The sequence below is a fragment of the Pogona vitticeps genome, chromosome 2, assembly GCF_051106095.1.
Source record: "Pogona vitticeps strain Pit_001003342236 chromosome 2, PviZW2.1, whole genome shotgun sequence".
NCBI classification, from domain to species: domain Eukaryota; kingdom Metazoa; phylum Chordata; class Lepidosauria; order Squamata; family Agamidae; genus Pogona; species Pogona vitticeps.
The window spans coordinates 97,063,733-97,207,911 of NC_135784.1; the positions used below are offsets into that span (position 1 = coordinate 97,063,733).

The following is a 144,179-nucleotide window of genomic DNA, read 5'->3' on the forward strand; positions in this document are numbered from 1 at the left end:
GGCCATGGAAGCTCAGGTGGGGGAGAGGGGAGGCTTAAATCCTCCCCACACCCCTTAAGTGTCTCATGCACCTTCGGGTGACCGCAAGTGGGGTGTGTGACTTGATGGTGCTTAACAATAACCCCCATGGCGGTCCCTGACGATCATGTCCGCTCCGGGCTATCCCGACCCGGCAGCCTCCCTCAGTCTAAGAGCCTCCTCCGAAGCACAAAGATGTCCCTAACGCACCGAGGGCGTCCTTCGTCGAGAGCCTTCCGGGGCCCTGAGGCGAAGGCGCGGCGCTGCTCTCCACCGCCCCCAGCCCGCCTTCCCTGGGCTCCCTCCGCTCCGCCTGGGCGAGGGCCGGAGACGAGACCCGGTCGGGTCCCCACCCCACCCCATCCCACCCACCCTCGTCTCCGTCTCCCCTCTCGGCCAATGAACCAGCCCAGGCGGGCAGGGAAGGGGGAAGAAACGGGCGGTCCAGGCCAGGCCACGTTAGAAGAAGGGGCGGGGGCGGCGGCGGAGTAAAAAGAGGAGGCGACGGCTCGTAGTTTCCCCGGCCGAGGCTTCCCGGCGAGAGAGGAGCGCGGTGTGGTGTGGAAGCCGACGGGGGATCAGCCATGTGCGGTGAGTTAGCCCTGCACAACGTGGGCATCTTTTCGGAGGTGGGGGCGGTCAGTGGGGACAATGCCTACGTTTAAGCCGTTTTTGAGAGACTAGAAGGCGTTCCGCCTGTAATTTGGGGGGACTCTTGTGAAGATTGTGTGTGTGTGTGGGGGGGGGAGGAACAATAGTCCTTATTTCCAAATCTGTCAGAAAGGTAAACGTAAGCGAGCTCTTGGCAGCAGGAGGCGGGGGGGGGGAATTCTTGTTTCCTTCGCCGTTCCAGTTTTTCTGCCCTTTTTCTCTCCCGGTCCTTTTGACTGCGCTGCCCCCCCCTCCTTTCGCCGGGAAGCAGCCATTGAGCTATCCGACGGCCACAACAAAGCCGCTCCCTCGCTTCTCTCATCGGGGACGGTGGTGGTTGGTGGTGTCCTTATTTATGGGCCACTTTTGTGACCCGTGGTATAACAGCAAAGCCCAGCTGTTCCGTCTCTTTATGCTGCGGGGATCAGTGCATCTCCTGAAGGGGTACACATCTCGAGAGCAGAAAACCCGAAGCAGCGAGTTTATCTTATCGGACCATAGCCCGGCTTCGCATGCCTCTCCAAGGGTAATAAGGAATCTAAGAAAACCAAGTATTTGCCCGTGCTTAGTTTCCTAAATCGGTTAATGTACACAAGTGAACATATTTGTCTATCGTTCTCCCCCCTCTCTGTATTAAGTCTCCTTAATGTGGAAAAGAAAAAACTGATCAAGTGTCTTTCTCCTTCAAATTTCCCTCCTACTCCAAAGTCCATTTTGGATTACCTCTTCTACCTCTTAATACATTTTGATAGGTTTTGTTCAATGAAACATGACTGCTGATTCCAAGCCCGTGGTGTACTTTTCCTCGTCTTTGGAATAACCTCCCTATAGAGATTCCTATGGCCCCCTCGCTGGGTATTTTTAAAAGTCAATTGAAAACCTGGCTGTTAGGCGGGCCTTCCCTCCAAGCACTACTTGATTTATTTATTTTTCTCTTTCTTTTCTATCTTGAATGATTGTTTATTTTTGTTGTAAAGCACTGTTACTTTTAAATTGTTTTGTTTACTTGCTGTCAGCAGCCCAGAGTAGTCTATGTTGTTATAACTTAAATAAATAAATAAATAAATAAATAAATAAATAAATAAATAAATAAATAAATAAAGGTGAGTAAAATCAGGAAGATGCTCCATGAATTGGGTAGCAATCACTAGGAAATCTGCTCATTGAGATACACATTGCACACAACTAGCTGCTTTCTCTTCCTGGATTGCACCATGTTCATGGCAAATGAGCCATGTGACTTGTGGAACATTTGTTTCGGGTAGATTTGCAGACGAGTGTGATGTTAAATGTCATTATAATTGTAGAGAACAGCAATAGCTTTTTTCAAATATTAAAACTATTTGGTGTGTATGTCCACATTATTTATTTATTTATTTATTTAATTTATATACCACCACCTGGCCCGAGGCCACGTTGGGTGGCTTACAACTACAAAAACAGTCACCAGACAATCTTACATTAAATTGACATCAAATTTCAAAATACTATAAAAGCAAACAGACCTATTCTAACATTATAAAATAAAATTCAGTAAGACATTTAATAAAATGTTTGAAATGGCAGTAATCAAATAGTTTAACGGCTGCTAGGTTCCCTGTGTTATGTTGATGGAACAGTCAGAAGACCTGTCTAAATAACCAGGTTTCTTAAACGTCACCAGCAGAAGGGGCCAGGTGAATAGTATCTGGCAGAAGTTGATTCCAGAAATGAGGAGTGACCGCTGAGAAGGCCTGGTTCCTAGTTTTCTCTCCCTCCGAGCCTTTCTCAGGGTCATCATCCTCAGCTACCTGGCGTGGGATGCACAAGTTAGGACATAAGGCAAGTCTCAATAGTGTGGATATTTTGTTTTATTTTTTATCTAATATTCTCTCTTCTTTGCCCATAATGACACACCAGGCAGCAAACAATGATAAAACGCAAATAAAATGGAAGCAGTTAAAAACTTGGCTATTTAGGCAGGCATTCCCTCCAGTCAGCTAAGTCTTTTTATTTCTTCTTTCCTTATCCTACCCCATCTTGGTAATTCTTTCTTAAATTAATTGTCTTAATTAATATAGCAATTGCATTTTTTATAATTATATATATTTTATATTGATTTATTTTATGTTGTAAGCTGCCCCAAGTAGACATGGTCTAGAGGGGCGGGGTATAAATTTAATAAATAAATAAATAAATAAATAAATAAATAAATAAATAAGCACAGTTAAAAGGTAATATGTAAAAACCAGAGTTAAAACATAATGGCCAAAATTCTCTTGCGTACTTACACGATGGTGTAACCTTTGGAGGGGAATTGTCACAAGTTACGAAACCACCATAGACATTATTGGTGTGCACTGACTCGCACAACTCAGTGTGCAACAGGTAATGTCTGGTGATTTCTTCACTTGGGAGAACTCTTACATTATTTGAATCTGATGTATCTGATAGCTAGATAAGAGGATTTGGGCCAGTGCATAAAAACATAATAAACAAAAAAGGCTAACAAAAAGAAATAACATCACCCAACCAGCTAAAACCCATTAAAGGCAGCCTGATTTAAATGCCAAGGGTCTGTCTGAAAAGAATCTTTAGCTGTCTTCTTCACACAGGAACACTAGTCATTTGTTTGTTTCAGGGAGCACAGATCCTGCTGCTGTGATGGCTCTTTGATTAAAAAAAATCTAAAATAATGAAATTAAATTCAGTGAAGTAAAAGGGATTGTTTGACAGTGACTGAGTATGGACTATATGCTTGAAAATAAAAATGAATTGGAGAGCAGAATTTGGAACGGACAGTGATCCATTATTGTTAGCCGCCCAGAGTGGGCGGGGTATAAATAAAATAAATAAATCCCAAAGCTGGATGTATGCAGCCTTCAAATTTGTATACTCATAGTCAATGCAGATTCAAAGTTCTAATGTTTAGTCTGTATTTTGTCCATTGGTTGATTCAAACAACCAGCCTTCATCTGTAGTGGCTTTCCAATACAGTCTGAAATCCTAATTTTTCAAGATGTGAAAGTCACTGATAAAGGATGTTGCCTTTAGAGGACAATATCTATGCACAGAGACTGATGGAAAATTCTGAGGAAGGGGACAAGATTATCATCCTTCCTCTGCTCCCATGTTTACTACACACAGAAACAGAACCTCTACATAGGGCTCGTGTTACTACTGGTTACCAGTTCAAGATTACATAAACAAATACTGTATACTGAAAATTGTATTACCTTAAGTGGCACATCTCTGTTTTCACTAGGCAATAAGGATGTTCCACTGTTCATTGAAGTGCTGATTGAGGATGTATGTGTTACATAACAGCACTGATGTTACCTGTCTGTCATGGGTTTGGAGGGAAAGTTCCATCCTATGGGGAGTGGAAGGCGGGACATCAGGAGGAGGGGCTGTACTGTATAAATATGTGATGCCTGTGTGGTGAAGAGGAGATGCTGAGACAGACTGTGAGACACTGGGTTGGGACGAAGCAGCAGCTGGGGAAGAAGAAGCTGTTGTGGGAGTCTGGGTGTCTGACAGGGTACTACTGTGGGTCAGAGTACCACCCTGATAGGTTCAGGGGTCTGTGGGTTAGCCAGAACTGATGGGTTCAGGGTCTGTGCTTTAAGTTAAAGGTTCTAGGTGAACCAAACTGTATGCTTGTGTGTGTGAGAATAAGCCACGTTACTTTATTTTATTCACCTGATTGTTTTATTTACCCTGTTTGTATTTAAAATAAACCTTATTCTTTTGTTGTTTAAAAATCCATCCCTGGTCTGTGTGACTTATTATAGGGAATGGTTGGTGGCAGCTTAGTAACTGTGTGATAGATCCCAGTAGGTCTGGGTTTGTCACATTGATTGGTGTCCAGCGTGTGGGATACGACTGGTCCAGTTGTCCAGCGGTCCAGCAAAGCCTTGGCAAGTGTGCCCAGAGCAAGGGGGGTCTAGTCAGGGACAGTCTGAGGCGCGTAGGTAATCTTCTAGGTGTACCTCACGGGGAGGTGCACTAGTAGAAGAACGTGCCAACTGGGGAGACTTAGATTAAGGTGCTCTGAGGCAGCCTGATTTTGGCGGGAAAACGCTGAGGCAAAACTGCGTAGCAACAGTGAGCTAGCTTGCCAGCTGAGAGGCCCAGCAGAGGGGGGTAGGCTCTGACTCGATACTGTTGCAAAGTTAGTGCTGAAGAACAGCAATCTCTAGGGAGAGCTGGTTCTGAGGCAAGAAGAAAAAAAAAAAAAAAAAAGTGGTCGTTTTATTCTGAGGCTTGACTTTTTAAAGCAGCCTGTTCTGAGGGGGGATTATGCCCTTGACTCGAAGCCAAGTAGCAGACATGAGTGAAGTGAAAGACCCCCAGATTGACCAAGGTTCTGAGGATGAATTTGGCTCAGTGCAGGGTGACAGCACAGGAGAGCAGAACCCAGAACTCAGAAAATTGCTCATAGTCCAACAGCATGAACTGAGGATGAGGCAGTTAGAAATAGAAATGGAGAACTCAAAGGGGGAGGACTCTATTGAGTTTAGCAAATGGGATCAACAACTAGATCCAACCTTGCAGCAGTGCTTTAAGATGGTTAGCAATTGTCCAGTAACCCCTGAGAACCGTGAGAGATATTATTGTGAAGAAGGCCTTTTATGTAGGGAGATCTTAATAAACTCCACGAAGGAAAAATTGCTTGTAGTTCCTTCTAAATATAGAAAGAAAGTAATGGAAAAATGTCACACAGACACCCTATCGGGACATTTAGGGATGGCAAAGACTAAGCAGAAAATATCCCAGAAGTACTACTGGCCAAAAATGGGAAAAGAAATAAAAGAATTTTGTCAAAGCTGCACCACTTGCCAAATGAAAATAAATAGTGAGGAAAAATCCAAGAGGGATGATGACTGGGATAGGTATATGGAAGAGATGAAAAATATTGACAATATATTTAAGCAAATGGAAAATAGACATATTGAACAACTGAAAGAGAAACAGAGGTCTGGGTTTACTCTATTAAGGCAAGTTTTTAAGGATGCATACGGCATAGATGAGTTTTCTGAGGGAAAAGATTTACAATCCAAAGTGGCAGTGGATATGGTTTATGAGTGTGAAAGAAAGATAAAGCCACAAACTATTCACCAGATAAGAAAGCCCTTAGGTGAGGGGAAATCTGTAGGTAAACCCAAAGAAACCTACAGCAAGGACTCTCAGGGACCAGGGAAAAGCCAGCAAGGGGGAGGGGCCCATGGTGAAGGGAAGCCCTCAGGCATGAAACCAAGCCCTCAGAATTTGGAGGGAAAACCCAAACAAGATGAGAGAGAATCAAAATACACCAGAAAATGTTATTTCTGTCAGGGAAAGGGTCATCTAATCTCAGAGTGTGAGAAATTAAAGCAGCTAAAAGGAATGGTGCCTCAGAATTCTAGTGGGACCAAGCCAAAAGCTGTGTTCTGTGTCCAGAAAGAGCAAAGCTCAGTGTCACTGAGGGAGCCTGTTGCCATGGCTACTCAGTCTGGAACAGCTACCTATGCTGATCAGGCTGAGGAAAATGGTCCTCTTCTGGAGGTAAAGCGCTGCTTGCTGATAAAAACAGATTCTCAGTTGTTTGAGACAGCCGGGGTGGACGTAGGAATACTTGACCGTCAGTATAGGGGGCTGCGGGACACTTGTTCCCAGGTAACCCTGTGCCATCCAGATATTATTCCTAGGGAGTTTATAATCCCAAATGAGAGCATGAAGGTGGCAGGGATTGAGGGGCAGGTAATCTCTCTGCCAGTAGCAGAGGTACCTGTCAACTTTCAAGGCTGGAGGGGAGATTGGCGGCTAGCGATTTCATCGACTCTGCCAGCAGCCGTGCTCGTGGGAAATGACCTGGCTGAACATGTGAAACGGGTGCTAGTGATTACACGCTCACAAGCCACCACAGGGACAGTTCAGGGGGGTAATGATGAGCCAGAGGCGGAAGCAGAGGGGAGTTCAGAAGCTGTGGTGGAAACCTTAACCACAGACAGCAGATTTGGACAGGAGCAAAAGGCAGACGCCACTCTCCAAAAGTGTTTTGAACAGGTGACTGACGCCCAGCTAACACCTGAAACCCCAGTGAGATTTCTGGAGAAAAAGGGGATTTTATATAGAGAAACCCTGAGGAACATCTCAAAAGGGGGAGATGGGATCAGAAGTCAGCTGGTGGTACCTGAAAAGTATCGCCCCATGATCTTACAAAGGGGTCACTCTGACATGTTTGCTGCACACTTAGGGGTGAAAGGGCCCCTTGATTTGATCAAACAAAATTGGGAGCAGATCACCCAGGATGACCCACAAGACGTTGTGACTTACATAGACACCTTGATGAATGACCTAAGGAGAAATCTAGAGCTGGCAGCAGAAAACCTGCAAGCTCAGAAGGTCAGACAGAAAACATGGTATGACCACAAAGCTAGAGAGAGGCACTTTGACCCAGGGGAGGAAGTGCTTTGGCTTAGGCCCTGCAGAGAGAATAAACTGCAGCTCAAATGGGCAGGACCATATAGGGTCATTTCCAAGATGTCAGACCTGAACTACCTAATAGAGCAGGAGGAGAACCAAGCAAGGAGGGTGGTTCATGTGAATGCCCTAAAACCCTACTACAGAGGGGAACAGAGGGTTTTATTCGCGATAAAAGCAGCTGAGAGTGAGGAAGCTGAATTACCCTTCTGGGAGGGTAGAGGGGAAGTAAAATACACCCCAGAGGAGGTCAAGATCAGTCCTGCACTCACCCAAGACCAGCAGCAAGAACTAAAAACGCTGCTTAGTAAATATCAACAGGTGTTTTCCAACAAGCCGGGGATAGTGAAGGGAGTGATGCATCGGATCCACACAGGGGATGCACCCCCGCAGGCAGTATCCCCATACCGAGTAACGGGACCCTATAGGGACAAGGTGCGGAAGGAGCTGGACGAGATGCTGAGGGAGAACATAATCGTCCCCTCTTCTAGTCCTTGGTCCTCTCCGATAGTCCTTGTGGACAAGCCTGATGGGAGCATTAGGTTTTGTGTTGATTACAGGAAGTTAAACCGTGTAACCACTCCTGATGCCTACCCAATGCCCAGGCTAGACAACCTGATTGAAACCATAGGGGGTTGTCGGTTCATCTCATCATTGGACCTGGTAAAGGGATATTGGCAATTAAGAATTGATCCCAGGGATCAAGAAAAGACTGCCTTTTGCAGCCCTTTTGGTCTCTATGAGTTTCGAGTCCTGAGCTTTGGTCTCAGAAATGCACCAGCCACATTCCAAAGGCTGATGGACCAGACCTTGGTAGGGCTCAGTGACTTTACAGTGGCCTACATTGACGACATAGGGATCTTCAGTAATACCTGGGAAGATCACCTGATACACCTGGAGTTAGTGCTGCAGAGGTTAAGTGCAGCAGGGCTAACAGTAAAGGCCAGCAAGTGTCAGCTGGGTAGCCCAGAAATAAAATACTTGGGTCACATGGTAGGGGGAGGAATGATAAAACCCCTGAAGGCCAAAATAGAAGCTGTTCGTGATTGGCCTAGACCCAACACCAAGAAAAAAGGTCAAATCATTTCTTGGGTTGGTGGGCTACTACAGAAAGTTCATCCCGAGGTTTAGCGAGATTGCGGCTCCGCTGACCGATCTGACGAGGAAGAAGGCTGATGACCGCATCCCGTGGACCGGCGACTGTGAGGCGGCGTTCCAGAGGTTGAAGGAGGCGTTAATCAACTATCCTGTCCTGCGTGCTCCAGACTTCGACCGGGAGTTTATCATCTACACCGACGCGTCTAACAGCGGGGTAGGAGCAGTTCTGTGCCAAGAGGATGAGAATGGTGACCAGCATCCAGTGTCCTACCTGAAAAGGTGAGAGACATTTGGCAACCGTGGAGAAGGAGTGTTTGGCCATAGTCTACGCGATCCAGAAGGCCAAGCCTTACATCTGGGGAAGACATTTTGTTCTGTGTACTGACCATTCACCATTGCAATGGTTAAAGACAATGAAAACCCACAATAGCAAACTTATGAGGTGGGCTTTGAACTTACAGGACTATGACTTTGAAGTGAAGGTGGTCAGAGGGTCAGTGAACTGTGTTGCTGACGCCTTATCAAGAAGACCTGAAGACTGAAGACGGCGAAAGAACATGGACTATATGTATATAATGAAAACAAAAAGTTAAAATGTACCTGGTTTTGATTTTGGTTGGTATTAATAAAGGTAAATTGATGTACTGTATATGGTAAAATGTTTAAATGCATATTTGCTATGGTTAACTTGGAGTGTAAGTATATGTAAGTATTATCTGGTATGTATAAATGTTGTTGTGTATTTTATGCAGGTTGTTTTTTTGGTGAAAAGCACTTTTAGCTTTCCCCCTACAAAACAACTTTTAAAGAGGGGAGGTGTTACATAACAGCACTGATGTTACCTGTCTGTCATGGGTTTGGAGGGAAAGTTCCATCCTATGGGGAGTGGAAGGCGGGACATCAGGAGGAGGGGCTGTACTGTATAAATATGTGATGCCTGTGTGGTGAAGAGGAGATGCTGAGACAGACTGTGAGACACTGGGTTGGGACGAAGCAGCAGCTGGGGAAGAAGAAGCTGTTGTGGGAGTCTGGGTGTCTGACAGGGTACTACTGTGGGTCAGAGTACCACCCTGATAGGTTCAGGGGTCTGTGGGTTAGCCAGAACTGATGGGTTCAGGGTCTGTGCTTTAAGTTAAAGGTTCTAGGTGAACCAAACTGTATGCTTGTGTGTGTGAGAATAAGCCACGTTACTTTATTTTATTCACCTGATTGTTTTATTTACCCTGTTTGTATTTAAAATAAACCTTATTCTTTTGTTGTTTAAAAATCCATCCCTGGTCTGTGTGACTTATTATAGGGAATGGTTGGTGGCAGCTTAGTAACTGTGTGATAGATCCCAGTAGGTCTGGGTTTGTCACAGTATGAAGCAACAACAAAGTATGGTGTGCTTTCAGAACATTTTGCCTTCCTAACGTCACTGGTGCGGTAGCAACCAGACGGTTTTGGTGATATAAAAGCTCTTGTTCCAAAAATGCCAGTGGAAGTAGAAGAAGAAAACTTCTTGCTCTTGGCTGAAAAGCCTTAAAAAAAAAACAAAACCTGGCAAAACAGAAGTTTAATGGGAGACTTAAAAAAAATATAACCAGTTAAAGAATATGTAGAAGCATTATTTTAATGTTTTTGGTAGAGATTGGTAACTTTTTCTAGTTCTGAGAACACATCGCTGCGACCTGTTGATATCTGACAAAATTGTTCAACTCTTTTGGGAAAGTGCCTTAAAATAACACATAATTGCAGATGGTTAACATTAATTATAAATAGTAAATCAGGTCTATTGAACAACCAACTTGTGAATGTTTTATTCCATATATGGAAGAATTATGAAAGTATGAGGAAACAACTCAGTTCTTCTAACCATTAACATCATAATCATTACTATTATTAATATTCATGGGCTGAGCTCTGAGGACATTGGACTAAAACTCCCTGAAGTCTTAACTGCTAGTTGTGCTGACCAGGTTTTCTGGGAGTTGTAGTCCAAGAACATCTGGGGACCCAAGGTTGGGAACCATTGCTCTAGACTAGTAGTTCCCAACTTGGGGCTTCCAGATGTTGCACTCAATTCTCACCATCACCAGCCAACCTCACCAGTGGTCAGTGATTGTGGGAATTATTCCTCAACATCATCTGGGAATTTCAAGCCTACTGTACTATTCCCAGCACTGCTAGGCAAGTATACGTATGAAACTTACAAGGCAGGCGTGGAAACAACAATTCACGCCTTTGGGTTGACGTCCATCATGTGAAATACGGAGATATGCTGCTTCTTATTTTTGCTCGTTTCCCTTTTAAGTACCCTGGCAAATTACAGTTGAAATGGTTTCTTTAACTCTTTCAGGAATGTGTCTGAAAGTGACACATGTATGCACTGTCACCTTCACACATAGGTGATTAACCTTTCAGTGAGTAATGAATGATGTGTTGGAAATTGCAGATTAACTGCAAGGGAAAATGGGACTGCTGTTCTCAAAATTTCCTGCAGAAGGTAAACACCAGTATACTTGATTAGAACAAAAAAAGAAGCAAAGTGGAATGATAATCAAATATACTGTGTTCCCCCGAAAATAAAACAGGCTCTTATATTAATTTTTGCTCCAAAAATGCATTAGGGCTTATTTTCAGGGGATGTTTTATTTTTATGTACAACATTCTACATTTATTCAAATACAGTCATGTCATCTTCCGGTTGCTGCACAATGGTGGAGGGCAGGGTTTCACTTAACTGGGGCTTGTTTTTGGGGGTAGGGCTTATATTTCAGGCATCCCGAAAAATTATACAGTACCAGGGCTACTTTTCAGGTTAGGTCTTATTTTTGGGGAAACAGGGTAAGTATAGGCAGATGGGCCAGCATCAGTAGATTGCTTTTACCACAGAGGACAAGATGTAGGTAATGTATGTTCCAGGAGGAAGGGGAGTTTTTACACATTAAACAGTACATATTTTAAAAGTAGAGGTGGAGAGAGGAGCATTGCTGCAACACGTTATGTTCAAGGTATGAGACATCTCTATCTTGATTGTGGTAACAGAACTGCAGGCCTGATATTTTAGTGGAATTTCCCCACTGAAAACACTCAAAGACCTTATCAACCAGTTGTGTTAGTAAAAGAGGAAGCAAGAACTTCAAAGCCCTGATGAGACTCAAAGGAGCCATACAAAAAGGACTGGCATGTAGAAATTCTAGCTGACATGCTTGAACTTTAGTTTTTAAAGCTCCTTCTTTCACCCTTTGTGGACGGAGTCTTTTACAGTGGGGAATTAGTTTATGTAGTCATTCAAAAGCAACTTGATCCTTTTTGTTTTGATGAAACCAAGTAATTAAGTCAGCTATAAGTAGGAGTACTTAATATCTCTTATCTCTTGTGTGATAACAATATGCTGAATACCACATGGCTTTGAGAACTTAGCCCAGGAAATGGGATCTAAATGTAAGATACAAATAAATGAAGAAGATAATGAGGTCAAAAAAGAAATAGTCTCTTTAAGAAGAAATAGTTTACCGTAAGGCTAAAGACTATACATGATGGGGCCACAAAAGCTTACACCACAGTCAAATTGTTTGTCTTATACAGTACTGCTATACATGACTTTTCCTTGTGAGTTGCAGCCTTGACTGGCGTTTTCCAATATAGTACCCTCCAAATGTATTGGACTAAAACTCCTATCTTTCCTAGCAGCTATGGTGATGTTGGCTGGGGGTGCTGGAAATTGTATTCAACACACCTGAAGATTACCAAATTTGAGAACATTGGTCTGTGTATGAACCTGGGAGAGAAATCAATTTAAACATTTTCCCATTGATGTGATAATTAAAAAATAATATATTAGCAAAGGGGGGAACCCTTAAAACGTGCCTACCATTCTTTCTAAAACTTAAATGCAAAAATAAACTTCAATTTTAATTTGATTGATTCCACTTGCATGCTGCCTTTCCCCCAGGTGGTGAGACTCAAGGTGGCCCAGAGATCATTAAAACAACCACTGAATGATAAAACAATAACATATGCTTCCATTTTGGAAAAGAAAGATAGCTTGTTCATAATTTTGAGCATTTGTGATTGACATTACTGCAAAAGAAGAGAAGAGGCTAGATTTAATACCTCTCACAAAAGCCAAGTAACTGCTCACTAGTTATGAAGATCTCTTATCCACCCTTTTAAGTTCAGATTTTGGGCCAATTAGTGGTTTGATTTTACCACTGACAAATTCAAGATGATTTATTGTACAAAGCAGGACAATTCTGAACAGTTTCTGTGGTCCTCGCAGCATGTATACCTAGTTACAATAGACTGTTGAGGGAAATATATGAGGAAGGGAATGTTTTTATAAGAAGCATTACAGAATTTGGCCGCAGTGACCCAGAATTAAGAAAATTTAAGCCCCTTGAAATGTATTTATTTAAAATATTATTAACCTGCTTTTCTCCTTAAATGGAATATATACACTCAAAATTCCCAATAATCTTAACCCTCTGTTAGATTTTTGTCTTTGCGTGTTGAAGTGAGAAGTTAGTAAATGTGTTAGAAAGCACAATAGAATGCATATATTGAAAATAAGATTTCTTACTTTCTGTAAACATTCCTTGGCAGCTCCAAGTGCTATCAATTTCACTGAAAAGTTTCCAGTGGCTTCTGAGTTCCTGCTCTGCATAAACAGGAGCTGTGCTAGAGTTCAGTGTAAACAAGGAACCTTTAGCAATCATAGCACACTGCCTGCATTGTGGGCAGATTCCACAAAGAGACATTTCCTGGAGTGGCATAGGCATAAAACACTATGCCTTTAACACAGGAATGTGACAGTTCTTGCAATAAATATTTAGTAAATCATTGATTCAGAAAGTAGGGGGAAAGCATGCTTTCTAAAATCAAGGATGGGTAGAAATATTTCAGATACACTCTTGTAGAAGAGAAGCAAGAAACGTGAGCTGAGTGCATGGAAAGATAGTAACAGTCATAAATTTTTGGGGATTTTCTTGGTTCCCCCTCCCCTACTGCTTGCAGAAATAAATTATATCTGGCCAGTTTTATCAGAAACAAACAATAACATGTATTGAATACCTGTGAAGATGTTTCTAATGCAGGTCTGTTGCCAAAAATCTGTATGTTTCTGTATCTACTTACTTTGAGGCAGGTGGGGAAATATAGACTAATTTGTTTCCCAAAATGTTCACCCTTATAGTGCTGGATAATATTTATTTTGTCACCTTATATGTTATATTTTAATTACTGTAAATAGTATCCTTTAGCTGGCCATACGAACAGCAGGATTTATTAATATCAATGTTGTGATGACTGTTTTTAATATAGTGTATTATTATAATATTGCCTCTTTTTAATGTTTTTAAAGTTTTAATGTTGTTGTATACCACTCGGAGACCATTGGTAATGGTACGGCTAATTTTTGTGTGTGTAAATAAATAAATAAAATACCCAACCCGAACTTGTCGTAACTGCTAAAAATGAGAAACCATCTATCATTCATATATCATTCAAGTCCATGTTGGGTACTGTATTTTGTCTCGTCAAATGATTTGGTAAAATAAGTGTCAGATGATCACATTTTTGAACATTTACATTTTAGAGAGAGAGAGAGAGAGAGAGAGACTGTATTCAGCAGGTTTGAGATTTATACTAATTACACAAACAGTTTATATTCATTTAACAATAAAACTATAGAATTATCAAATGGCAGAAATTAAAAGTCAACTTCTCATCTGGCATTCTTGGCTTCATAGAACAGAGAACTGCTGGATAGCTCAGTAGTTTAGTTATTTTGCTCTGGTGCCAGCATTTGGGGGTTTGATCTCTCACTGTGCCCTCTTGACAAGGGCTAAACTCGGTGATCCATAGGTCCCTTCCAGCTCTGCAGTTCTAAAATTATTATTTTTATTATTTGATGATGATCAAATAACATATGGTCAGTTGGCAATATTTAATAGGTCAGTTGGTAAGCATGTCGACTAGAGGACAATCTTTGGCTTAAGTGATATCTGGAGCTGGGGCTGGCATTGATCAGAACTGGCATTACACTTTCTGAATTATTGAATTGATGCTGCTTTAAAGATAGATACTTACCGGGTAGATAAGGAATTTCCATTGGATTTAGTATAGTGAAATAAAAAGCACCTTCTGTGGTATTAAGACTGAATTTAACAGGAATTACTGAAAAATCTTGTACAGTACTGCTTTTGTCTTCATAGAATGTATCATTTATTTCTGAATATATCATACAGAAATATTCAAGTACTGGCATTTCACTCTTTGTTTCCCTACTGCCTGTCCCACAGGAATCTTTGCTTATTTGAACTACAGAGTGCCCCGGACCAGAAAGGAAATATTTGAAACTCTCATAAAAGGACTACAAAGATTAGAATACAGGGGATATGACTCTGCAGGTATGTGCACTTCTTGTTGTGGTCCCTAATCCCCCCCCCCCAGTTACATCAGTACCTTGTTACTTTTTCCAACCAAGTGGTTCAGTAGCCTTATGGGGGCAGAACTAGCTTTCCCCAAAGTTTTGTCCTCCAGATGTGCTTGATTACAACTCCATTTTACCCAGCCAGTTGAATACTATGTTCAGTGGGACTAAACAGTAAGTTGTGGTCTATCTTTCAGGTGTTGCAGTCGATGGGAATAATATTGAAGATAAAGAAAGGAACATTAAGTTAGTAAAGAAAAGAGGGAAAGTAAAGGCTCTTGATGAGGAGTTGCAAAGTAAGTATAAAAATACTTTGGTATATTTATGGCTAAAGTGGTATGCAGATACTAGTTAAACCCTAATGAGAGTGCAAAGAAAGGTGACCGTAGACTTCAAAAAAAGTTCCTTGTCCTGTTTGCCTGCCCTGTCTTCAAACCTTTTCTGAATACACCAGTCCAATAACCATCTTTACTGAAAACATAGAGACCTGTGTTGCAGCTACTAGAGGTGATATATGTGCTGCAGCTTGTAAAATTATTGGGGCAGTTCATTTCCTTGTGTACCCGCTCTTAGCAATCCTTGTTTTTTCAGATCTGTACTGTAAGCCATTTCTCTCCTATTGAAATGTTTTAGGAATGGAAGGAATATTGTCTTGCAGGAGGTAGAGGGATATAGAATTGGGTGGGGGCAGACCACAGTCCTTTCCGCGGGCACACTTAGGTGTGACCAAGTTTCTGATCAGAAACTAGTGTTAAAGGTAAAGTAAATCTTTCATTGCACTCATGTAACAATTCAACAGGAAAGCAATTAAAAGAGGCTTCTGTATATGTACAATGTAGATAGAAAGAACTGTGAGTAGACAGTTTGGAACACAGCTTTCCAGGAATCCTAATGAATTCCAGAATATAATTCTGAAGGCTATACTGTGGTGCATCAGCATCTTTTCCAGGGATGTTAGGAAGGTGTGAAAGCACGAGGAGAAGGGGATGACAGAGGATGAGATGGTTGGACAGTGTCATTGAAGTGACTAACATGAATTCGACCCAACTCCGGGAGGCATTGGAAGATAGGCGGGCCTGGCGTGCTCTGGTCCATGGGGTTACAAAGAGTCAGACATGACTAAACAACATACTGTGGTGCTGACAAACTGCTGTGAGAATCCAGCCTTCACTGACAGCTGTGCTGTGAGCCTTCACTTTGGAAGAAGTGGGACTTTGGTGGCCTGAATGAAGTGTCCAGGAGTGGGAAGAGGGTTGACAAATCTAAGTCCTGAGCTCCTTAACTTAACAGTAATTTCAGCAAGGACGTGAACGACAGCCAAAAACTGTTCTATGGCATGATAGGCACTGGAATTATATAGTGTCTTACAACAAGATAAAAAGAGTGAACTGGCTTGATCATAATTAATCTTAATAGTGTAACACTTCAGGGAATGTGACTCTTTGGCCGGGTGTATTTATACCTAATTCTAGATTGATGGGTCTCATTTCATTTCCCATTATAAGGGTGGCTAACAAGGTTATAGGGCTAAATGCTAGCTCATGTGGGTTTTTTGTTTTGTTTCGTTTTGCTAAATCCAGGTGGAATTACAGGATCTCTATATTTGTATTTCTAGGTATCAGTAGGATGTCACAAACTACTGAGGATATCTCTTAAGTTCTTTTGTCTTGCAGCTTACCAATACCAGTTATTGCCGATTTGCTATCTAAAGTCCAGAAACCTTCTTTCCAGGTTGTGGAGGATATTGAATTTTTTAAATAGTAGATGCATGGTATTTTATATCTGGGAAAACATTATTAAAATTTTCCATTAATTAGCATTTCCATTGCTATAGTGCTTTCTTGATGGAATATGATTACTTCTTGATGGAATATGATTACGTGGGTGTTTGAAACATCATCACAGCACTTGTCGGCTGTTGTTGTTGTTGTCCAAACTGTAACAAAGATAATGTGATCAGTCCAAAAGACTGCCAAACAGATTGGATGGACAAGTTGTCTACATTTAAAAATCTATATACATAGGAAGTTGAAACTTTGTTGATTAATTAAGACTGAATCATCATGATTATTTGACTAGAATTTGTTTATATGCATATTTTTTTTCACCTACGCAGAACAAGATGGTTTAGACCTAAAGGCAGATTTTGAGACTCATTTTGGCATTGCTCACACCCGCTGGGCAACCCACGGAGCACCAAATGCAGTGAACAGTCATCCTCAACGGTCCGATAAAACTAATGGTATGTCTGTTTTTTTAAAAAAATAATATTCCCAAACAAACCAGTAAAAAATAAAAATGGGAGTTGTGTTTGAATGGAAATTCCCCCAGATAACTTTTGAAACCAGTCAACTACTTGTGTTTGAGAACATTCGTGAGCAAGATTTTTTTAAAAAAAGCCAACACATACGAATTGTGAGGATTTAGCAAGCTGTTATTTCAAAATTTAGTGTACTTGATAGTAAGAAATCTGAAGGTAATGATTCCAGAGTGGTCTTGCTTAATAGGCTTCCAGTCACAAATTTATTCAGATCAAAAATTTCAAAAAGGTTCTAATACTCTGTATTTTATAACCGAACATTGAGTGGTAAGAATCTATATGACTAGACCTGGCAAGAGTTGTATGGCTCAAAATTTAAATCTAAAACAGCAAAAAGATTGTTTTTCAAACATGTAAAATAACTGGAGCAGCATTTGTAGACCTTACAGCAACATGTGATACTGCCCACCATCAATTGCTGCTCAAAAGCCTCTTATCTCCTTAATAAATGTCATGGACTAACATAAATGGTTGCTATTCTTCTTCAAAACTGAAGATTCTTTGTTGAATTCCAGACAGGGTAGTGTCCTGGTACCATTACTTTTTAACATTTAAACAAATGATCAATCAACATTCCTATCGTTTAGGAGTTCCATCTATTATTATTTATTTATTTATTTATTGGACTTATATACCGCCCCATAGTGCTACAAGCACTCTCCGGGCAGTTTACAATTTTTAATTATACAGGCTACACATTGCCCCCCCCAGCAAGCTGGGTACTCATTTTACCGACCTCGGAAGCATGGAAGGCTGAGTCAACCTTGAGCCGGCTACCTGGGATTTGAACCCCAGGTCGTGAGCACAGTTTTAGCTGCAGTACAGCGTTTTAACCACTGCGCCACGAGGCTCATCTATGCTGATGATCTTGCCTTGACAGTCTAGGAGTAAACTTTTGAAACCACTGAGAACTAGCTAACCTCTGCATTCGAAGATCTTTTGTATTATAAAAACAACCAGATGAAACCAAACCCTTTAAAACACATTTCTGTGCCTTTCACTTAACAAACAGAGAAACAGAAGGAGTCTCTGAGTTAGCTAGGGAGACAAGATTTTGGAACATTACCCCAAAGTATTTGGGTGTCATTATGGATTGAGCCCTATAAAAAATTGTCTAAACACCAAACAGAAAGCGGCCGCCAGAAATAATATACTTAGGAAACCGGCTGGGTCATACTGGGGTGCATGCCCACAAACAAGAACAGCAGCTTTGTCCCTGTGCTACTCCAAAGCAGAGGAACTAGTGCCGTATGGTAGAATTAAGCACATGCCAAACAAGTGGATGTAGCTCTTAATGAATCATGCAGGATTCTTACTGGCTACCTGCCTGTTGAAAAAGTCTATTATTTGGCTGGCATTGCCCCTCCAGAAGTACATCAATTGGTACTAGCAAATAATGAACTATATAAGGTAATACGGCACCAAATCTATCCACAACATGGATACCAGCTCCCTTGATGACGGCTGAAATAAAAGATGTTTTTGGACACATCTCAAGATAAATATTAAACCAGAGCGGCTAGGCTAAACATATGGAAAATAAAAACAACACACCTTGCCAAATGGATGAATGCTGAAGAGTGTCTTCCACCAGGACAAGACTTGAGCTGGATCATCGGGAAGTCACTTAATAGACTTTAAAATGAAGTTGGAAGATTGAAGAATAAACAAATAAAATGGGGCTACTTCACTACAGGACAAATTTTCTGTGACTGTCGAGAAATTCAGTCAGTACAAGCACTTGTGTGCATGCAGTTTATGTCCCACCACATGTACAAAAGAAGTTCTCAAATGCTTGAGATTACACTATTGAAATAGCCTGCTGGTGGTCAAAAATAGTCTAATTATCATAATATTTTAATCTTTTTAATTTTACCTATAATTCATATATGTCCATTATTTTAAATTTTGCACTACTTTGATACAAATAAAGAAAGAAACATGTGACATAGTTCCTAAAACAATAAAACAAAGGGGGAAAAACACTTCATACTAAAATTGGTATTTTAAAAATGTATAGCTTTCAACTACCCCCCAAATTAAAAATTTAAGACTTGCTCTTATGCCCCTTTTTGTTTTTGTTTTCTTATTGGTTCCTTTCAGAATTTGTTGTTATTCATAATGGAATCATAACAAACTACAAAGACCTCAGAAAGTTTCTGGTAAGTTGCTAATAACAGAATGATTTAAAACTATTACCTTGCCATTGCAGCTCTGTGTAATGCTTGGTATTCACACCTAGAGCTCTTTGTGAGAGTCTTTCTGTGACTTCCATTTCCCTCAACAGCATATAATAGAAATTAGCTTCAGACCCAACAGGTCTACATATAGTCAATGCCTGTCTCTTGCTCCTAGATAGGAATATGTATTGAGTGGAAGCATTTTGAATAGCTGATTAGGGGGTAATATAGTGCAGTTCCTGGCAGGAATTAGGAATTAGCCACATGACTGAATTGTTGCAAGGCACTTTTAATTTCATGCCGTTGAAATCGTAGAGTTAAATAAGGTATTTATACATAGCTTGATTATGATAGGTGGTAGGACAGTTGATAAGGGATGAGCAGCCTGTGGCCAAGGTGTGGATTCCCCGTCCAACCCTATGTGGGTTCTCCATCCATTCAAAAGACATTTAATGGTATATAAACTTTATAAATATGTGTAGAATTGATCCATAGTTTTGAGGTATGAGAGATGTTTTCATGGAGTTGAATGGTAACCCTAGTACTTACTGCTGTAGATATGAACATAATAGATCTGTGCTTTCCTTCACAGGAAAATCTATGAATTTGTAAGAATGGTATCTGTCCCTACTTTGCTTTGACCCTACTTACTATATCCTTGGCCCCACCCCTACCCCGTGCTGTTAGCCCCACTCACTATGTGTAATTTGGCCCTTAGGCCATTAAAAGTTCCTCACATCTGTAGTAGATTCCATTTAATCATGTTATACACAAATTAAAAGTCTGAGGGGAAAAAACTTTAATCTAACATTTTGTTTAAAATATTCCAGGAGACCAAAGGATATGTATTTGAATCAGAAACAGACACTGAAACTATTCCAAAGTTAATCAAGTATGTGTATGATAACAGAGATACTGAAGACATGAGTTTTTCTGCCTTGGTTGAGAGAGTTATTCAGCAGCTGGTGGGTGAGATATTTGATCTTTTTATTTCCTAGAACTGAAGATGTTTGAGACAATTTTTATGTTAGAAGTTGAAATTAATCTCTTTAGTTTTGTTTGGCTTCCTTATAAAGTAATGACTTTTCAATGTTTAGTTATATTTTGTCTTTTTTTTTAAAAAAAGGAAAGCAAAATATTGTTACTTGCCATGTGTCTGCAGGTTAAAGATGAAATATAAACCCATACATTAAACAGCAACATTTCTAGAAGCATTTATTGTTTTTGCCTTCAGAACAGAATGCAGGCTTTCTGTTTGCAATTGTTCCTCTTCCTCCACCAGAGTTCACAAAGGAGAAGTACAATAAGATTGCCATATCTGCAGAATCAGTACCCGCGGTTTCATTCATCAACTGTTTGAAAATATTACATTTAACATTCCCCCCCCCCCCGAAATACACATTTCCAATGTATATTACCGGAACTAGCCTCTAGAGGGAGGCTGACAGACTATGCTCTATACAGTGGGGTCTCGACTTACGAACGACCCTACTTGCGAACAATTCAACTTACGAACCCGCCCTATAGGGGATATAAGGACTCGACATACGAACCCTTGAGTTACGAACAGGGGAAAAAGTGCCCCCTCCCTCCCCTTAGAGGCTTCTGGAGGGGAAAAAAGGGTCAGAAACTTAAAAATAAATAAAAGAAAGTCTATTACCAGGCCTTGGTAGCCCCCGAACTGCAGGAAAAAGAACACCAAACAGCTAAAAGCCGACCCCCAGCAGGGAGCCTGGCAGCCATTTTGTGCTCTTCTCAGCTCCTGCCCCCTCCTTTCTCCGCCTAACAGCTGATCGGCTGGCTCTGAAGAGGCTTCCAGAGGCTTGCTCAGCACCTAAAAAGGCTGAGGTGTGAGTTCCAGACTCCTGCCTGTGTGTCTTTGTGCTGAAAAAATCAGCACAACATGCTTTAAAACATGCTTTAAAATTGGCTTCGTTGAAAAAAAAGATTTCAGAAGTGCTTTGCAAACTGTTCCCTGCCTCCCCCCTCCTTTCCTGAACTTTTATTGACCTAAGGAAAAAAAGAAAAATATCCCCTTCTAGTAGTAGAAGGTGGAATAGCAGCTTCCCATTAGTTTCTATGGACGGAAAAGAGCCGATACGGATTAAATGGTTTTCAATGCATTCCTATGGGAAATGCAGATTCGACCTACAAACTTTTCGACCTACAAACCACCTTCCAATACGGATTACGTTTGTAAGTCGAGACCCCACTGTACCAGGCTTGTCCAACCTGCAGCCCAAGGGCCGCATGCGGCCCAGGTTGGTTCATAATGCGCCCCAGTGCAATTTTTTATTTTAAAAGAAATTCCAAAGTTTCAAGTTACACTGCTGGCGCTTGTGGCCGGAATGCAGCTGGGGCACGTCACAACGGTAGGGGGAGAGAGGGAAGGAAGGAAGGAGCGGGAGGGGAGGGGAGAGGTGGGCTGTGTGACTGCATTGTGCCGTCCCGTCAATAGGTGGACCCCTCCCGGCCCCATAAAGCCACCGGAGTTGAAACTGGCAGCCTCTGCTGTCTGAGATCGCAGCTGCCTGTAAGGGTGCTTGGAGCGGGGCTGCGGAGGATGGCTAGGGCTGCCCCCCCCATGTGGCCCAAACCAAATTTATGTGTGGCCCAAACCAAATTTTCATCTTCTAATGTGGCCCAGGGAAGGTGAAAGGTTGGACACCCCTGCCTATACTGTATAGGATTTGCATATCCACAATTTTTGTCATCTGTGGGGGGGGGGGCTTAGAACCATTTCCCAAGATACTGCAGTCCTACTGTACTTACACTGAATTAAAATAGACTACACAGGTGCCTAAACATCCTTGATCATATGGGCGACTGCTCCATACAATCCACTGTGAGGAGTTCATGATGAGTGATCACCAATTTGCATGACTTCAAAAGAGGAGTATGGAAATCCATGAAGGTTAAGATGATAAATGGCTACTCATTATGATGGCTATTCAATGATATCTGTATATTGTCATCATATACAAAAACATCTTCCTGTAGCAGGAAGGTGCTTTTGCATTCATTTCCTACTGTGAGCTTCTCATAGGCATCTTGTTAGCCTCTGTGAGAACAGAAAGCAGGACTTGATACGATTTGAGTGTGATCCAGCCTAGTTTCTATGTTCATAGGCCTTGCAGCTGGATGTACAGTACTGTAAAATCACACTTCAGCTCAGGATAATATCTATATAGTCAGAGTGACAGAGGTCAGTGACGATTGGTCCTATGTATATGTGAATGGTATTACTGATCTAGCAAGTGGAATGCTTTTTTGGGTTGTTGTGTCGTGTCCCTTTGAGGCTGGTTCTTTCTTGATACAAAACGGCAATGGAGAAAACTATTGCTAAGGCATAAATGTACTCATTCTTTAATTACTGCCCTCATGTACCAATTAATGCATTTTTTTCTCCTCCCAGGAAGGGGCTTTTGCATTGGTTTTCAAAAGTGTTCATTATCCAGGGGAAGCTGTTGCTACCAGGTTAGTAAAAAGATTTTGCACACCACAATATAGCACCACACAAGAGAATATATTCTTCATAAATGCTACGTAACTAATTTGTTTGTTGTTCCTTCATCTGGCAGGAGGGGGAGTCCTCTGCTCATTGGAGTTCGTAGTGAATCAAAGTTATCCACTGAAGAAATTCCTATTTTGTACAGAACATGTAAGTTGTGAAGCATTATAGACATCATCAACATGTTATGTTTTTTTAGGGAACAGATAGTAAAATCAAATAGTTAATGTGCAGGTTTTTTAAACTCAAAAATATGCAACTGGAAGCCTCAGCAGGGATGGCAATCCTTTGCCACTCTAGATGTTTTGGACTACAATTCCCCCAATCGTTTATCATTACAGACTGGAGATTCTGGGAATTGTAGTGTAAAACATCTGGCATGCCAAACGTTCAGCACCCCTGTGCCTTCAGATGCATAGATAGTTAGCTATTTTTATCTCTAGCTGCTCAAAATGCTTCCTAATTTGTAGGAATGACAACTGGCTCAATATACAATTGTGCTTTCTTTTTTTAAAATAATCTGATGATTGTGTGAAGTTGATCCATAGCACAAGGAGTCAAAATATAATTATGCATTGCAGGTGGGATTTAACCTGAAATTCTGATGAATAACGGGTGCGTTTAAGCTTAAATTAGGCCTGGGCTTAGCTTTCTCCCACTAAAATTAATATAGAAGCATTTAACTTTGGCCATCTTTTTTCTGATTGGGCTAACAGCCATAGTTCCTTTGTTCATTCATGTTTATGCCATCTTGTCTTTCAGCTTGATCTAGATAGTTATTAAGTCTCACAACTGTATGTATTATTTTGTTAGGTAACATTGAAAATGTAAAGAATATGTGCAAAACGCGAATGAAGAGACTGGACAGTTCCACCTGCCTTCATGCTGTTGGAGATAAAGCAGTTGAATTTTTCTTTGCTTCAGATGCAAGGTAATTAAAAAGATGTGTGTTGGTGTTTTGATTCTTAAGATGAGCTTAGTAATTCAATGGGGAAATGTAGTTCATTTTGGACAGATGTGCTGCTAACAGTCAGACTCTCTGAGTGGTCCAAACAGATATCACCTTTGATGTTAGATGCTCAATCGTGATGCATAAGGATGTGTCTAATATACATGTCTTATGTAGTCATGCAGGATGTGGGGTGGAGAGAGAGAGAGAGGAAAGAAAGGGAACTGGATTTATGTTGCTTGCAGTGACTGGATGCATATGTGGTGTCCAAGACCTTTAGTATGCACCAAGAGCCTGCAACCTGCCATCCTCAAGCCGTAGTGCAATACTGGGTAGTACATAATCCTAGGTCCTGGTTATTTGTGGAACTTCCAAGTCAGGTGGAACAAAACCGTGTCGTGTTGAAAACTCATCTGTATTTGCTTTTTGGTTTATTTGCTTGCATTTCTCTGTAGTGCCATAATTGAACACACCAACAGAGTCATTTTTCTAGAAGACGATGACATTGCAGCCGTGGCTGAGGGGAAGCTTTCAATTCATAGGTTAGAACGCTCAGCCAGCGACGACCCCTCTCGAGCCATCCAGACCTTGCAAATGGAGCTGCAACAAATCATGAAAGGTGAGACAAGCTGAACAAACTAGGTGATAACACAGAAATTTTCTGTTTAAAACCATAGTCACAACAAACAATACGGGAACTGGGCAGTGACAAAGGAAACTGACTAGTCACTTCCAGTTTCTCAAAAGGACCTTTTTTGGCAAAATAAATCGACCCATCAGTGGGGAGAGTTGGCAAATCACACACCTCAGAGGCTACTGGCAAGTACTGTGTGCCATTTTGTATACTTGAAGACTAGCTTGAAGACATGGCTATACAGGCAGGCCTTCCTTACAGTCATTGCCTAGACTATCTCCCCCTTTCTTCTTTTTCGTTTCTCTCCTTCTTCCTCCTCTTCTTGCCCCCCCCCTTTCTTTTTTCCTTTCCCATTTTGGAGTAATCTTGATTTTATCTTAGTTTATTTTTATATTATATGTAAACCGCCCAGAGTAGACCCGTTCTAGATGGGCGGTATATAAATCAAATAAATAAACGGATTCTTTTTTCTTGGAGACCAGGGGACTCAGGTTGAGGATCCACAGTTGTGTGTGTTTGTGTGTGCTGGGAACTGTGTGCTCCTGGTGGACCACACTTGCCGAGCCCCCTGCCATACCTTTGTCCTACCTTTTACTAGTAACAATTTAACCTTCACAATTGGCATTCTGTCCCTATCTATTCTGCAAATATCATCCATGGTTAAAACAGCAATCATTATGAAATAATAAACCTACTATGAAACTAACTGATCATGTTCTATAAAAACAGGGAATTTCAGTGCTTTCATGCAGAAGGAGATATTTGAACAACCAGAATCTGTTTTCAATACCATGAGAGGAAGAGTGAACTTTGAGACCGACACAGGTAAACCTAGAGGAAATTTAAATTTCTTTTAACATCATGACTAATAGAAACCATAATTGACCTAAGAATACCTCATTTTTTTTCTCTTTTGCGGAAACTACAGTTCTTTTAGGTGGCTTGAAAGATCACTTGAAAGAAATTAGGAGATGCAGACGATTGATATTAATTGGTTGCGGAACCAGTTATCATGCTGCAGTGGCTGTAAGTTCATTATACAACCAAACATGAGAGTTTTTTAGAAAGATTCTTTAGGGTACTCTTGAAGTTTTTAAAGTCTTGCTACCATTCTGTTTTAACTGCTGAAGAAAAGCCTCATGCACATGCTTTAGAGATGATCTCTGTAGATCGACATCTCTAAAGTTGTACGGTATGTGCATCCATTAATCCCTTTTAAAATGTCTATTAATGTAACATCATTTTCACAGAACCAATTAAACATTTAATTTTGCTTTACTAATCCATTGATCTTACCTTATCTCAAGACTGAGACCAACTATGCTGTCTGTATATGGTTCTAGACTCGTCAAGTGTTAGAAGAATTGACTGAGCTGCCTGTGATGGTGGAGCTTGCCAGTGACTTTCTGGACCGGAATACTCCAGTATTTCGAGATGATGTGTGCTTTTTTATTAGCCAGTCAGGTGAGTTGTAATTTGCCTGATCTGTTGGTCTTCAACAAAGCTTCTGTTGGACATTTTTGATCCTGCAGACAACATTCTTTGTTTTTGTGATTGCTGATCTATAGTTTCAAATTGATGATTTTAACTGATAGTTTCTGTAGTTATTATTCTGAAGTACTCTTTTAACCATTATCATTGGAAAACAATTTGCAAATATTAAAAGTAAGCAAATCAGCAAAAAAACAAAATCAAGAATTGGTACTGCAGACCCTTACAGTGGTGCCTTGCATTATGATGTTAATTCATTCCAGTGAAATCGCTGTAGAACGAAAACATCGTAAAGCGATTTTAGAAAGCCCATAGAAACACATTAAAACCTGATTAATGCATTCCTATGGGCTTGAAACTCACCGTCCAGCGAAGATGCTCCATAGCGCAGCCATTTTCGTTGCCTGTGCAGCGAGGAATCCGTCCCAGAAAACAACGGGCGGCCATTTTTTAACCCGGCGGCCATTTTGAAACCGCCGATCAGCTGTGTGAAAATCGTCTTTTTGCAATGATCGGTTAGTGAAGCAGAGAACCGATCGTCGCAAAGCAAAAAAACCCCATAGGAAACATCGTTTTGTGATTGCTTTTGCGATCGCAAAACCTTTGTCGTTATGCGATTTTGTCGTAAAACGAAGTGCTCGTCTTGCGAGGCACCACTGTATTATTAACAAGTACCTTAAAATACGTTTGCATTTTTGTTGTTGTTTAGTCATTAAGTTGTGTCTGACTCTTCGTGACCCCATGAACCAGAGCATGCCAGGCCCCCCTATCTTCCATTGCTTCCCGGAGCTGGGCCAAATTCATGTTGGTCGCTTCAATGATACTGTCCAACCATCTCGTCCTCTGTCGTCCCCTTCTCCTCTTGCCTTCACACTTTCCCAACATCTGGGTCTTTTCCAGGCAGTCTTCTCTTCTCATGAGATGGCCAAAGTATTGGAGCCTCAGCTTCAGGATCTGTCCTTCCAGTGAGCACTCAAGGTTGATTTCCTTTAGAATGGATGGGTTTGTTCTATTTGCAGTCCAGGGGACTCTCAAGAGTCTTCTCCAGCACCACAATTCAAAAGCATCAATTCTTTGGCGGTCAGCTTTCTTTATGGTCCAGCTCTCACTTCCATACATCGCTACTGGAAAAACCATAGCTTTGACTATGCGGACCTTTGTCGGCAAGGTGATGTCTCTGCTTTTTAAGATGCTGTCAAGGTTTGTCATCACTTTCCTCCCCAGAAGCAGGAATCTTTTAATTTTGTGGCTGCTGTCACCATCTGCAGTGATCATGGAGCCCAAGAAATTAAAATCTGTCACCGCCTCCATATCTTCCCCTTCTATTTGCCAAGAGGTGATGGGACCACTGGCCATGATCTTAGTTTTTTTGATGTTGAGCTTCAAACCAATTTTTGTGCTCTCTTTCACCCTCATTGATAGGTTCTTTAATTTCCTCCTCACTTTCTCCCATCAGAGTGGTATCATCTACATATCTGGGGTTGTTGTTATTTCTTCTGGCAATCTTAATTCCGTCTTGGGATTCCTCCAGTCCTGCCTTTGCATATAAAATGACCTTTAATATATTTCTATCTGTGACATCACCAAGCCTTCTTTTTCTGCGTTGGTACTTTTCACTAGCACACAGCTTCTCTATGTGATTCTGCTGCTTACTTGATCAGACACCCATTGTGCTCCTTCATACTGTTGTCTCCACTTCATTTTGAGAAATAACTCAATTTAAGCTTTCTGTCAGAACTCAGGCTCTTACTGCCACCAGTTGTTAAACTGGAGGTCTTTCAAAAGAATTTGTTTTCCTTCCCTTCTTTTCTTTCTTGTCTGAGCTGCATCGAGCAGCTAATATGGATGTTTATGTAGTAACTGCCACTTGAATATATAAATACTGTAGATGTTCAAAGCACTAGACGTGTTTTTATTTTCATAAATAGTTACAGTTGGAAAAGATGGAATTACAAGGAGAACAGTATAAAGATTTTTGTCACAGCTTTTTAGCTAACCTAAGACTAACCCTACTTTTGTAGTCCTTAAGAAAATCTTACCTAATGCTAACTCTCTCACTAACGGGTTGTTGTGGGTTTTTAGGGCTCTTTGGCCATGTTCTGAAGGTTGTTCTTCCTGACATTTCGCCAGTCTCTCTGGCCAGCATCTTCAGAGGACTGGAGTAGGAACTCTGTTCATACTCTCTCACTAACCACTCATCACGTTTTCCCTGTCTCTCCTACAGAACTCATGTATTTCTTAGGACATTTCCCCTAGACATTCAGCCATTCTAGTATACATTCTACACCCTCCCCCTTGGACTGGGGAAAACAGCCAATGGAAAAAGCTTCAACACTTCCAGTCACCGTATGAGTCTTACCTGCACACATCCAGCACTCACTGTCACTCAACTCATTCCATTGAGCAAAAAAATATACATGCACCATCCAAAAATAACAATAAACAAGTGGAGACTGAAATCGTCATAATATAGTTTAAACAGATTATTGTTTGAATTACCCAGGAACTAACCACAACTTCTAAATAAAACAAAGGGCTGTTTGGCAAAACACTGATTAATTTCTGATATATCGCTGTAGAAATGTAAAATAGCATTCTATGGGTTCCATTTAGCTCTGAAATCGAAATTAGGGTTCCTAACAGTATTTAGAATTGCATTATACTCTACTAATGCTATAGGGATGTGGTGGTGCCGCAGGTTAAACCGCAAAAGCCTCTGGGCTGCAAGGTCAAAAGACCAGCAGTTCGAATCCATGTATCGCATTGAGCTCCTGTCGCTTGTCCTAGCTCCTGCCAAACTGGCAGTTCGAAAGCATGGAAAAATGCGAGTAGATAAATAGGTGCCACAACGGTGGGAAGGTAATGGCGTTCCGTGTCTAGTCACGCTGGCCACGTGACCATGGAAACTGTCTACGGACAAATGCTGGCTCTATGGCTTGGAGACGGGGATGAGCATCGCCCCCTAGAGTCAGACACAACTGGACAATTTGTCAAGGGGAACCTTTACCTTTACTGTTAATGCTGTGTGCTACAGAAAAAGGTTGTAAACATAATGTGTTCTGTGAAGCCATTGGAGAGTAGCGCTGAGAGGTCACACAGACATTCTCCTTATGAAGTGAATAATTTGTCACTGGAGTGACATTACACCAAAACTATCTGGACTATTTTTAACAATGACAGTCAAAGGCAACTTCTGGCTGGTGCCAAATAGAGAATAAAAGTCTAAAGGGGCCCTTTTGTAGTGTTGGATAATGAAAAGGATTGCTGCCTTTGAAATCCAAGTGTGGTCAAAATGCATTGGGCTCCATTCAGGTCAGCGAATCCCCCTATTTGGAACCAGCCAGAGCTGTCCTCTTTCTGTTTGCCCCTTTGCTATTTTTGCCATGTCCTCGGTCCGTTTGGTGTTAGAAACAATGGACAGTGAGGTTCAGGGCTGTGAAGATATTCCAGGAAATGGCAGCTACCATTTAAGCAAACACTATAAACATTCCCACTTGCTTCATTCTGTTTACTGAAGCTTACATTTTACAAAACTTGTTAACATAATTAGGCTAAGTTGTTAGGACAGATATTTTTTGTCACAAAAAGCTCTGGCTTAGTTCAAAGCGAACGCACAGAGCGGGTGTAGATGTTTTGAACAGACGTCTAGGAACAAAGACTGTGACATAGCCTGAAAGGTTTTACTGTGAGGATGGGTTAAACATTCAGATCGGTTGTGGGCAAAGTGCTGCCTTCAGATTTTACTGGACTGTCTCTCTCCCCTCCATCCTCCCCACTGGCTATGCTAATGCATTTGCAAATGGGGCGTGCGCTCTAACAACTTCTATAGGGTTGCGCTTTGCCCACCCCTGATTTAGATACAGTGATGCCTTGCAAGACGAAAATAATTCATTCCATGCGTCTTTTTGTATTGCGAAAATTTTGTCTTGCGAAGCGTGGTTTCCCATAGGAATGCATTAAAATTTAATTAAAGAGGTTCCTATTCATCTTGTGAAGCACGGCCATAGAAAAATTTGTCTTGCGAGTCACCAAAAAAAAAATCGCAAGCGCGAGGCATCACTGTAGTGGCTTGTTTCCTATCACATAAGAGAAGTTCATGATAGCATCTCACTCTTAGTGAATATTGATTAGTTTAACATGCAGAGTTGGAACAAATGCTGTTAATTTGCTGACAGGACTGCTTCTGCCAGCTGATTCAGAATGTAAACAGTTATCAGCCCCCACTCCACCCCCGATACCGCATCTGTGTATCCTCAGGTTTTCAGTCAGTGTAGAAGGATGCAGTGGGGAGATGAGGGAACTGAAGTCCCATTTCACCAGAAGATGTAGACTACATGACTTTAGGCCATAGAGTCCATCATTATGGAAGTAAAGATGATAACATAAATGATAGAATAACTCCATATTCAGTGTTTCAAGATTTTGCTTCTTTAGTTCCAGGTACGCAAGGAGTTGACATTTATGTTTTTGACATTTAAGCTTAAAATTGCATAGAAAGTAATTGCCATTCTGCTACAAAAGTATTTCAAAGGACTGGCTTGGCATGAAATAGCTAGACATAATCATTTGAGCATGGATTAGGGCTGTGGTTTTCTCTTCCACTGCAGGTGTCAATTTGCTTAGCACTGGTATTAAGATTGCTAGACTTAGGAATTACTGCTGTTGTTAATGGTCACTTTACTGATTTTTGCATACATTCAATCTGAATTTTCAGTTTGAACTTTGAATTTTCACAATTTTAATTGTGTACTTCCATATTTCATTGCTACTATTTACATTTTGTTTTCCTTGGCATCTGAGTGTGTATCTATTTTTCTTAAAATCTTACTATAACCATGCACCTGATGAAGCAGACTCTAGTCCACAAAAGCATACTTTAAGAAACAAGTTAGTCTGTTAAGTGCCACAACATTCTTTATATAAAGGTATCACAGTACTTGGTTCCTTATAATAGAGAGGGAGGGTCTTCCTCCCACTTCCATCAGGACAGCAGCTATTGGTTGAGTGGAAAGAGTCCTTAATATACAAGCTGAAGAAAATTTAGGTTAATGTTTGCCATATATTTGAAGTAATGTTAAAACCTCATATTCTGCACTGAGAAACTACAAATTTTAGCAACATCACTCAGTAAAGAGAAGCAATATGGAAGCAGTGGTATAGTCTTTGTATGGCTGGTTAATGTAATGACTTCTTACAGTCAGCTGTTTTGAATATGATGGGGTGTACAGTTATAGATTTTCTTTCAAGGCTGAATTAAGGATGCCTTCTTGTATTAAAGGGGAAACTGCAGATACACTGATGGCCTTGCAGTACTGTAAGAATCGTCGCGCTTTGACAGTTGGCATTACAAACACTGTTGGAAGCTCAATCTCCAGGGACACAGACTGTGGAGTACATATCAATGCAGGACCTGAGATTGGAGTGGCAAGCACGAAGGTAACCAGCATTTACTGGCATAGGTGTTTTCTCCTTTGTGCCTAAACCATAGACCCTGGCATGCCTGCATGGGAGATCATCATAACATCCCTCCTTGGTGTTAAGCATCATATTTTGTGCTTAGCACTTGCCTCAGACTGGATCAGTCCATTAAGTCATCCAGCTTAATGTGACTGATAACAGCTTTCCAAGATTTCAGGCAGAGATTTTTTTCATGCCTGCTTGGAGATGTCAAGCATTTAACTTGAAACCTTCTTGCAGAGCACGTGTTCCACCCATGAGCCATGCCCTTCTCAATTTTGCCTAAAATAAATAATTGGTAGTACATGGGATCAAACAGTGGATGAAATCCAGTGGTAAGTCACAACTAGAATAGGCCCATTGAATCAGTGGAGATTTGGTGAATCATAACTTCAATTGATTCCATGAGCCACTCTAATTGCAACTTACTACTTACTGGATTTCAGCTATTATGTCACCAAAGTAATGTTCATTTCCTTTTTCTTTTTAATAATCAGGCTTACACCAGCCAGTTCATCTCTCTTGTAATGTTTGGCTTGATGATGTCAGAAGACAGAATTTCATTGCAAAACAGGAGACAAGAAATAATCAATGGGCTAAAGTCCTTACCTGGTATGCATGCATTTTCTACTTTTTAATCAAAATGGAATTCATTAGCATCTGCTTGAAGAGCATTTATAATTAAAGAATATCAAATAGGACATGTAAAAATGTGTCCTGAAGTGGCCAATGAATTTACATCTTGTGTTCAGACTTTTACAGTGATTTCATCTTAAGTTCAAAACTTTGTTTTTTATGATTTTATCTTAAGTTCAGAACTTTCGGGGGAAAAAATTGTAACTCTGAGAACCATTTAAGTGATTAACAGACTAATGTCCAAAGGGCATTAATTTTAATTGTAAAATTAATCCCAAACTATGTCAGAAACCCTAGTGTGCCATTACATGATCGATGGGGGGGGGGGTCAGGGATTTTCAACAGCTAAAACCTCCCACTAAACTCTGTGGCTTTTCCTATGTACAGTGGATCCTCGACTTACGGAATTAATCCGTATTGGAACAGTGGCCACAGGTCGAAAAGTCCATAGGTTGAGGATCCATATCCCATAGGAATGCATTGAAAACCATTTAATCCGTTCGAGGCAAAGAAAAAAAATCACGGGCTTCCAAAGCTGCACCTGCTGCACTCTGTCTCCCCTCCCTGGTGCCCTCTGCCTTCTGTCCCTGTGTGGACAGATGGCAGAGGGCACCAGGGACAGAAGGCAGAGGGCAGAGGGTGGAGCTTTGGAAGCCTGGGAAGCCGAAAGCCACTCCGCGCCCACCTCTGACTTTCGGAGCTGTTTCACGCCCGCTGCTGGCTTTCCAGGCTTCAACCTCCCCCCCCCCCCCGCTGCCCTCTGTCTCCCGTCCCTGGTGCCCTCTGCCTTCTGTTCTTGTGGGGACAGAAGGCAGAGGGCACCAGGGACGGGAGACAGGGACGGAGAAGGGAGTTGTGAAGCTCCGGAAGCCGAAAGCCAGCAGCGGGGGTTGAGCGGCTCAGAAAGCCGGCAGCGGGTGCGGAGTGGCGCGGCGGGGGACCTCCGGATGCCTTCCCCGCCGCCATGGGAGGCCTCTTGGAGGTCCCCCCGCCACCGATAGTACCTCCGAAGTACTATCGGCAGCGGGGGGGGGGGACCTCCGATATGCCTCCTATGGTGGCAGAGAAGCCCTGCAAGGCATCTGGAGGTACGACCTACGGCCTACGGACTGGAAGGGGGAGGCGGGGAAAGCTTGGCGCTTTCCCCGCCTCCCCCTTCTGGTCTGTAGGTCGATTCTCCGGCCGCAAGTCGAAGTGAAAATTTGCGGCTGGAGAAGTACATAGGTCAAAAAGTACGTAAGTGGAGCTGACCGTAAGTCGAGACTCCACTGTAATCCAGTTCATCCTGTGGGAGCTGTGGGGTGGAAGAAGGAAATCCTTAAACTGAAATTCTCCCCCTACAGGTAACATCAATCACTGCTGGCAATTTCCAGCTATTAAAGGCTTCTTCCTTCTTCTACCTCATGGCTTCTGTGCGATGAAAGAGATTACATAGGAGTCATAAAAGCTGTGGAACAAAAACAGAAAGTGTTTAATTACCAAAAATCATTTCTTGCTGGTGACATGATCACCCTTCTGCAGGCGTAAGTTAACAACAAGAGTTCAGCCTGTGTCATATAATCTTTCTTTCTGTTCCCAGAGAGATGATAATCAGTTCTAAAAACTAAGTATAGAGAGGTGTAGAAAAAAAGTCTATACATTCAATTTGAAATGGTCACTGAAAATCTTTTTTTAATGGAGGCGAGAACAAAGGTCCTCAAGTATTGTGATTTCTTGTGTTTCTCTGTGTAAATCACAATATTTGAGGACTTTTTCTTTTAGAAATTGGAATACGTGCAGTCTTGACTACATTCCTAATATTACTGTCTTTTAAATAGAAACATATTAGTATTGCATTTAAGTAATTCTCAGTTTTAATATGTTGGCAGAGATGATTAAAGAAGTACTGTCCTTGGATGAGAAGATACATGATCTGGCACTTGAACTATATAAACAGCGATCACTTCTGGTTATGGGCCGTGGCTACAATTATGCCACTTGCTTGGAAGGAGCATTGGTATGAGACCTTCCCCTTTACTTTACTGGGAAACACAGATATGAGTTCTAATTGTGGGTAAATTAGTTGGAAGAACATCAAACAGATGGATAATTGTGAATTCTCTTTGAGCCACACACTGGTGCATGAGGAGTATAAGAAACAGGTTTCTCATTTCTCATAATATGGTGCACCAACAAATGTTTTTGTGCAATCAGTGCTATTCATGCAATTCACAGAAAGGTCCACAAAAGCCATTGAAATACATGGAAAATCTAAACATGTAATGTTTGAAAGATTTTTTTAAAATTGGGTTTCATCTTCGTAATGTTGAGGAATCCCTCATTTTCCTGTTCAGTATTCAGGAATGGGAATTGTACATGCATATTAGCCAAAATCTAAAGAACCCCATAACTTGATAAGTAACATCAACAGGACTTTGTACACCAAAGCAAGCTTTTGAAATTTAACTTCTATTGGTGGGCTAAACCCCGTACTAGTGCTATCTAGTGTAGACCCACTGAAATCTACGTGATATTAGATGATTATAAGTAAACAGCTGCAGTCTTTTTAACAGGTCTCCTGGTAAGACGAACATTGGATTTAACCAAATGTTACCAATCTGCAATTAATTAAGAGTCCTTTGATTGTGAATGTGTTTCAATTTCCCCCTGCAGAAAATCAAAGAAATTACATATATGCACTCAGAAGGGATCCTGGCTGGGGAGCTGAAGCATGGCCCTTTGGCACTTATAGATAAACAAATGCCAGTTATCATGGTTATTATGAAGGATCCCTGCTTTACAAAATGCCAGAATGCTCTACAGCAAGTTATCGCTCGCCAGGTAAGCTGTCTGATAAGCATATTGTACACCTAAAGATAGTGTAAAACCTTCAGAATCATTATGTTTGTTGTATCCAGTCCAATCCCAGAACCATTTACTTAGAGAAATGTTGCATGCACAAACTTTTAGTGAATTAAGAATCACAGTTACTAAGGGTGAAAATACATAATTTGTGTTATTACCTTGGGCCTTTCCCAGCCTTGCATTGCATCTCCCATCAACTCAATTCTCAGCCGTCCCATTCAGGTGGTAGGAATTGTTCAGGAACATGCAAGGACCCAGCGCTGAAAAAGGCTGATCTAGGTTCCTGGATAGGATTTCATTATTTAATTTTATCATATTAACTCTGTTTATTGCATTAATATTTTTAAATTTGCATTTAAAAAAGACCAGTATCCCTCCTCCCAGCCAAATAGTCAAGGCCTCTGTGAGGCTTACAGAGTGTGATGACGAGAGGTCTCCCCTTCTGTCAGTCCCAGACGTCTGGTATTCAGATGTATGCTGTATTTGGAGGTTCCTCTTTTGTACCATGGCTAATAACTAATGCTGCATAGTTGCACAAAGCCATAACCATAAATCTAAGTCCCTTTAAAAACATCTAAATAAGTGATCAGCTTACAAAGCATAAATTGGCTTCACTTTGAAGTTATCTAAACTAGTAGTAATCATTGTATGATTTGATGGTGAATTTTGGGAAGTATCTATATTGTCTGTCCTGGACCTGCCAATAGTTTTACTGGGTGATCCCTAGTTCCAGTGTTATAAAGGGGGTGTGGAATTCCTCCACTCCTTCCACATTATACATAATTTTATAAACCTTTCATGTTTCCCATAAGCTGTACAGTCAACCCTCGACTTATGAACTTAATCCGTTCTGGAAATCCATTCGTAAGTTGAAACATTCATAAGTCGAAACCAAATTTACTATAGGAATGCATTGAAAATTAATTAATGCATTCCTATGGGGGGGGAAAAAGGGTCAGAAACTTAAAAATAAATGAAAGAAAGTCACTTACCAGGTACTGTAGACTGAGCCCGGCTCCTCACAGTGCCTTAGTAGCCCCCAAACTGCAGGAAAAAGAGCACCAAACAGCTAAAAGCCAGCACCCAGCAGGGAGCCTGGCAGCCATTTTGTGCTCTTCTCCACTCTTGCCCCCGCCTAACAGCTGATCAGCTGGCTCTTAAGAGGCTTCCCTTGCCATGGCCCCCTCGTACCCCCGCTTTCAGAAGCCTCCCGGGGGCAAAGGAAAAGCAGCATTTTTTAATTTCCAGCTTTATTCCCCTGCCTTTTTAGGTGCTGAGCAAGCCTCCGGAAGCCTTTAAGAACAGCTGAGAGGCGGGGAGGGAGGGGGGCACTTTTTTACTGTTCGTAACTTGAGGGAAGTTCGCAAGTTGAGTTCCCTATTTCCCTATCGGAGCTTTTCATAAATTGAATTGTTCATAAGCAGGGCCATTCGTAATTCGAGGGTTGACTGTACATAAATTTCCAGGGGAAAAGTGGTATTCTGGGCACTTTGGTGGCTCTTTTCCACCCTTTCACCTGCCCTGTATTCCCTGGCCTGTGGTTATCTTTGCAGGCACAAAGAGTTCTAGACAACGCGGAGAATGAAACAGCCTTTCAGCAACTTTTGGCCATGTTCAGCTTAGGAATATGTGCTCAGCAGAAACTACTGCAAGTTTATTAGGCTGCTTCTGTTGTGTTATGCCAACTAATTTACAACTTGGGCAACCCTACAGTATGTGTTAGTTTCCAAAAAGTCCTGTCATTAACAGCCCTGCTTAGGTCTTGCAAACACTCACTGTACTGAGTCAACCCATCTCTCATTTTGTCTGGCTCCTTTTCTGCTGCTTTCAGTTTTTCTCAGTATTGTCTTTCCCTCTAGGAGAATACAAATCACATTCTTAGATTTATACATTTCATTTTTGTTTTAAAAGCTGATATTGTGCATACTTCTTTCCTTACAGTGTTCACCATTTTTGTTTTTGTTTTGGGGGGGAAAGGGTGGAGGAGAATATGGCTAAAAGGTTGTATTATATTTCTAGTAATACATGTTTTCTCTTTTGAGCTTTGGCTATAATGTTACCCTATAAAGATGATTTTGTAACAACATTTACAGTGCATCTCTGTGCACATCTATTCAGACCTAAGTCCCACTGTGTTAAATGGGACAAACTTTCCAGTAAGTGTGCATAGGATTGTACTTATAAGCTGGTAAGATGTCCACTTTTCTAATTAAGTTATGCGTTCATTCATTAGCTGCAAAGAATGAAAAAAAGAGTAACCCTAACAGCCTTTATAACTTTAAAATATAGTTCTATTCTCGGTACATGTCTGAAGAGAAATGTCTGAATTATGCACCAAATACATATGAATTTAAAAAGTAACTTTTAATCACCACTATTTCACTGTTTGTACTTACAGGGTCGCCCTGTTATTTTATGTTCTAGAGAAGATACTGAGAGCTCCAAATTTGCTTACAAAACTATTGAGCTGCCACAGACTGTGGACTGTCTGCAAGGAGTTTTGAGTGTTATCCCTCTCCAGCTGCTTTCATTCCACCTGGCTGTTCTCAGAGGATATGATGTAATTTACTTCTATATTTTGACACTCCAATTAAAGCACTTATACAGACACACTTCGAGAATTCCCTTGGTTTTTTTTTCAGACTGGAAAAAAATGATTGCAAGCTGTTTATGCAAAGAACTAGTTGTGCCCTGCCGAGTCGGAAATTCAGAGCAAAATTGATTTCATTTACCTACAAGTTAGAGCACAGGTTTTTCTGGGGTTTTTTTTAAAGTGGAATAAACAAGTGTACAGGTTATAAAAAATATATAGAGTATATGCCATTTTGCTTGACACTTCTCTTTCCATTATACAAAATCTGACAACATGTCACTCAGAAATACAGACAGTAACAGGTGATGCATGCAGAGGGCCTTATGGAGCAATTCTGTACACTTGTATTCTGCCAACCCCCACAGTTCTTATTCCACTTGTGTCATAACAATAGGAAAGAGCCATATTTCTGCATGACTGTACTTGAGCACTCATCTTTTTGAGAGTAGAGGCTAGGTAGGTGGTAAATGAAGAAAGGACCATCTCAGTTGTGGTCTCCTCACTAGGCAGTGATCTACTCAAGGGCTACCTGATACCAGATTTGCGCTGGAAGGGAGGACCAAATGATTGGCTAATGTTCTTACAATGTTAGTTAGGTTTGTTTTAAAGTCTGTTTATTTCATCCTGTCTCGCTGCTTTATAATAGTTTACACTGGGCAAAATCTTGTTGCATAACTTTGCACTTCTGCAACCCAGATTCAGTCCCGGAAACATTTAATTTAAAGTAATTAAAAGCTTCCAGTCCCCTTTCTTTTAGTTTCCAAGGCTCTCTCGGGGGGCCCTTTGCCCTAGGGAAGCCTTTGGAAGTCTTTGGATATGGGCTGGGGGGAGAGAGAGACTTTAATAAAGAAACGTTGCTGCTAGAATCGGGAGACAGTATTTATGTTACTCAGCTATCGGTTTCATTGAGTGATGGATATAAATGTTGTTAAACAGAAAACATCCCTATGACTTTCTCAGATTTTATTTTTCTTATTTCAGGTGGATTTTCCAAGAAATTTGGCCAAGTCTGTGACTGTGGAATAAACATTATACCATATTATTGGCACCAGTAATCTCAAATTATATTTGTCAAAAAGTCTTATTCAAAATACAGTGTCTTTGCAAAGCACATCATTATGAAGCATAATTCTGTTTCAGTAGAATTTTTTATGATGGAAACCTTGAGCCAGTACAATGGATGTACATCTGACCAGAAAATATTTGAAAAACGTTAAATTTTGTAAAGGTTTGCTTAATGTGCCTTTAAATATTTGTTACATGCCTTGCACCTAAGTGCTCTTGCTTATAGCATACAGTATTAGGGAAATAACAAAATTGCCAAAGAATGGAAGGAAATCATTGTTTACATATAGTTAATGAATGGTGTTTTCTATGACAGTGCAATATATATGTGTATAGCTTTTTCTGACTTACTGTGAATAAATCAACACTATACATGCAGCTCAATTCTATACATGTAGATAAAGGATTTACTCCCAGGTACATGTGCATAGGACTGCTGCCTTATTTTTTAATACATAGTATTTATATATACACAAGTGTATAGCTTTTAAGTTATTTTTCAGCATATTTGGTTTATAGTCATAGTAATGCCTAGGATTTTCATGTGGGTTCATCAAGATTTTACTAATTATGTACAATACCTTTTAAATTTTATATTTTTAAGTATAATGAATTGTATTTCCAGTCATTTCCCACATTCCCCCTACTATAATGTGATTGAGAAAAGTTCTTGTTATCTCTCCACACATCTTTCCATCCATATTGCATTTAGCAACCTTTCAGTACTTTGGCACTGTCAGAAATGAAGTTTGTCAAACATTCATACTGTGTTATTTTCCCTCTTAGTTATCTTTATCAAAAATGCCATTTTACTTCAGCCAATTTTCATCTTCTTGAACGTTATTTAACCCTATAAGGCAATTGGATATTGTGTATGCTCAGTGTTTTTGTACTACAGCCAAGATGCTATGCAATTAAAGAAAATTATTGATTGCAAACGTTTTGTCTCTTGATTTGGTGTTAACTAACAGAATGTTTGTCATATTTGGGACAAAAACTCTGCACAGTTAATTGATGGAATTCACCATTCCAAGATGTAAGACCACTAGGTTTATGTAAAAGAGGACTGAAAACATTAATAGCTTTCTCATTGACTACCAACTATATAAAACCTCTTTGCTCCAAGTTAAGAGTATGGACCACATACTTGGGATCAAATAGAGAGGAGGCAGATGGTGGGCCACTGTTAATCATAGACTATTTATTTATTTGTTTGTTTGTTTGTTTATTTATTTATACATACCCCGCCCATCTGGCCTAAAAGACCACTACTACTGGGTAGCTCAGTGGTTTAGGTATCTGGTTGTAGAGGTTGGGAGTTTGATTCCCCACTCTGCCTCCATGACAGAGACTGGACTCCATGATTTATGGGCCCCCTTCCAGATTTGCAGTTCTAAGATTAAGACAACAACTAGATCAGTGGTTCCAGATGTTTTTGGAGTACAGTTGACAGAAATCCTGGCCAGAATAGTTAGTGGTAAAGGCTTCTGAGAGCATTAGTCCAATAACATCTGGGGATCCAAGGTTGGGAACCACTGCACTAGATACATGTAAGTTGAGTCATGGCAACTGGACTTCTTTCTTCTTAGATTGAAACATTTCATTACTTATCCAGGTAGCTTCTTGATATGTCAGGGGTCTCCCGCCAACTCTCATCTCATCAGACTGAAGAAGATTGGATAAAACACTTCAGTATCATTCATATATATATATATATATATATATATATATATATATATATGAATGATACTGAAGTGTTTATAGTTAACTGTATATATAGTTAATTAATTTAATACAATTATTTTTGGGGGGTTTTTATGAATTTAAATTTTACTCTTACCAGTCCTGAACCGTTGATAATATGTAAGTGAACCAGCACTAGCCAATGAATGATGATGCTGGTTGTTACTGCCTAGCAAGCCCTGCATAGCTACCCATTCTCTAGTCATCGTGTAGAAGTGATAAAAAATAGATGAGGAGGGAATAAGAATAGTGACAAAGAACAAACAGGAAAGCAGAAAGCACTTGGTATTTTATCTCATGACTGGAGAATATTCTTTCTGCTAATTTTTGCTGTGTCAGGTGAGCAGAGTTCTGTTGCCTGATGAATCACATGCTCAAGGATGATAGGATTATCAAATGATATATTAAATAATATATCCTTTTATTCATTCTTTCATACATACATACACACACATCTGGCCAAGCCAACTCTGGGCAGTTTACAGCATATAAATATCACAAAACTTAGAAATACATAATAAAATATAATAAGCAATAAACTCAGAACATAAAAATATATCTATATAAAACATTTGAAAACATTCAAAGCAATTAAAATATTTAAAACATTTAAAATGGTGGACATTGGGCAGATAAGCTAATTAGACTCAGCTGAGTTTGCAGGTATGTTTTCAAACGCCGGACTAAATAGCCAGGTTTATAGTCACTATTTAAATTTCACCAGTGAAAGGGCCAGGCAAATTGGAAGGGAGAGTTCATTTCACAGCTGAGGAGCAACTGCCGAGAAGACCCAGTTTCTTGTCTTCTCCTTCCAGGCTTCTTTCAGGGTTAGCATCCGCAGTTGGCTTGCTTGGGATGTTCTTGTAAGATGGGTAGATCTTGTTGGAAGTAGGTGTTCTGCCAGGTAACCAGTATAAGGTGACCAGAATTGAGAGATATGTTGATACAGTGGTGCCTCAACTTACTACTGTAACTTAATCAGTTCCGGAAGATGGGTCATAACTCGAAATGGTCGTAAGTCAAAGAACCATTTCCCATAGGAATGCATTGAAATGCAATTAATCCGTTCTGGCCAAAGAAAAGAATCACCAAAAAACAAAACAAAAACACACCACTGCAAGACCCATCGGAAACGCAATTGATCCAATCCAGCCGAAGGAAAAAAACAGAAAAGCAAACAAACCCTGCAAGACCCATCGGAAATGGGGGAAAAAACCCAAAAAAACAAACCCTGCAAGACCCATCACAGCACAGAAACATAACCCCACCATCCAGCCCAAACAGACACTGCAAAACTCAGCCAGAACATCCAGTTTTTAAAAAGTAGAAAGCAGCACCTTACCAGGCAGTCAGAAGCCTCCTCTGAACGCACACTCTCTAACCACTGGAGTGAAAGAGCTACAAAGAAGCAGCCTCTTTGCCACCAACGGTTAGCAATTTGAATTCCCTGCCTTTTTTTCTGGTTGTAACTCGAAGCTCCGGTCGTAAGTAGAAGCAAAATTTTGCAGCCAGAGCTGCTCATAACTCGAAACGGTTGAGGCACCACTGTACTTATTCACTCCACTCAGTAGTCTGGCTGCCATGTTCTGGACCTGTTGAGGTTTCTGTGATAGCCTCATAGGTAGCCCCATGTATAGAGTGTTGCAGTAGTCTAATCTTGAGACTACCAGTGCATGGACCAATGTGGTGAGGTACCCAGTGTCAAGGTAGGGACCAGCTGGGCAATCTGCCTCAGATGGAAATAGATGGAGTGGACCACAGATGCTATCTGGGGCTCCATTGATAGTGCTGGGTCCAGAAGTACACCCAAGCTGCAAACCTCATCCTTAGCAGAGAGAGTAGCGCCCCCCCCCCAAAGAAAGGGAAGCACTTAATCCGTAGACAGGCAAGGCATCCACCGAAATACCTCTGTCTTGTACTGGTTCAGCCTCAATCTGTTGGCTCCCATCCACTCCAGTACTGCAGCCAGGCAGCACTCAAGGGATGGGACAGATGGTTTCTCCTAGCGGTCTCATATAGATATTAAACAGCAACAGGGAGATGATCAACCCCCGAGGGACTCTGCAGTCGAGAATCCAAGGGCTGGAGGCCACCTACTCAAGTTCCACTCTATGGGGGCAGCCCTGCAGGAAGGGCCAGAGCCAGGACAAAGCCAGGCCACCAATCTCCAATCCAGAAAGCCTCTCCAGGAGGATGCTGTGGTTAAGAGTATTAAAGGCAGCTGAGAGGTCGACGAGGACCAGCAGGGACATTTTACCTCTGTCAGCCTCCCTCAGAAGGTCATCATGCAGGGCAACCAATGCCATCTCTGTGCCATGATGCAGCCTAATCCCGAACTGCAATGGATTGAGGGCATTGGTTTCATCCAAGCTGGTTGGCCACCACCCTCTCCACTAGAGGGTAGTGGAGAGGGTGAAAATGAGACAAACGCTATATACAGTAGTTGTAACAACTATTGTCCAGTCACCAATGTTCCTTTTTAAAGCTCCTTGCTTTAAAAAAGAACATTGGTGACTGGACAATAATTGTTACAATAATCAGCCAAGCTAGTTTTTTTTCCCTGGTTGGGTCTGATAAGTAGTCTCCTTGAGGGTTTGGGGAACCCAGCCCTGAAGGAGAGATCCGTTAATGATAGAAGTGGCCCATTCCATTGTTATTGGCGTGGCAGCTTTTAAAAGTCAGGCAGGGCAAAGATCTTTGGAGATTGTGGTGGCCCTGCAGCGATCTAGTGCCTTGTCAACCTCAGATGATAAAACAGGATGAAACTGATGTAATAAAACTGGACAAGCTGATGCAGTGGACATGTAGATATCAACTATTACAGTTTATATGTAGGTCAATTTCATAATTTGAAGTATTTTTTCTGTATTACTTTGAATCAGCTGCTTTCCTCATATTTGATGCATCCTCTTGAGATTACCGTATAATTGACCTTGCCCACAGACACAGCAGCCACTGTATGCTTGCAAATTTCAAATTGCTTTGGATTGGATTATAAGGACCTTACTTGTATTTAGACTGGATGCTCTGAAATCAGTGACCAAAATTCTATGCCCATAGCAGTTCCTGGCCATGAACCCAGTTGTGCAGCTGGTAATATGTCCTAGACCAGGATTAGAGGACAGTGGAGTGTGTGATGTACATTTAGCAAACTGTCTCTTATTGCTTGTGTGATTGCTGTTATTGCAATAGGATTCTGGCCAGTGAGACTTTAGTCATAATTTGAAGTCCTGTGATTTTTTGCAGATCTACTTTAAGGACAATTATTGATCCAACTCACTACCACACCGGGCTGACCTGGAGTCCTAACCTAGATTTGGTAAATCCTACATATATAGGATTTATCCTATACCAATGTATATACAAAATGTATATATCAGGACCACCAGAGAAAAGTTACACATTAATCTTAAAATAAAATGTACAGATTCATGTGTTACACAAACATTTTATTTTAAGATTAATGTGTAACTTTTCTCTGGTGATTCTGATAATGTGGCAGTGACGTCTTCCTTCCTCTGAAGAGAGGGAAAGTATTCGTGTCTCAATTATTTAATTCTTAACGTCACTTTATTTTGTCTCAGTGGTAAAACATCATAATAATGTGGAAGCCACCTATCTCCTGTCTTTAGAATATAGTAACAGAAAACTTGACTACTGCGACCTACGGTGCCTGTGCCATTTTTGACTCACTTTTTTCGCACAGGTGACATTACCTATAAAAGCTGTCACTTTCCCCTCCTCCCCCCCCCGTGTCACTGAAGAAGGCGACCATCGCCTCCTACCTTATAAAGTGGCCTTTAAGGCCCGCCTCCGAGGGTTGATTGGCCGAGTCCTGAAGAATCTAACTGTGGATTGGCGCCCGCGGGTGTTTGTCAGCGTCCTCGGGCCTGCTGCGGCCTGTGAGAGACCGAGGGAGGCCATTGCGGCTGGGGAGCCTCTGGGAGCTTGACGAGGAGCCGAAGCGGCGCAGCGGTTTTGCCCCGGGGCGACTTTGGTGGAGGTGAGGCGGGCGCCAGAAACTGGCGTGAATGGGGGCAGGCGAGGAGCGGGTGAGGTGTGTGTGTGTGTGTGTGGGGGGGAGCCAGCGAGTTAGCTGATGGGAGGCGCCGGTGGGGGAGGGAGTGTGGCGGCGATGAGGATGATCATCATCATCATAGGCGTCGTCGGCGTCGTGACTTCAGTCACCCTCCCCCACCCCGAGCTCTGGCCGGAAAGTTTCTCTGCTGTTTTTCCAGCCCCTCGGCGTGTGTGTGTGTGGGGGGGGGGGGGAGGGGGGTGTCGGCTTCAGGGTCTGCCAGGCTCCCTCCCTCCCTCGCCCTCCGCCCCTCCTCCCCGCATGCCGTCCCCACGACACCTTTCTCGGGTGTCAGGGCCGGGGGTGGTCGCTCCGTGGGAGCGAACCCGCCGCGCGTGAAGGGGAGTCCTGGGCTTCGTCGTTGGCATCTCGAAGGAGGAGGAGGAGGAGGAGGAGGAGGAAGGAGGAGGGGGGGCGATCCCCTCCCCCCGTTGGACGTCTTGGTAGCTTCGTCAGAGGCAGGCGGCTGCAGGCCGGCCCGTCCGCCCGCTCGCCCTCCCCGGGGCTGGAGGAATTCGGGCGCTGCGCGGGTTTCTCCGCCGCTCACGTCGGCTTCTCCTCTGCCTTGTCCTTTGGCGGCTTCAGAAGAGGAGAGAGGCTGAAGAGGAGGTCGCCCTTCCGGGGGTTGGACCGATCCCCCCCCCCGTCCCTGGCCCTGTGCCGGGGCCAGACTAGATGACTCGCTGGATCTCATTCTTGGACGAGGAGGAACCAAAGCGTGCAGGGCCATCATCCTTGCCTCCTTCCTTTTCAGGGGCCCAGCATCTTGCTATAATGATAACCAATGAAATATTCGCGTCAGTGTCAAACAACTGGTTCCATAGGATTGTTCGGGAGAGGAGCAGTGATCGCTCAGGTTGCCTTGAAAGTAGAACCCATTGATTTCATTAGGGTTTGTATTCAATTGGTAATATGTAACATTCAAGGAAGTATGCTTGCTGTTACTGTCTGCACATGTCTTTGAATACTGTACTCCCTCCACCCTTTCCCAGACCAGTCCCAGTAGTGGGATGGAAGGAGGAGGCCAGCAGGCCAAGCAGTGTTTGCTATTTAATACAACACCATGTCCCCCACTGTTGTTGGCACTACTCTTGGTGTTCATACTTCCCTGACTTGAGGTTAACTTTGGTTTACGTTTAGTGTGTCAGTGTGTCAGATTGTTCAGTTTGAATTCTGTTAGATGTTGCGTTTGTCTCATTTTCAAGTACATGAATCACCTTTCAAGAAAAGTCTGCTTGTTCTACTTCTACAATTTCATGTGCCAAAACATGAGAAATTATTAAGAACACTAGGTAACAACTTGCTGAATAAGTTGTATGATAGCTCCTGCAATAAGGAGGGTTTTTTAAAAGGGGTGTTTAGTGAGCTTTGTTTGTTTGGTTACACTGGATTCTCAGTGTGGTGGATAGAGTGACAGACTAGGACTCCAGAGAACAGGGTTCGAGTCCCCACTGGCCCATGGAAACTCACTGGGGGGATGGATGTGATAAAGCCACTCCTCAAATAATCTCACTTACTTTGAAAACCCTATTGGGTTCACTATAAGTCAGTTCTGCCTTGAGGGCACAGAACACAGCATAACCTTCACCAAGTGTTACATTTCACTTTTTTTCCACTGCTGTTTTCCCCCTATACCCAGTTCCTAAATTTAAAAAGTATGCAGTAATATTTCTCATCTCAGTGTTTACTGTCAAGGAAGGTTGCACTATTGTATTCTCAATGAATAAATCCTATTGAGGTTTGAAGGACATGCATCTTGGTTCTTTGTAGGTTCCTTCCATATAGGTATAGAGTCTAATAAGACTTCAAGTTTCTATCAGGTTCAGTCTTTTTATATGTTATGTTTACAAACAGTTGTTTATCCTGTAATCAAGAGAGTAACATGAAACCTTACTATAGCCTGTAATATGTGATAATTTCATTTTTACATTATGGTATAAAAACACCCTAGTAAGCCAGTGTTGGCTGTTGCTTTCTAGTATGTATATGCAAGTGTTTATAACACCATAGTGCAAGAAGTTGCTGATTTAAGTACATCAAATAACCACACTACTTCTGCCATACACTTTCAAACACATGAAAATATATGTCTTAATTTAAGAGGTATTCTCCTGCCAACCTAGCAGTTTGATAGCATGGAAAAATGCAAGTAGATAAATATGTACCACCTCGGTGGGAAGGTAACAGTGTTCCGTGTCTAGTCACGCTGGCCACGTGACCATGGAAACTGTCTATGGACAAACGCTGGCTCTACGGCTTGGAAACAGGGATGAGCACCAACCCCTAGATTCGGACACGACTGGACAATTTGTCAAGGCGAACCTTTATCTAAAGGAGTATTAGATTATTTATAGTTCAGATTAACTCTCCTGTATCATTTTGGGGCCATATGTACAAACTGAATCCGTTCAGTCATTTAAACGTGGTTTGGAAGAGTTTCACTCAGTTGTCATTCCATGAACATCATAATATGCATTATTTTATTAAAAAATCTGCACTGTTAACTTGTGAATTTTTATTTAAAGATTTTAATTGTGTCATAAAGCAGTCAAGGTGCAGAACATTTTACAGTCTTTTGTTCTGACAACAGCTTTGTGACATAAGCTATTATTTGGTGCATTTGCAGTGCCATTTAGCTTCTGGTTTATTCTTGGATATACTCCAGTCACTGAATGATTCACACTCGACCAGCTGTAGTTTGGTGTTAAATCAGTACTAGAAGAATCTGCAGTGGTTTATTGCCATTTCCCTAGGCTGTTTCAGAGAAATAGGGTGACCCATACAGGAATGGTGTACTGTATAAGTGCTTTTATGCTGGACAGAAATAGGTGTAGATGTCTCCAATCTTTTACACAAGAGTGTATAGAGTAGCTATTATTTAATTCTTAGCAAGATAGTGGAACCAACAGTAACTTACTATTTGTAGTAAGGAAATAACCTAATTTATTGTTGAATTTATTACCATACTAATTTCTGTTGTGTAACAGTTTATATATTCTCTTTCATTAATCTCAATGTGACATTTTGAAAGCCATTAATCATGGATCATGTGGACCATATCTCTGTGGTCCAGTTCTTTCTCTTCTTGAACTTCTTGGAGCTCTCTTGTTGACATACTGTAAAGGTAGCAGTTGACAAAAATAAGTTTAGCACCATTTTCCTGAAAGAAAACTCCAGGTTCTTCTTCTACTGGAGGTTGGATGTCATCATGATTACACTGCTATGCCAGCTCTAAAAAATTATCTTGTGCTGCATACAATTCTCCAATATATTTTTTCCTTCCTGTATTTCATTTACTTTTAATGTTCAGTTGTAAACATCTGTACTTTTCATTTCTTATTACGGAGGCAACGTATTCTAGTTGTTTTTCAGTTCTGTTGTTTATTGTTCTTTTTTCATTCATTTTAGTACCTCTTCAATGGTCCAAAAAGTTCTTAATGTCCTGCAATAAATGTACATTCAAATGCTTTTATCTTTTTCATGGTTGTCTGTCTTAAAGTCTAAGAATACATGCTATAGAGCAGAACAGAGAATGTGGCACTGTACAAAGTACATCCTGAAAGCCAAATCTACATTTTTGTTGGATGTTATGTTCTTTGCCTTAAGGAAGCTGCTCCTGATTTCTTTTGTATAGCTGTGTTCCTATTCTGTATTCCAAGGTACCTACATAAGTCAACAAGTTCCATACTTTTGTTTAGGACTTTTAACTATTCCCTATTCCCTGGTCTGTCTTTTGACTGACCAGGAGCACCTCTGTCTTGTCTGGATTAAGTTTCAGTTTATTCACCCTCATCCAGTCCATTACTGATACGAAACACTGATTTAGAGCTGAAGTAGCTTCCTCAGATTTAGGTGGCAAGGAGAGGTAGAGTTGGGTGTCATTCGTATACTAGTGACATTAAATCCCAAAATTCTGGATACTCTCTCCCACTGGTTTCATTTAGATGTTAAATAACATACGAGATGAAAGAGAGCCATGAGGGATCCCACATGTTAGCAGGCAGGGTTTCAAGCAGGAATTCCCCAGCACCACCTTCTGAGTTTTCTCCTCTAGAGAGGACTGGAGCCATCGTAAAACAGTGACCCCAAGTCCCATTCCAGAGAGATGGGTCAGGAGGATACTGTGGTTGATAATATCAAAAGCTACTGAGAGGTCCAGCAAAACCAACAGGGACCTATCTGCTCTCCAGTTCCCATTGTAGGTCATCTGCCATGGTAGGTCATTCACCACTCCTCCTACTCAGTTAGTCCCTTTCTGGTGGCTTTTATGGGCCAGAAAGGGCAAGAATGTAGCAGGCACCTGATAGCCTTCATCTCCCTGCGTGTCTTGACCACATTATCAGGCTGCAGAAACTGAAACTCATCCATTAACACAGGGCAAGCAGGGCCCACAGTTTCATTCGCAGGACCTAAAGCAGCTACAGCATCCAAGTCAGAGCAAATCTGAGCTATTTTGCCTGCAAGGTGTTGTGCAAATTCTTCACAGTGAGCTACACTGTGGTCTGCATTATCTGCCTGGGGGCTAGCATGTAGCAGGCCCTTGATCATTCAAAAAAGCTCTGCTGTGTGATTTCATGCAGATGCAATAGTGGCAGAGAAGACTGACTTCTTTGCCTCTACCACTGCCATAGAATAGGCCTTCATTGATGGCACATTACTGCTGCTGCATCTTCTTACAAGGCAAGACTCTTTACTAAAGGCACGAGCTAACGTGGCAGTGTTATCAGACATGGGAAGCTCTTTTTCTGAACTACAGCTTTCAGAGTGCCCCAGTGAAAATGGCCATGCTGGCTGGGATATTCTGGAATCACAGTCCAAAAGATGTAAACAGCCCCATCTTTGAATATTTGCTGTATCCTAAGCCCTATGAGTGGCTAACATTTGATTGAATTGGCCCATAGTTACATAATTTTGTTGAGTAATTCACTTCTTCAAAAAACCCTCGGTTTATGAACTTGAGATATTTTGCTTCTTTAACCACAGTTCAAAACGCCAGGAAATGGCCTGATATTGCTACACAATACTGTCCTCACATTGCCAGCAGCAAAAAGGATGTCAGACTTTACATTGTAAAGAGCAGCATTAATGTTGACAAAACCCATGTCAGCAATCAAGATGGTTTACACTGATGGTTTATACCTTCTTGTGCTCACTTATAGTCATTTTGATTACTGTATTTGCTGGCATATAAGACTACTTTTTTGCCCTGAAAAACATGCCTCCAGGTGGGGGGGTCGTCTTATACGCCGGGTGCACTTCAGTTGGGATAGACATTGCTGTCCATAGTGGCCTTTCGATGCTCGCCCAGTGCTCATAATAGCCTCCCGATGCCTGCCCACATTCTACATGCCGTCCAGTATCGCGTGGTATCCAGCGCAGTCGCAGTGAGCATCAGCAGCGAGACAGGGGTGACAGCCTTTTCAACGTGACCAGCCCGTTCTGCTCGGCAGGAAGCAGTGGTGCTCCGCCCCGCCCCTTGTCTACGCAGAGCTCACATATGTGCATTTGCGCATTAGTGCCGGTCATAGGGAGATGCAGGGGTGGGCCGGAGGTGCTGCGGTCGCACTGCGGCCGTACAATGGTGACAATGAATAGCATCTTTTATTTGGTGTGTGGAAGGTGTGCGGAAGAGGGGGTAGTCTTATACGGCGATTATATAACAAACTCTATATTTTGAGTGGAAATGTTGGGGGGTCGTCTTATACGCCCAGTCGTCTTATAAGCCGGCAAATATACTTTGTGACTCTAAGCAATAGATACCTAGAGAACTTGAAAAAATAGCTCTCATACTTTGTGTTTGGGAGAGAAGTGGTTACCTGATTGAAAAAAGGAGTCAGATTTGGGGATTTCCCCCTGCTTGGTATCTCTTTGTGAATGGTAGTGCCGCCATGGTCAGTATTTCAGTTCCCCATTGCTGTATGAAGTTTGACATCCTTGTTCCTCTCCATTTTTAGAACTGCCTTATAGAATGTTGAATTGCTGTGCCAACACAAGATCATTGCTGCACTCTCATGCACCAATAATGATGAAAGCCAAAGCTTGAATTCTTCTTGTGCTATAAACACATTTTTGGTAATTAAAAATAAGATATTTTCTTCTAGCTCTTTTGCACACTCCTTGCTATAGAAAAATGTCAAATTTTTGTTTGTTGTTTGTTTCAGGATTACTGAAGCAACTAAACATTTTGTGGAAGATGTACAACAGGAGTATGTAGGAGTGCTTTATCTCTAACCACAGTGTACTGAAAAAGGGGTTGAACTAAATTACCACCAAGGTACCTTCCAGCATACAATACTATACCATCATATCACCTAAGCGTAATAACCTACTAGTATTGTGCTTGAGTAAGTATGAAAAGCCATAACACAATGTGTTACATTATTCTTTAATTTTATGCTTGTTTTGTTCAGGTTTGTTTGGGTATCATATCTGAACAGGTACAGTAATGATCATAAACTATGAATTAGTTTATTCAGGTGAACCATAATTGATGGTGACCATATTTTATTCCAATTTTGACATAATGACAAAAAAAGTTGAAAATGTAAATAGATGTAGACATGCTGTATGAAAGGGAACAGGGTGCTGAAGCTCAAATCCACAGCAGTAAATGATGTTTTAAGTTTATTAAATTTGCTTTCCTTGTTTTTATTATTGTGCAAAGATTGTAAGCTGCCTTGAGCACTATTTTGTAGTGGGAGAGCAGGGTATAATTGCAAGTAGTTAAAAACAATAAACAGCAATAACAATAACCCATGGAATTTGAATACAGCCATAAAACATATTGGAACCTTGGGTTGAAATAATTAGAAGACTCCAAGTTGGTGTTAATGAAAGAAAAAACACTGAATGTTTTGTTTGGTTGTTATAGAATCAACATTTTATAAAGCAATTCTAAAAATGGGGGCAGGCCAGGCAAAAATGTATTAACTTCTACTGGGCTGACTGGCATTGTTAATCAGTAGAGCTCATGGCTTGTGGAAAGCAAATTCAGATTCAGTAGTGGAGACCTGATTTAACTGAATTAGACTTAAAGGTGCACATGGTTGGTTATATTTGCTGCTTGCTTCTTGCCAAAGACTGACACATGCTTTCTGTCAAAAAGCTCTGCAAAACAGTTATGGGTATGGGAAGAAAGAAGTATTTTCTCCTCTAGAAAAGCATGGTAAATGTTCCACAGAACTTTGCTGTGGGACTTTTAGAAACTGAACATGTATTTTTTTTCAGGAGCTTTGGATTTTATAATTTATAATCTGTGATCAAGTTATATACATAACCTTGTTTTAGGGTCATTCGTCGTCATCTAGTCGTTTAGTCGTGTCCGACTCTTCGTGACCCCATGGACCAGAGCACACCAGGCTCTCCTATCTTCCACTGCCTCCCGTAGTTGTGTCAAATTCATCTTGGTTGCTTCAGTGACACTGTCCAACCATCTCATCCTCTGTCGTCCCCTTCTCCTCTTGCCCTCACACTTTCCCAACATCAAGGTCTTTTCCAAGGAGTCTTCTCTGATTTCCTTTAGAATTGATGGGTTTGTTCTCCTTGAAGTCCAGGGGACTCTCAAGAGCCTCCTCCTGCACCACAATTCAAAGGCATCAGTTCTTCGGTGGTCAGCTTTCTTTATGGCCCAGCTCTCACTTCCATACATCACTACGGGAAAAACCATAGCTTTGACTATTCGGACTTTTGTTGGCAAGATGATGTCTCTGCTTTTTAAGATACTGTCAAGGTTTGTCATTGCTTTCCTCCCAAGAAGAAGGCGTCTTTTAATTTCGTGGCTGCTGTCTCCATCTGCAGTGATCATAGGGCCCAAGAAAGTAAAATCTGTCACTGCCTGCATATCTTCCCCTTCTATTTGCCAGGACGTGATGGGACCAGTGGCCATGACCTTAGTTTTTTTGATGTTGAGTTTCAGACCGTTTTTTGCACTCTCCTCTTTCACCCTCATTACAAGGTTCTTTAATTCCTCCTCACTTTCTGCCATCAGAGTGGTATCATCTGCATATTGGAGGTTGTTGATATTTCTTCCGGCAATCTTAATTCCAGTTTGGGATTCCTCCAGTCCAGCCTTCCACATGATGTATTCTGCATATAAGTTAAATAAGCAGGGAGACAATATACAGCCTGGTTGTACTCCTTTCCCAATTTTGAACCAATCAGTTGTTCCATATCCAGTTCTATCTGTTACTTCCTGTCCCACATATAGGTTTCTCACCTCTTCTTGATGTCTTCTGCTTCTGTTATGTCCCTCCCATTTTTGTCCTTTATCATGTCCATCTTTGCACAAAATGTTCTTCTAATATCTCCAGTTTTCCTGAACAGATCTCTGGTTTTTCCTTTTCTGTTATTTTCCTCTATTTCTTTGCATTGTTCATTTAAGAAAGCCCTCTTGTCTGTCCTTGTTATTCTTTGGAAGTCTGCATTCAGTTTTCTGTAACTTTCCCCTATCTCCCTTGCATTTTGTTTCCCTTCTTCTCTCTGCTATTTCTAAGGCCTCGTTGGACAGCCACTTTGCTTTCTTGCATTTCCTTTTCTTTGGGATGGTTTTTGTTGCTGCCTCCTGTACAATGTTACGAGCCTCTATCCAAAGTTCTTCAAGCACTCTGTCCACCAAATCTAGTTCCTTAAATCTGTTCTTTACTTCCACTGTGTATTCATAAGGGATTTGGTTTAGATTATACCTGACTAGTCCAGTGGTTTTTCCTACTCTCTTCAGTTTAAGCTTGAATTTTGCTATGAGAAGCTGATGACCAGAGCCACAGTCACTCGAGGTCTTGTTTTTGCTGACTGTATAGAGCAGGCTTGTCCAACCTTGGCCCTCCATATGTTCTTGGACTTCAACTCCCAGAAATCCTGGCCAGCAGAGGTTGTGCTGAAGGCTTCTGGGAGCTGTAGTCTAAGAACATCTGGAGGGCCAACTTTGGACAAGCCTGGTATAGAGCTTCTCCATCTTTGGCTGCAGAGAATATAATCAATCTGATTATGCTACTGCCCATCTGGTGATTTCCATGTGTAGAGTCACCTCTTGTGTTGTTGGAAGAGAGTGTTTGTGATGACCAGCTTGTTCTCTTGACAAAACTGTTAGCCTTTGCCCTGCTTCGTTCTGAACTCCAAGGCCAAACTTCCCTGTTGTTCCTTTTATCTATTGACTCCCTACTTTAGCATTCCAGTCCCCTAGAATGAGAAGAACTTTCTTTGGTGTCAGTTCTAGAAGGTGTTGTAAATCCTCATAAAATTTTTCAATTTCAGTCTCCTCAGCAATGCTGGTTGGTGCATAAACCTGGATTATTGTGATGTTGAAAGGTCTTGGATTTGTATTGACATCATTCTATCATTTTTGAGATTATATCCCATTACAGCTTTTCTCACTCTTTTGTTGACTATGAGAGCTACTCCATTCCTTCTATGGGATTTTTGCCCACAATAGTAGATATGATAATCATCTGAGTTGAATTCACCCATTCCTGTCCATTTTAGTTCACTGATGCCCAGGATGTCGATGTTTATTCTTGCCATCTCCTGTTTGACCACCTCCAGCTTCCCAAGGTTCATAGATCTTACATTCCATGTTCCTATGCAGTATTTTTCTTTGCAGCATCGGACCTTCCTTTCACTTCCAGGCACGTCCACAGCTGAGCGTCCTTTCGGCTTTGGCCCAACCACTTCATTAGCTCTGGAGCTACTTGTACTTACCCTCCGCTCTTCCTCAGTAACATGTTGGATGCCTTTCGACCTGAGGGGCCCATCTTCCAGCGTCATATCTTTTAGCCTTTTGTTTCTGATCATGGGTTGTTCTTGGCAAAGATACTGGAGTGGCATTGCCAGTTCCTACTCCAGGTGGATTGCGTTTAGTTGGAACTCTCCACTATGTCCTGTCCGTCTTGGGTGTCCCTGCATGGCATAGCCCATAGTTTCCCTGAGTTACTCAAGCCCCTTCGTCACGACAAGGCAGCAATCCATGAAGGAGTTTAAGGTCATTATGGTTATGCAAATGATAATAATAATGATTATAATCTTAGAACTGCAGAGCTGGCCTGTTTAAGATACAGATCTGGTTATGAAATACAGTGTGTTAATGTATATGAGTAGCCTGAAGACATGGAAATTGGTACAGTTTTGAAAAAACTTTAGAACTAGTGCTGACTTGAAAATAAGTGGCTAAATAATAAAGTAAATGGTGATTTCTGAAACTTTTGTGTGATATCTGCCAGAAGTAAATTCTATCGTATCTATTGTATTATATTTTAAAAAGTACTGCCACTTAGTGAAATCTGTCTCATGATAATTGTTTTTATCCCATCTCAGACTTAACATTCCCATAATTCCATGAAAAGGACAGAGTTGCACAGAGTAGCTGTTACACTTGCAGATATCCCCACCTCCTAGAAAACAGTAGTCACCATGTTTCCCTGAAAATAAGATAGGGTCTTATATTAATTTTTGCTCCAAAAAACGCAGTAGGGCTTACTTTCAGGGGATGTTTTATTTGTTTTCATGTTCAACAATCTACATTTATTCAAATACAATCATGTCATCTTCTGGTTGCTGCACAATGGTGGAGGGTGGAGTTTCACTTAACTAGAGCTTCTTTTTGTGCTAGGGCTTATATTACGAGCATCCTGAAAAGTCATACTAGGGCTTATTTTCAGGTTATGTTTTATTTTCGGGGAAACAGGGTAGGAGGGTCAGCTGCCATCAGTGTTGATTGGCTACTTCAAGTGAGGATAGCAGCTGTTCCTGTTCTTTTTCCCAGGCAAGGATCTTAAAGACATTATTATAAAAGGGTGTGTGGCCTCTATCATTATTATGGATAGTGAGCACAAATTTTCACACTCTCATTTTTTAACGGAGGCAGCAGACAACTCTGCTTTATTTTTCCAGGTAATTCCAGTGGAGGTGGTTAGAACAACCCCTTTTGTCCACATTTCTCACTCTTGTTATTTTTCTTCCCACCCCCTCAAAAGCAGAATCTAGTCTTATTTGTTTACATGGCTTGGTAAATACAGCACTGAAAACGATGTGTGCCAAGGTCTCAATAATTTCTTTCCCACAGGGACAAATCCTTTCACTGTATGGGGTTATTAAAACACCCTTTTAAAGGGCTGAGGGAAAGCAGTTAAATCTAGCCCTTGAAAAGGCAGAGCGATATCTCAGTGCTGTAATTTGGTATAGGTAGTTAGCTGGCGGTGGTGGGGGGAAGTATGTGCATCTTATGGAGCAAATACTGGCTTCCCATTGCCACCATCGCCACCACGCCACCCTTCTCCTCCCCTTCCAGGGCAGGGAACGCTTCCGGATGATGAGCTGGCTGGGGCAGAGTTTTATTTTATTTTTTTAAATTATGTGCGTCTTATTGTCAGATGCATCCTATAAAGTGAAAAATACGGTAGGTCCTAAACCATTAAGGACTTTATAGGCCATAACCAACACTTTAAATCTGACACAGTAGGTAACAAGGAGCCAACGCAGATCAGCTTTTACTTATGATCCCCTTACCATCTCCTACACTTTCTTTTTGTAGTATAATTCCTTCATGTTTCTTAACTTCTCTGCATTTACCATTTCTTTTTATCTAGTTCTTTGACCACTGTTTTTTTTTTTTTTTTTTTTTTGTATTACATATTTTAATTTTACTACAGAATCGGGGATACTCATTTTTGTATGGTTTCCAAGATGCACAGTGTGCTTTATTGTAGCTTAATAAAGCTTTAATACAGTGGTGCCTCACTTAATGATGATAATCCGTTCCAGGAAAATCGCCGTTAAGCGAAAACGTAAAGTGAAATTAAAAACCCCATTGAAATGCATTGAAAACCATTCAGTGAATTCCAGTGGGGTAAAAATTCACCATCCAGCGAAGATCTTCCATATGGCGGCCATTTTCGCTGCCTGTATAGCGAGGAATCCATCCCTAAGCACAGCAGGGAGCCATTTTAAGCACCCGGTGGCCATTTTGAAAACGCGACGATCAGCTGTTTTTGATCGTCGTAAAGCGAAAATCGGTTCCCGAAGCAGGGGAACTGATCATCGCTAAGCGAAATTCCCCTATTTGGACCATCGTTTTGCAATCGCAATTGCGATCACAAAAAGATCGTCGTAAAGCGCATTTGTCGTAATGCAGGGCAATTGTAAAGCGGGGCACGACTGTATTTTTTTTTGTTTAATTCTTTTCCCCCATCCTTTAACGATTTATTGATCTCAGCTTTTTTAAAAAAATTATTTAAATTCAACTAAAACATCAACATACAAAAACAAAAACAGAAAAAAGTGGAAGAAAAAATCCTTCTACTAAATTAAGCCCTCCCCCTGTTTGGAGTCAAAGACTCCAGCCTCGTTAACCCTCCGCTCTCCCTGTTTGGGTTTCCAGTGTGCACTGAATGCATATACATGTATAGTGAAATTTGGCCTACATTCCTGTCTTCCTCTGGGCCCAAGATTATATTAGTTCACAGCTTTGTTTTACATAGTCTCTTGATTGTTCCCTTAGTGCTTCAGATAGTGTGTCCAGTTCTGCTATGTCCCATAGCTTCTTTAAAAACTCTTCTATTGTTGGAGTTTCTTTGCTTTTCCATTTTTGGGCCCAGAGTAGTCTGGCTGCTGTGAGTATGTACATGAGACAGTGTTTCATTTTTTTATCATTAATTCCTGGCATGACATTCAACAATGCCATTTCAGGTTTTATATCTAATGTCTGCTGGGAAGTTCTGCTGGGAAGTGTCCAATAATTTTTGACTTTTTCGCATGTCCACCACATATGATAATAGGTTCCTGCATTTTTTTACACTTCCAACATATATTGCTGTTACTCTGACATTTTTGCTAGTCTTACAGGTGTATAGTGCCATCTATAAAACATTTTAAGGCTATTTTCTCTAAGATTTGATGGTTTGATCATCTCAACTTTTTTTCCACATCTTAGTCCAATCATCAAGATTTATGTTATATCCAGTTTTTTTGCTCATTTTACCATCATCTCTTTCACCCTCTCATCCTCTAAATCATATTCTAATAAGTATGTATAAATGTTTTTAAATTTTTTTTATCAGTATATATCCACAGTCCATCCACCTGTACTTTGCCCTCGAAGAAACCCACATGCCTATCTTTTTTGTATCTTGATTCTAATTTCACCATTGACCACCAATCAACAGCTACACCCCATTTTTCTAACTCTTGTTTGTCCTTTATCTTCTCTTCTTTAGTTAACAGATTTTCATATGTGGTTAGTACTCCTTTCTGGTTCAGCACTTTTAATGTGAATGCTTCTATAGGTGCCACCCACAATGGGATTTTCTATAGGTTTGTGCTTGAAATTTTTGCCATACTATCCCTAGGGCCTTCCTGAGGATATGTTCTCCAAAATGTGAGTGTTCCTTATGTCTCCCATACCATACATATGCATGCCATCCCATTTTTAGATCATGATCCAATTTCATGAGTCTTTGACTTTCTAAAGTTATCCATTCTTTAATCCAGGTCATAGCCCAGGCCTTGTAATATAGTACACAATTCAGTAGGCCTACTCCCCCTCTTTCTTTCAGATCTTGTAACAATTTAAGTTTTATTCTTGGCTTCTTAGGCTTCCAGAGAAAATTCGATGTTAAGCTGTCCAAGTCCTTAAAATACTTAAAGTTCAATAGTATTGGGAGATTTTGAAATAGGAATAAAAGTTTTGGTAAGATCATTTTTATTGTTGATATTCTTCCCATAAATGAGAGTTGTAATTTGCTCCATTCCTCAAGATTTTTCTGAATTTGTTTCTGTATTGCTAAATAATTTTCTTTCATTAAATTGCTTGGTTTTTTGGTGATGACAACTCCTAAGTATTTAATTTTTTTCACCACCTCAAAATTGGAGTTCTGTGCTAATTTTTCAACATCTTCTTTCTTTATATTTTTTGTCATAAATTTTGTTTTTTGATAATTTACTTTGAATCCGGCCACCTGTCCAAATTCTTCTATGACTCTCAATAACCCTTTGAGATTTTCCAGAGGATTTTCTAGTATTATTGCTAAGTCGTCCGCATATGCTTGCAATTTGAATTTTTCTCCTCTAATTTTAAACCCTTTAATTGCCTAGTTATCTCTAATCTGTCTGTTAAGTATTTCCAATATTAAGATGAATAATAAGGGGGATAGTGGACATCCCTGTCTTGTTCCTTGTTCAATCTGTATATTTCCAGTTAAGTTACCATTAACTTTTATCTTGGCTACTTGCTTGCTATATATTGCCTTAATTGTTTGTAAATACGTTCCTTCGAAGCCCATTCTCTTCAGTAGTGACAGCATAAATTCCTAGTTTACATTATCAAGGCTTTTTCTGCATCTAGGAAGATTAACATCATCTGCTTTTCCGGGTGCATTTCATAATATTCCAATATGTCTATTATCGTCCTTATGTTTGATGACAATTTCCTTTTAGGTGTAAAGCCTGTTTGGTCTTTATGTATTATTGTTTCAATTATCTCCTTTAGTCTTGTTGCTAAAATGATTGTGAAGATCTTGTAGTCAACATTCAGGAGAGAGATCGGTCTGTAGTTCTTGGTTTGCTTTTTGTCGGTCCCTTCTTTATGTATTAGAGAGATATATGCTTCTTTCCATGAATTGGGGATTTCCCCTTTAATCTGGACATCTTCAATTAGTTTCTTAAATTGTGGGCTTAGAATTTCTTCAAATGTAATATTCTGCTGGTAATCCGTCTGGACCAGGAGATTTACCGCTTTTTTGTTTCTTCCATGCTTCTCCGATCTCTTCTGTTGTAATTGGTTCATTCAATTTCTCCAGTTGTTGATGACTCAGCCCCCATTCTGGAATATTATTTAAATATTTTTTTTGTCTCTCTTGTTCTCCTTCTCTTTTCCTGTAGAGTTTGGTGTAGAATCCATGAATTTCTTTTTCAATCTCCTTTTGTTTATATGCTTCCTTTCCTTGCTTATCAAATATTGCTGTGATCATCGTTTTCTCTCTCTCCCTTTTTATTTTGTAAGCTAGCCATCTTCCCAGTTTGTTTGCATTTTCAAAGAATTTTTGCCTTGAAAATTTGATTTTCTTCTCCATCTCTTCCTGTTCTAGTAAATTAATTTTATGCTGTAGCATATTTATTTTATTAAGTAATCCCTTTTTTGTTGGTGCCTTCTTTAGCTCTGCTTCCTCTTTTTTAGAGATGTTATTAGAGTTTGATATTGTTTATTCCTTTCCTTTTTCTTTGTATATTCTATTCTATTGCATAACCTTGAAAGTATGCTTTGGCTGCATCCCATACCACTGTCATCTTTGTATCTTGAGGTTTATTGATTTGAAAAAAAATCCCATTTTTAATTTTATTCAAGGAGGTCTCTTCTCTCAACAATTGCATGTTGAGTCTCCAAAAGCCACTCCTGTCCTAATTAAATAACATTGTACTAAAATAGTATATTTGTTATTTATTCAACATTTTTTCTATCCAATTCTTTATTCTTATAATTAATCTTTATGTATATTTATATTTATATCTATATTTGATATTAATTTGTTATATTTATTATCTTGGAAGACCTTTAATTTATATCTCATCAAATTACATATTCATTTTTAATCACATCAGTAAGATTTTTTTTGATTTTTTTAACTTACTGTACGTAGTTCTGGTCAACAATTTGGAGTTTTCATTACTAAACTCAAAATACTATCTTCCCAAAGACATTAAATTCCTCTGATTTTTTTTCTATTTCCATATTCTCTCATTCCTTTCTTCTGCCACAATTTGTGCTATAATTTTATGATCTTTATCTATTTACTTTAAATAAACACAACCTTTTTGTGTTTTTCTCATTCTCTTTTAAATTATGTGATTCCCCGATACTGCTCCCTCTTATCATCACTTTCATAGTATCCCATATATTACCTTAATGCAGCTTTCCCTATCGTTTATATACATATTTCCATTTCTTTTTCTGTTTTTTCTACTATTATCTTTTACTGGAGAATATTAGTATCTAATTACATCTTCTAGCTTCTTTATAATTGCATCTAATTTTAATATCCATATTTATTACATTTCATCTTAGCCAAAAGACTGAGAAGTGATATATATTACTGTATAACTATTTGTACTTATGTTTTAACTCAGAAGCTGAATGACCAAAGTAGTCAAAACAACAATAAACCATTAATTCATTCAATATCCATATTTAACAAAGCATGGTATATGACATGTATTAAACCAACTTTTAGCTATTCTTGAAATCAGGTTATTAGAAATGATTACATAATTTATTCTGTAGTAACTCTTATGTATGGAGGAAAGGGATGTATTTAACCTTCCATCTCATTTCATCACTCTCTTTCTTAATTATTCTAATCAAGAACATATCACTGTTATTTTCTGTAGGGTTTGATTTGTATTTCTCTTTATCCTCCTGTCAACCTAGCAGTTCGAAAGCATGCAAATGCGAGTAGATAAATAGGTACCAACAAGGTGGGAAGGTAATGGCGTTCCGTGTCTAGTCGTGCTGGCCACGTGACCATGGAAACTGTCTATGGACAAATGCTGGCTCTACGGCTTGGAGACGGGGATGAGCACCACGGACACGACTGGACTAAATGTCAAGGGGAATCTTTACCTTTACCTTATCCATTACCATTTTAAAATTACCCAGCCATTACTATAAACCCTTTCCATATCTCTTTTACCAGTTTAAACACTTCTTTTAAAAAGGTTTCTTGATTTCTATTCAGAGAGCAAACATTGATCAAAGCGTAGTCCTTTCCTCTCAGTGTTCCTTGTAACATTATATATTGTTTTTTACCATCTTTCTTCATAATTATATTTTCAATCAGTTTTTAGACTAATGGCAACCCTCTTGATTTTGAAATTCCACATGCTTTTTCATAAATACTAGATCAGTTTTATTTAACTTCACCTTCTTTGGCTTGATGTGTTTCCTCTAAAAATTTTTGTCTGCTTTATTTTTATTAAGTAATGCTTCTATTATTTTCCTATTAATAACACTCCTTAGACCCTTCACATCAGAGATGATACTGTATTCTTAATCTATTAGCCATATCTATTTACCCTCCTTCTGCTTTCAAATACCCTCTCATGAGTAAAAAAAAAATTAGAATTAAAAATAAAAACAAAAACAATTCCTTAACCCTACCACTGTCATACAAAATCTTCCCCTGCTGAGACTGCCAAAAACCCCTCATTTTGGTCAGATTTTGTTTACAGGTTGTATGTATTGGAATGTGTACAATTTGGCTTTTAAAGATAATGTCTGTGGAAATTTCTGAACCTTTTTGAGGCAAATTTCCTTCTAAAAGCTACACCTTTTACCTAACTGTGAAATAGGATTTCAGCCATTGTTTATAATGATTCTAAAGCTGCTTGGATACAGGGCTTTGTTTACATAATGCCCAAACAGTCTCTGGGCTGTGCAGGCCTTTGGCGAGACACAGTGCTTTTGGGATTTTAAAAAGCATGGGGTATCTTCCTGACTGTCCTTGTTGCTCACAGAAGGTGCATTTTACTTCCAGGATATCTACTATCTCTATTCAGGACACACTTGGCTGTTTTCACAGTCTAATTCTTATGTTTGTATCATTGAACATGTACATCTCCAGAAGTGCAGTGACATAACTAGGAGAAGCAAATAGCTACTGGTTAATGAGTCCTGAATTGAATTCCTAGTTGTGCACCAGTTACTTGACTTTGGACACAAATAGGAATTTAGTTGCAGACTTGTTACATCTCATTCACAACTCTAAGTTATGTCATTGCAGTTACATAAATAAATATGCATAAATATTCAGTTGGATTCTAGCAATGGTTATGTCCTCTTCCATTTCTAATACAGTGGGGTCTCGACTTACAAACTCAATCCGTATTGGAAGGCAGTTCTCAGGTCGAAAAGTTCTTAAGTCGAATCTGCATTTCCCATAGGAATGCATTGAAAACCATTTAATCCGTATCTGCTCTTTTCGTCCATAGAAACTAATGGGAAGCTGCTATTCCGCCTTCTGCCACTAGAGGGGGATAATTTTTCTTTTTTCCTTTTAACCTAAGATGACTTAGCTTTTAAAAAAGGGAAAAAAGTTCGTAACTCGAATCTAAGTTCGTAAGTCGAGTCCATATATTCCTATGAGAGCGGTTCGTAAGTCGAAATGTTCGTATGTCGAGCCGTTCGTAAGTCGAGACCCCACTGTAAATGATTGTTACAGAACAAGAGTGTGGCATTTAGAAAGCAGTATCATTGTTTTGGTCCCAAACTGGACAACGAAAAGTCGGCATTTGGATTACTTTACCACAGGGAATGGTTGGAGTTAAGGTGCCAGATTCACATTCAGTGACTGTAACCTTGTGGCAATCAAGGGACATGTATATGTCTTCTGACATTACTGAGTCCTTGGTAGTTTGGTCTCTGTTTCTTCAGCCTGCACTTTAAATGGAGACGTCGTTTTATTTCCACTTCAACACGCCTACACAAAGAAAATATGAGGAGAGCAAACCTGGGTTTCCAACTGAAGTACTGAGTATAAAAGCATGACTGTAAGGTTCCCTTTAGTTAAATATTTGAAATGGATGTTCTGTAATTCATGTTTTTTCTCCAGCCCTATGCAAGAAATTGTCTCTCACTAGTCTACTGAGTTACAGTGGGGTCTCTACTTAAGAACGTCTCTACTTAAGAACAATCCAACTTAAGAACAGCTCCATTTGCTAAATTTTGCTTCTACTTGAGAACAGAAATCCAAGATAAGAACAGGAAAAAAACCTTTCCTGCTCTTTTTGTAACCTTAGGTCATCTTAGGTTAAAAAAATAATTCTCCCCCTAGTGGTAGAGTACGTATTAACCAGCTTTGCATTAGTTCCTATGGGAACTAATGCTTCAATGTACGAACGCACCTCTACATAACAAAAAAACAACCAGAACGGATTAATTAGTTCTCAGTCCATTCCTATGGGAAATCTTGCTTCAACTTAAGAACGTTTCAGCTTAAGAATACCATTCCAAAACGGATTAAGTTCTTAAGTAGAGGTTCCACTGTAGTTTCTATGGACGGAAAAGAGCAGATACGGATTAAATGGTTTTCAATGCATTCCTATGGGAAATGCAGATTCAACATAAGAACTTTTCAACTTGAGAACCACCTTCCAATACGGATTAAGTTCTTAAGTAGAGACCCCACTGTATCTCTTTATGATGTCAGATTACCTTATTGATGGTGTGATAACAGATAACCTCTAGTGTGTAAGATGTATTAAAATGCATAAAAGGAATCTTGCTGTATCCTGGAAAACCTGTGGGATGTGTGTGATTAAGATGGTGTCGCAATGATAAGTCTTTATGCTGTAGGATGAGTATCTTAGATGATTTTTAATATTGGTCAAGACTTCTAGAGGCAGTGTCATGGGCCAGTTTAAGTAAAGGATGCCATGTTTTTGGTTCTCTTCATACAGCGCTTGCAAGACTGTGCCAGATCTTGGAAGGAAAACTACATGACACTACATCATGAGTGAAAGTAAATGTGACAGTCAGTTTTACAGTGTTCAAGTTGCAGACTCAACGTTCACTGTATTAAAACGCTACCAGCAATTGAAACCTATTGGCTCTGGAGCTCAAGGCATTGTTTGGTGAGTAACATGAACCCAAACCAGGAGAAAGGCAGGATAAAATATTTTAAATAAATTAAATAGGTAAGTTCAAATGCATATCTGAATATAACTTATCCCTTGAAACAAAGAAAAGGTAAAGTTCACAGAATATGAATTACTTGTTGCATATATATGTTGCATTAGACTGTCAAACCTGTGTGTTCTGTCACCTTTGTGGGTGAAGGTCTGATTTTAGTGCTATGGCACTTTCATCCATTAACTAGAACTGTAATTTAGCAAATGAAAACTTTTCCAATGTTCTTTTCCCCACTTTCCCTCTCCATCCCAGTTTTAATCTCATTGAGGGGATGTGGATGGTACAAGATAGGGACATGAATTAGATAGAAACAACAGGAAAGTTGCCAGTTGGTGGTTTCCTTCCGTCCGTCCTTCCTTCCGTCCGTCCGTCCGTTTTTAGTCCACCTTAGTGTGTTTGTAAGGTGGCATAAAAATACTTTAAAATCAACATTGAATTAAGACATATTGATTTTAAACTGGTATATACATATTCAAAGCATCATTTACAAATGGTAAATTTTAAAATTCATCCCCATCTCACTTGCCTTCTGCCTCTTTTAAACTATGTCTCCAGTACTCTCCAAATTCGACACATAATAGGACCACACTGTTTTCTACTACTACAGTGGCAGATTTGATGGGGATCTGAAACTTGGTGTCAAATAGTATTGGCTTATGGAATGGTGTTTGACTCAGCTGTGCAAATATCACAGTCAGGCTTCTAGAGTAGACCATAATTCATGCGTTGATAGAAGGGAACACAAGATGGAGGAAGGGAGAAAGTGGGTAGAACTACCATGTTTCCCTGAAAATAAGACAGGGTCTTATATTAATTTTTGCTCCAAAAAACGTACTAGGCCTTATTTTCAGGGGATGTTTATTTTTACAGTCATGTCATCTTCTGGTGGCTGCACAGTGGTGGAAGGCGGGGCTTCACTTAACTAGGGCTTCTTTTTGTGGTAGGGCTTATATTACGAGCATCCTGAAAAATCATACTAGGGCTTATTTTCAGGTTAGGTCTTATTTTCGGTGAAATGGTATAATTGAACAGCAACTTCTAAGAGTTCTTTATATAGCCTTTTGCATGAGCAGAGATAATAACATCATTCACTCTTGCAACTTTTTCAGTGTTTGGTCCTAATTTCAGGGAATTGAAATTATGTTTCTGTTTCGACCTTTCAGTGCTGCATTTGATACAGTCCTTGGAATAAATGTTGCTGTGAAGAAGCTTAGTCGTCCTTTTCAAAACCAAACACATGCAAAACGAGCATATAGAGAACTTGTGCTTCTAAAGTGTGTCAATCATAAAAATGTGAGTAATTTTAATGGTTCATGGCTAATTTATGAATTGTATCACCATGTATGTAGGTTACACACACACACACACACACAATATAATATATATTACTGTATATCACTGGTTCTTAACCTTGGGTTACTCAGGAGTTTTGGACTGCAACTCCCAGAAGCCTTCACCACCAGCTGTCCTGACTGGGGTTTCTGGGAGTTGCAGTTCAAAAGCATCCGAGTAACAAAGGTTAAGAACCACTGCTGTATATAATACCATCTCGGAGCCAACGTGTCTAAACAGATATCCATATCAGTCCAGGATAGAATCAAATTCAAGCAAACTCTAGTAACATTTACTAAATCATTTTTTTAAAATTGATCTGAATATAGTAGAAGTTTCATTTGCTTTTTTTGCCTTTTGAGTTTATTATTCCAGGATACATCTTTATTGAATTAGTTTCATCATATAATAAAGTCATGGAATAAATCTAAATTCAAATATCCCTTTAATTTTTTTTTCTGTTTGTCTTCATTGTGTGCTCTTTCTGATACACAGTTTGTGTTCAAATGTTACTAGTAAATTTAGTTACAGTGCAACAATCACAAGCTATTTCCAAACAACTGAAAATATGATAACTGCAGTATTTTTTATTTATATCCCGCCCATCTGGTAGTACAGAAGATCTACTTTTATACATTGCTTTTTAATTTGATTTTCCTAAACTAACATACATTCAGATTTTTATAAGGTTTATTTGTTATCTACTTTCACATATACACAAAAGGATTCCCTCAAATTGGAATTATGTAACTGTGAAGCTATTAGCATAAACTGGCAACAAATATTTCTGCAAATATGGGCTATTTCTCTTTAAGAACATTTTTAAGACCTAAAAATTGTCCACTGAATGCAGGAGCATAATACAGATAGTAACACTGATTACGTAGTGACTTTTAATGCACAATTCTGATATTATTGAATATTCTCAACATCCATGGACAACTCCTGTTTTCTACACTTATACACTGACACCATGATATCTAGTGCCTTTTTCTTTGTGACAGTGGTTCCCAACCTTGGGTAACCTAAGTGTTCTTGGACTGTAATTCCCAGAAGTCTTTATCACTAGCTGTGCTGACTGGGCATTCTGGGAGTTGCAGTCCAAGATCACTTGGGTTACCTAAGGTTGGAATCCACTGCTTTATGGATACAACATTGTACCTCTGGCATTTCTTAGTTCATGCATGACAAAAATCTTTGTTGCAGCATAAAAATTAATGTTTGGTTTCACATAATTCTATGAATCAGTCTCCTGCTTCGCTTCTGATTATGAGGCCAAATTTTCTAACAGTGCTTGGTTCTTCTTTATTTCCTACATTTGTGTTACAGTCATCTATGATTATTAGCACATCCTATTCTGTTGTGTGTTTGATTTCTTCCTGGACAGTTGCATAAAAACTTTTGATTTCTTCTTTAACATCTGTGGTTAAAACATAGACCTGAATGATGATTATGTTGGTATCTTTTCAAGATGATAATGTTTGCATTATAGCCCTTTGGTTTCTTTATGCCATTTTTTAAAAGTTTCATTTCTAGCTTTCCAGTGTCAGGTTTTACTTTGATTCATACTTCTCACATTCCATGTGTGTCCTGCAGCATTGGGCTTTTATTTTGCCTCTGTACACACTGGCAACTAGACATAGCTTCATTACCATCAGTGCTGTTTGTGATTGTCCTTTGTTCTTCCCTGGTAGCCAGCTGAGTATCTACTGATCTGGAAGTTTCATCTTCCAGCACTATAGCTTGTTTCATTTTGAATTTTTTTTTCCACTGTAGAATTTTCAAGGCATAAAATAGTCCAGATTGGTTTATCAGTACCATTTTATGGGTTATTTGCAAGATTGGCATGAGTATCATTGTTGTTGTCTATGAAAGATCACTTATTAATTAAGTCCAAGCTACATTTGATTATTCTGTTCCATCATCTTAACTTCTATCCTTAATCACTTTCGTTTGACCCCTCCACCAAAAAAACCTCAACATGCAAAATGCAGTTTGCATATAGTGAATTTCCTCTAATATTCGGATATCACTGTATTAACCATTGTGTTTCTAGATGTTCTTTAAAATGCTTATGAAATTCTTGAACAGTGTGGTCTGTGTGCTGACATTGCCACACTGTAGGGTTTTTGTTGTTGTTTTACAAGCATAGTTGTGGAGAGCCTGAACTTCTTTTTCTGCTCTTACAGATTATTAGCCTATTAAATGTATTCACACCACAGAAGTCACTAGAAGAATTTCAAGATGTGTAAGTTTAGTTATTTTGCATTTTTAATAAATATATCAGATGTTAAGGCCTAACTGTCCACATTCAATTTGATGGGAACTACCTCAAATTAGTTATTGAAATATATGTTGTTTGCTGTAGAAATCTTTATTAGTTTTCCAGTAAATATTAAGACAATTAAAATAATAAATTTTATTCTTTCTCCTCACTTGAGTTTTAAATGCGACAGGAGATATTTTTCCTTTTGATTTCACTAAGAGATAGTTTCTAGCTAAAACAATTTATTCCTCGAGTCTGAATGGGTTTCATATAGTTTTATTCAATACATACCGTATTTTTTGCTCCATAAGACGCTCCGGATCTTAAGACGCACATAATTTTTAGAGGGGTTAAACAGGGAAAATATATTCTGAACCAAATAGTGTAATAAAATATTTAATACACTATAACAGAATAACATTTGAACCATGTAAAGTGAACAGCAGTCAACAGTGGCATTAAGAACCATTACCACTGTCATTAACAAATGGAGAGACTTAAAGCTTTGTGTTCTCATGTACCATAAATTTAATTCAAGTACATATAGACCATTATCAGCCAGTGATAAGACCTATACCACGCTACCTATGTTTTATATTTCCTTTCATCCACCTCCTCCCCATGCTTATAGAAATGACAGATGAGATTGTTGTGCAACGCTGCCCATCTACAGCTCAATCCTATATTAAATTAGAAATGGTTTGTCTGATTGGGCACTGCATTGAGAGGTCCCTTTTAGTTGTGTGGAGGATAAATAGTGGAATTAAACTTTTTAACAGCTGGTTTTCCTTATTTACTTTCGTTCGTTCAGTCGTTTAGTCGTGTCCGACTCTTCGTGACCCCATGGACCAGAACACGCCAGGCCCTCCTATCTTCCACCGCCTCCCGGAGTTGTGTCAAATTCATGTTGGTTGCTTCGATGACACTGTCCAACCATCTCATCCTCGGTCGTCCCCTTCTCCTCTTGCCTTCACACTTTCCCAACATCAAAGTCTTTTCCAAGGAGTCTTCTCTTCTCATGAGATGGCCAAAGTACTGGAGCCTCAGCTTCAGGATCTGTCCTTCCAATGAGCACTCAGGGTTGATTTCCTTTAGAACTGATAGGTTTGTTCTCTTTGCAGTCCAAGGAACTCTCAAGAGTCTCCTCCAGCACCACAATTCAAAGGCATCAATTCTTCGGCGGTCAGCTTTCTTTATGGTCCAGCTCTCACTTCCATACAACACTACAGGAAAAACCATAGCTTTGACTATTCGGACTTTTGTTGGCAAGGTGATGTCTCTGCTTTTTAAGATGATGTCAAGGTTTGTCATTGCTTTCCTCCCAAGAAGCAGGCGTCTTTTAATTTCGTGGCTGCTGTCTCCATCTGCAGTGATTATGGAGCCCAGGAAAGTAAAATCTGTCACTGCCTCCATATCTTCCCCTTCTATTTCCCAGGAGGTGATGGGACCAGTGGCCATGATCTTAGTTTTTTTGATGTTGAGTTTCAGACCGTTTTTTGCACTCTCGTCTTTCACCCTCATTACAAGGTTCTTTAGTTCCTCCTCACTTTCCGCCATCAGAGTGGTATCATCTGCATATCAGAGGTTGTTGATATTTCTTTCTGCATTCTTAATTCCAGTTTGGGATACCTCCAGTCCAGCCTTCCGCATGATGTATTCTGCATATAAGTTAAATAAGCAGGGTGACAATATACAGCCTTGTCATACTCCTTTCCCAATTTTGAACCAATCCGTTGTTCCATATCCAGTTCTAACTGTTGATTACTGTCCCACATATGGGTTTCTCAGGAGATGGATAAGGTGGTCAGGCACACCCATTTCTTTTAGGATTTGCCATAGTTTGCTGTGGTCCACACAGTCAAAGGCTTTTGCATAGTCAATGAAGCAGAAGTAGATGTTTTTCTGGAACTCTCTGGCTTTCTCCATAATCCAGCGCATGTTGGCAATTTGGTCTCGAGTTCCTCTGCCCCTTCGGAATCCCGCTTGTACTTCTGGGAGTTCTCGGTCCACATGCTGCTGAAGCCTACCTTGTATGATTTTGAGCATAACCTTGCTGGCGTGTGAGATGAGTGCAATTGTCCGGTAGTTGGAGCATTCTTTGGCACTGCCCTTCTTTGGTATTGGGATGTAGACTGATCTTTTCCAGTCCTCTGGCCACTGTTGAGTTTTCCAAACTTGTTGGCATATTGAACGTAGCACCTTAACAGCATCATCCTTTAAGATTTTAAATAGTTCAACTGGAATGCCATCACCTCCACTGGCCTTGTTGTTAGCCAGGCTTTCTAAGGCCCACTTGACCTCACTCTCCAGGATGTCTGGCTCTAGGTCAGCAACTATATTGTCTGGGTTGTCTGGGATATCCAAAACTTTCTGATATAATTCCTCTGTGTATTCTTGCCACCTCTTCTTGATGTCTTCTGCTTCTGTGAGGTCCCTTCCATTTTTGTCTTTTATCATGTCCATCTTTGCACAAAATTTTCCTCTAATATCTCCAATTTTCCTGAACAGATCTGTGGTTTTTCCTTTTCTGTTATTTTCCTCTATTTCTTTGCATTGTTCATTTAAGAAGGCCCTCTTGTCTCTCCTTGCTATTCTTTGGAAGTCTGCATTCAATTTTCTGTAACTTTCCCTATCTCCCCTGCATTTTGTTTCCCTTCTCTTTTCTGCTATTTGTAAGGCCTCGTTGGACAGCCACTTTGCTTTCTTGCATTTACTTTTCTTTGGGATGGTTTTTGTTGCTGCCTCCTGTGCAATGTTACGAACCTCTATCCAAAGTTCTTCAGGCCCTCTGTCCACCAAATCTAGTTCCTTAAATCTGTTCTTCACTTCTACTGTGTATTCGTAAGGGATTTGGTTTAGATTATACCTGAGTAGCCCAGTGGTTTTTCCTACTCTCTTCAGTTTAAGCTTGAATTTTGCTATGAGAAGCTGATGATCAGAGCCACAATCAGCTCCAGGTCTTGTTTTTGCTGACTGTATAGAGCTTCTCCATCTTTGGCTGCAGAGAATATAGTCAATCTGATTTCGATGTTGCCCATCTGGTGATTTCAATGTGTAGAGTCGCCTCTTGTGTTGTTGGAAAAGGGTGTTTGTGATGACCAGCTTGTTCTCTTGACAAAACTCTTATTAGCCTTTGCCCTGCTTCGTTTTGAACTCCAAGGCCAAACTTCCCTGTTGTTCCTTTTATCTCTTGACTCCCTACCTTAGCATTCCAGTCCCCCAGAATGAGAAGAACATCCTTCTTCAGTGTCAGTTGTAGAAGGTGTTGTAAATCTTCATAAAATTGTTCAATTTCAGTCTCCTCAGCAATGGAGGTTGGTGCATAAACGTGGATTATTGTGATGTTGAAAGGTCTGCCTTGGATACGTATTGACATCATTCTATCATTTTTGAGATTATATCCCATTACGGCTTTTCCCACTCTTACTTTAGGTTATGCAAAAGAACAGCAACACAAAGCTTAACCTGATCCCATTCACCAGCAGTAGCACATGCTCAGCATAAGACCCAATCTCCATTTTCTGACATAATTGAACGTTTATAGCATGCAAGGCACAACACACAAAGCCAGGAACAATGTTCTTGACCAGCCAAAAAAACTGAATACAAACTATAGTAACTGAAATCAGGAAGCAGGTACTGTAATCCAGTTAGAAGTCACGAGGCAAGGTTAGTTTCCTTGCTGCAACACCCTTTGGAAATACATTCTCTATTAGATGCCCAGAACTAGTTGAAAAGTTTGCCAGTTGAATCCAAATTTCCCATAGAAATACATTGAAAAAGGTCAGAAACTTTAAAAAAACCTAAAAGAAATTCACTTACCAAGTATTGTAGACTGAGCCTGGCTCTTCACAGTGCCTTGGTAGACTCCAGAACAGCTAAAAAAAGAGCCCCAAACAGCTAAATGCCAGCAGGCAGCCTGCAGACAGCAGCCATTTTGTGCTCTTCTCAGTTCCTGCCCTTTCCCCACCTAACAGCTGATCAGCCGCTTCCCAGGCAAGCAAGTTTCAACTCAAAGGGAGCACCTTTTAATCCAAACAGGGTTTAACTCAAAACAAGAAGCTTTTAAAGAAAAACAAGCAGCTCTCTAACTGCTTGGACTAGCAAGGAAGCAGACAAGCAGCCTCTTCACTAACTGAACGTTTCAATTTCCCCTGCTTTCCCCGCCTTCCCCACATATTAGGTATGCTAATATATGTGCACTGGAGGATTGTGGGAGGAACATCTAGCCCCTGATGGGGGTCCTGTGGGGCACCCCAAAACACTGAGGAGCTCTCCTGGCCTCTTTCAGCACTGGGGCTGTGCAACCCTGTTCTGATCAGGAGGTGCAGCCAGGCGGTCACCATGCCTTTTGAGGGCAGGGCACACAAAGGGCCAGGAGGCTTAGGGGCCGTTCAAACTCAGACCTGGCAGGGAAGATACCATTCTTGTAAGAGTGGTTTTCCCAGGGTAAGGCTCATCTATTGCACTTCAGATGAGCTGACCCCTGTGATTTCCCCAAATGTGGGAAAATCAACTGCCTAAATGGGGGACTGTGTTTCTGGTTTCCCCTGGTTTTTATAGAATCACTCCTTCCCCTTTGGTCCTTGGCTGTTTGCATTGCTTGCTGCCACAGGCCTGTTTGCCTTGCTGGTTTTCCAGTTGAGCTGCAGGGAGCAGATCTTGGAAAGCCAGCAGTGCAGAATGCTGAGGTCTGAACAGCAAACAGTCTCTGCTGCCAGTTCAGAGGCCTCCTGGCATGGCAGTGGGAGGCTTTTGGGTGGTGGTGGCTGAACCCTGGGTTATTGCATTCACTCCATAAGACGCACGTACTTTCCCTCCCACCTTTTTGGAGAGAAAAAGTGTGTCTTATGGAGCGAAAAATACGGTATTAACTATAATTTTAAAAGTCTGCTGTTATTGTATGCACAGTGTGATACTTTATGAAAGAGTGCTTATTTGTTTCCAAACTAATTGTTTCCTTTAAACCAATTTGGCCTCAGTAAAACAACTCTCAGCTTTGCACATAGTCCAGTGAAATGTAGTTTCCTTCCTGGGAAGTGTTTCTCTGTTTTTCCTACAATGTGCATTTGTATGGGTGGGAAGAAGTATCATGTCATCATCATCATCATTAGTATTAGTGTTATTGTTTCTGTACCACCTTTTGAATCTGAGTACTTAATAAGATCATAAAAGGAACAGTAACTTTTTAAAATACAGTATTAATATTAGTTCTAGTGCTCCTTTTTGACATTTTATTTAGACAGATGTTTGTGGTATAGTTTTAGGATGCTGTTGTACTCAGCCATTTTTTTTAAAAATTATGCATTTTGTTTCTTTTTTGGGTCACTTTGAGATTGATTTTTATCATGGGCAGGCATGATATAAATAGCCATATAAATATCTGACTGTCTAAACAGTATAGGGTGTGTTTCACTGGAGTTACCTCCTATGTAAGCAAGTTTGGCAAATTTAGCAGTGGTTCCTAATCTTTTTTTTAAACTACAGTATTCATCTGGAATAAAATTAATGAAGTAAAATGGTAGGAACAGAATTTTTGCCTCACCTGTGACTAGACTACATGCTGTAATGCATAAATGTCTTCTTGCTGTGAAGTCAGTTCTTATTTAACAATGATCATAGTAGGGTTTCCAAGATAAGCGAGACATTTAAGGAGTCTTTTTACTAGTGCCACACTGCAGTGAGTTTCTGTGAGCAGAGATTGAGGTCTCTAGAGTCCTTGTTGGACACACTAATCCACTACATCAACGCCCCTCAATAAAATTATAATCCTGTATTATACTTTTTCATTGTGATGGACTTTCTACAGGTAAATTGCATATATCTCTGCTTAAACTACAAGAAATATTAAACGTTAAATATTGTATTTTAATTTTTCAGGTATTTGGTTATGGAACTAATGGATGCTAACTTGTGCCAAGTTATTCATATGGAATTAGACCATGAAAGAATGTCCTACCTTCTGTACCAAATGCTGTGTGGCATTAAACATCTCCATTCAGCGGGTATCATCCACAGAGTAGGTAGAGATATTACATAAGACTGTCTTTGCCTTTACAACTTATCCTGATTCACAGACTCCGCTAGAATGTGTATCACAGGCCAGGAAGGTGGTACAGGGTTAAGGAGGTCACCAGTGTGGCTGACAAGTAACGTGGTATAAGCTGTTATAGAAATAAAGAAGGTTCCTTTCAAAAACTGTGTTAAAGAGTCCTTCATATACCCAGACTTGGAAAGGGGAATGATACGAAGACTGAAACTCTAATCGTTTTTCTAGTTCAGTTTATTTTGTGTTCTTTTCCATCTCCATGACCCAAATGCAGCAGTTTCTTATACGTCCTTCAGCAAAATGTATGGAAGCCTGTTGTTTCTAAACAAAAGCTATTCCTAGACAAACTACGTATTTATTTATTTAAATTATTTTTACCCCGCCTTTCTCTGTAAAAAGGACCTAAGGCAGCTTACATAATTAAAAGACTGTATTTAACATTGACAATAGTGTGTATACAAATACAAAAAGGATCAAACAAATAACCTGAAGTAGAAATTAAATCAGGTTTTGTAAGTATAAAAAGTTATAAGAATTAAAGATTGGAATAAGAAGATAATATAATATACAGTGAACAAAAGAGATATTAGAAGAAGGAATGTAAGACAGATAGATAGTTGGACCCAGGAATGGGAAAAAAAGGAAGGAGAATGTAGGGGGATGACTAAATTTGAAGAAACTGTTGAAAAGAGGGAAGAAAAAAGGGAATATAAGATGTTAGTAGAGGGTGAATATAAAACAAATAGCTTTGAAAGAGATATGGCAAGGAGATGTGAATAAAGAAATTAGTGGAGAAGTTTGGACCTGGGGAAAAAGAATAATGAAAAATATGTCAGGTAGGATAAAGGACAATTGTTATGAAGTAATATGGAGATGGTATTTAATGCCAATTAAATTAAATATAAGGAAAAAAGAGATACCATCTGAATATTGGAGGTATGAAAAATAAAGGGGAACATATATGTGGTGGACATGTGAAGAGAGACAGAAGAAATGGATGATTGTATTTAATGAGATTAAAGAAATTCTAGGAAAAAAGATGTCCAATGGTAGCATTGTTGAATATATTTGGAAACAGTCACTTAGATTAACTGATTCTTCTGTTTCTTTAACTATTCCATCTTGGCAACGTATATAGAAATAAGTGTTTGAGTTTTGTAGGATTTTATTATGTGTGTTATATTGTTGTGTTTTATTATTCATGTAAGCCGCCCCAAGTAGACTTTGTCTAGGGGCGGGGTAAAAGTCTAATAAAAGTAAAGTAAAGTAAAGTAGACAGAGGAAAATGAAATTGATATTTTAAAAGAAGCAAGATTAATATTTGCAAGGAACTGGAAAAATAATAATTAATTGATGTTGGAAGAATGGTATAATGAGATGCGGAATCTAGCTATTAAAGATGAATTAACTTGTGAATTGAACATTAGAAAAGGATAAATGAAATAAAATAGTTTTAATGGGATCTGAAACCCTTTTATAGAAAACCTATTTACAAAACATAAAGGTTATACTCCAACATAAGAATTATATGTTTGGAAAGAGATAGGGCACATGATATAAACTGAGATGAAATGTGTCGATGAAGATATATATAAATAACCCACCTTCCTGAAAGTGGTGAGTTACACTGTATATTTGAGTTATGACTGTACAGTATTAGTCATTCATGTTTTTGTTATCAAGTATTGTTTGATGTAAAAAAAATTTAAAGGATCAAACAAATACCGTACAGAACATTTAGCAACACCAAAACATATCCAAGTGGTAAAGTACAACATCCATTTAAACCCCCCACTCAAGCAGCTAGTCACTCAGGGAAAGCTTGCCTGAAGACAATATATCAGTCTGCTTTGATGTGCCTGGATATGTATTTCCATCTGTGCAATTTTGCATGCATTACTTATTTTATTTCCATTTTGTAATATTCTTTCTGGGCCCTTGGGGTAGGTTAATAAAACTGAAACTGATAGAATGTCAATACGGTAGTAAAATGTCCCAAGAAGGATATGATTCCAGAGCGAAACATTAAAACATATCTGTTTCCTGAATTTTTTGAATAAATTCAAGCCTCCCAGCCCCCTACTTTTATCTAAAACACACTGATGTTGAGGTGTGACAGAGTTATATGTTCTTTCTCGGTTCCCTATGGTACCTCACCTGAACAGAACGGAGGTTGAATGGAGGGACTCTTTGGGTCTCTCAATAAAATGGGAATTATTCAGTGAGCTTTATGATTGATATGGGATGTGAACCTAGATTTTCCTCATCCAGGTTCACTGACTGTGGATATTCTATTTAACTGAGCAAAAGAGTTTGCATTGTAAAACCACATCTGTCTCAAACTGGTAAATTTGAAATAGAATAATAATATCTGTTGACTTGTGTGGATTATATCATTTCTTGAACATTTATTTGAATCTGGTTTTTTCCTTAGGATTTAAAACCCAGCAATATAGTAGTAAAATCAGATTGTACTCTCAAAATCCTTGATTTTGGACTGGCAAGGACTGCATGTACTAATTTCATGATGACTCCGTATGTAGTAACACGATACTACAGAGCGCCAGAGGTTATCCTTGGCATGGGATACAAAGAGAATGGTAAGTCACAGGGTGGAAATACAGTATTTGTCTTCTTGCTGAAGTTTGAGAAAACCAACTATGATAGGCTTAAGACGGTGTAGCTTCACTGGCATAATGGCTATATAATTGAATCAGTGCTACATGTTTGACAACTTGAGGAGTCAGTTCTGCATTTGAATCCTCTTTCCCTGCAGAGGGCAGTAGAGATAGTAAGGTAGAGCAGGAAGATGGTACTGCAAACCCCTTGCTGAGCAGCTTGTAAGGGAGGAAATCCAGTTGAAGAGCATGGGGCCTCCAATATGTTGTATTTAAAGCAAAGAACACTGTTGATTAGTATTTTTTTTATTTATTTATTTATTTATTTATTTATTTATTTATTTATTTATTTATTTATTTATTTAACTTATTAAATGCCCATCTAGAACGTGTCTACTCTAGGCGGTTTACATTAAACATAAAAAGTAAACTAAAGGTAAAATCCGAATTAATCACAGAGTCCACAATGAAAAAAAAAGGAGAAAAGGAAAGAAATAGGCTAGGTGATGGCTGTGGGGACAACCTCATGCCAGACCCAGCTCTTTAATTGCTGGTCAACAGCTGCTGATGGATAAGGACTCCTTCATGCCCTCTTTCATTAGCTATCAACAACCAAAAAAGAGGCAAAACAGACCAAGGTTATAAATTTAGCAAACTGAATCTGATGCACAATGATACATTATATATACAGTGGTGCCTCGCTTAACGGGCGCTCCGTTTAGCGATGAAATAGCTTAGCAATGACTTTTTCGGAGCGTTTTTGCGCTTCGTTTAGCGATGGTGCCTGTGGCCGATTTTCACTTAGCGATGGTTGGGACCATGCTTCGCATAGCGATTAAATTTTGGGTCCCCTGTTTCGCTTAACAGTGGTTTAAACAGCCTCATGTTTGCTGTTTTTTAAATGTTTTTCTGTTATTTATAAAGTTAAAGTTTACTGTTTAAAATATTTGAAATAATAAAGTGCACTTAATAAACCCTTTGTTAACCAAATTTGACTTTGTTCTGACTCTTTTTTAATTTGTTGTTGTATTCCCCCCCCCCTTGAGATGCATTGAATAGGTTTCAATGCATTTCAATTGGGGAACCGCGTTTCGCTTAGCGATGTTTCCTATGGCGATTTTTGCTTAAGGACGGCAATTCGTTCCTATTGGAACGGATTATCCGGTTTTCAATGCATTTCAATGGGAAACCATGTTTCGCTTAGCGATGAAATCTCTTAGGAGCGATTTTTTTGGAACGAATTAACATCGCTAAGCGAGGCACCACTGTATATCCGTACCCACACCCCTGTAGTAAACCAGTGATGAATAAAATGTAGTTTTAAGTCTGTGGCCTGGATAGAGATTTTACTAGAATGGGACTTTCAGAAAGAATGTGAAGAAGGGGCATGGGAATGGCATGGAGGTACTAGGGCTACTCCATGTCTTGTGATTTCTACAGCTTCCACTCCCATAAATCAGTTTGGGGGGTTCCCACTGAACCGGGGGGCTGGGGGTTCTTTTTTTCTCAAAGCCTCCTCCCTAATTGTATGTGTATGCAGACATTGCCTTCAACAGCTGCATTTAATTCTTGGCAGTTTGTAGTGCAAAGTTAGTGACAGATTACTTTCCATCAGTTGCAAGAGGCTATAATTAATTGTTAATGTTTAAAGGATTTATGAATTATTTGTCTACTCTCAAAGTGGTATTTTTTCTCCTCTTTTTTGAACTGGGATATACTTTAATGAAGACTGCATAAAGTAACCTCTGTCTCAAAAAATACTATTCCGGAGTATTCTTAGTGTGTATTACTTTCTTGAGCAATGTTAAATACTCATTAAAATGTATTTATAGATTTTAAATTATCTTTAATTTTTTCCCCATTACACCTAACATTTAATAGTGGATATCTGGTCTGTTGGGTGCATAATGGCAGAAATGGTCCTCCATAAGGTCCTGTTTCCAGGAAGAGACTGTATCCTTCACAGCGCTTTCAGGAAGCACAAATGTGCATTATTAAAATAAGATTGAATTACATATTTGAAGAAACGGTAGATGTGCCATAGTAGGATGTTGTTGTTGTTTTAACACAAGTCCTTCTTCGTCTAAATTTCAAATAAATGTTATTGTTTCTATTGTTTAGAAACATTGTAGCGGTTCCATTTTCTGCATTGTTGTGTTTTTAATGTAAAAAATGTTTTTTGTTTCTACTTTTGTTCATGACACTCCATAATTTTATCATTTCACTTTTACTTTCAGTTGATATCTGGTCAGTTGGTTGCATCATGGGAGAATTGGTGAAAGGTTGTGTGATATTCCAAGGCACTGATCGTATCCTTCCCTAATAATCTTTGACTCCTAAACCACATTTATCAAATAATTATTTCACTTCCTTATAGATGTAGAAGAATGCTAAATCCTGCCTTCAGCATATTTCTCTTTCCTGTATGGATCTGCCACACATGTTCAAATTTGTGATATTTACCACAAACAAACTTTTATTCACTTATTTATCACGTCTAATTATACTGTTTGAACACTAACCATTTATGTTAAAAACTTCACCTTTTTGCAGTCTTGATGCTGCAAATTTCCTTAACAATTATTGCCACTGTTTAAATGAAAGATTCCTCAAAATTACTACTAAAAATTTATACTGTTCGCTTTTTTGTATTTCTTTGTGTAATTGAAGTAAACTCACAACAATAGGTTTGTTTTGTCAGTCCTTCTCCTGTTATCTTCAAATAGACAGTGAAGGCACACAAGGTTAGAAAAGTTCAACTCTGAATGCTTAATTTTATGAAAGCTTAATGGTTGATCACATGTTAACCTAATAACACAACTAAATAAAAAGAGCTTTACTTTCATTTTTTCCTATTTTCTCCCATATATATTATTTTGTCTTCCAAAGCCTTATGACCAACCTAACACAATTCTTCATGTATGTTGTGTCTCCTATCAGTTGCATGTTGTAGCTAATTTTCATGTCTACTGTTTTTTTTTCATATACTGTACGTGTCTTTCATGCTTAACAAATCTCAGTGCATTAAATGCATCCTACTACTTTGAATTCCACCAGTCTGATGTTAGTGTCTTTGCTCGTTATTTTATGTTGATATTAATAGATCTGTTGATCTCAAAACCAATTACAGAAGATTGTGATTTCTTCACATATCATTTATGTACACTATTTCGTGATGGAAGTGCTTTTTAACAGTTGAGAAAAGTATGAGACTTTTCATTGTAATACTTTGGGATTTTTCCTTTTTACTCTCCTATAGTGGTTTAAAGGGAACTGTAATTTGCCCTTAGGTGTGTAAACATAAGTTTGTTAATTTTTTTTTATGTTTGCAAATGTGGCTGCTTCATCAGATAAATGTCTCAGTACATTTGGTAAGGGTTTATATACCATATATTGGGGTGGGGGTGCAGGATCATGGGAGTGCTGGTCTAATGTGCTTGTGTAACATCTTAGTTCCTTTCAACTCAGAGGAAGATAGAGAACAAAAGATTAATGCTGGGCAGTCTAGTAAAATGATCACAGTGAAAATATAGTATCATGCTGTAGCACTACTTAATCTTAGTGTCCCTTTAACTGCATTAGTTTTGAGATACAGGAGATGTGGTACAGATGGGGAGGGGGACAGATGGAGGAATCCTGAATCAGAGATGGATTTAGAGAAAGACGTGGATACAGAGGGGTATGCAAAGGAACTTTCTGGCCCAGAAAGAGAGTTTGGGGGAGAGCATGAAGTAAGTAGAAAGAGACTTCGTTCAGAAACACAGGAAAGCAGAGTATAACTGTCAGTGAAAGATTGACACAGAAAGAGGGAGGTAGAAAGGTTGAGACAGATGCACAAAAAAGTGAGAGAAATGGAGATGGCCAGAGACATTAATAGGGCCATTGCGTTTATTTCCCATGTAAGTAAAGTGATGCTGAATGTGTTGCAGCAAAAACTTAAATGGAGCGAGAAACACATGACTTTCAAGCTGCATTCTGAAAAGGAAGAGGCACTCAAGATTATATTGCAAATATATGCTGGATACTTGAGCACAGCAAAGAATTTCAGAAGAATATCAATCAATGCTTTGTAGACCGCAGCCAAGCCTTTGACTATGTGGATCACGAGAAGCTATAGATGGCTCCGAAAGAAATAGTTGTGCCTCAACATTTGATTATCCTGATGTGTAACCTGTACTGTGGACAAGAAGCTACTGTTACAGCAGAATATGGAGAAACAAAATGGTTTCCTATTGGTTATTTATTTATTTAATGTTATTTATATCCCGCCCATTTAGACCAAAGTCTACTCTGGGTGGTTAACAACAATATTAAAATAAAATAAAACAACAATATTAATATTAATACGTTAGACGAGGATGGTGAAATAAGTTAGGTATTGACAGGAGGGAAGGCCTGTCTGGGGGGAGATTGTTCCAGAGGCGAGGGGCCACTGCTGAGAAGGCCCGCTTTCTTGTTCTTTCTCTTCGGGCCTCCCTCAGCATTAGGCCCCTCAGTCACCCCTCCTGGCTAGAGCGAGTGATACAGGTAGATCTAGGTGGGAGAAGGCATTCCGCTAGATACTGAGGTCCTAAACCGTTTAGGGCTTTATATGTCCTCATTAATACTTTGAAACCAATGGAGAAATGAGCAGGTAGCCAATGCAAGGGGACCAGAGTGGGGGAGATATGTTGATGTTTTCTCACCCTAATAAGAAATCTGGCCGCTGCATTCTGCACCATTTGAAGCTTCCACATCAATCTCAAACGTAGCCCCACACAGAGTGCATTACAGTAGTCTAATTCCGAGACTACATGCACATGGACCAGAGTGGTGAGGGCCCCAACATCAAGATAGGGATGCAGCTGGGTGATCTGCCAAAGATGGAAGTAGGCGGTGCGGACCACTGATATCTGAGTTTCCATGGTAAGCGCCGGATCAAGTTGTACCCCCAAGCTTCAAACCTCAGTCGTCGTGGTGAGAGTCACACCCCAGAGAGTGAGGGAGTTTCCCAACCCCCCAGTGTCTGGGCCACCCACCCTCAGGACCTCCGTCTTGTCCGGGTTCAGCCTCAGACCATTCGCCTGCATCCATCCCAGTACGGCATCCAGACAGCGCTGAAGGGACGGAACGGCATTCACTGTTGTTGGGAAAAGGGAGATGTAGAGCTGGGTGTCATCAGCGTACTGATGACATGAAGCCCCACATCCCCTGATGACCTGATCCAGCGGCCTCATGTAGATATTAAACAGCTTTGGGGAGGTAATTGAGGGTGTCAGGATGTATTTCATCTCCCTATTTGTTTAAACTGCACATAGAACATATACAGAAAACGACTAGATTCAGTTGAAGGAGGAGTGCAAATGTTGGAAGAAAGATATATAGATAACACTATCCTACTGGAAGAAAACAGCAGTGATTTCAGACAAATTCCAATGAAGGTGAAGGAAGACAGTGCAAAAGCTGGACTGTAGTTGAACATAGAAGAAGAAAAATCATAACTGCAGAAGAATTTTAGTTAATCTAAACAGTGAAGTAATTGAAATTGTTAGATTTTGTATCATTAATCCAAATGGAGACTGCACTCAAGATATTAGAAGAAGACTGAGACTCTGAAGGACAGCAATGAAGGAACTAAAAATAAAGTGTATTTTTACAGTCATCAGCACTGCTGTATTCAGTTACGTACTGTGTATGGGTGTGAAGCCTGGGCAATGAAGAAAACTGACAGGAAAAAAATGATTAATTTGAAAGAAGGTGCTGGAGAGTTTTGCAGACAGACTGGACTGTCAGAAAGGTGAACAAGGGAGTCTTAGATGAAATCAAGCCTGAACTATCTCTGGAGGCAAAAATAATGAAACGGAGGCTGTTCTATGTTGAGCACATCATGAGAACGTAGGATTCTCTGGAAAATACAGTAGTGCTGGAAAAGGTTGAAAGCAGCAGAAGAGAGGAAGACCAAATATGAGATGGATTGATTCCATAAAGGGATCCACAGGCTTGATTTTACAAGAGCTAGGTAGGGCTATTAAGGACAGGACATTTTGGAGATTTCTCATTCATGGGATTGACACAAGTGAGAGGGTGACTTGATGGAATGTAATAACAAAAACAAGAACACACAGAGAAAGTGGCAGACATGTACACATTGGTGGACACCTGAAGAGAGTAAGGCAGACACAGACACATGCGCATGTCAGCGGCCTGAAAAAATATAGGCACAGAAATAGATAAGTGGAGGGGAGACAGGAGGGATACATAACACAGGAGTGTTACTAATGATCATTCATGCCTGTGCTAATGAAAGGTGTAGTGAGGCCCAGGAGACTTCAAATGATGTCTGTTTTTTGGCACTTACCAGTGTTGCTGAATTTCATTTTTTAACCCTGTGAGGAAGCTAAAAAGTGACTTCATTTTTGTAAAATTATGTGTAAAGACACCACAGAGCAACAACTGTACAAAGTTATTTTTCAAGATATACTGCAATTCAGCTGTGAAATATGGTTTATATGAAAGCTATCTGAGGCTATAGTTGTTTACAGTAAGAAGTAAATCCTGCTGAATTCAGTGGCACTTTTCCTTAGGTGGAATTGCATGGTGAATGATTTAAACAGAATATTTTCAATAGTGAATCAAGATTGGTGGAATTCTTTAGTAGAAAATGTTTATGTATGCAGATCAAAAACTGTATTTGCATGGTTCAGCAAATATATTGCTTAGTTCAAAAATGCTTTTTTTCATCCTTTATAGTATATCTAGAATTAAAGTGTCATCTGAACGCAAAGGCAAGTATAAGCTGACTTTACAATATGTAACCATATGGATCACAGTGGTTCTTTAAAAAGCACCCTAATGGCAGTCATGTTAAAATTAATATATTTTAATAATGAATGTAGACATTCTTATATGGGATATTCTCAGCCTATGTTCTTTGTTGTGTTCTTTGTGTAGTCCTACTTCTGGAGTTGCTTCTAGGAAGCTTCTAGGACCACAATAGATAAGTCATGGTAAGTGTCAGATTAGCTGGGTGCAGTTTCTCCCAAAAGGTGATGTGCTTGCCTTGAGACCCTAATCAGCAGAAAGCTTGATAGCTACATATAGTCCAGCACATTATCATTTCCCCAAAAATAAGACAGGGTCTTATATTAATTTTTGTTCCAAAAAAAGGCATTAGGGGTTATTTTCAGGGGATGTTTTATTATTTCCCCTATGTATAACAATCTACATTTATTCAAATACAGTCGTGTCATCTTCTGGATGCTGCACAATGGTGGAGGGTGGGGTTTCACTTAACTGGGGCTTATTTATATTACAGGCATCCTGAAAAATCATACTAGGACTAGATCTTATTTTCCGGGAAACAGGGTAGCACTGCCCATCCAGATCTGTGCAACTTGTCAACAGCTACTGTTCTGATGACTTCACAACAACTCTCTAGGAGATTGAGAATGGAAGAATTCATGATCAATTCCACTGAACCACTTCTAAGGCAACCTTGTATTTATATATCAGCCACATCTTAAGTAGAGTCATTTGAAAACAAATTGTATTCCAGCATGATTTTAAAGTATCTCCCATAAGAAGAGTGATAGTATCAAAACAAATGGCAAGGATGTCGTAAGAGCCCACAGGATATCCAGTTGCATTCTGAAAAGCTCATTTTTGCTGTTCAGTCATGTCCGACTCTTCGTGACCCCATGGACCAGAGCACACCAGGCCCTCCTATCTTCCACTGCCTCCCAGAATTGTGTCAAATTCATGTTGATTGCTTTTATGACACTGTCCAACCATCTCATCCTCTGCCGTCCCCTTCTCCTCTTGCCTTCACACTTTCCCAACATCAGTATCTTTTCCAAGGAGTCCTCTCTTCTCATGAGATGGCCAAAGTATTGGAGCCTCAGCTTCAGGATCTGTCCTTCCAGTGAGCACTCAGGGTTGATTTCCTTTAGAATTGATAGGTTTGTTCTCCTTGCAGTCCAGGGGACTCTCAAGAGCCTCCTTCAGCACCACAATTCAAAGGCATCAATTCTTTGGTGGTCAGGTTTCTTTATGGTCCAGCTCTCACTTCCATACATCACGACAGGAAAAACCAGATCTCTGGTTTTTCCTTTTCTCTTTTTTTCCTCTGTTTCTTTGCATTGTTCATTTAAGAAGGCCCCCTTGTCTCTCTTTGCTATTCTTTGGAAGTCTGTGTTTAATTTTCTGTAAGTTTCCCTATCTCCCTTGCATTTTGTTTCCCTTCTCCTCTCTGCTATTTCTAAGGCCTCGTTGGACAGCCACTTTGCTTTCTTGCATTGCCTTTTCTTTGGGATGGTTTTTGTTGCTGCCTCCTGTACAATGTTACGAGCCTCTACCCAAAGTTCTTCAGGCACTCTGTCCACCAAATCAAGTTCCTTAAATCTGTTCTTCTCTTCCACTGTGTATTCATAAGGGATTTGGTTTAGATTACAGTGGTGCCTCGCTTAACGATATTAATTGGTTCCCAAAAAACATCGCTATGGGAAAACATTGCTAAGTGAAACACCATTTCCCATAGGAATGCATTGAAAACTGGATAATCTGTTCCAATGGGAACGGATTATCGTCCTTAAGCGAAAATCGCCATAGGAAACATCGCTAAGTGAAACGCGGTTCCCCCATTGGAATGCATTGAAACCTTCAATGCATTTCAATGGTTTTGACAGGTCCATTTTCGCTATTTTTAAATTGTCTTAAAATGTTCAAAAACTGTTTAAAATGCTTGGAATCCTTAGTGCACCCTGTAAAACTTTTGCAAACTTAATTTGTCTTTGTTCTGAGTCTTCGTTATTTTTTGGTGAATTCCCCCCCCCCCCATTGGAATGCCCTGAACTGTAAGTTTGACATCTACAGTTCAGTGCATTCCAATGGGGGGTGAATTCATCAAAAATTAACGAAGACTCAGAACAAAGCCAAATTAAGTTTGCAAAGGTTTTACAGGGTGCACTAACGATTCCAAGCATTTAAAACAGTTTTTGAACATTTTAAGACACACTTAAAATAGCGAAAACGGACATCGCTATGCGAAACAGGGGGACCTAAACTGTCATTGCTAAGCGAAGCAAGGTCCCGAACATCGCTATGCAAAATTTCCCCATAGGGAACATTGCTAAATGGAGCACAAGATTGCTCCAAAAACTTCATCGCTAAGCGAATACATCGTTAAATGAGGCAATCGCTAAGCAAGGCACCACTGTATACCTGAGTAGCCCAGTGGTTTTTCCTACTCTCTTCAGTTTAAGCTTGAATTTTGCTATGAGAAGCTGATGATCAGAGCCACAATCAGCTCCAGGTCTTGTTTTTGCTGACTGTATAGAGCTTCTCCATCTTTGACTGCAGAGAATATAATCAATCTGATTTCGATATTGCCCATCTGGTGATTTCCATGTGTAGAGTGCTTGTGATGACCAGCTTGTTCTCTTGACAAAACTCTATTAGCCTTTGCCCTGCTTCATTTTGAACTCCAAGGCCAAACTTCCCTGTTGTTCCTTTTATGTCTTGACTCCCTACTTTAGCATTCCAATCCGCTAGAATGAGAAGAACATCTTTCTTTGGTGTCAGTTCTAGAAGGTGTTGCAAATCTTCATAAAATTGTTCAATTTCAGCTTCCTCAGCAGTGGTGGTTGGTGCATAAACTTGGATTATTGTGATGTTGAAAGGTCTGCCTTGGATTCTTATTGACATCATTCTATCATTTTTGATATTATATCCCATTACAGCTTTTCCCACTCTTTTGTTGACTATGAGGGCTATCCATTCCTTCTACGGGATTCTTGCCCACAAAAGCTCTTAGACAGATGTTATTATGGATAAATGTGAGGTGTAAACCAGTGGAAGAATTTTGGAATTTCATCAGGTCTTAGTAGGACCACTCTAACAAAGAAGTTTGGGTTTTATTTCTCAAGGCATTTTCAATGGACTTCATAGCCTTTGGGGAAGACTATATGTTTTGGCAACACAGTCCTTTCTGAACTATCAAGTCCAACCCCCTTCTCAATGCAGGAAATCCAAGTCAAAGATTTCCCCCCCCTGATACTCAACTGAAATCTGGCTTCCTGTAACTTCAGCCTATTGTTATGTGTTCTGCACACTAAGGTGATTGAGAACAGATCCTGCCCCTCCCCTCTATGACAATCTTTCAAGTACTGTATTTGAAAAGTGCTATTATATGTCACCTCAGTCTCCTTTTGTCAAGGCTAAACATGCTTTCAGTCTTTTGTCATAGAGCTTGATTTCCAGTCCCCTGATCACCCTTGTTACCCTTTTCTGAATTTGTTCCAGTTTGTCAGCATCCTTCTTTAAGTGTGTCCAGAAGTGGTCATAGTACTCAAGTTGAGGCTTAATAAGTGCAAAATAGAGGGAAGCCAGTACTTCACAGCATTGGGAGATTATACTTCTGTTAATGCAGCCTAAAATAAGATTGGCCTTTTTGCAGCAGCCACATTGCACTGTTGGCTCATATTCAGTTTGTAGTATTACTGAGAAGTATTTCCATATTATAACTGTGTTTATTTGTTTTTCTCTAGATTTGGACTTTACACGTATCTCTGTTCAATTTCATTCTGTTGTTTTTAGCTTAGTGCCTGAGCCTATCAAGATCATCTTTGAATGTTGTTTCTGCCTTCCAGGGATTAGCTATTCCATCCAATGTTGTGTTTGGTCTACAAATCTGATAAGCATTGCCTGCAACCCCTCATCCAAGTCATTAATGAAAATGTTGGGAGAGTACCAGGCCCAGGACTGAGACTTATGATACCCCACTTGTTAGCTTCTCCCAGTTTGAAAAGGAGCCATTTATTGATCAGTGGAGGGAGCTAGTTTGTGATTCTTTGGCACAATCAGTTGATCAGCTTGAGAACCTCTACTTCCTGCCACTAAAATGAGGGTTCACAAATGACGCTTGAAACACAGATGGTGTTTTTCATATACAGATTATGGCCAACAGCATATTTGCTCAGCATCTTCTTCCCCTCATACTTCTACCACAACCCTTAATGCTGATGCAAAACTAGCTTCTTGCGCTGAAGGGTTTTTAGAGTTGTCTAGACATTTAAAGTTGCAACCCAGTTCACACATTAAATCTAGTTTTTCAAGTAACTGTATGCCCTTCTTCATCCCAGGAAAAGTTTTCTTACTGTCCACCACAGCAAGAGGGAACTGATCGTCAAGAGTATCAAGCCGTAATTTAGTACCTGTGAACATAACTTTATGCTGCTTAATTGAGAGGCCACACAATCTGTTATCAATGCAGCACTTGCATTTTCATGGGCTGTGGAAGCATCTCACTATATAGGTCTGCACAGAGAACCAAAGGATGGACAGTAGTCGCAAGTAATCTGCCTTTTTGTTCAGTCATTGAAAATATTATTGTGTATTCCTTGTAAAGGGATGAAATTAGACTGTAAATATATACATTTGAAATTTGACAGCTTATGTCCTTGAATATTAAATATTAATATTTAATATTATAATATTTAATAATATTATAATATTTAATAATATTATAATATTTAATAATATTAAATATTTAATGCCTCCTCCCAAATGTTTTTAAGCATGTCATTACCTTGTGTGTTTTTACTGTATTATGCTCTGCTGGAAATTTTAGCTTCTGTTTCTAAATTATCAGTTTACTTCAAGTTATAATCCTAAATTCAGCTACCAGTGTGAAATATAGTAAGCACTTTCAAATTTTCTGGAACTTTCTTCTGAGTTAACAAATAAAGGATTGTGTTGTCAGAGGATTGGATCCAGATACAGTAAATTCATTTTTAAATGGACTAGCTATTGCTGATTCTTGACTCCCCAAAATATTTCCTCTATTATCCAGTACTTTATCTGGAAAGAATCCAACGTATTTTGATAAAATAATCCAAAATTAATTCGAAAAGTTTATTCACACAGATTAATCTTGTTGTACTCACAATTTGTGAAATAAAGGTACTTTCCTAGGTAATAGTTCTACCAGGTTCCTGATTGTTCTGTTATATAGAATTTGGGGGCAAGAGTTACCTTATTTTCCTAAATGTTTGTAGATATTGACCAGTGGAATAAAGTTATTGAACAGTTAGGTACACCGTCAGCAGAATTTATGAAAAAGCTACAGCCTACTGTGCGGAACTATGTAGAAAACAGGCCAAAATATCCAGGTATCAAATTTGAAGAGCTCTTCCCAGACTGGATATTTCCATCGGATTCTGATCGTGACAAATTAAAAAGTAAGATTTTGTTTGTGTGTATATTTTATTTATTTTATTTATTCTATTTATACCCCGCCTATCTGGTCTTGTGACCACTCTAGGCGGCTTGAAAAGGTGCTTTTCATAAGCACCTTTTCAAGAATATGCAAAATAAATATTCTATTATTCTCAAGATTGTAAAGCAAGTCTAATTTGTTGTGGAATTTTTACAACTTCAGGTTGCAACAGAGATGTTCATACACTAGTTTTTTAAAACATAAATTATTAAATTTCCTGTTTTGGAGTATATAAATTCTACCTTTGTGCTCATTAACATTTTAACTGTATGCATTAGTTTTGTAGGTATTAGTTTTCTTTGCCTTTGTTGGTTTTTGTTTTGATTTAGCTACTCAACAAGAACTCACTTGTCAGCTTCAAAATCAAACTTTCAAAATTCGATAACCCTGAAGTGCTGCTTACCATACGTTTCTGTGTATAAGACAATACTTTTTTCTAAAACCTTTAGACTAAAAATTGAGAGTTGTCTTATACACAGAAGTAAGCTGAGGAGAGAACAAAATGGCACATACCTTTCCCATGCAAACAGGCTTCCTCCAATCACGAGCCTTATGTAACTGATCTTTGATGCTGAACAAACCAATTGCAACACACCTCGTGGAGACTGTAGTAGGCTCAGATTCAACAGGGACTCGTAATGTCTGAGTGTTCTGAGCCCAGAGGCTGAATACTCAAAGCTACCTTTTCTTAATTTTCAGTTAGAAAATGGTGGGGGTCTTATACACAGAGGTGTCTGATAGACAGAAAAATATGATAATTATAAATAAAGCAATATTTTCAAAATAACTTTAGGCTGAACTAAAATATTTCTAGTTGATACAGTATGTTTCTGCAATTGTCTGCCCTTTAAGAAAATGCAGATATTCCTTTGTGCTGTTTAAGTTTGTTGCTTGTGCCAGAGTGATAAATAAACATTCTATATTTTTATGCTTTCAGATATTTAGCTTCTAATGATTAAATCTTTTCTCCTTTCCATTTTCTAGCCTGTCAAGCTAGAGATTTACTATCAAAAATGCTAGTAGTAGATCCAGACAAACGAATTTCGGTAGATGAAGCTTTACGTCATCCATATATCACAGTTTGGTATGATCCAGCTGAAGCTGAAGCAGTAAGTTTAATGTTTATTTATTTGGATTATTTGTATACCTTTCACATTTTCTGCGTCATAAAAAGGAAAAACTCAGACATTGTCTAATTTTTTTTAAAAAAATCAACAAGAGGCAATAACCCTAATATTATCTAAGAATGTGAAAAACCATAAAATATTTTAAGATTGAAAGCATAGGACATTTGTTCAAAAATAAAGATGATGTCTTTAAGACCACAAAGGGGAGATGCCAGGTAAGCATCTCAAAGCAGGAGGAGAAGGGCAGTAAAGTGTATAAATGAAGATCAAGAAATCATTAAAAAGTTAGGGCACAATTGTGTAGTGTTCTATAGTGGTCCGCATGATCCCCAGCTCACAGTTGTGGGAATTGGAAATACCCTGTTTAAAATAGTGGGGGCTTCCGACCGTGTGATGTTGAGAAAATTTGTAATGTTGGGGGGAGGAAACAGCTGTTAATGCACAGACCATTGGTCATGCAGTATAAGCAAAGAGGATTTTGTCCATAAATTCAGAAAGCTTGTATACTTTGCTCACATTATGAGAAACAAAAACTATAGTTGTTTATCATTGATGATTCAATGTAACATTAAGAAAGCAGTAGACCTTATTGGGGGTTGAAAGCTTGGAGAGTGGTTTGAATGAAGCACAGCAGTCTGTTGTTTAAAGCTGTTACATTTAAAATCAGGGAAGAAATATGAGCATCCATTCTGTTTGAAGGAACAAATCATTCTGTGATAACCATGGAAACTAACCACAGTAAGAGGCCCATAAATAGCCTCTTACGCATAGCCATGTTCTTGGGCACCTATTTATTTTGCTGTCTTTCACACAGAACTTCCCAACATGATCACTAGCTCAAAAATATGTTTTCACTCTTCATTAGCTGTATATGTGTAAAAAAGAATGAAATGAAATTTTAAAACTTTGTTATATTCGTAGCCACCACCTCAGATCTATGATGCACAGCTGGAAGAAAGAGAACATGCCATTGAAGAATGGAAAGGTAAAATCTACAATATGTTAAAATCCTCTGAGAATGTTTTGCTAAGTAATGGCCTCTAGATAATATTTAATGAAATATATTTCAGTGACAGAAAGATGATTTTTAAGCTTAATTCGAATAAAATCAGAACATAGTAATTTAGTCTGCCTAAGTTACTAACACCTACTATAATAATGAACAAGTCAGTAAAATACTTATCTTATGACTGTTCCTATCTTCCCGATTTTTAATTTGTTTCTCTTTTTCTTAGATAGATGGCTAAACAGACTGTTGCATGGGGCACAAATAATGTAAATACTCAAATATTTGAATAGACTAAATAAACTTTGAGCAAAATCCTATGAGTTCTGTTCTGCCAGTGTAAACCAGATTAGATTGCTGAAAATAATTAATTTTAATTAATTCAGAGCTTCAAATCCTCCTCCTGTTTCACTTTTCAGGGCTCCCTAGAACTTCCTTTTGCCCTGTGGAAGCCTTTGGGAGCCTTCGGACCTTGAAAAAAACCTTTAATTCTCAACACTCATGACCAGATAGTGACCAGTAGACAGTGATAATCCAGCAGTGATTTTTGCCTGTGAAAAGCTCCCTCCATTTTGCTTCCTTTAGAGTATATAAATGTAATTCCTGTGTTTTCATATTTAACAGTTTTGTACGTTAAATATAGAAACCCAAGAATTAAATTTAAATCCCAAATATATTCTTTTTATGCAATATAATAAGAACATGCCCTGTTTCCCCAAAAATGACCTAACACGATGTTCCTAATATAAGCCCTACCCCAAAATAAGCTCCAGTTAAGTGAAACCCTGCCCTCCACCATTGTGCAGCAACCAGAAAAAGATGACATGACTGTATTTGAATAAATGTAGATGGTTGTACATGAAAAAAAATAAAACATCCCTTGAAAATAAGCCCTAATGTGTTTTTTGGAGCAAAAATTAATAGAAGAACCTGTCTTGTTTTCAGGAAAACAAGATAGTAAAAATATTGAAAATCCCTACTTTAAAAATATGCTTTTAATTTGGAATAGGTACAGTATAGAAAAATACTAATTTCATCAATTTCTCCATTCATTGGTGGAGTTGGAGAAATTTCCAGTAAATTCAAAAGTTAGAATTGGGAATAAGAAGGAAACAAGTTATTGGGATAAAAGATTAGTTAGAAAAGAAGGGGAATAAATAATACATAAAGGATTGATGGAATGGCATGGTCAAATCTTACATGATTAGAGGGTTTGTGGAGGAATATTCTCAGATGTTATTCCAGGCAAAAGGGGGAAAGGAAAAAAAGCAGTGAAATAACTCTTCTGCTGTTTTGTCTCATTTGTCTTCCTACCCTCTCTCTTTCTATATATAGAACTAATATATAAAGAAGTAATGGATTGGGAAGAAAGAAATAAGAATGGTTTGGTAAAAGAACAGCCTTCAGGTTAGTCATTGATGTAATAGTCTTTTAAAAGTTGTTTATGCTGTATTAAATTTATGTGTCTTGTCTTCCTAATTCTTCTGATTCATGTTCCTGTATGTACAATTTTTCCCATTTAAGAATGTGTACAGGTCCCTAGGAATGGTTGAGAATGGGTCAAAGATAGTTACTAACACTCAGAGATAAATGTCACTCAGGTATACTGTATATCACTCAGTACTTAGATGCAGCCCAAAAACAAGGCCAAGGTAATTCAGGTTACACAGGCAGGTCACACTAAGAGACGAGAAATAGACAGCACAAGGCAAAGTGAAACAATGTGAGGTCACTTACGGGGTTGCAGAGTGCACAGTAGCCAAGGAGCAACTAAAAGCATGGTCAAAGACAGTTTGAGGTCACACACAGGGCTTCCACTAGAGAGTCAGGAAAGCAAGCTCACATGAGGAATAAAAATTATATACCAGCAATTCCTCTAGCCTCAGAAACCTTTGAAAAGTAAGTGCCAGATCCATATCAGTGATCCAGCTGTAACATAATACAGTCTTCCTGAACAAGTGATCCACATGAGAAGTTCTTTACTCATTAAGGCCCTCTGCTGCAGACAGGCATTTCTGAGCTTAAAGGCTCTGGCCTTCCTAGTTACGATGTTTATGGTCTTGGAAGCTCTGGGCTGATGTAACAATATTTTCTTTTGCAAAGGATGGCCCTTCAGTTGTCCTTTCTGAGAACCTCAATAGTTTTGAGGGAGGTTAGAATTTTCTGGGACATTGGATTCTCTTCTGAAAAGGACTTTTAAAGACATAGGCCCATGACATATGCATTATTTCCCTATACTCAGACTACTGGTCAAAATAGCTTGTTGTGTGCATGGTTTGGTAAAAGCAGTCTTGGATTATAGGGAATAATATATACCTCTGTCTGGGGTGAAGCAGTAACTCTAGCAGTGCAGAGTCCACAATTTCTTTAAAGCAGGGGTAACCAACCCCAAGTCTGTGGCCTGGTAGTGGCAGGACCTGGTCACAGAGACAGATCGCCCGCCCCCACATATGCACGTATGCACATACACTGCTCCACATACACACATGGACACATGCATAACCCACCCATACATGCACAGATGCCCCACGCATGGACACACTCAGCCCCCAGATGCATGCATGCCTCGCCCACGCATGGACGACGAATCCCCAACCCCCCCGGACGGTAAACCCTCCATGGTGCAAAAAAGGTTAGGGAGCACTGCTTTAAGGTGTCAAATGAAAATAAGGAGCCTTTCCTCACTGCTGAGTGACATTTGTGTGTTATAAGATACAGTATAGTCTTCCAGAACCAGACAGATATATCATGATGAAAGAAGAAATGCATTCCTTAGAACAGTAAGAGATGGGTATTCGTGAAGGCTTTCACGGCTGGGATCTAATGGTTGTTGTGGGGTTTTTGGGCTCTTTGGCCATGTTCTGCACAGAGGAGAGCACAGAGTGCTGTCCTCTGAAGATGCCGGCCACAGAGACTGGCAAAACGTTAGGAAGAACAACCTTCAGGACACGGCCAAAGAGCCTGAAAAACCCACAACAGCCAATAAGAGATGGGATTTATTAATTTCGAAAGAGCACTGCACCTAGGGAGGTGATATAGAAAGGTGTTCTTCCCTCCTTTTTATGTTTAGTTGCTCTGTAAATTAATGAATGGAAGCACTGCCTGGCTTGCCCCTCAATGAATGAGGTGAGACAGAGGACAAAGGTTTTTGTATTTGACTGGCCCTGAAAATTTAACCTTTATATAGTAGCTTTCGATCATTGTGTCAGTGGTGACTGTTTACCAGCTAGCCGAATTGTAGTCTGATAACCTTTGTCTGGCACTGTACTGTGGATATTGTGATACCGTGAAATAGGTTGGTGTTGGCTGAGAGGTGCTACAGAGTATTCTTAGCTAAACAAATTTCTATATCTTGCTCCAGATAGAAGTCTCTGCTTTGCCACATTTGGGATTGCATAGCAGCCACAAAGAAAAAAAATTCTGAGTGATTGGATGGTTGCAAAGCCATGTGCCTGATCACACCAGAAAGGATTGCTTTAATGGGAGCAATCGCCCACAAGATGATTTTTCTATCTGCTGGGAATCGCTTCAGCCTAGCTTCAAAAAGTAGAAGCCCTACAGCCGAACCAAAAATCTTGAGCGTGGACATGGGTCAATCTGGAGCACTTTTTCCCATGTATACTATGATAACTAGAAACAGATTGCACCAGACCACCCACGAACAGTCCAAATGAGCTAACATCCTATGTTTGCTTTAAATGTTTGTTCTGGGTGATTGTACTGTCTGTCATATAGCTTTTCCATATGTCCTGCTATAGAAGCTTTGGTTTGGAAATTAACAGGTGAGCTGCTGTTCCTGTTCTTTGGTCAGTATGCTTGGTGCTTACTGTATTTTCCATGTATAAGATGATGTTTTTCTCTAAAATATTTAGATTAAAAAATTTAGAGTCGTCTTATACATGGAAGTAAGGAGGGCAGAGGGATCAAAGTGCTTTGATCCTTGCTTTACCCCTCCACTTTCTTTTCAAAAAATCATCAAAGTGCTTTGATCATTGCTTTCTTCCTCAACTTTTTGTGAGGAAAGTGGAGGGCAAAAGGACTTTCCTCAAAAGCAAGAGCTTTCTTGTGAGGAAAGTGCTTTTCCCCTCCACTTTCTTTGGAAGAAAATGAAGGGGAAAAGCAGGAATCATCAAAGCAATTCCTGCTTTCTCCCTCCACTTTCTTAAGAAGAAAGTGGAAGAGGAAAGCAGGAATCAAAGCGCTTTGATGATTCCTGCTTTCCCCTCCACTTTCCTTGCAAGAAAGTGCTTTCCCCCTCCACTTTCCTCTCAAGAAAGCACTTTCTTGCAAGGAAGGTGGGGGGAAAGCACTTTCTTCTGAAGAAAGTGGAGGGGGAAAGCAGGAATCAAAGTGCTTTGATCCCTCCCCCCACTTTCTTGGGAAGAAATTCTAGGTTAGAAAAGTGGGGGGGTGTCCTTATACAGTGGGCGTCCTATACACGGAAAAATACGGTAGTTTGTCAAGAAGAAGGAGAGGGAAATTCCATGTGCTAGGTTTGGAAACATGCTGTGAGCCAGTTTGCCCATGCACAAATCTCATATGTGAGAATTTTCCATTCGCCCACATCCACATGCCTTTTGACCTTTTCAAAGAATTCTGAAAGGTTTGTGAGGCAAGACTTAACTTTATAGAAGCCATGCTGATTTTCCCTCAGCAATGCTTGTTCTTCTATGTGTTTTAAGATTTTATCTTGGATGAGGCTTTCCACCATTTTCCCTGGAACAAATGTTATTCTAACCGGCTTGTAGTTTCCCGGGTCCCCCCTTCTTCCCTTTTTAAAGATTGGCGTGACGTGCTATGCTCCAGTCCTTTAGCACTTAAGGACAAGTTGTATATTTTAGTTAAGAGATCAGCAACTTCATTCCTCAGTTCTTTAATAGTCTTGGGCTGGTACCAACTGGGCCTGGTGACTTATTGATCTTCAATTTATCAATATGTAGTGCATTATTTGTAAAACACTAGCTACCATTTCTAACTTGCTCAGAATCCTCTTTCTTACATATATTTGATGCCTACATCTCTTTGACATTAAAGAAGAGGTCTGCATATTGGCTGAAATCCTGTTTGTGTGAGTTCTGTAGCGCAAGGATGATTATTTAATCAGCTAAGGCAGTGGTCCCCAACCTTGGGCCTCCAGATGTTCTTGAACTACAACTCCCAGACGCCTTCACCACCACCTCTGCTGGCCAGGATTTCTGGGAGTTGAAGTCCAAGAACATCTGGAGGCCCAAGGTTGAGGACCACTGAGCTAAGGGGATTTTTGGAAATTAAACATTTCTTTCTTCCCTTTTCTGGCCCCCACATGTCCCTAGTAACTTCTTTCATTGTCAGGATCCTTTGCAGGGCAGGAGGGGGAAGTGTTTAATTGCTGATAATCACTGCTGCCAAAATAGTGGCAGCAATTTTCAATAATCAAAGACTTTCTCCTACTATCCTGCAGCCCCCATGGGTCCCACTGAAGAAAGAGATTGTTTGGTACCCATGGAGGCTAGGGGATGGGAGGAGGACACAATCAGTTTCTTTAAAATAATGCCTCAGCTGAAGACATCATCAGCCTCATTCCACAGAACTTATGTAGATAGGATTTCAGTCAGTATATTGTGTTTTCATATGTACTCCTTCCATAAATGCCAAATACTATGTTTTCAACCATGTCTTTCCTCAGATTTTCTTATGCTTGGTTTTCTTAGCACAGATGCAGCAGTGAATAGCAATACCAGCCCTTCCCAGTCATCATCGATCAACGACATTTCATCCATGTCAACAGAACAAACACTGGCCTCAGACACAGACAGCAGCCTTGATGCTTTGACAGGAACACTTGAAGGATGTCGGTGATCAGTGTTGAAGATTGAACGTTGGCAAAGAACTTTTGCTTCTCTTGGGCCTGAAACACTTGTAAGTTTTATGGAACCAAGTAGAAAAACTCCATGTTCTGCATGTTCCTCTAAAATAATGTCTGCGATTTTATTCAGTTGCCACAGACTTTCTGCTTAATGTTTTCCCATGAAAGCAACTTTGTATATCAAGGCAAAATAAGTGTAGACATTACTATAACTTATTCTGTTTTAACCTATATCAGGTGAGCAGTTAAAATAACTCCACACCCAAATGAATTCATGGGCATTCTCTCAGACCTCTGAAACATGCGCATTGTCAATATAATTTTTAAAATAAGAAAGCCATTGTAAATCTTGTTGAATGTATATCCTCTTTCTTATCTATGTGATTATAGACATATGCCATATCAATGTGTCTTGCTGGCATTCTCAGTACAGTAAAATATAAAGGCATAGTTTCTCTGCGTAGCACTCTTTTCTTGAGGCCTTTTTCTGTCCACCTCCAAATAATTTTGTATACCTTCTTGTACAAGAAGCAGATATGTGAATTTTTGCTTCATCTTTACATCTGAATGTAATTTTGCTTCTCTGAATGTGCTGTTCTAGTGCTTTTATTTCAAGGGGTAGACAGAATAAGAAAAATGCTAGTGTATTTTTTAACTCTTGCATGGTTTGTGAATTAGTGTATGTTTTAAAATAGATATTTGGTCTTTTTAAAGGGCTTGTAAACATCATTGCTCCTTTCCCTATTTTGGCATTGCCATGGAAAATCTGACGAAGCTTGAGAGTATTGTGGGGATATAGACCCCCTGGACAGATATACAGATACCCACTTAGTATGTGTGTTTTGAAGGGACCACCATATGATATATGAGAAAATTTGCACAATAGTAAATTAACCATAATAGAAAAACAAGAGAATAGCTTTTTAAAAATGGAACTATGTAAGAAAAGGTTTTTAAGTGGAATTTATACACCCTCTGTAGCAAATTCCAGAGACAAATGCCAATCTTGAAACAGTTTGAACTGGTTCTTTTTTTTTCCTGGTTCCAAAAAATTGTGATGTGTCACAGATTGAGAATGAACAAAATCTATTCACCAGATATTTGCAAGGAAACATATTTGTGTGAATATGTTCTATATTTATTGATAGGATAGTAGCTTCAACAGTGTTGAGAGGCTATCCAAGTTTGGCAACTGAGACTTATCAGTAAGTCTTGAACAATGAAGATTTTGGATTGCCACAGTTGGGGCATAGGGTTGCCACATTAGTAAAAGGTGGGTTTGGTTCATTTCTCTAATAACCAAAGGCGCATTTAATATATGACCTTCGTGCTCTGGCACCAGCACTTTACTAAATGTACAATCTTTTGTATGTTTACTTGGAAGTAAAACCCATTGGGTTTAATGAAGCTTATTCTGGATGGGTCACTATAGGTTTACAGTCAAATTAATATGTATTGCAAGCTTTTCTGGCCAGAGAAAGGTCAACAGACCTTTTGAGTAGATCTAGCATGAGTAAGATTTCTCCTACGGTTTTCTCTTGAGTTATAGGGATGTTTCAGACATGGATGTATTGAAAGGAACAGGATTAGAAGATCTAGAACACTGGTTCTTAACCTTGGGTTACTCAGGAGTTTTGGACTGCAACTCCCAGAAGCCTTCACCACCAAGTGTGCTGGCTGGGGTTTCTGGGAGTTGCGGTTCAAAAACATCCGAGCAACAAAGGTTAAGAACCACTGATCTAGAATAAGAATTGGAGAGCATCCCTGCCCCCATAGCTTGATTAATAAAGTTATATTACATTGGACTAACTGATCATTTTGAAGTGGCTTCCTAAAAAAACCCTGTTAGCTGAATAGGGAAGATCCATTGAGGCTGTGCTTGGACATCACACTAAACTATCGTTCAGCAAAATGTAAAGAGTGTAGCTATCTCTTACATTTGCTTGCTTGGCCCTCTCCCCTCTCTTTGAGAAGTTTTTGGTTGTACTTTTGGATAATTGCGGTTTTTCATGGTGCCTTTGTGTGACAAGGTCTGGTCAACACTGCATTATTTTCAAATAAGCCACTGCTAAAAAATCTCACTTCTGAATTTGATTGGTGAAGCTAGCCACAGTTGGTGTGATTCCCCGTTCATGCTTGGGATGGGGTGTAGGGTGAAGTGTGCTAATTTAAAAACAGGCCAAGTTATATCATGCCTTCCTCGAATGTAATTTAGTGTGACATCCAAATACAACAGGAGGAGCTTTACTACCTTCTTTTGGCAAATCTAAACATAAACAAGAAAGAGAAACAGAGTGAATCCCCTGGTTTAAAATATTGCCTCCCCCCCTTTTAAGTTTCATATCCCTATACTTAACTGAAAGTTTTGGAGGTATACTGTTTCAGATTAACTTTAAGGAAGTCAAAGTGGCTTTTGTATGGTGAAGCTGTCAGCCTGAATTCTGAATGGTTAGAAGACACGCTATCAACTGAATTCAAAACTGAAAAATGGACATCTGTATTTCACTGATGATAATTTATTCCCCATGTCTGCTTTTTTAAAAGAACTTTCCCATTCTATTGTCAGTAACATTCACTCTGACATAAATATATTACCAAAATAAGTTACCATGAATTATGTTAATGCATGTGCGCTGGAGTAATATAGGGTTTTCAGCGTTTATTTTATAATTCCAAAGCCACTACAAAAATCAGTGCTGTTGTTTTGTAAAAATGAGGGATTCAGTGCTATGTTTGTATCTTTTGTATATAGCATTTAGTCTTGGAATACAGAACCTTTCTCTGTGCATTCTGTTTTGCAAAATATCTGTTGGGCATGGGATTGTGTCTTCAGCTCCTGACACTCCTTCACTGTCCAGGAACACCAAAATTCAAGTGACCCCAACCCCCAGTCCAATTTCAGGAGAATTTCAGAGATTGTGAATGGAAATATCCACGGCTCCAAAATAAATGATACAAATACAGTGGTGCCTCGCAAAACGGGTGCCTCACACAATGATGAATTCACACAACGATGCCTTTTTCTGTTAAATTTGCCGCCTCACACAGCGATGCTTCCTATGGGGGATTTTCACGCAATGATGTCTCTTTTTCGTTCCTGTAAAAGTGTCTTACAATGTTTGGAAGTTGTTTTAAATGGTTGCAATGGTTAGCCCACCTCCTGAAACCTATGCAAACTGATTTTGGTGTTGTTCTGACACTTCGTTAATTTATGGTAATTTTTTGTTTTCCCCCCTCATTGAACTCCATGCATTTCAAAAAATTACCATTAATTAACGAAGTGTCAGAACAACACCAAAATCAGTTTGCATAGGTTTCAGGAGGTGGGCTAACCATTTCAACCATTTAAAACGGCTTCCAAACATTGTAAGACACTTTTACAGGAGCGAAAAAGGACTTCGCAAAGCCATTGAAATGTATTGAGTCGGCTTCAATACATTCCAATGGAGGAAACATTGTTTCACACAGCGATGTTTCCTATGGGGATTTTCACTCAGCGATGGCAATCCATTCCAATTGGAACGGATTAACCGGTTTTCAATGCATTCCTATGGGAAATGGTGTTTCACAGAACGATGTTTCACACAACGTTGATTTTTTTGGAACCAATTAACATCGTTGTGTGAGGCACCACTGTACTGGGATACATCAGATGTCAACAGCAGCCAGAGGCTTCAGTTCCATGTTGTAGTGCAAGAAGTTGGCTTTCCCAGTTTAATTTAGATCAAGGTTTTGCTATTTAATTGGGATTTTCACTGTCTAATTGGGATAGCCATGATTTCCAGAGTTTTGTCGTGGACACATCTATCTCCCCCCCCCCCCCATTTCTTGATTTTAGAGAAACAGCTACCCTGACTGAAGCTGCCCTTGGTTCTCTGCATGGGATGATTCAGGAAACAGCTGTTTAATAGTGACAGAAATGCACTCCATAACGCTTAGGGATATTTTCATATACATAGCTTAAGATTTGTCCCTGTTTCTGAAAAAATCCTGGACAATGCTCTGATGAATTCTAGTAAAGGTTACTTTTGGGGGGTACTGAAGAGCAGGAGTGGGTTGTAGGGAGCTGTTTCTGAAAGCAAAGTGAAAAGGGGAATTAGTAAATTGCAGCATAGAGGAGAACATAATATATGCGTTACCTCAGTTGCTGCTCAATTTCTAAGTTCAGGACTCTGTTGGAGAAACAGAAATACAATTATGCAAGTGTTCTCACCGCCAATGAGCTCTCCCTCACAGTGGTCATGCACTGGTTGCAGAATTGGGTATATGACCAAACATGTGAAGGATAGCCTGCCCGAAAGGAAGAGTGCTGCGATTGTCCTTGCGTGTGGGTTTTTTAAATTAGGCTTCTCACCTAAAAAGTGAAGTGTTGGGACTATAATCCAGTGTATCAGTTCTTCTTCTCACTTCTAGGCATGTGGAAATCGAATACAGTTGCTCAGTTGTAAAGGAAGAAGACTTAAGGCACATTCTTGATCAGAATTCTCTGTCTCTAGTAGTTATTTGTCAGAGAATCATGGAACTTTAGAGCTGGGTTATCAAGTCCAGCCCTCTGCCAAACCAGAAGGTCTGCAGCTAAAGGATCTCTAACAGGTGGCCATTGAAATTTTGTTTTAAAATGTCCATTGAAGGAGAGTCCGCTATCTTCCAAGGCAGTTTGCACTCTAAGAGCTCCTACTGTCAAGAAGGTCTTTCCGATGTTAGGCAAAAATCTCCTTTCACAGATTTGAAGCCAGTGATCAGGTTTGTAGTCCCATTTGTATATAGCAGAGTGCACAATGGCAGAGACTTAACTTGAATAAAATTAAAGTTATTTATTTTACAAAAGCATGATTCACATTTAATTCATGTGAGTTAAATACTTGTAGTACAAAAAGTGTAATAGCTTTTCATTGCTTATTACCATACTTGCTTTTAAATTAGTTGCTTGTAGCCTCTGTGATTTCAAGGCTCATCAATCCTTTAACAGTTTATTTTCTGTTCTCTCTTTCACTCATGAGGAAATATCCATGCAGACCTCTCTCACTTTATCTGGCAGTATCTGGCAGTATATTTTCGTTCTGCAGATCCTTCATCTTCCTTCCTTCTTCCTCTCTCCTGCTGGTCTGCTGCTTCTTCTGCTCATGCTTTCACTCACACATACACACACATGGTTTGCTGCTGCTGCTGCCGCCGCCTTTATACTGATGTTACTCAGTGACATTCAGCATTTCTCAAGGTTAATCAACTCATCAATCTCACCTGCCTGTCTTTCTCTCTTGTAACTTTACTGAGCAGAAACGCTCTTGGTAAAATATAACCCCAATAGCCAGGTCCTAACCTTTGGCACTCCATATATCAAGCTGCAATTATTTGGATAATACTGGGCAAAGTAGGACTTAATTCTGATTAAATGTGCAAATGATGGTACCATTAGTGTTCCTCAAAAATAAAATGGGACCACTTCCTTTAAAACAGGTAACTCTGTCTTTCTGAATGTTTTTGGACTGCTGATTACTTACATCCTTATCCGTAGCTGTTCTGCCTAGGTTGGTGGGAGTTTTGGGCCAGATATACATATACAGTGGTGCCTCACAAGACGAAAGTAATTGGTTCCGCGAATAGTGCCATCTTGCAAAATTTTTGTCTTGCGAAAAGCAGTTTCCCATAGGAATGCATTGCAATGCATTCCTATGGGAAACCTAGCAAGACGAACGAATTATTTTCGTCTTGCGAGGCATCAGTCTTATGGGGGAAAATTGTCTTGTGAAGCACGGCCATAGAAGAAGCCGTCTTAAGAGTCACCAACACGATCGCAAAACACTTTGGTCTTGCAAGTTTTTCATCTGGCGAGGCATTTGTCTTGCGAGGCACTACTGTATATGGATAAATGGAACAATTGTGGCTTGTTTCACTGCTCTTGTCATTTGACACCAGCCTTGTGAGCCTCTAGTGGTGCTTTCTGTGCACTTGATTCTGGATTCTGTTGACTTCATATTCAGTCTCACTATTGGGCATATTCATCTGCAGGAATGACTGTTTTTTCACTTCTGACATGTTGGATTATATGCAGTAGTTCACTAGAACTCATCAGAATCAACCGTTTATCTCTGCCCCATGAATGTTGAAAAGTCTCACCTAAAACAAAGTTCAGAATTGTTGCAGGTATTCTGAGGAGTGAATACACATTTTCCCCCTGAAAGATGTGATGTATGCACGTGAGTTCAGCTCATGAGTTCAGTTCACTGTATGCACATGAGTTCAGCATATCATTTTTCACTAAGGAGATTAATTATTTTAATATTCATAATCCAGAAGTCTCACAACTCTGATTGTGTTTGGTTGCAAAAAAAAATCATGTATTTTGATGGGAACAGCCTAGTTTCCCCCAAGGTTCACATATTCCCTTTCTTTCCAGTATTGCTACTAGAAGGAAAGTTGAAACTTTCATTTCTGTGTATTCTCGAAGGCTTTCATGGCCAGGATCTGATTGTTTTCCAGGCTGTTCGGCCGTGTTCTTCATTTCTGTGTAATCCAATGCCTAAATAGTGGTTCAATTTAAGTATGGTTTGTCTGGGGGGGAAATGATCCCAGAAAATTAACTAGGGTTTATCAATATGACAAATTATGGCTAATCAAAGTCTAATACAGAAGGTTCCAAGCTCATTACATATTGGAAGAAGGCTAGACTCATTCATGTCATAATAACTCATCATTTAGGCCATGCCACGGCACGGAAACAGCTTTGGTCGACCTGCTGGATGACCGTCTTAGGGAGGCCGACGGGCAAAATGTCCTTGCTCGTCCTCAGTATCTCAGCCACCTTTGATATCGTCGACCATGGTATCCTCCTGGGGAGGCTCTCCAAGTTGGGGATTGGTGGCCTTGCTCTCGCTTGGCTCCAGTCCTTTTTGGAGGGCCATCCTCAGAGAGTGCAGCTTGGGGAGAATGTATTGACCCCGTGATCCCTCAGCTGTGGGGTTCTGCAGGGTTTGATCATCTTCCCAATGCTGTTTAACATGATATAACAATATATGAGGCCGTGGGGGGGGGGTCATCTGGTGATGTGGAGCTTCGTATCACCAATATGCTGATGACACCCAGCTCTACATCTCCTTTTTTCCATCTGCAGTGGATGTTGTTCCATCCCTTGGGTGCTGCCTGGAGGCCGTTCTGTAATGGATGCAGTCAAATGGACTAAGGTTGAACCCAGACAAGGCGGAGGTTCTGCGGGTGGGAGCCCCCAATGTCAGTGGTTTGGGGAACTCCCTCTCTTTTGGAGGGGTGACTCTCACCACAAAGAATTTAGTTCACAGTCTGGGGGTCCATCTTGACCCGGCGCTTACCATGGAGACCCAGGTAGCGTCTGTGGTTCAGTCTGTACACTTGCATCTTCGGTGGAACGCCCAGCTGTGTCCCTATCTAGTCACGGGGGCACTCAGCACGCTAGTCCATGCGCTTGTAGTCTCGAGAATAGACTACGGTAATGCTCTCTACGTGGGGCTTCCTTTGGGACTGATGCGAAAGCTTCAGATGGTCCAGAACACGGCGACCAATCTATTAACAGGGGTGAAAAGATCTTTTCCCCACTCTGGTCACCTTACACTGGCTACCTATCTGCTTCCGCATTGATTTCAAGATGTTAACCATTACATATAAAGCCCTTAATGGTTTAGGATCTCGATACCTGGCAGAGTGCCTTCCACCCAGTTCTACCCATATCACCTACTCCAGTCAGGCTGGGTGGCTGAGGGGCCTAACACCAAGAGAGGCCCGGTGGGAAAAAACCAGACATTGGGCCTTCTCGGCAGTGGCCCCTTGGCTTTAAAACAACTTACCTGTTGAGATCTGCCTGGTTCCCTCGCTGACTAACTTGAAGACATGGCTATAAATACATCGAGATCCTAAACCTTCCTATGGCCATTACCTAGCCTATCTCCCTTTTTCTTCTTTTTATTTTCTCTCCTTCTTCCTCCTCTTCTTTCCCCCCCTTTTTCTTTTTCCTTTCCCATCTTGAATTAATCTGGATTTTATCTTAGTTTATTTTTTATATTATATGTAAACCGCCCAGAGTAGACACGTTCTAGATGGGTGGTAAATGAATGAATGAATGAATGAATGAATGAATGAATGAATGAATGAATGAATGAATGAATGAATAAATAAATAAATAAATAAATAAATAAATAAATAAATAAATAAATAAATAAATAAATAAATAAATAAATAAATAAATATCATTTGTTGTGATGCCTGTTAATGTTGTGACTCCTGGACCATGCCCTCTGCTGCTCTCCCCACCCACCCTGTTCCTCTGTAGAAGCCAGTCAGATCCCATCTTTGTAAGGTGACCTTTATAGGATGGTGGTCATCTTATTGCCTCCAAATTTATTGGAGTTAATGTACCCCTTTCAGGGCAGCAGCAGCACAAAGACCACAAATGTATGCATGGAAAACACACACAAAGATCGAATGTTTCAAATGCTTTTATGACTTCTGATGCCAATTATTTTGTGATGGTACCATTGCACTTAAAACAACAACCTTTTTGTGCCCACTGACCCCAAAGGTGTGGGGATCCCTGGTCTATACCAATTTTTTAAAGTCACAATACATTATGTATGATAGGTACTTTACATCTTTAATAGTATCTTTGTTGGTTGTCATATATTTTATCTTTGTGCTTGTTTCTATAAACATGGGCAGCACTACTCCAGATTAGAACTAGGAGCCTGAACAATTAAATATACCTTAATAATAATAAAAACACTTCCCAGGTAGAAAACTAGGGTATTGGGGAAAAGTGTTCTGGCTCACTTTCTCCCTGATGTCTTGAAGACCCCTCTTTTGTTTGCTCTGGTGAGAAAATGCATGTGCACATGAATATGCCCCACGATTTCAGCTGAAAAAGTGTCCTCATCAAGTCAGAGGTCTTGTTTCCTTATAATGTTGCTGTATCTCAGTAAGTTTATGTTCAATTAATTAACTTGCATACTGTGTTGTGAGTGAACTAAGTTAAATTAAAAAGGAATGGGGCTGATCGAATGAATTGAGTTTCAATCTCACTAGTTGTTTTCTTCCAAATAGTTAATGTTCCTCAGATAAAACAAGTGATAGAAAATAACAACAAATCTGAGCGTAACAAGGAAGGGGTGAATAGTGAAACACATACTCACTTGGCCCACTCCCATAACTTTATTAGTTCTCTTAATGGCCAGGTACCATGATGTTTGCACCAGCCTCAGGACAGATGATGGTTTAAATCTACCACTGGTTCATACAATTAAGAATCTACAGTAAATCTTTTCAGTGAATAAGTATTAGGACTAAAATATAAGCGTGAAGGACAAGTTTGCATGATTGATCTTGTCATAGAGGAATGTAAGCATGAATTAAACAAATCAGTGCCATTCTTAATGGTAGGAAAGCCTGTACAGCAGTACATTCATTTCTTATTAATATTTAGATCAAATATACCTATTAAATACTTTCTGTCTTCTGTAGTTTGGTATGTTTAAGTCGTTTTGGTGTTTGCCTTTCTAGAAGCTATTTGCGTATATGTAAACGGTTACGGTTCTCTTTCAGTACTAAAATTCCATCATGAAATTGACTACTATAGCATGCTTTTGACATTACTGCAAAATATTTAAATAATGTGTCGATAGTGAGTTGTTTGTCTTACACTTAACTGCTCACCTGACAGGGCAAATGAAGAAAATTGGCTGTTGAATTTTCAGATTTTGTATTCTCCATTTTATTTCAAACATATACTGAGTAGCTGAAGGTCATTGCAGAGATGGAGTAGATCTAAAAGCTGTTTTCACGTGTGTCCTTGTCACTTGTTCAGAAACAGAAATCAGAAGCAACCAGTTTCTTACTCTGAGCTGTTTAAAGAAAGTGCTTTAAGTAGATTGTGTGAACATTCATATTGGTGATTGCTTCTATAAAAGAGGGGCATGTGCCTGCAGGAGTCACATCAAATGAAAAAAGGCTGTTGAGAGGGTGCCTTTTTAGCGGTAAGGAAGTACAGAAAGCTTTCTGTGGGTAGATGCATGAGGTTCCATTTGTGTGCTACCACCGTGTAACTAAGAAGAGAGAGCACACAAGTTACTAGTGCTTTCTACAGCTTTTGGTTACATGTGAGAAAGATCCACCTACTTAGATTTATACACAGTCTTTGCAAAGGTGCCATTTTATTTAAGATAAAAGTAATCTTGGTCTAGATGAGCAGGATAGAAATCTAATAAATAAATGAAATAAATGAATAATCTGAGAAGTTGGGCTGATTAAACCTAATTATAAGGGCTTATTTGTGTACCCGAAAGCCTACTTTGGCACCTGTGTGCATTAAGTTCAGTGTTAGTTTAGAAACAATGTTCAATCACCCATCCTTTCAGGTCCCATGTTGCAGTGTGGGTTACTAAATTCTAATCCTTATTGTACATCTCATGGAATTACATGAGTTTCCATGGAAAGCATATGCATTTAGACAGGGGGGGCTAGGATCCAAATCGCTACTTTAGCTTAGGTGTGCCCAGTGTGCCTTGAGACTCTTTTCCCTTTGGACAGACTACAATCCATATTACTAACTGCTTTCTGAAACTTCCCATACTTTCAGATGTTTCCCATGTACTGAGGGGTGATAGCTACAGTACAAAGCTCCTTTGGATCTGTGAAAGTAGTGTGTGATGCTTTGGATTCAGGCTCATGGTAGTTGTAATAATGTAGACCTAAAGCTTTGGGTTTTGTTTTAGCTCTCCATACATTACATGGGAAATACGTGTGCAGTGTGTACATTTGAACTAGGTCACATTAAAGCCTACCAGAATTCAGCATCTTTAAATTGAGATTCTGGTTTCCACAACAAAATAGAGGGCCTTTATAGAGTGTGAGATGTATGCAGAAAAGCATTCCTTATAAATGTGTAAAAACTTTGTTCCATAGTGTGGACACATCCTTCCTGACCAGGCCACGTGGAATACAGGTATAATCTTTCAGTGATACAGTTTGTATTAAATTATGAAACATAACAGGTGCACAATGTATATCTGCCCTTGTGAATCTGATGTCAGTGGTATCTATTAAAGTCTACACATAAATGGAGTTAATGTGGGCAATATGGAACTGATCATGCTGTATTTAGCGATACTGTTTGACCTAAATTATTTCCTGGGAATGTATGTACTTTGAGAACATACTAGATGTGCACATCTGTCTGCTACCAAGTATGAAACTTACTTTTTGTTAAATTTCCTGAGCTGACTTCCCTGATCTTTCATTTTATCCTTCATCCTGAATGTTACAAGGATCACTCTTGTTATGTTGCGATGTAAAGAACAGTGAACTAGAAGTTTAAGAATTTGTTCAGATTCTTCTTTTCATGCTGTTGTATATGAAATCCTTTTTTATGGTCCCTATGCATGTTGAAACTCTCTTGTGCTGAAGAATGGCAAGCCCTCTGCTCGTAATTAATCTGCAAGACAAGAGGAAATACTCATTCCCACTTTGAGCTATGAAACAATTGCATTTTATTTTTATACTTGTAATTCTGGTTGTGGTAATTTCACTGCCACTAACTCATTGTGGATATTGTAGATATTCCCAGTCCTATATTTCAATACATGGATTTAAAACAATAAAGAGCTCTACTTTGGAAGTAGTAAATTTAACTGGTTTCTCAATTCAGTTTCTTCAAAAATTCAACATTGATTTGGCAGCAAAGTTGGAAAGTAATCACTTAATAGATTTGAATTGTTCTGTATTTAAGGCTTTAATTTTTCTCACGCTGCTGCTTAATTTTGACTGAAAGAGTGCCTGCATTTTTGCACAGTTGGATGTGTTGTTTTTAAAGCACTTTAGGATTCCACTGAACACAAACATGCCTCCTCTCTGTTGTTACATAGTCAAGAGTTTGGGTGTTGATGCAGTCTTGGACAAGCGCAGCACCTGCCCCCTGAAGGATCTCCGGAGCAAATGTAACATGATCTCCCATTCACCTCCAGTGAACAGGTGGGGCTGTATGGATTGGTCCTCACTGGTCTGTTTCCTTTGCTCATCTTTGTTTGTCAAGGACAGCTTGATGCAAAATGGGCTGGTGGCGGGGGGGGGGGAGGCATACATACCAGTCCTGGTAACAGCCTTGAGTGTTAGCATCTATCCTCTGTTACAGCGTGATATCCTGTGCACTTTCTGTGAAAAGAGGGCAGTCAAACGAAGACTTTCATGCCTACAGGGGTCTTTCTGTGCTTTGGAATGCTTGTTGTGGTCTGTATTAAGATCTTTATGTCTAGGACTTTTTTTTAGGGAAGGAAGAGAAGACATTAATTATTTTAAAGTATTTCTGAAAGCTTCAGGCATACCTTTTTGGGGGCTGAAACTCAGTGTGCTAGGATGTTAGGTTATTTTTCTGAAACATAAAACTAAATTGTAGAATCCAGAAAATGGAGTGAAATTAGCATGCATGGAGGACTTAGTTGTGAGTTTCTCATATTAATTTCAATGGGACTGAAGTGCATTATACCTGTCTGTATTAGATGAGGCGCATCAGTGCTACCAGTTTAGATTTCCTTTGTTAGATTTCACTGTTTCCAATGAAGCTTTGGCTATGCATCTTCATTCAGCATTCAAGGTTTACAGTATACAAGTACCCCTGATTTTACACGTTATAGAGACAACCTGTGTCACACATAAATGAAAGGCAGGATACCATCTTTGAGAAGGCTTCCTCCTTTCAATAATTCTGCTCTCACAGGTGCATCTGAGTTTCTCAGGGGGTAGGGCTCTAGTGCTACAGAGTGCGTGCCTTAGACTGAAATACAGAAGACAGCTTGATCATATTTCTCCCATTCTTAATTAAGGTAAATGGTGCTTGTTAATGATGGCTATATTTGATTGCTGTAGAAGTGCACAAGGAGGAGTGAAGCTGTGTCTTTCTAGCTGTTTCATAGCAGATCCTACCATGAGGAGCTATATAATCTAGGAGAAAACAGCGGTGACTGCAAAACAAAAACACATGTGCACAAGTTTTTTAATGAATTTTGATGCCTAGATAACTTTTTCAGCAAGAGTTGGCATAGCAATATGATTGACATTTTTATATACATATATTTTTAATGGTGGTTGTTTTTATGTTTAACTATTGAAATTTTCCAGAGTGTTTAGTTTTTCTTTAAAAAATATATTATTGATTGTTCAGAAAGTGTAAGGTTGTTGTTGTTGTTTTAAATAAAAGGTTGCAGTCTATTTGAAGTCTTATTGGATACTGGATAAAATCATTTTTAGGGGCCAAATGTGACCGGTATATTCAGAAGTGTCATATATCTAAATTTTCATCAATGGAGTACTTAAAAAGTGGTAGGCAAAGCCATCCAGATCAGTAAACTGGTCTGAGGTTTTAGAGGATGTTTTGATTAGACTTCCACATATTTTTACCCTCTCTGAAAATAAAGTATGATGTAATAGAATACAGTTAAGATACGACAGATTTCTGGAATGCTTCAAGTGCTTTCTAAAGGTTGACTCCATACTGTTTTAGACTCCTTGTGCCAATTATAATCTGAAGTATTTGCAATGGTTTGCAAAATCCAGGAACCGGATACGTGTTAAGTGACACATTCAGTGCTAAGTGACCACTTCCTATGGATAAATTTTCTATCTAGAAAACCCAGATATGGCTATGAATTGAAAAGTAGTTAGGTGAACCAGTTTGAAGACCTGACATAATATAGAAATATTACCTAATTAGTTAAAGACACTAGGTGAGCTGTTGAGGGCTCTGCATTAAAATGTTAATTTTAACAGTGGCCTTAAATTGTTTCCTCTTGTCTTTATTGGTATAATTTTTTTTCATAAGCATTCATTTTTACTGTATTATTTGTTCCCTGTAAAATGTGTGTTGCACTGTATGTGCCTCTGTTCCAATCATTATATATACAAATTGTCACAAAAATAGCATCAAACCCTAATACCTGTGTCATATTTGGAGTCTTAGACTGTCATTTCCATTAGTTTGATAACACAAATCCTTTGACATCTAAATGTATAGATTACATGAAGCAGCCTCCTAACAGAGACTCTATATATTATTCTAAATGCTTATGCAATAAGGACATGTTTTGTGGGAAATGAAAGTGAATTGTTTTATATCACAGTAATCTTTTTTTTTAAAGATCAGTTGCCACCCCCAACAGAAGTCAACTTTTGAAAATGTTATTGATAATAAATTCTTAAATGTACATTTTCAGTGTTATTTTAATTTGGGTTTTCATTTTTCCTGAATGGTCTTGCCTTATAACATCAATATTTTAAAAACTGTAACAAAAATGAAATAAATGTTGACAAACAGCATATTCAAACTCTGGCTTATTGATCTCTGTGTATCAAAATAAACATTTTATTTTTAATTACAGGGGTAAGATATAGATAATCTTAGAAGCCATTTTTAGTTGAGTTCCTTTCAAGCATTATTTTTAAGTGGTGGGGAAATTCCTCTTCCTTGGTATGAATAACTTTTAGAATGCTCCTGGCATTCAGGAGGGGCAAAAAAATCTACAAATACCTCAGATGCTACTGCAAATATTTAGAGATACAGACTATGTGTTCTACAAATGATATTTCCTTACAGGTCCATGTTTTAAGTGCAGTGGTGCTTATTTTGTACTTAAAGCAGGCAAACTGACTTGAACATGTACAAAACACTCTCAGAATTATTACTGTTCATTTACTATCACAATAATCAAATCTCTTTGAAATATTAAAAAGGCTGGAAAGGGATATATAATTTGTTTCCACGTTTTTTAATGTTGTGAAAATTTTCTGGTTACACAGAGGTGATAGAAAATACACCATAATAGAGCTAGCAGAGTTAATAATAAAATGGAAAATAATTAACATTCCATAAAATACAGTGGTGCCTCGCTTAACAGGTGCCCATTTAACGACGAAATCGCATAGTGATGAAGATTTTGCTATCACTTTTTTGCAATCGCTTTGCGATGGTGTGAATGGGGTTTTTTCGCTTTGCGATGATCGGTTCCCTGTTTCGCTTACCGATCATCGCAAAGCGACGATTTTAAAACAGCTGATTGGCGGTTCCAAAATGGCCACCGGGTAAAAAAAATGGCCTCCCGCTGTGTTTAGGGACAGATTACTCGCTTATCAGGCAGCAAAAATGGCCGCCGTATAGAGGATCTTCGCTTAAAGGTCAGTTTTAAGCCCATAGGAATGCATTGAAGGGGTTTCAATGCATTCCTATAGGCTTTTTAAAATCGCATAGCAACGAAATAGCAGTGATTTTTGCTGCACCGATTAAAGTCGCTATGCGATGCACCACTGTATGCTAATACACTTAAGACACAGGATAGACTTTAGAGACTTTTGTAATGACTCTGTGAATTGACCCTTAATGTCATGAATTTTAACATCTCCCAATACTTTTTTCAAGATGCAGAGGATCCAGTGGATTTCATGATTGGATTCTATAAAATAAATTTTTGGAAAGGTACCATACTGTGTTAATACATTGTGCTGTGGAAACTACCTGGTTTTTCCATAGGTGATTCTTGGTGTAAAATTGACCTATTATGATGGTAAACCATTCCACTATCCCAGTTGATGCACTATGGGCAGCTAAATGATTCCTCTGTTGTGGTTCTGATTAGTAGCCGGGGCCCATTAGGGCACAGACTTCCACCATGAAGCTGCATGATCAGCTGTCCAACCCCTTTATATTTGGGGTTTGAAATAAACACTTAAGTGTCTTACACTGTTTTGGTACCTCATCTAATACTTGGATGTATCACAAACAGCTAGAAATCACACCCTTCAGTGTGATTTTCAATATTTCATCTTCCTTTTTTAATTCTGTAGTGGGACCTATTCCAGCTTTATATTACCTGTTGGTTTACAACCTTAAATATACAGCTCTTGCCAGCTCTACATTTTTCTAGAACCTACTTCATTCTTGTTCTTCCTCTTGTATCAATATCTTTTCTCTTTATTATACAATACAGTACTACTGCTGGTATTATAAATCACTTCTTTACAATAAACAATCCCAATTAATATACAACCTATATTTAGCATTTGTTTTCTACAATATAATGGCCAGTATCCTTTTCATGTTCACATCAGATACACTTTGCCAGTGTAAACAATGAATTTCACTCTGCACTTTTGTAATCACTTGCACTTCGCTGGGATGACTGATAGCACATGCACTAGGATAAGAGTTTTGGGGATTGCACTTCTGCCTTAGTACTCATGCAGATACCACAGACACAACCTCAAGTTGTGTGCACATAGTTGTGCAATAGGATTTTGGCCAACATTTAAATGTGCAAGACTTTGTATACTAAAAAGCAAAGGGATTTGCATCAGCATTATGTCTTCCAGCATTTCTGCCTTTTGTGTTTGAATTATAATGAGAAGGTGGTTGTTTATTTTCAGGTGCAATTAAGCCCAGGTAGAGCTTAAAAGCACTGGGTAATTTGCTCTGGTATCTTCATTTCATTTGTTAGCTCTCCAAAAGTATTAAAAAACTCTTCCATTTCTTTCTGAAGTGCTTCATTCCTTCTCTCTGCATCTTCATATGCTCTCTCTGCATTGCGCATTTTAATTTCCACCAAACGAAACCACTTCCGTTGCTGACCCAGTTTTGAATGCAGATTCTTAATCTCTAACTGTAACTCATTGTTCTGTTGCTCCAGGCTGTTGGCATAAACACAGACAGTGCAGTTTTGCCCTTTGCGATCCTTGTTTTCTTGGCTTTATCTTTAAATAGTCATTTTTAACACTTTTCTGCTACTTTGACTTTAGCCTCCAACTCGGGACCCCACTACCCAGAGAAAGTAGTTAAGCACCTCTGACATGTCATAATCTTAAGCAGCTGCCTATGATCAGACCAATTTCTATATATTCCTGTCCCTTCTTGCAACCACCATTTTCACTTACTCGTTATTTACACAACTTACAGAAGCAAAATTGACATTCTGCTGATAGCTCAAATCTCACTGCAGTAGGAACAGTCAGTTTCAGCAAGCTTTCTGCTGCCACCTTTTGCCCAAGACCCCTTTCCCTCTTTTTATGTCATGGAAGCCAATCCCCTGAAACATGATATTCCAGACTGCTGTCCGCTGCATATACAGTGGTGCCCTGGTTGACGATTACCTCGTTAGACGAGGAAATCGCTTAACGATGAAGTTTTTGTGATCACTTTTGAGATCGTAAAATGATGTTTTAATTGCTTCATGATGATCGGTTCCCTGCTTCAGGAACCGATTTTTCACTTAACGACAATCTTTACAGCTGATCGTCGGGCTTTCAGAATAGCCGCCCGCTGTGTAAAATGGCTCCCCGCTGTGTTTTAGGAAGGATTCCTCGCTTTACAGGTACCGGAAAATGGCTGCCCTATGGAGGATCTTGGCTGGACGCTGAGGTATTTCGCCCATTGGAACGCATTGAACCAGTTTTCAATGCATTTCAATAGGATTTTTACTTTCGTTTGACAACGATTTCGTTCTACAGCGATTTTGCTGGAACAGATTATCCTCATCAAGCGAGGCACGACTATAAATTACATGCTGACATTTTTTTATTGTCATTTCTGGAGGAAAATATTAATGTACTCCTGCCTTTAGTGAACACAATTTAATCACCATACTTGATCCTTTTAGAAGGCTTATTTAAAATTCTAGCAGATGGTCAAAGCAGGAGCCATACTATTATTTGCATTCATAGTGGATTTTCTGTGTAAATTATTCTGTTTTAATCAAAGAAGTTTGTAAGTGTGCCCAATATTTATGAGCCAATATCATTACTTGTCTTTTCATTGCACTAGCAACAGAAAGCCAAAGCAAAAGACCCAAATGCATATGTATCATAGAGTGAACTTTTACCTTGAAATTTTAGCTTCGTACTCTGCCTTCTGATGGGCCATCTGGTGCTTTAGACTTGCAAAGTGGTGTTCCAGGGAACTTGGACTTGTTGAGATGCTGTTGCTTGAAAGAGGACATTCATTGCAGTTGTTCATTTGGCCGGGTTCCAAGTGGTCCTGAAACTCCAAAGCGTATGTTATGGCCTTGTTAGTTTCTCCCAAATCTTCTGTGCTCTCAGTCCTGGTAAAGAGCTGTGAAACTAGATCCTCTTCAAACATCAAGTCCTCGGTGCAGTTCTTCCAAGAGATCTCAGTGCTATTATTTATATCCTTTAGGCTCACCAGACAAGTACATTCAGCTTAGTTTTCGGTGATAAGTGGCTTTGATCTGTGTTTTGTTTCAGTTTGAAGGAGGAGGCTCCTCATCCTTGTTGCAGCTGTTTGAAACGTCTCAGATGCTTGGAAAGAATCCACTTTATCAGAGCCTGGGTCTTGTTTCATTTCCAGAGTCTGTTTTTGATATGGAACGGGGAACGCCCCAAAATGCCATGCTTCATAAGTCCTCTTCAAGTAAGGGCTTGTTTCTACCCACCAGAGACACTGCCTTCTTTATTTTTATCTATTTTTTTCTCTAACTGACACAGGAGGAAGAACACTATCTTGCCCATGATTTGCTAGTTGATAGCTTCTGCTGAAGTTTATGCAAAGCTGCTGTTTACTGTTTGGTCGCAAGAGCACAAAGGAAGCAAAATTTGAATGCTCGTCTCTTCAATGCTCAAGATCTTCTGTGTCTTTCATTCACACAAAAGTATGCTAAATTTGTACTGAATTTAATATTGTGAATTGGAATAATCTCATTATCAAGGCTAGCTAAAATTCCATAAGTGCTGAAGTGCTTCAAATTACTTAGAACTCTTCATCAGACAAAGTGATGTAAACAGTGAGTAGGAATTTTTTTTTAAAAAAAATAACCAGCTGTTGTGGCTGTGATATCTCTTGTTAAACTCAGGAGCACAAACAATAGAATATGTGTAGGTTTTTGTGGGATTTTACTTGGTCCTAAGAAAAGTATTGCTTTGTGGATTTTGATTTTGTTCTTAAGTTTAGCACAACATTGTAACTTTTTAACAAAACAGAACAATGGAATTTAAAACAGAATAATAAGATGGAAATTCTTGAACAGTGTACAAAAGCAACATTTTCAAGTGTGCATTCTCTTATGCAAGAGCCAAACTTTCTGTGACCATTTTTCGTTGGGTTAATAAAAATGTTTTGCTTTTCCCTAATGTGGACCAGTGGCTCTTCACACATACAGTGTGTGTCTCTCTGTGTGTGTGAAAGAGGAGGCCTTGCAGGATTACATGAGAGGGACTGAAACTCAGCTAAGCACAGACACAGAACCTAAAAAAAGGGAGAGAAGAGTAGTTGAAATAGGAGACTCCCTACTGCATGGGATGGAAACTGAAGTATGCCGGAAAGATCCATGGACCGACCAGGTATTCTGTCTTCTTAGAGCACAGATTAGGGATGTGATGGATTACTATCACTCATAAAACCCACAGTTAGATATCCTTTTCATTTCATCCATATGAAAAGAAAGAAATGACACAACCAAGATCAACTTTGAAGAGATCACATCAGACCTCAAAGCTCTGGGAAGGAAACTTAAGGACTTTGGAACCCAAACATAAATTGTTCAAAAAGAAGGAAAAGAATAGAAAGGGAGGCGGAGTTGTATGTATGTCAAAAATATACATTCCTTCACAGAAATACAGGAGGAGGAGATTAGCTGTCCTATTGAGAGCATCTGGGTCAATGTAGTTGGGGCGAAAAACAAAAGGAACATGGTAGTTGGAGTCTACTAACGATCACCCAATCAAGAGTTTGTGGATGAAACTTTTGAAAAACAAATTGCAAGGATTTCAAATAGACACGATGTACTAGTGATGGAAGATTTCAGTTATCCTGATATATGTCAGGAGGCAAATTCTGTCAAGTATGGCCCTTCCAAGAAATTCATGGCTTGTGTAGCCGATAATTTTCTCCTACAAAAAGTAGAGAAAGAAACTAGAGGACTAGTTAATCCTTTACTTGAACCTAACCAATAGAGATTACTTGGTGTAAGAAGTGGCAGTAAGGGAAGTTTTGGGCAAGGGTAACTATGTTCTACTAGAATTCTTGATTTCAAAAGGAGCCAATGCAGAATGTAACCACACATAATATGCTAGATTTTTTAAAAGCCAGTTTTAATGAACTCAGATAAAGGATATGTAATGGCAGGAGATCCTAACAAGAAAAGGAGTATAAGAAGGGTAGGAGTTTCAAAAAAAAGGACGTTCTAAAGGCACAACTACAAACAATTCCAACAAGAAAAAAAAGGTGGGAGAAGGGAAAAAAAAGGCCAGTGTGCCTTCATAAGATGCTCAGGGAGGACCTGAAAACAAAACAAAAATGATACATATAGGAAGTTGAAAGAAGGCCAGGTCACAAAGGAGGAATACAGACAAATAGCAAGGAACTGCAGGGATGGCATTAGGAAGGCAAAAGCTGAGGATGAGCTGAGGTTAGCTAGAGACACTAAAAGCAACAAAAAAGCATTTTTCAGGTATGTGCATAGTAAAAGACAAGGAGAAGAAACAGTTGTTCAGCTACTCAATGGAGATGGAAAAATGAAAACAGAAGACAAAGAAAAGGCAGAAGTGTTCAATTCCTATGTTAGCTCAGTCCCCAAAGGACAGACTATGACCCTCCAGATAAATGTGAAGTGCAGGTGGGGGGGGGGACAAGATTGCAGCTGGATATTGATAAACAAATAGTCAATAATTTTTTATTATCGTGAATAAATTCAGATCTCCAGGACTGGATGATCTATACCCAAGAGTATTGAAGGAACTGCCCAAAGAACTCTCAGAACTGCTGTCCACTATTTTCTTGAAATCATGGGAAATGGGTGAGATGTCAAGATGACTGGAAGAGGGCTAATGTTGTTCCTATCTACAAAAAGGACAAAAAGGAGAATCCTGGAGAGCAGTCAACCTGCCATCAATCCTAGGGAAAATTCTGGAACAGATTATAAAGTGGCCACTATGCAAACACCTAGAAAACAATGCAGTCATAACTAGAAGCCAGCATGGATTTGTCAAGAACAAATGCTGTCAGACTAATCTAATCTCATTTTTTGATCAGGTAACCCTGATAGACAGAGGGGACACAGTAGACATCATATACCTTCAGAAAAGCTTTTGATCAAGCCACATGACATTCTGATTAGCAATCTAACTAGGTAGGGCTTGATAGAACAACTGTCAAGTGAATATATAGTTGGCTACAGAATCATACTCGGAGGGTGATGATTAATGGTTCCTTCTCCAACTGAGAGGAGGTAACAAAGGCTCAGTCCTGGGCCCAGTGCTATTCAGTATTTTTATTAATGACTTGGATCATGAATGCTAATCAAATTTGAGGATGACACAAAATTGTGTGGAACGGCTAACACCCTGGAAGACACAAACAAATTCAAAATGATCTAGATAGCTTGAGCACTGGGCTGAAAACAACAGAATGAAATTCGGCAGGGATAAATGCAAAATACTATAGGAAATAGAAACCAAACACAGTTACAAGATGGTGAATAACTGGCTCGGCAATACTACAAGTGAAAAGGATCTTGGAGTCGTTGTAGATCAAAAGTTAAATATGAGCCAGCAGTGTGATGTGACTACAAAAAAGCCAAATGCTGTTTTAGGTTGCATTGACAGAAGTCTCCAAATCCCATGAGTTACTAGTTCCTCTCTATTCAGCAGTGGTTCAGCCGCATCTTGAATATTGTGCCAGTGCTAGACACTGCACTTCAAGAACAATGCTGACATACTGGAACAAGTTCAGAAGAGGACAACGAAGATGATCCGGGGGCTGGAAACGAAGCCATATGAGGAAAGAATGAAAGAATTGTGCATATTGAGCCTTGAGAAAAGAAGACGTGGGGAGATGTGATAGCATTTTTCAAATACTTGAAAGGCTGTAATACAGAGGAGGGGCAGGATCTGTTCTCAATGATCCCATGCAAGGACAAGCAACAATGGGCTCAAGTTACAGGAAGTCAAATTCGAGTTGAATATCAGGAAAAACTTCCTGTTAGAGCAGTACAACAGTGGAAACAATTACCTTGAAAGGTGGTGAGTGCTCCAAGACTGGAGGCATTCAACAGAAATTTAGACAACCAGCTGTCAGATGTCCTTTGATTTGTATTCCTGCACTGAGTAGGGGGTCGCAGTAGGCCCCTTCCAACTTCATGATTCTATAATTTCTATTATCTATGACAGGGGTCATCAACCTCCAGTCCGCACCCCGGTGCCAGTCCGTGGGCTTGCCGGAACTGAGCCGCAGATACAGATCTCCGCCGCCCCCACACGCACACGCGGTGGGCATGTCATGTTTGTGCAGGGGCGTGTTGCGCATGCACACTAGCACGACACACCCACCGTGCAAGCACAACACACCCACTGCACTTGCACGGGGTGCCCCCGTGCATGGAGCTCACTCCCCCCATCCGGTTCGCAGCCCCAAAAAGGTTGGGGTCTACTGATCTATGATACACACACACACTGCAGTAAATTCTCAACTACAGCTCCCCACTACCTTAAATGAAATTTCATATTGAAGGTTCCTGTGTCACCAAGCCTACAAATCCATCTGCTAGAGCTGTAGAACTGTCAAAAGCTCACCAATATGTAGAGAGGCACCTATAAATAGTTTCAAAAGTCACAGGAAATTCAAATACCTTATGACATGGTGGAGCCTTTATTTTTGCTATCATATCACACACATATGCAGTTCAGTCTTTGGATATAGTACCATCTGTTTCAGGCTTATTGTAGTTTAAGCTTGCAGAAAGGAAGTCGTACTTCTGTCTTCTGAAGCGAAGTTGCCCTCCTTGAAGTTTTCTTTCATAGTTTATTCCACCTTTTTAGTGGTATCTTGCTTTCTTTCTATGTAGGTTGATTGCCTAGTAGTTCCATCCTGATTCTCATCAATTGCATTTGAAGCCTGTTTTTTCAAATACATAACTTTACAGCTATCTTAATATGTAATGTGTCAGTCTCTGTTCTAAGAAGAATAAAAGGGGCCCTGCTGGGCACACCAAGACATATTGTGAGCTTTCCTGGGCACAAGAGTACAGAATTATATTTCTCCCTGCCCCTGCTACCTGGTTACTGGTGAACATGGATGCATTCATGAACTGCAAAAAAGGAAACAAAATGGTACACATATAAAGCTCTACTTTTGTCTAGAGTCTCTTGGATGTCTCTTTCGTGCTTACCAAAATGCACAAGTATGTCATGCAGTGGTAAAACCACAAGAAAACTAAAAAAGCATCCCAGTGCAAGCATGACACATACTAGCAAATAGTAATTATGTTAGCAAATACTGTAGCTGATATCCTCAATTCATGCATATGTGGGAGTACCAAGCATTTTTTATAATGCCTTCACACCCCTTGTCACTGAGGCTCTATCTAAAGTGATGGAAAGTGCCAGCCCACGTACAGTGCACAAAGACGAGATGCTTCAGACTTAATGTGTTTTCTGGAGTAAAGAAGAACTAGGGATATAAATTATATTTACATTTACATTTATTTATATAAAATACTAAAATATTTTTAAAAATATGAACAAACAAACAGTTGTGCTTAACAAATGCTAAGAAGGCTACCCGACTGCCAATTTTAAGGTGAGGCACTGCTTGGAGAAGGAAAAAAAAAGTCAAGACATCTAGGCATAAAGAAAAGAAAATTAACCACAATGCCTTAGGGTACTGTGAACCAATGAATGGCTTGCATACAATGCACAAGAACATGATTTGGATTCATATGTTTGCCAAATTGAGTGTGCGTGCAGCTCTGTTTTTTAATTTTGCTACTCCTGAATATTTTTAATGGTCATACTGAATGTGTATTTTTGTATTTTAATCCAGAGATTCTGAGCCATTTACATGGTTTTGATGGTAACCTTCCATTTCTTTGCAATATGGTAAGCCCAACAAAGAGACTGATGATGGTGTCTTGAAGACTAACTAGTTTCATTTGGCATAAGCTTCTTTCCGATGGGGCCTGGTGCAACAGACGTCCGGGAATTTCTCCTCTAGGCAAAGATTGACCTGATTTCTCTTACTACAGATAAAGGCATCTATGCCTGAGTGGGAAGGCACTTCTGTATATTAGGTCTTAGCTGGATGGTGAAGGAGATCAGTGCTTGTCAAGAATCGTAAGCATGCTTACTAACAAATAAACCTAATTTACAGAAGAAGGAACATGTGGACATGAAATATACATGAAGCTGAGTCGGCAATCAAAGCTTTGTTGCCTTCGGCAGCAAGGTATCAGAAAGAAACTGTCATACAAAAGGTGTGAAACATGCAATTAAAAAAAGAAAAGCAAATCTAGACACACTGTTCAACTGACTTGTGGGGTGGTTCATCTGCTGTTACAGCCGCAGAACTGTATTATTAAGATGTGATCACTAGATGTCACTGTTACACTTTATAGAATAATAGAATGCTCCATAAGAATTTTTTGGCTGTGCAATGCAAATTGTAAGTATATATTTATTATATAAACTGTTAAATGTTATGTGCTCTCTTGCTTTCAAGTGTGATCAGAGTTACCAATTGTATCAGCATATAGGCAAAGGAGTATGCCACTGGATCTGGTGGTGTCACTGCTGTAATTGTGTTCTAAAGTTTCCATTTTCCAATTCACTGTTAAAAGTACATTCAGACCCACTTCCAGTTAAAAGAGAAAAGGCAGGCATGTGTGCTACTCCACACCACAGTATAGGCCATTCGTTGGGCTTTTGGGATGGGATGGGGAAGCCTGTTGATATAAGCCATTGGTCCCAGCATGATGTTTTAGTAAGAAGAAACTTGGAATCTTCTTTGTATCTGTTTTCCAGAAACAACTTTTTGATCCCTTCTCCCTTTTGAAACACACAATCTTTGCCCCATTTAATAAATAGGACTTCAGTCAGAGGAAGTCATGGATAGAATAGATCTAGAATTCTCCTGCACCACCCACCTCCTAGCTGGCAAATTGGCATAGAATAGAAATGAACACTTCCATTGACCTGTTTTCCTAAGTGGTGGTGTAGGTCACACCTGGGACTTTTGGGGGGAGGGGAGAGTCCTGGGCAGGATATCAGCAATGTGAGTGTGGAAGAACCATAGTTCCATTGTCATGGGCAGACCATCACCTTATGGCATGTAAATTCACTGGAACGCAGCGCCTCTGCAGTTGTGGAGGACTGGTTAAGATGGTTCACCCTGTGAAGCTAATGGATCTGAATGGTTTCCTGACAATTCTTGCTGAATTTCCTGTTGCTTCAGCAGGCAATTCTGCCAACAACCTGGCTGACCTCCAGCATGGGGAAATGGCCAGGACACTGGATGCAACTTGTTTTCCTGGTAATAATGAAACAAAGGTAATGGAGGCTAGACTGACAATGACACAAAACTCAGACCAGATCAAAAGGAACATAGACTGGAGCTCAGTGGAAGGTCGACTATATTCACGAAGGCTTTCACGGCCGGGATCTAATGGTTGTTGTGGGTTTTTCGGGCTCTTTGGCCGTGTTCTGAAGGTTGTTCTTCCTAACGTTTCGCCAGTCTCTGTGGCCGGCATCTTCAGAGGACAGCGCTCCAGCATGACCAGAGCACAGAGTGTTGTCCTCTGAAGATGCTGGCCACAGAGACTGGTGAAACGTCAGGAAGAATAACCTTCAGAACATGGCCAAAGAGCCCGAAAAACCCACAACAACCAACGGAAGATCTGCTCTTTGGCAGTAAAAGAGACTTTCTTTTCTGCCACCATTCTGTTTGCACAGAGTTGCTCACTGCTTCTGTCTGGAGCGGTCAGAGGCCTGTTACGTTGTAGCCCACAAGGAGAGAACATGGAGCACTCATCAGTCTGCTGTGAAGAACTTGCTCAATACATTGCAGGTAAGTGTGCAAATCCACACTTGATACTCATCCTGCAGATATAACTTTAGCTCCTGTTTGTCCTCTAATAAGGGATACATTCCAGCTCGTACAGTCCAAGGATGTGGACAGGATCCTTGGAGAAATGAGTATTCATGCATTCTGGATCCTTTGTATTTCCTGACTTACAAAAACAGTCAGAGGGGGACTGGCTGAGTGGGTAAGGGGAGAGATGAATGCTTCTGCAGAATGAAGACGAGTCTCCGCCTGTCTAAAAGAAGCAGTTTTATACTGTATAACTTTTGTTGGGAAAAGCTGTCCTTGGACCCCACTATATTAGCGCTAGGGGCCTCTGGATGATGTGGGTTATCGATTCATTTCAGTCTGGATCCTGGCCTGGCCATAGGATAGATACAGCTTTAATTGCCCTGGTGGACCATCTACAGATTGCTCAGGGAGGTTTCAGGGATGAAGGTAGGCCTTCATTGATATTTTGCTAAGGAATTTGCTTTTGTCTTTGCTCCCTGCACCACATGGTCCTAGAGGGGGCTGGGCCTGATGCCCTGAATTTGGGTTTTTACTGGGAACTGTGCCCATTGCTCAGGGAGGTTTCAGGGATGAAGGTAGGCCTTCATTGATATTTTGCTAAGGAATTTGCTTTTGTCTTTGCTCCCTGCACCACAAGTCATGGGCCAGGGCGTGGACTCACCTCCCTCTATTACCATCTCCACACAAGAATTGGAGGTTGTTCATGACTTTGTGTACCTCGGCTCAACCATCTCTGACACCCTCTCTCTGGATGTCGAGCTGGATAAACGCATTGGCAAAGCAGCCACCATGTTCTCTAAACTCACAAAGAGAGTATGGCTCAATAAGAAGCTGACGACACATACCAAGATCCAGGTTTATAGAGCCTGTGTTCTAAGCACACTCCTGTACTGCAGTGAGTCCTGGACCCTTTGTGCACGGCAGGAGAGGAAGCTGAACACCTTCCATATGCGTTGCCTCCGACGGATTTTTGGCATCACCTGGCAGGACAAAGTTCCAAACAGAGCAGTCCTAGAACGAGCTGGAATTTTCAGCATGAATACATTACTGAAACAGCGACGTCTACGTTGGCTTGGGCACATCGTGAGAATGGCTGATGGTCGGATTCCAAAGGATCTCCTCTATGGAGAATTAGTGCAGGGAAAGCGCCCCAGAGGGAGACCACAACTGCGATACAAGGACAGCTGCAAGCGAGATCTGAAGGCCTTAGGAATAGACCTCAACAGATGGGAAACCCTGACATCTGATCGTTCAGCCTGGAGGCAGGCAGTGCATCATGGCCTCTCCCAATTTGAAGAGACCAGCAGGCCGAGGCAAAGAGGAAGTCACATAAGCAGCAAAACCAGGGAGCCGGACAGGGGACAGACTGGGTTTGTCTTCAGTGTGGAAGGGACTGTCACTCTCGAATTGGCCTTCTCAGCCACACTAGGCGCTGTTCCAAGCCCTCCATACAGAGCACGCTACCATAGTCTTTCGAGACTGAAGGTTGCCTAACCTGGACCATCTACAGCAGGAACGGAACAGGGGGAGCATGTCATCGCTGATTCATGCTGGATCTCTTGGCAGCTTTTGAGACCATTAACCATGGTGTACGTCCTGAGTCATCTCTGGGATACAGTGACTCCGGTCCTTTCTGAAAGAGTGAGCTCAGACGGTGGTGCTGGGGGGACTCCTGTTTGAAACTCTGGCCATTGGCCCATGGTGTCCCCCACAATTCTTCTTCCTGGCCTCTGTGAATCACACTGTGGGTGATCCGCGCCTGCACGGAGCTTCTTCGGAATATTCTAGAGCTTCTGCAGTAGCAAAAAACACATTAGAATAGATGGTTTAGTGGTTTGAGTAAACAAAAGCACCCTATTGGTTGTTGTAGATTTTTCGGGCTCTTTGGCCGTGTTCTGGAGGTTGTTCTTCCTAACGTTTCCCCAGTCCCTGTGGTCAGCGTCTTCAGAGGACAGGAGTTAGAACTCTGCCTGTGTTCTAACTCTCCGTGTCTTCCCACTCTCTTGTCCTTTCCAGCAAGGTGCTCATCTTAGTGATTTCCCTTCTTCACAGTAAGGATGACGATAGACAGACACGCAGTCCATGCTTCTTTTCCCCCTCTGCAAAAGTGCCATTGGCAAGTGCTGTGGTGCCAGACTCCTTGCAGCTGTTGTGAGAGACAGTAACTATATTTCCAGACAAATGGTCCATTGTAACAATCCAGTTTCAGTTCTGAATGACAGGGGAAGCAAAAAATGTTGTTGCCACTGCTGTCTTGAATAAGCAGTGGATGATTCATAAAATTAGATACAGTTTTATAAAGCTGCATTGTCTAATGAATGCTTGTTAGCAAGTGGGAAACCATCCTATTTGCATTCATCAAAAGACTTTTAAAAAATCTATTCAAAATATGCATAGCATGCGAGCTTGGAGTTCAGCAAGGCTTTCACCCTAAATACAGTACTTGTTCGCTCTTCCTTCCTTCCTTTCTTTCTTTCTTTCTTTCTTTCTTTCTTTCTTTCTTTCTTTCTTTCTTTCTTTCTTTCTTTCTTTCTTTCTTTCTTTCTTTCTTTCTTTCTTTCTTTCTTTCTTTCTTTCGTTTCTTTTTCAGGCTTTGCCATGCAAAGCCTGTACTGTCCAATGAAACTGTAAGCATGACTCCACATATATAGGTTTAGGTTCTGGCATGAATGACTGTGTACCTATGTATGTATTTATTTAAACATTTATATCATGCTATTGAAAGATCTCAAATTCGGGTACAGATAATAAATCATAGCTATACAAGTTATAAAAATTTAAACAACTCACTGGCTGTAGATATCATCACCTAACAATGCCAACCTTTATTTTATTTTAATGTAAAATTTCCTTTGGGAAAAAAATCAGAAAATCAGCACCAATAATCCTGTTGCTAGATTGGGATTATCATCAGTAATCTTGGCACACACACACTCAAGTTTCCAGAAGGCTTTCTCAGGGCAAATGGGATCCCTAGGGACCCTTGGAACCTGAAGGGGGATAGGAAGTTTTAAATTAAATTAAATATTAACATTGCTGAGACATGATATAATCGACATTTATGCCTGATCACCTTGCACCTACTGCATTTTATGCCAACATAAAATAAGAAGGTAGACATTTTAAATCATTTAAAATAGTATACACTGTATTCAGGAAAATAGAAATCCACAACTGAGCAAAGCTATGATCTCAAGGTTGTAAAAATTTTGAAAAGCCAAGTTTTAAATTTTCAGAGGGTTAATCATATTAGTCTGTTTCAGGAAAAACAAAAATAAAAGTTCTGTTGTACCTAATTAAAATCTTAACATATTTATTTCTGTATGAACTTGCATGGATTATAACACACTTGGGTTGAAATCCGTGAAAAGCTCAAAAAAAAAGTGTTCGCCTGAGAAATTTTAACATGGCCCTGAAAGACGGCCCTTGAGGCCTCTGAGGCAAAGACGTGCAAGACATGCCACAGCTGGAATGCCAGAGAAGATAAGGCCCTCTGCCATGTCTTTACCATCTTCTACATATACCCATGTACCCCTAGGGGTGTACATTTCAGTGGTGAGTTGCCACCAATTAAAAACGTTGGTTCTTGTTTTGCTGCCCAGCAGTCACAAGACATGTCCTTGAGACATCAGCCAGTACCACGCCTGTTCCTGTGGGAGAGGCAGGCCTTCTTTTCAGCTACTCAAAACTTGGGAGTCATCATCCAAACAGGTAGCAGATGGCATGCCTGCCATCTGGGTGAAACCCAATGAAACAGACAATATTGCAACCCTAGAATGAAGACACCTGTTCACCACATTTTCTTTTTGCCTTTCTTCAGCCATTGCGTCTTGCAGTGAGACACGATGGAAGGGACCAGCTGTCCCTCATGTGAAACAGGTTTTTCTTTCTTTTATTTGTTTCGAACATAGGAGGTAGCAAGATGAAAAAAAATAATCTTACTGCCAAGTTTTTGGTGTTTTTAAGAAAAAGGATCAGCTTTTGCAATGCAGTCCAGGCACCGGAGGTATTCACAGGAATGGTGTAACAGTTGTTCATATGAAGCTAGAAATTCCTTGAACCCTGTGAAGTGCTCAAGCTCTCTTGTCTACCACATCCATGTCAAAAAAAAAAAAAAAAAAAATCAAGCAACCAGTATACATTTCAGTTTGTTTTGGCTTTCTGTGTGTGCAATTTCTCTTCAGACTTGGGAATGTAAAACATAGGCTACTTAAGTTATATGGGAAAAGACTGTCGGTTTATCTAGGAAAGTGTTTTCAACAGAAACTGGCAGCAGCTCTCCAAGATTTCAGGCCTTTCCTAGCCTTTCCTGGAGATGTCAGGTAAACCGAACCTGGGAGTCCCTCCATGTAAAGCGTGTGCTCTTCTACTGAACCAGAATGCAGGTAACAGAGGAGATGATCTGAGGAGGCCCCCTTGCACTTTGTTGCCAACAATGCCTCTGAACTGCAACAGCCCACACAAGAGGTATGCCATCTTGAAAGCTACTGAGGAAGCACAAAGGATAAGTATGAATTGTGTTTTTCCTGGTGAAGCAACCAGATTAAAGTTGTTCGTTTAGTCGTTTAGTTGTGTCCGACTCTTCGTGACCCCATGGACCAGAGCACGCCAGGCCCTCCTGTCTTCCACTGCCTCCCGGAGTTTGGTCAAATTCATGTTGGTAGCTTCGCAGACTCTGTCCAGCCATCTCATCCTTGGTCGTCCCCTTCTCCTCTTGCCTTCACACTTTCCTAATATCAAGGTTTTTTCCAAGGAGTCTTTTCTTCTCGTGAGATGGCCAAAGTACTGGAGCTTCAGCTTCAGGATCTGTCCTTCCAGTGAGCACTCAGGGTTGATTTCCTTTAGAATTGATAGGTTTGCTCTCCTTGCAGTCCAGGGGATTCTCAAGAGCCTCCTCCAGCACCACAATTCAAAGGCATCCATTCTTCCGCGGTCTGCTTTCTTTATGGTCCAGCTCTCACTTCCATACATCACAACAGGAAAAACCATAGCTTTGACTATTCGGACTTTTGTTGGCAAGGTGATGTCTCTGCTTTTTAAGATGCTGTCAAGATTAAAGTTGAGAGGACATCTATTTGCTTGATATGCACAGATGCCAAAAGTAGATCTATTGGTCTGATATAGAATGTGAGAAGTACTATTGTTGTTGTTATTATTGTGCCACGTTCATTCAGTAGGAATGAAGGTAAGTTTAAAGTCATAAACGGAATATTATATGTGATTGGAATAGGACATTTTCAATCAGATAATTACAAGTGTATTACTCTGGAAACAGCAAATTTAGAAGAAATGGTTTGGCACTAACAGCATGGTAAGATGTAGCACAAGCAGTTAGGGGGTATAATGAAAGTCAGATTAATAGCAGTCAGATTTCATGGAAAGCCTATCAACATGGCCATTGTTCAAATCTATCCTCCAACTAAAGATGCTAAAGAAAAAGAAATTGAAAGCTTACGTGTCAATGTCAGCAGGAAATTGATCACACACCAAAATAGGATCTACAGATAATCATAGGTGACTGGAGTAAAAAGCAGAAAATAATACTAAAATGTCTGTCTTTGGAGGATTTAATCTAAGCATCAGAAATAAAGCAGGAACATGGCTCATAAAATTATGCGAAACTAGAAATTTCTTTATAGTATATACATGCTTCAAGTAACTGAACACAGAGTTATAAATGTGGCCGTCACAAAACTGGGCCTAGGATAGAATCCTGTGGCATGTCATCAGTCACTTTTCTCCAGGATGCGAACACTCTTTGAATCTCAACTGTCAAACTGATACAAACCAGCTTAATGGTAATATAATTTGCCCCACAGGTTACCAGCTTGGCCAAAAGAATAAGAGACCTTATCAAAAGCCTTGCTGAAATCAAGATATGCTACACCATGATTCTCAGGAGTGTGCACACACACACCAAGCAGGCACATGCATGTCTCGGAGAAGGAGAGTGAAAAAAAATTATTTGCTAGCTACTACTGGACTGAAAGTTAAAATTTTTCTTAGGCTAAGCAATAGGATTTCAGTCGCTGTTTTTTTTTTTCTAAGTGCTTACAGACTGTTTCATTATCTGTTTTAGGACTTTTCCTGGTATTGATGTCAAACTGACTAGGTGGTACTTGTCCATATCATCTTTCTTTTCCTTTTTAAAGCTGAGGATTTGTTTTCCTGCAGTCTCCAGGGAATCACTTGTTCACCAAGAGTTCTCAAAGATTATAGCCAGATGCTCAGCTATTATACCTGCAAGTGTGGTTGGTACTCTTGGACAGAGTTCATCTAGCACTGGAAATTTGAGCCCATCTGAAGCAGCTCGGTATTCCCACACCATGGCTATACCTGTTGTCAGTGGCAATGAATGTCAGATGCAATGAAGAAAACAGCACTAAAGACCTGTTTTTTGCAAATGTACATTGGCTAATGCATCATACTGACAAATTTGGGGGAAAATTCTGTTTGCTCATTACAGAGGACTGTAAAGTATAGATCATTCTAAAATATAGGTTTGGCACAACATTTTTTTCGTCTAATATGTAACTTATATTCTGACTAATAGTTTGAGGGGAAACTGTGGAGAAACAGAACTGTTTCCAAACGTGCAAAGGGGTCAGACAAGAGTGTATTTCATCTCTGTATCTGTTCAGTTTATATGCAGAACAAAAATAGATTAGATTCAGATAAAGGAAAAGTGAACATTGGTTTAAAGAACACCAATGATTTAGGATGTGAGGATGATACCTTATTATTGGCAAAAACAAAACAAAACAGCAGTGCCTTGAAATGACGACTGAGACAAAAGTGTGAAAGGATTGCTGTAGAAAATCAAGAAGACACAAATTAATGCTGCTGGTGAAGAAATTGAATCTGTTTTCTATACCTCGGTTCAAACATAAATCCACATGGAGACTGCAGCTAAGAAATCAGAAACGGCTGAGACTTGGAAAGACACTATGAGGGTACTAGAATAGATAATCAAGAGTAAAGATGGTTACTGGAGACCAAGACCAAGATCATCGATACCATGGTATTACTAATTGCTATGAACAGGTATGAAAGCTAGACAGTGAAAAAAGCTAACAGTAAAAGAATAAATCAAAATATGGCATTTACACATATCGTAGACTGATGGAAGACAAATAAATGAGTGCTAGATCAAATAAGTCTGAATTGTCCACATGAGGTTGTCATATTTCAGGCACATAATGAAAAGACAAGATTCATTAGAAAACACAATGATGCTGGAAACATAGAAGGCAGTGGGGGGGAGACTAAGCATGAGATTGTGTGAATCACTGAAGGTAACCATGGTGATAGGGCCTTTCAGAAGTCCTTATATAATTACCATAAATCAGAAACAATTTGATAGTACACAACAGAACAGCAACTTTTCACATCCTTCCTATTTTGTCTACAGGGCCAACATTTTGGCTACAATGAGGGAACCTTAGAAGTACTCAGAGTGGAAAAGGGCTTTCACTGATGGAAGGAATCTTGGATTCCAGTAGAAACTTCACCCTGGTAAATCTGTCAACATTTGAAATTTTGTGTGCATAAGGTGTTAAAATACAGCTAAGGGGGTGCAGAAACAGGTGTCCTGAAAATGAAAGTACATTTAAAAGTGTGGCTTGGAAGTAGTTTTAAAAGCAAAACATTTTTTGAGTGTACCAAAACAATTAACTAGCTCCAGCTGAACAAAGTCACTGGGTCATCACTGCATACTTTGGAAGTAAGCACTATGGAGCTTAAATCCAGCTAAGCATGTACAGTTAGTTTTTTACCCCTTTTCTCCATTTCTAAATAGAGCTGTGCTTTTCTTTCACAAAGATCTACTGCACAAGAGATAGAACATTTATTTCTTCTGGATGGAAAGGCTATACAGTTGCTCTGTGTTCATCATCAAGTCACTGACCTTAACACATGCAGAGGCAGTACCCCACATACATGGACTGTCAATCCAGCATGTCCTGGATTGCAAATGGGGCCTGTTTCCTATGTGGAACAAGTTCAGCTACTTCATATATTTTAAGCAACTACATTTTGAAGAGGAAAAGAGTATCTTCCTCAAAGTTTTGGCAGAATTAGAATTCTGTAAAACAAGGGGAAAAATCTCTGGCATGCGGGCAACATGCAGAGCTTCAAGGCCTCTCCTTCCCTCCCCCACTGCCCCGCCACAACTCCCTTCTGGACCTTGAGATCCCCTCAAGCCACTACTACCCTCTTTCCTCAGCTTTCTGACTGGCCCTCCTCCAGTTTACGGTATAATTAAAGAACATAATGTGACAACCCCAGACCTACTGGGATATGCCACAGTTTCACTAAGCTGCCACCAACCATTCCCTGTAAGGAGTCACACAGACCAGGAATGGATTTTCAACAAACAAAGGAATAAGGTTTATTTAAATCACACACAGGGAAAATAAAATGATCAAGTGAATAAGATACAGTAACGTGGCTTTGTCTCAATCATACATACACCAGTTTGGTTCACACAGAACACCTTTAAAGAAAGCACAGACCCTGAACCTATCAGTTCTGGCTAACCATACAGACACCTGAACCTATCAGGTTGGTACTGACTGACACACAGTAGTACCCTGTCTGACACACAGACTCCCACTCAAGCTTCTTCTTCCCAGCTTCTCCTTCAGCTCTCCCTACTTCTCCACACAAACTCCACATATATATACAGTACAGCCCCTCCTCCTGATGTCCCGCCTTCCACTCCCCATAGGATGGAACTTTCCCTCCAAACCCATGACAGACAGGTAACATCAGTGCTGTATGTAACACCTCCCCTCTTTATAAGTTGTTTTGTAGGGGGAAAGCTAAAGTGCTTTTCTCCAAAAAACAACCTGGATCCAAAACATACAAAAACAGTTATACATTAACATACAATACCATACTTACTCTAGGATAAACATATCAATTAGGCATTTAAACATATACCATTTACAATACATCAAGTTACCTTTATTCATACAAATCAAGCATGTTTAATAAACAAGTACATTTAACCTTTTGATCACCAAAATATATACATAGTCCATGTTTCTTTCGCCGTCTTCATTCTTCGGGTCTTCTTGACAAGGCGTCAGCAACACAGTTCACTGACCCTCTGACCACCTTCACTTCAAAGTCATAGTCTTGCAGGTTTAAAGCCCACCTCATAAGTTTACTATTGTGGGTTTTCATTGTCTTTAACCATTGCAATGGTGAGTGGTCAGTGCACAGAACAAAATGTCTTCCCCAGATGTAAGGCTTGGCCTTCTGGATCGCGTAGACTATGGCCAGGCACTCCTTTTCCACGGCTGCCAAATGTCTCTCACCTTTCTGGAGTTTCCTACTCAGGTAGGACACTGGATGCTGGTCACCATTCTCATCCTCCTGGCAAAGAACTGCTCCTACCCCGCTGTTAGACACATCGGTGTAGATGATGAACTCCCGGTCGAAGTCTGGAGCACGCAGCACTGGATAGTTGATGAGGGCCTCCTTCAACCTCTGGAACGCCTCCTCACAGTCGCTGGTCCACGGGATGCGGTCATCAGTCTTCTTCCTCGTCAGATCGGTCAGCGGAGCCGCAATCTCGCTAAACCTCGGGATGAACTTTCTGTAGTAGCCCACCAACCCAAGAAATGATTTGACTTTTTTCTTGGTGTTGGGTCTGGGCCAATCACGAACTGCTTCTATCTTGGCCTCTAGGGGTTTGATCACTCCTCCCCCTACTATGTGACCCAAGTATTTTATTTCTGGGCTACCCAGCTGCAGTTTGTTCTCTTTGCAGAGCCTAGGCCAAAGCACTTCCTCCCTTGGGTCAAAGTGCCTCTCCCTGGCTTTCTGGTCATCCCAAGCTTTCTTTCTGACCTTTTGAGCTTGCAGGGTCTCTGCTGCTAGCTCTAGGTTTCTCTTTAGGTCATTCCTTAAAGAGTCTCTATATGTCACAACATCTTGTGGGTCATCCTGGGTGATCTGCTCCCAATTTTGTTTGATCAAATCAAGTGGCCCTTTCACCCTTCTCCCAAACAAAAGTTCAAACGGACTAAACCCGGTACTGGCTTGTGGCACTGATCGATAAGCAAACAAAAGGGATTGCAGCTTCTGGTCCCAATTGTTTGGATTCTCTGCCAAGTAAGCCCTAATCATGCGCATCAGAGTCCCATTGAACTTCTCCGTTAACCCATTACTTTCAGGGTGATAGGCAGTGGTTTCCTTGTGTTTAATTCCACAGATTTGCCATAACCGTTTCATGAGCTTCGATGTAAACGATGCGCCCAAATCTGTGATTATTTCTGAGGCAAATCCCATCCTGGACATATACCCCACCAAGGCATCTGCCACTGTGTTAGTTTCAATGTTAGTCAAGGGAATGGCTTCAGGGTACCTCGTGGCATGGTCCACAATGGTGAGAATGAACCTGTTCCCCCTCTTTGTGGCCTTGGGCAAAGGTCCCACAATGTCCACTCCTATACATTTGAACGGGGTGTCAATCACAGGCAAAGGGCACAACTTTGCTTTGGTCCTGTCCCGGTTATTCCCCTGCCTCTGACACACATCACATTGTTTACAGAACTCCTTGATCTGTTTCCCTGTTTCAGGCCAGTAAAAATTCTGTGTGATTCTTTGCTGTGTTTTGTTCACCCCTAAGTGCGCAGCAAACATGTCAGAGTGCCCCCTTTGTAAGATCATGGGGCGATACTTTTCAGGTACCACTAGCTGACTTCTGATCCCATCTCCCCCTTTTGAGATATTCCTCAGGGTCTCTCTATATAAAATTCCCTTTTTCTCTTGAAATCTCACTGGGGTTTCAGGTGTTAGCTGGGCGTCTGTCACCTGTTCAAAACACTTTTGGAGAGTGGCGTCTGCCTTTTGCTCTTGGCCAAATCGGCTGTCTGTGGTTAAGGTTTCCACCACAGCTTCGGAACTCCCCTCTGCTTCCGTCTCGGGCTCATCAGTACCCCCCTGAACTGTCCCCGTGGTGGCTTGTGAGCGTGTAATCACTAGCACCCGTTTCACATGTTCAGCCAGGTCATTTCCCACGAGCACGGCTGCTGGCAGAGTCGATGAAATCGCTAGCCGCCAAACTCCCCTCCAGCCTTGAAAGCTCACAGGTACCTCAGCTACTGGCAGCGAGATCACCTGTCCCTCAATCCCTGCCACCTTCATGCTCTCATTCGGGATTATATACTCCCTAGGAATAATATCTGGATGGCACAGGGTCACCTGGGAACAAGTATCCCTCAGCCCCCTATACTGATGGTCAAGTATTCCTACGTCCACCCCTGCGGTTTCAAACAACTGCGAATCTGTTCTCACTAGCAAGCAGCGCTTGACCTCCACAAGAGGACCATTTTCCTCAGCCTGATCAGCAGATGTAACTGTTCCAGATTGAGTAGCCATGGCAACAGGCTCCCTCAGTGACAAGGAGCTTGGCTCTTTCTGGACACAGAACACAGCTTTTGGCTTGGTTCCACTCAAATCATGAGACACATTTCCTTTTAGCTGCTTTAATTTCTCACACTCTGAGATTAGATGGCCCTTTCCTTGACAGAAATAACATTTTCCGCTGTATTTTGAGTCTTTCTCATCTTGTTTTGGTTTTCCCTCCAAAATCTGAGGTCTTGGTTTCATGTCTGAGGGCTTCCCTTCACCATGGGCCCCTCCCACTTGCTGGTTTTTCCCTGGTCCCTGAGAGTACTTGCTGTAGGTTTCTTTAGGTTTACCTATAGATTTCCCCTCACCTAAGGGCTTTCTTATTTGGGAAATAAAATCTGCGATCTCGGCCGCCTCTGCCACAGATTTCGGTTTCCTTTCCCTCACCTGGAACTTCAGTTCCCCATGCAGGACTGAATAAAACTGTTCCAGCGCTATCAGGTCTTTGAGCTGCTGGAAGGTCTCTGTTCCCTCCTGTGACAGCCATTTCTCTAGCAGCCTCACCAGTTGGGCCCCCACTTGGGTAAAAGTCTGCTCTGGTTTCTTTGTGAGTGACCTGAATCTTTGCCTCAGCTGTTCCGCATTTATCCCATGTCTGGCAAACACCAGTTTTTTAAACTCTGCGAAATCTTTTAACAGCTCCTCTGGCATCTCTGCATAGACTTCTGCCAGGCTGCCACTGATTAAAGATCGCATGATGGTCATCTTCTCAGTTTCCCTTACTGAGAAGTCCACAAACGCTCTTTCCACGAGGGAAAAGAACACCTCAGGGCAATCTCCCTTGTGGTATACAGGGAATTTCTTCAGGTCAGTTTTAGACAATTGGCCCACCTCAGAATCTCTATTGTTATTATTGTTCTGATTCATCAGTTCCAATTTTCTTAACTCAAACGCCATTTTCTCTCTCTCCAATCTTTCTTCTCTTTCCATTCTCTCTATTTCGAATTGTCTTTGCCTTTCCCTTTCCTCCCTTCTTTCTCTCTCTAATCTTTCCTCCATTTCCCTCACCCTCAGTTCATGCTGTTGGGCTATGAGCATTTTCCTGAGTTCTGGGTTCTGTTCTCCTGTGCTCTCATCCTGCACTGAGCCAAATTCATCCTCAGAACCTTGGTCCACCTGGGGTTCCCTCGCTTCACCCATTTCTGCCATTCGGCTTCGAGTCAAGGGCATAATCCCCCCCCAGAACAGGCTGCTTTCAAAAGTCAAGCCTCAAAATAAAGCGACCACTTTTTTTTTCTCTTTTGCCTCAGAACCAGCCTTCTATAGATTGCTGCTGTTCTTTCAGCACTAACTTGCAACTGTTGCCAGCCAGAGTCCACCCCCCTCTGCTAGGCCTCTCAGCAGACAGGCTAGATCACTGCTACTTCACTCAGCTTTGCCTCAGCCTTTTTCCCGCCAAAACAGGTTGCCTCAGAGCTCCCTAATCTAGTCCCCAATCTGAGGTTACACGTTCCTCCACTAGCCTACCTCCCCGTGAGGTAAGCCTAGAAGATTACCTACGCGCTCTCAGATTGTCCCTGACTAGACCCCCCTTGCTCTGGGCACACTTGCCAAGGCTTTGCTGGACCACTGGACAACTGGACCAGTTGTATCCCACACGCTGGACACCAATCAATGTGACAACCCCAGACCTACTGGGATATGCCACAGTTTCACTAAGCTGCCACCAACCATTCCCTGTAAGGAGTCACACAGACCAGGAATGGATTTTCAACAAACAAAGGAATAAGGTTTATTTAAATCACACACAGGGAAAATAAAATGATCAAGTGAATAAGATACAGTAACGTGGCTTTGTCTCAATCATACATACACCAGTTTGGTTCACACAGAACACCTTTAAAGAAAGCACAGACCCTGAACCTATCAGTTCTGGCTAACCATACAGACACCTGAACCTATCAGGTTGGTACTGACTGACACACAGTAGTACCCTGTCTGACACACAGACTCCCACTCAAGCTTCTTCTTCCCAGCTTCTCCTTCAGCTCTCCCTACTTCTCCACACAAACTCCACATATATATACAGTACAGCCCCTCCTCCTGATGTCCCGCCTTCCACTCCCCATAGGATGGAACTTTCCCTCCAAACCCATGACAGACAGGTAACATCAGTGCTGTATGTAACACATAAGAAGACCCTTGCTGGGTTGGGCCAGAGGCCCAGCTCCCTCAACATTCTGTTGACACAGTGGCCAGTCAGTTAACTCTGGGGAGCCCACATACAGGACACGAAAGTCATGGTATCACTTCATATCTATTATCAGTGTACACTGGTGGTGATCCGTGGCCATCTTATGTTGTTTAGCCACTTTTGGCCATCATCTCCATGACAGTACCTAATCCCTTTTTAAAGTCATCCAAGCTGGCAACTGTCTCTAGTCCTGCTTCATTTACTGACTACTGCCTTGCTTACAGTTATGAAACAAATGGAAAGTAGTTCACACACATTGGGGAAGGAATCACCTAGGCACAGATGCCTTGGATTTTGGTGACCTACTGAACAGAAGTGTTGCAGCTGTGCCTCCATTAGGATCCACAATCCAGCAGCGGGTGTAGTAAAAAAACACCCACCCACATTTGGGTTCTTCGACCACATCTGCTGCTGGATTATGGATGCTGATGGTTTTTAGTCAAAGTAGCCTTGGCAGGAAAAGTTATTTGATCCTGGTGCAGGTTTGTTTCGAGGTGGGTGCCAAGTGAGAATTCTCACTCAATGGCAGGGACTAGACCAAATGGGCATTTGCTCCTTCAAATCTAGGAGTGGCCCTCCAGATGTTAATGAAATAATAATAATAATTTATTGTCATTGTAAGTATATAGACAGTATACCCATACAACGAAATTCACAGACACCCAGAGACCAGACACATGCACACACATAAAATTCCCCAAACACTCCCCACCCACTAAAAAATCCCCCACTAAAAATACAAACATCTACACCGCAGGCCAAGTAACACAGTCCAACTAATTATTCACTACTGGTGGTCTTTAAGCTCATTATTAATTGCAATTATAGCTCTGGGATAAAAACTATTTCAAAAACGTGTGGTCTGAGTCTTAATTGTTCTATATCTTCTGCCAGACGGTAACAGTTCAAAACAGTTATAAGCAGGATGGGAAGAGTCTCTCAGGATGCTGTGTGACTTCCTCAGACAGCAGGATGTGAAGATGTCATCCAGGGTTGGTAGCTGGAGCCTGATGATATTCTGGGCAATTTTAATGGTTCTCTGTAGAGCTTTTTTGTCTGCTACAGAGCTACTCCCAAACCGTGCCAGAATGCCATAGGTTAGGACACTCTTAATGGTGCTACGATAGTATGACAGAAGTAAATGCTGAGATAAATTTAACTTGCCGAGCATTCTCAGGAAATACAGCCTCTTCTGTGCCTTCTTCATTAGCATCTTGGCATTTATAGTCCATGAGATGTCCTCTGAGATGTAAGTACCCAGAAATTTAAAACTACCAACTCTCTCCACTTCCTCACCGTTTATGTACAGTGGTAAATGTACATTTCCTTCTAAAATCAATTATGAGTTCTTTAGTTTTTTTATGTTAAGTGTGAGATGATTTTCTTTACACCAAAGTATCAACCTTTGTACTTCCTTTCTATAAGCAGACTCATTGTTCTTATTTATGAGCCCCACCACTGTCGTATCATCCGCAAATTTAATAATTGCATTGGTGTTATACAGTGGGGTGCAATCATGTGTGTACAGGGAATAGAGGAAGGGACTTAGCACACTTAGCTCCCTGGGGAGCTCCTGTACTTAGTACCAGGGTTGAAGAATGGTGAGATCCCATCCTTACTGACTGTGGCCTATCTGTCAGAAAATCCTTTATCCACATGCAGATCTCCTGAGGCAATCCCAGGTTGATCATTTTAAAAAACAACCTATTTGGTAGAATGGTATTAAAAGCAGAGCTATAATCCACAAACAACAGCCTCGCGTAAGTTCCCTGTTGTTCTAAGTGGCTCAATACAGTATGGAGTACAATGGACACAGCATAATCAGTAGATCTATTTTTCCTGTATGCAAATTGCCATGGGTCCAAAGAAGGTGGAAGACTAGCCTTAATGTAATCCAGCACCAATTTCTCAAAACATTTCATAATAACAGATGTTAAAGCTACTGGTCTATAATCATTGAGAGATACCACAGCTGACTGCTTGGGGACTGGCACTATAATAGATGTCTTCAGGCAAGTGGGGACTGAACACTGCAACAAGGATAGATTGAAAATATCCGTAAAAACTCCAGCTAATTCTGCAGCACAGCCCCTAACAACTCGTCCCATGATTTCATCTGGTCCAGCTGCCTTTCGAACATTAATATTCTGGAAAGCGCGTCTCACATCTGAAATCTGCAGTACTAGTGGTTGTCTGTCGATGGTAGATTCTAGTGATGTATTATAGACAGTAGGTGCTGGAATAATGGTTGTTCCTGTTTCCACCTCAAAACGGCTGAAAAATTGATTTAACTGCTCAGCCAAAAAATCACTGCTGCTACACAGACTGTTTTTGTTACTCTGCCCCGTGATTTGTCGTAGGCCATGCCATACTCGACGAGTGTCAGAACTTCAAGATGTTGCTCAATTCTCTGGCTGTACATAGCTTTGGCATCCCTAATGCCCCTTTTCAGTTTAGCTCTGGCCTCTTTATACTGTAGTACATCACCAGAATGAAAAGCAGCATTTCTGGCTTTTAATAAAAGGCACACTTCTCTATTTAGCCAAGGCTTGTTATTAGAAAACACTCGTACTTGTCTGGTGGTGGTAACAACATCGATGCAGTTTTTGATATAAAACAGTACTGTCGAGGCATAAGTATCAACATTGTCCTCCTCAAACAGTGCCCAATCAGTGCTCCTAAAGCAATCTTGAAGTTGCTCAGATGCATCCACTGGCCACACTTGTATTTCTCTAATTGATGGTCTGATTCTTTTAACAAGAGGTCTGTATGATGGAATCAAAAACAGAGATATATGATCTGACTGTCCCAAGCTAGGCAATGGCTTCGTCTTATATCCATGCATGATGTTACTATATACCTGATCCAAGGTATTTTCCCGTCTAGTGGGACAGTCCACATACTGATAAAAGTTAGGAAGGACAGTCTTTAAATTGGCTTGCTTGAAATCACCTGCTACCACCAGCACTCCATCTGGGTAGGCCTGCTGCTGTTTGCTGATAGCAGTTAACAAACAACTCAAAGCTGTGGTTGTGTTAGCATCAGGAGGTATATATATTGCTGTTATTATAACAACATTAAACTCATGAGGCAGGTAAAAGGGGTGGCATTTCACTGCCAAATACTCCAAATCAGGAGAACAGTGAATGTCCATTATTTTAACATCTGTGCTCCAGTTATTGTTTGTGTAAACACAAACCCCTCCACCTCTGCTCTTCCCAGATTCAATAGACCTGTCTGCTCAATGTACTCTGCGTCCTTGTAGTTCAATTACCTCCCCTGGGATGGAAGAGTCAAGCCATGTCTCTGTAAAGATCATAACGCAACAGTCTCGAATATTTTTCTGTAGGGAGATAGTAAGTTCCAACTCCTCAATCTTGTTGGGTAGAGATCTAACATTTGAGACAAAAAGACTTGGCAATGCAGACTTGTGAGGATTTTTGCCTAACCTCACACGTAGACCGGCCCTGCAACCTCTTTTCTGCTGGCGTTTTCTCCGTGTTCTTTTCTTCCTGACAGGGAGAGCAGGGGGAGTAACCCCCGGATATGCAGGCCGTCTTAAAAGCTCAGCTGGGATGTTGTAAGTTGAGACCCTCGATTCAAAGTTGCAACCTTCTCTGCCAATAGATAATAATTCTTGTCGACTGTAAATTACTTGTGCCTGAGCATGTAGAGTCCATAATAAGGACCGATCTCTGGAATGCCTAGCTGCTGCAAATGCTTGCGCCGCCATCTTGACCATCTTGACCAAATCCTCTTCCTATCACCCCTTATAATGGAACAGGGATGCTGGGGGTGATGGAAATTTGAGATACCAACATCTGGAGGAGTATAGGTTCTCAATCCCTACCCAAGCTTTTGGACTCTATGATTCACCCACTAGCAGAGCTTGATGAGAAAGTCCTTTAAAAAAAAAAAAAAAAAAAGCACCTGATCTGTTAATTGAAAAATTCAGAGTGCTTTGATTCCTTTTATTGTCTATGCTAAGAGATCAATGTTATGTGTTCAAAGGTTGCTCCTAGAAATCAAGGCATGCTTACATAATTCCAAAGCGAATAAAACGGTGGAAAGAAATAATCGCTTCCAAAACCAACATTTTCCTAATTGTCACCACAGTATGTTTTCAAAGTCCCATCAACAGCTGCTTCATTCATTATTTATCACCAAATGCACAGACTCACCACATTCTGTAGCAAAAGCATTGATATGAATCCAAAACTGTTGTGCTGAGTATCCCTGGATGTGCTTAATACTCACTTTCTCACTTTTGTGACACTTAGTGTTGAGTTGCAGGAATAGCTTTATAATCCAAAAACCTGCTATGCCTACAATTTGATGGCCTTAAAACAGCAATTTAGCTTTGCAAATTTCCTTGTTGTGCATGAACAGAGAGGGAAACAAAGGTTTTACAGGAGAGCTGAAAGATAAATAAATCAAATTACTATTTCTCACATGGTGTCTTTTTCATTAGGGTTACAGGTCACTAGCATCCCATTTCCTGATATTTCGGGGCAAAAAACTGAGAAGGGAGCAGGCCCTAGAGATGGGGCAGGCCAAGCCAAGGAGGGAGACAAACACAGCACTAACATCTTTGTGCTCAGCATTTCCTGCATAAAAATAACATTTTCCCATTCTTCAGTGCTACTGGCCCTGGGTTTTATCTCCTTGGCTAAAGACCCAGAGAAGCAGACCAGCTCCCTGGGGCTCTGGATGACCCTCTCCAACCTGACAACTCTGTCACATCTAAAAACAATACAAGACAATGGTTGAAACACTAGGAGCATTTCAATGACAGTAGTGGGAGAACTTCAGGTAGATGAATCCATAACCTGGCCCACGTCCTACATATACATATAAGGTTGGAAAGTTCATTGAGCACATGATAATTGGTTGAGTTTCTTTGTCTGCAGTGAACATGTATGGACTCTCTAAAGACTTATGTGGAACTTTCAGGGAATTCTAATTGAAAGAGGCCAAATAAACTTCCAAAAAGACAAAATTCCTCCAGCTGGATCATTCTAGCCCCGTTCAAGTCTGTTTGTTTTGTATCTCCACACATGATGGGAGAAATGGGCTAGTCCCACCCTTTTCATTGTCACTTGTAACACCTGAAAGCGATGGTCTGGAGGGAGAGGCTGTGCTATCCATGTAGCCTCTCCATGTCAACTAAAACTGTATATGGGATGAGGCTTCCTGGCTGGAGCAGCCTCCTCTCTTCAGATGGACATTGGCTAAAGGCCCTCATATGCATGGACTCCCTCGGTAAGCTAGGAAAGCTCCTATGGGAAAAAATTCATTTTCATTACTTGTTACAGTGATGAACAAGTTGCAATGTTTAAAAAGTAACTTCTTGCGTTATTCATTGCACTGCTGATGGTTCTTCTGTTAAGTTTCGCAGGACAGGTAAAACAGTGATATAACTGTCACACAAAATGTCTTAACAATTCAAAATCTGTCAAAATGCCTCTGAAAATGTATTAAAATACCCTTAGAAAGTAACTTTGGAAAGTGACTGGGAGACAGCTTGTTACACCAGGGAAGAATCTTTGTTCGTACTTGTTATATTACCTTTGAATTACAATTGCATTATATCCTCAGTAACGCAAAATTAACTAGTTACATCAATTGTTCATTTCAGATCTGGATTCACCGCAAAGACATGCATTGATTCCCATCTCTCAAGTGTACTTTTCTGTCTGTAGAAAAGAAATACTGGCCTTCTATACAGGTTGCCATGAAAACAATGAAGACTATGATGTGTTGTGTATATAAAAATCTTTAAAGGGTTTACATAACTGTGGGAAAGCGTCCCCTTTACATGCATCAAAGGTGAAAACAAACACTTCTTGATCTTAATTTTAATTTCATTAAGAGGAAATTAAATGCAAGGAATCCACCAGCTGGAAAAATCCACTATCATGTTTGCAAGCACCATATTCAATTAGTGCAAGGCAGGTAGAAGTAGGAATCTTGTTTATCTCAGCATATCTGCCAACCTTCAAGTTAAGGCTCAATTGTAGGCAGCTACTTACGCAGCTTGAGAAACATTGCTTCAGTGGAGTGGGCCATCTATATCTGCCATCTGATAAAGTGAACCTATTTGTTTGAATCAGGGTAATTGATGTCCTGCTCTTCTTGGGTTTGTCTCCTAGATACAAATCAGCAGGAGTACAGCAACAATAACAAGGATAAGGGTTTTTTACTTTATATAATAGCTATAAATACAATGCTTTTTTGTAAGAGAGTAGATTGTAATTTGCTAGTCATGTCGAAAGAACAGAAGGTGGCTTTGATTAATTAGTGTTTAAGACTAAAGAAGAATAGACACTCCATGTTAAATACTTGTTTAACTGGCTTCCTTCCTTGCTGGTAAGCACATGACAGGAAACAATGTGGACTCCGGACCATCGGCTGATCGGGTAGATCTTTGTCGAGCTCCATTTAATCCTACATTCGTCTTCCCACCTGCAGGAGCTAAAAAGGAGGATCTGCTGTATTGACACTAATGGTCCTCAAGCAGGAAATGGCATATGTAGAGCGAGAAAGCATATGGGAGCAGGATCATTCCCCATATGCTTACTTAGAAATAAGAAAGAATGAAAAGGCTTAGCCCTATGCTACGAGTGTATCTTTGGTTCAAAACTTCAATGGTTTAATAGACTGCTTAGGTTTCTGCATGGCAACATGTTTTGGAACCCTCAGATCTGTTTGGCGAGTGATTTAGAATTCTCTGCTATAATTCAAAAGGGTGCACTCCAACACTCTAGAACAGAATTCTACATAACTCACCGAACAACGAATCCCAGACTTCTATAGGGTGGCGCCCAGTGGTTAAAGTGTTATCAGCCTGTTAGAACAGTACAGCAGCACCTCTGTATCTGTGGAGCCAGTGTCTGTAGTTTCAGCTGTCCCCAGTTGCCATTGCTACAACCCAGCCCAGAATGCGCCTTCATGCCCTGCAGTGCTTGACACACTCTTACCTCCTCCTCCTCTCGCCCTTCCTCCACCCCTCACTCTCTTTAATGGGTTCACTACATCTATGTTTTGCACATCTATGGGGGAGGGGCTTGGAATGTATCCCTCATGGAATGGGGTTCCTACTGTACACTGCAGATATAATCAAAGCAGTCTGACTTTTGAGACCAGCTGGTCTCTCCACAAAAGTTGATCATGGTAAGAGCGAGTGGTTTGGGAATGGGACAGTCAGCTGAGGAGAAGTTGGGTTTCGGATTCAGATGGATGCCCAAAGGTGCATTTGTCCAAACAGATGCCTATTTAAATGTAAATAACATGGATGTCCGTTCCCAATGCCAACCACTGAGGATGATGCTTCAAAAGTATGGGAAGCTAAACCTTGCAGGTGGTTGCACAAAAACCTTGCCAATCCCTGGCTTCAGGTCTCTTCTGAACAGCTCATTAAAACCCAGGCTGACCAAAAAAAAAAAAAAAAAAAAAAAAGACGCACTATCTCTTTTTTGTGAAAAGAAGCAGAAACAATGTGTTTGAATTGACTAAGTGCTAATGAATGTGAACAGAGCAGTCAAGACCCAAAAAGATTCCGAGCTTCACCTCTACAGAAGGCCAGATTCTGAAGCTACACTGGCAGCTTGGTCGCAAGTGAATCTGGTCATGAATAGATAATTTCATCATTTTCCCGCTGCTGTCTTCATTGCGTTTGGGAGATTTGCCTTCATGAATATTTACCTACATTCACAAAGGGAAGGATGCCTGGAAAGGCAGGCTGAGATATTCTGAAAGCTGCTGCAGATGGCATTTTCCTGACATAATCTCCATTTATTAAAACAAACCCAAAATACGAGAAAGAATACTGTCACATTTGAAGCTGGCTGAAGCGCTTGCGGGTTGTCAAGTATAGGAGCCAGGAAGCCAATGGTGTCATTATTTGCTTTTATTTACTTGTGACATGTTTCACAAGAAGCAATGTGTGCTCTTTTTCTTTCTTTCATGTATTAACTCTGTGCTGGAAAAGATCCTAAGCAGCTGAGACACAATCTAAAAAGCTTCCTTCGTCCCAGAAGCTGCTGACATTGGAGGCGTGCCCTTGTCCATATTGTGTTCTGTCCCACCAAAGGGGTCAGGAGATTGACACCGGCTTGCCACCCCACACTTACTACACTCCCATTTTAAAAACATTATTATGTGATGAAATCATTTTCTGTTGCCTTCTTCTGCAGGTGCTCTGGAACCACTGAGCTTGCCCAAGGCTGCACAGTTTAGCTTTTCTCCTATGAGGCATAGAAGGGTAGAGTCTCTTGTCCTCTGCCTCCACAGCCAGGTGCTCTGAATCAATGAAATATCCAGTCAGCTCCTGTACTTATGCCTCCTCCATATCTGGTATAATAAAACGGAGAAGAAATGTACATCAGCACACATTCTTGTGC

General features: G+C 40.2%; 2 protein-coding genes, 1 long non-coding RNA gene and 1 pseudogene across 25 annotated transcripts; 3 read left to right on the forward strand and 1 right to left on the reverse strand.

The window, feature by feature from the left end:
• Positions 1-470: 470 nt before the first annotated feature.
• On the forward strand, positions 471-39,244 carry GFPT2 (glutamine--fructose-6-phosphate transaminase 2). Its single transcript, XM_020782709.3, has 19 exons — positions 471-609; positions 14,496-14,603; positions 14,824-14,922; positions 16,743-16,868; positions 19,050-19,108; positions 19,957-20,091; positions 22,542-22,603; positions 22,708-22,787; positions 23,451-23,568; positions 24,042-24,205; positions 24,950-25,045; positions 25,149-25,246; positions 25,564-25,684; positions 30,990-31,147; positions 31,666-31,780; positions 33,673-33,800; positions 34,457-34,624; positions 37,047-37,208; positions 38,223-39,244. The coding sequence occupies exons 1-19, from the start codon at positions 603-605 to the stop codon at positions 38,265-38,267; spliced, it is 2,049 nt and encodes a 682-aa protein (XP_020638368.3). The 5' UTR covers positions 471-602; the 3' UTR covers positions 38,268-39,244.
• A 4,700-nt stretch (positions 39,245-43,944) lies between these two features.
• Positions 43,945-115,172, forward strand: MAPK9 (mitogen-activated protein kinase 9). Of its 23 annotated transcripts, XR_013541863.1 has the most exons (16): positions 43,965-44,052; positions 44,882-45,019; positions 50,082-50,199; positions 50,289-50,471; positions 63,562-63,735; positions 64,957-65,086; positions 67,315-67,373; positions 73,272-73,410; positions 75,875-76,040; positions 77,940-78,011; positions 88,091-88,273; positions 89,296-89,420; positions 90,360-90,423; positions 90,674-90,713; positions 91,780-91,851; positions 96,140-96,877. XR_013541863.1 is itself a non-coding variant. In XM_078385687.1 (15 exons), the coding sequence occupies exons 5-15, from the start codon at positions 63,614-63,616 to the stop codon at positions 96,149-96,151; spliced, it is 1,149 nt and encodes a 382-aa protein (XP_078241813.1). In that variant the 5' UTR covers positions 43,965-44,052; positions 44,882-45,019; positions 50,082-50,199; positions 50,289-50,471; positions 63,562-63,613; the 3' UTR covers positions 96,152-96,877. The 23 variants fall into 23 exon arrangements, 15 of the variants coding, with proteins under 15 accessions (XP_078241811.1, XP_020638374.1, XP_020638375.1 ...); XR_013541860.1 differs by lacking the exons at positions 44,882-45,019; positions 50,082-50,199; positions 77,940-78,011 and adding exons at positions 78,296-78,367; positions 114,785-115,093 and having other exon boundaries at positions 43,945-44,052; positions 96,140-96,342; XM_078385687.1 differs by lacking the exon at positions 90,674-90,713 and having other exon boundaries at positions 96,135-96,877.
• LOC144587658 (U1 spliceosomal RNA) lies at positions 71,790-71,944 on the forward strand (annotated as a pseudogene).
• Positions 112,207-114,861, reverse strand: LOC110073474 (uncharacterized). The gene is made up of 2 exons (XR_012083683.2): positions 114,163-114,861; positions 112,207-112,975 (listed from the first exon to the last, which is right to left on the reverse strand). It is a non-coding gene; the product is annotated as an uncharacterized LOC110073474 (long non-coding RNA).
• Positions 115,173-144,179: the final 29,007 nt, after the last annotated feature.

Coding starts and splice junctions, on each gene's coding strand:
- GFPT2 (XM_020782709.3), top strand. Junction 25,247..25,563: donor GTTATCATGCTGCAGTGGCT/GTAAGTTCATTA, acceptor ATATGGTTCTAG/ACTCGTCAAGTGTTAGAAGA. Junction 25,685..30,989: donor CTTTTTTATTAGCCAGTCAG/GTGAGTTGTAAT, acceptor CTTGTATTAAAG/GGGAAACTGCAGATACACTG.
- MAPK9 (XM_020782715.3), top strand. CDS start 63,614: ATGAGTGAAAGTAAATGTGACAGTCAGTTTTACAGTGTTCAAGTTGCA. Junction 67,374..73,271: donor CTAGAAGAATTTCAAGATGT/GTAAGTTTAGTT, acceptor TTAATTTTTCAG/GTATTTGGTTATGGAACTAA. Junction 89,421..90,359: donor ATCCAGCTGAAGCTGAAGCA/GTAAGTTTAATG, acceptor TTATATTCGTAG/CCACCACCTCAGATCTATGA.